General features: G+C 44.9%; 1 long non-coding RNA gene, 15 other non-coding genes and 1 pseudogene across 16 annotated transcripts; 4 read left to right on the plus strand and 13 right to left on the minus strand.

Annotated features, from left to right (window-relative positions):
- Positions 1-24807: 24807 nt before the first annotated feature.
- trnat-cgu (transfer RNA threonine (anticodon CGU)) lies at positions 24808-24881 on the plus strand. Its single transcript has one exon. It is a non-coding gene; the product is annotated as a tRNA-Thr (tRNA).
- Positions 24882-26380: 1499 nt separating this feature from the next.
- Positions 26381-26462, plus strand: trnal-uag (transfer RNA leucine (anticodon UAG)). Its single transcript has one exon. It is a non-coding gene; the product is annotated as a tRNA-Leu (tRNA).
- Positions 26463-38139: 11677 nt separating this feature from the next.
- On the minus strand, positions 38140-38212 carry trnaf-gaa (transfer RNA phenylalanine (anticodon GAA)). Its single transcript has one exon. It is a non-coding gene; the product is annotated as a tRNA-Phe (tRNA).
- A 1220-nt stretch (positions 38213-39432) lies between these two features.
- Positions 39433-39505, minus strand: trnak-cuu (transfer RNA lysine (anticodon CUU)). The gene has a single exon. It is a non-coding gene; the product is annotated as a tRNA-Lys (tRNA).
- Positions 39506-42353: 2848 nt separating this feature from the next.
- Positions 42354-42426, minus strand: trnaf-gaa (transfer RNA phenylalanine (anticodon GAA)). Its single transcript has one exon. It is a non-coding gene; the product is annotated as a tRNA-Phe (tRNA).
- A 1017-nt stretch (positions 42427-43443) lies between these two features.
- Positions 43444-43516, minus strand: trnak-cuu (transfer RNA lysine (anticodon CUU)). Its single transcript has one exon. It is a non-coding gene; the product is annotated as a tRNA-Lys (tRNA).
- Positions 43517-46361: 2845 nt separating this feature from the next.
- trnaf-gaa (transfer RNA phenylalanine (anticodon GAA)) lies at positions 46362-46434 on the minus strand. Its single transcript has one exon. It is a non-coding gene; the product is annotated as a tRNA-Phe (tRNA).
- Positions 46435-47452: 1018 nt separating this feature from the next.
- trnak-cuu (transfer RNA lysine (anticodon CUU)) lies at positions 47453-47525 on the minus strand. The gene has a single exon. It is a non-coding gene; the product is annotated as a tRNA-Lys (tRNA).
- Positions 47526-50366: 2841 nt separating this feature from the next.
- On the minus strand, positions 50367-50439 carry trnaf-gaa (transfer RNA phenylalanine (anticodon GAA)). The gene has a single exon. It is a non-coding gene; the product is annotated as a tRNA-Phe (tRNA).
- Positions 50440-51457: 1018 nt separating this feature from the next.
- trnak-cuu (transfer RNA lysine (anticodon CUU)) lies at positions 51458-51530 on the minus strand. The gene has a single exon. It is a non-coding gene; the product is annotated as a tRNA-Lys (tRNA).
- Positions 51531-54379: 2849 nt separating this feature from the next.
- Positions 54380-54452, minus strand: trnaf-gaa (transfer RNA phenylalanine (anticodon GAA)). The gene has a single exon. It is a non-coding gene; the product is annotated as a tRNA-Phe (tRNA).
- Positions 54453-59777: 5325 nt separating this feature from the next.
- trnaf-gaa (transfer RNA phenylalanine (anticodon GAA)) lies at positions 59778-59850 on the minus strand. Its single transcript has one exon. It is a non-coding gene; the product is annotated as a tRNA-Phe (tRNA).
- Positions 59851-69138: 9288 nt separating this feature from the next.
- On the minus strand, positions 69139-69210 carry trnaw-cca (transfer RNA tryptophan (anticodon CCA)). Its single transcript has one exon. It is a non-coding gene; the product is annotated as a tRNA-Trp (tRNA).
- A 7704-nt stretch (positions 69211-76914) lies between these two features.
- trnak-uuu (transfer RNA lysine (anticodon UUU)) lies at positions 76915-76999 on the plus strand. Its single transcript is given in 2 exon segments — positions 76915-76951; positions 76964-76999. It is a non-coding gene; the product is annotated as a tRNA-Lys (tRNA).
- An 11566-nt stretch (positions 77000-88565) lies between these two features.
- LOC137318772 (zinc finger protein 84-like) lies at positions 88566-90456 on the plus strand (annotated as a pseudogene).
- A 4188-nt stretch (positions 90457-94644) lies between these two features.
- Positions 94645-94737, minus strand: trnay-gua (transfer RNA tyrosine (anticodon GUA)). The gene is made up of 2 exons: positions 94701-94737; positions 94645-94680 (listed from the first exon to the last, which is right to left on the minus strand). It is a non-coding gene; the product is annotated as a tRNA-Tyr (tRNA).
- Positions 94738-126963: 32226 nt separating this feature from the next.
- LOC137318765 (uncharacterized) lies at positions 126964-132914 on the minus strand. Its single transcript, XR_010961980.1, has 2 exons — positions 132447-132914; positions 126964-131213 (listed from the first exon to the last, which is right to left on the minus strand). It is a non-coding gene; the product is annotated as an uncharacterized lncRNA (long non-coding RNA).
- Between the last annotated feature and the right edge of the window lie 11265 nt (positions 132915-144179).

Consider the following 144179-nt stretch of genomic DNA (forward strand, 5'->3'; position numbering starts at 1 on the left):
ATCTCGTGTATCTCCCGCCCCATTAACAGACTAACCACCGACACAAACAGTACCGAGATCTCCTCTACCTCTCTCCCCATTAACACATTGATCACCGACCCCTACAGTCATGGGATCTCGTCTACCTCCCGCCCATTCACACTCTAGTCACCGTCAGCTTGTGTTGTTTACATAATTACCTTTTAATTTATCCTATATGGACAAACATTTCCAGCGATAGGTGACCACATGTTATTTTACAATTTGTCCTTGCATGTGATACACACTTTGACAAGATCTGTAAAATGAGTCTATCAATAGCCTCAGTTTATAAACGTTTCAGCGATTACAGAAACACCCAGTGTTTGCAGCACCGCAGCCTATCGGAATGATACAGATCTCACTCTGCAGTCTCCAGATCTTCGCACTATTTAATGAATTTAACAATTAGAGTAAAGGGATGTTTCACCACGTTCTTCAACTGCTCTCTGAATTTCGCCTGTGTCACGGCATAAATACAGGTGTTTGTGCAGCAACTCAGGAGCTGGAGCATAAATCCCAGTTCTTGTATAAGTGGATGTAGAATTACAGACGAAGAGTCCAAATACAACAATCGTCGATTAATAGAATACAACATAAACACCACCCATAACACGATAAAGTTTCCTGATATAACAAACAGTAAAATCATTGATTTCCTGCGACTCTCCATCTCTGGGTCTCTGGGACTGTCCCCACTTCTGTGACCGCGGAGTCTCCTGCGGGCTCTGCTGGCCACTAAAATGTGTCTGACTGTAAAAACATTGAGGAACAGAATCAGAATAAATGGGACACACGGGGTGAGGATATAATGAAGGAGTTCGATTACTGCCCATACCGGGGATGTTGAAACACCCGTTACATCAATACAAAACCAAGGGTTATTGGAAAGCAGATATTGACCTTTGAACATAAAGTACCAGAAAATGTTATTTAAACAGCTCAGCACACTCACTGTTCCTAAAACTACATCTGCCGTTTTCTTGGTGCAATAATTAGTTTTCAGCTTCTGGCAACAAATGGCCACAAATCGATCAAAGGTGAAAGTGACGGTGAACCAGACAGAACAGTCCGTGACTGCATAAAGCAGGACGGCGTGGATATTACACACGGGAAAGTGGTCTAGAAAAGTGAACTGTGAACGATAAATAATTGGAATCTGCCTCAATATCAGATCGATGATAACGACCAGTAGATCCGCCGCTGCCATGGACACCAGGTAGCGAGTGACACATTTGGAGAGAGCGCACTTTCCACGAGACAGGATCACAATTGTCAATAAATTAACTGTAAGGAAGCGAAATAAAGATTGAAATTCTAGATCAAGCAGGGACACTCTGTAAACAATAATAAAATCTCTCGAACCACCTATAAATACGATGTGGACACCTACAGACGCTGAAAGACGCCCTCGTAAGAACGGGATATGACGCTCGACTCATCGATCGACAGTTCCGACGGGCCACAGTAAAAAATCGCATAGACCTCCTCAGGAGACTAACACGGGACGCAACCAACAGAGTACCCTTCGTCGTCCAGTACTTCCCCGGAGCGGAGAAACTACGCCATGTTCTCCGCAGCCTTCAACATGTCATCAATGAGGACAAACACCTCGTTATGGCCATCCCCACACCTCCACTACTCGCCTTTAAACAGCCACCCAACCTCAAACAGACCATCGTTCGCACCAAATTACCTAGCTTTCAGGAGAACAGCGTCCACGACACCACACAACCCTGACACGGCAACCTCTGCAAGACATGTCAGATCATCGACACAGATACCACCATCACACGAGAGGACACCACCCACCAGGTGCACGGTTCATACTCCTGTGACTCGGCCAACGTTGTCTACCTCATACGTTGCAGGAAAGGATGACCCAGAGCATGGTACATTGGCGAGACCATGCAGACGCTGCGACAACGGATGAACGGACACCGCGCAACAATCGCCAAACAGGAGGGTTCCCTCCCAGTCGGGGAACACTTCAGCAGTCATGGACATTCATCCACCGACCTTCGGGTAAGCGTACTCCAAGGCGGCCTTCGAGACACACGACAACGCAAAATCGTCGAGCAGAAATTGATAGCCAAGTTCCGCACCCATGAGGACGGCCTCAACCGGGATCTTGGGTTCATGTCACGCTACACGTTACCCCACCAGCGAACAAATGTTATCTGTTTTTAATATAACGGGTCATTTGCTGGCTTTCTCTGCCTTCCGGATGTTTCTGCCTCTCTCTGTTTTTTTTCCTGTTTGTTTTTTTGTTGAATGTGTATTCGGGGGTTCTGCAGGTGACACCTCTCTGTCTGAACACGGTGATTGCCTTGGCAACGGGCAGTTGCAGGGGCATTCTGTAAACACCATGTATTGTTCTATATGTATAAATGCGTAGGCTTCGAGGAGCTCCTGAACATTTACCTGAGGAAGGAGGAAGCCTCCGAAAGCTTGTGAATTTAAAATAAAATTGCTGGACTATAACTTGGTGTTGTAAAATTGTTTACAACTATAAATACGAGTACAGTCTCTGGATCCCCTATAAATATTAGTACAGTCTCTGGATCCCCTATATATACTAGTACAGTCTCTGGATCGCCTATAAATATTAGTACAGACTCTGGATCCCTTTAAATATTAGTACAGTCTTTGGATCCCCTATATATACTAGCACAGTCTCTGGATCCCCTATAAATATCAGTACAGACTCTGGATCCTTTTAAATATTAGTATAGTCTCTGGATCCCCTGTAAACATTAGTACACTCTCTGGATCCCCTGTAAATATTAGTACACTCTCTGGATCCCCTGTAAATATTAGTACAGTCTCTGGATCCCCTGTAAATATTAGTATAGTCTCTGGATCCCCTGTAAACATTAGTACACTCTCTGGATCCCCTGTAAATATTAGTACAGTCTCTGGACCCCCTCTAAGTATTAGTACAGACTCTGGATCCCTGTAATGACAGTACAGCCTCTAGATCCCCTCTAAATATGAGTACAGTCTCTGGAGCCCCTGAAAATATCAGTACAGCCTCTGGATCCCCTGTAAATAATAGTAAAGTCTTTGGATCCACTGTAAATAATTGCATAATATCTGGATTGTCTGTAAATATTAGTATGGTTTATGGACCTCTTGTAATATTTGTAACATCTCAGGATGCCCTGTAAATATTTGTACCATCTCAGGACGCACTGTTAATATTAATACCATCTCTAGCACACTTTAATATTCGTACCGTCACGGGAACCCTTGTAAAAAATGTACAGCCTCTGGACCACGTGTAAAAAGTAGCACCGTCTATGGAACATGTGTAAATATTAGCACCATCTCTGGAACATGTGTAAATATTAGCACCGTCTCTGGAACATGTGTAAATATTAGCACAGTCTCTGCAACATTTGTAAATATTAGCACCGTCTCTAGAACATGTGTAAATATTAGCACCGTCTCTGCAACATTTGTAAATATTCGCACCGTCTCTGGACCACGTGTAAAAAGTAGCACCGTCTATGGAACATGTGTAAATATTAGCACCGTCTCTGGAACATGTTTGAATATTAGCACCGTCTCTGGAACATGTTTGAATATTAGCACCGTCTCTGGAACATGTATAAATATTAGCACCGTCTCTGGAACATGTGTAAATATTAGCACCGTCTCTGGATCATGTGTGAATATTACTACCGTCTCTGGAATATGTGTAAATATTAGCACCGTCTCTGGAATATGTGTAAATATTAGCACCGTCTCTGGAACATGTGTAAATATTAGCACCGTCTCTGGAACATGTTTGAATATTAGCACCGTCTCTGGAACATGTTTGAATATTAGCACGTCTCTGGAACATGTTTGAATATTAGCACCATCTCTGGAACATGTGTAAATATTAGCACCGTCTCTGGAACATGTGAAAATATTAGCACCGTCTCTGCAACATTTGTAAATATTAGCGCCGTCTCTGGAACATTTGTAAATATTAGCACCGTCTCTGGATCATGTGTGAATATTACTACCGTCTCTGGAATATGTGTAAATATTAGCACCGTCTCTGGGACATGTGTAAATATTAGCACCGTCTCTGGAACATGTGTAAATATTGGCACCGTTTCTGGAACATGTGTGAATATTAGCAGCCTCGCTGGAACATGTGTACATATTAGCACCGTCTCTGGAACATGTGCAAATATTAGCACCGTCTCTGGAACATGTGCAAATATTAGCACCGTCTCCGGACCGCGTGTATACATTATTACCGTCTCTGGATCCCCTGTAATTATTTGTACAGGCTCGGGATCCCCTGTAATTATTAGTACAGGCTCTGGATCCCCTGTAATTATTAGTACAGGCTCTGGATCCCCTGTAATTATTAGTACAGGCTGTGGATCCCCTGAAAATATTACTACCGTCTCTGGATCCCCTGTAAATGCAAGTACTGTCTCTGGATTCCATGTAAATAATAGTACAGTCTCTGGACCTCCTTTAAATATTAATGCAGTCTCTGGATCCCCTGTGAATATTGGAACCGTCTCTGCATCCTCTGTAAATATTTGTACTGTCTCTGGATCCCCTATAATTATTAGAACCGTCTCTGGATCCCCTGTAAATATTAGTACTGTCTCTGGATCCCCTGTAAATATTAGTACCATCTCTGGATCTCCTGTGAATATTAGTAATGTCTCTGGATCCCCTGTAAATATTGTTGTGGTCTCTGGATCCCCTGTAAATATTAGCACAATCTATGGATCCCCTGTAAATTTTACGATCGTTCCTGGATCCCCTGGAAATATTAGTAGCATCTCTGGACCCCTCTGTAAATACTGACACACCCTAAGGGCTCCGTAAAAACAGGCTCATGCTAGAGCTCCCTGAACATAAAAACTCACTCCCAGGGACCCGTCCTAAATAAAACCTAACACCTATAAAACCCCCTTAAATATATTTCCCATCCATGTTCCCCCTATCGCTATATTTCCCATCCCACGTTAACACTTTTTTTACGGTGGCTATAGAGGCTTACCGGAAACTTGAACAGCAGAGAGTATGGCACAGGGAATGACAAGAACAGTAATACAGTGGAACACGTTTTATGGAATTAATATTTGGATATAGAGACTTACCAGGAACACCGACAGCAGCCAGGAGGGGATAGTAAATAATAAGAACAGTAATACAGTGGAATACGGTTTATGGAATTAATAGTTGGATTTTGAGACTTACCAGGAACACCGACAGTAGCGAGGAGCGGATAGTATATTAGTTGTATACTCCTAAGCATAAAATATGTCCGCCCCACAAATGACATTGAACCAAAATATACAAACAGATATTGAAGCACCCACAATGAACTGTCCCAATTTATTGTTCCAAGATTCCGACCCATTGCTGCAACATTCCAGTCGATTGTTCCAAGATTCCGACCCATTGCTGTAACATTCCAATCTATTGTTCTAAGATTCTGACCCATTGTTTAACATTCCAATCTATTGTTCCCAGGTTCCGATCGAGTCTCTCCCTCTCTGTAGAGCCGCTAATCCCTGTTCGTGCCGGAGGTAATTCTCCCACTGACACTATGGGATAACACATTGAATGTAGTCGCTTATTATAGCACAGGAAAACATTCCAGTGAGACAATTAGGGCCCATGGAGATTTACATTAATTTCAGTCACTGAACAAACAGAGTCGGTTAGCAACTTTAAACTGAACGAATATGACATCAAAACATATATTTAATCAAATATTACACAGATGGAAAGCTCAAAGCCCAGTATATTATTTTAATAAATATTTGGAACAACAGAAACTATGAGACCAGCGGTCTGGCAGCATTGAAGCTGGATTATTGCTTTTGGCTGCTGGTACAATTGTACTTGTTTGTTGAAGCTTCCTAGACTTGGATAGAGTTGCTACAGTACATAAAGAGTGGCGGTTTGGCAGGTCTTACATTGTTGGTGTCATTTACAACAGTGCACTGAACAAGATTCCTGGCAGCCATGGGTGACCTGCTGGGGCTCTCGTTGGCCAGAAAAGACGACTGGGAGCACGCAGAGGGGTCACGCAGAGCAGATTAAGCTGCGAGGAGAAGGAGGAGGAGGAGGTGCAGGGCACTGAGCAGGAGGCCGTATTTCATGAAGGCCTTCAGGGAACAATACTCTTACCTCAACATAAGCAGAGGTTGTTGCATCCGATGGCTGAAGTTCATGGAAGAGGTCGTGCCGGAGATTTGTCAACTGCTGCAGCCACAACTGCAGCCTCAGAGCAGGGCAAGGACAGCATTGCCTGCGGCTGTCAAGGTAATCACAGCGCTGAACCTTTAGGATCTGGATCCTTTCAGGCCGCTACTGACGATGTGAGCAACACCTCACAGTTTGCAGTACACTGCTGCATAAGGGAGGTCACTGATGCACTGTACGAGCTGTGTAAAAGGTTCATCACATTCCCTCTTGACCGAGATAAGCAGAATGAACGAGTTCGAGGGTTTGCAGGCTTCCCCATGGTGCAATTGACTGCAACCACATTGCCATGTGTGCTCCACATATCAACTCGGCCATCTTCATGAACAGAAAGTGGTTTCACTCCTTCAATATACAACTGGTGTGCGACCACACGCAACTCATCATACAGGTCAATGCCCGCTATCCTGGCAGCAGCCATGATGCTTTCATTACACGGCAGTCCAACCAGCACGGCAGGTCAAAGGCTTGCTATTTGGCGACCAGATCTATGCCCACATGAGGTGGCTCATGAGTCCGATCGGGAATGCACGCACACACGCAGAGCAGTCCGACTGACGGAGGCATGCACCCACACAAAACGTCATCGAGCACACCGTAGGTGTCCGAAAGCAATGCTTCCGTTGCCTGGTCCATTCTGGAGGAGCACTCCGCTGATTCGGTGTCAAGATTCGGCGTTGCATGCTGCACAACCTCGCACTGATGAGGGAACAGCCCTGGCTACCGCCGATCTGGCGAGAACCTGAGCAGCAGGCAGAGAAAGAGGTAAGAGAGCAAGAAGAGGAGGAAGTGCAGGAAATGGAGGACGGGCCAAGGAGGCAATAAGATGCACAGGCCCTGTCTGCCAGGACTCTGCGTGCTCACCTTATTAATGAGTGATATCAGTAACCTCAACAACACCACCCAAGCCACAAACAAAAGTCGGACACTCCCCACGTGTCCTCTTCCAATCGTCTTCCTCATCATTACACATCGCTTCCTCCTGCAGCGCCTAAATAAAAACTACAATCAACAACCTTCAGGCTTGGGCTGATAAGTGGCAAGTAACATTCGCACCAGACAAGTGCCACGCAATGACCATCTCCAACAAGAGAGAGTCAAACCACCTCCCCATGACATTCAACAGCATTGCCATCACCAAATCCACTAATATCAACATCCTGGGGGTCATTAACACTGTGGCTAAAAGAGCAGGTCAGAGGCTGGGTATTCTGCAGTGAGTGACTCACCTCCTGACTCCCCAAAGCCATTCCACCATTTACAAGGCACAAGTCATGAGTGTGATGGAATACTCTCCACTTGCCTGGATGAGTGCAGCTCCAACATCACTCAAGAGGCTCGACGCCATCCAGGACAAAGCAGCCCACTTGATTGGTTCCCCATCCATCACCTTACACATTCACTCCCTTCACCACCGCCGCAATGTGGCTGTAGTGTGTACGATCCACAGGATGCACTGCAGCAACTCACCAATCTTCTTCGATAGCACCTCCCAAACCCGCGACCTCCACCACCAAGAAAGATAAGGGCAGCAGGTTCATGGGAACAACACCACCTGCATGTTCTCCTCCAAGTCACACACTATCCCGATTTGGAAATATATCGCCGTTCCTTCATCGTCGCAGGGTCAAAATCCTGGAACTCCCTTCCGAACAGCAGTGTGGGAGAACCTTCACCACACGGACTGCAGTGGTTCAAGAGGCGGCTCACCACCACCTTCTCAAGGACAATTATGGATGGGCAATAATTGCTGGCCTTGCCAGCGACGCCCACATCACATGAACGAATGAAAAGAAACTGCGACTTCAAATACAAATTTATAAACTAACACATGAAATCATGTGAACACCATTGTACTATTTCACCTTGTGCATTAATTCAGTGCCTGTCACTCGTGTGCCTTTACCTATCCTCGTGCTCATTCATGGTGCATCCTTGTGACTGGAGCATGGGTGGTGAGAGGCTGCTGACCTTCAATGGAGGAGAGTGCAGATGGCCGTGGCGGACGACCTCGAACATTTCTAGGTGACAGGGTCTGGCTGCAGACTGCATCATCTCGGCATGGGCTGCAGCAGTCTGGCCTGGTTGGCTGACAGGCAACGGCAATGGCACTGGCAGAGTGGCAGGGGTGGTAGCAGGAATGATGTCGACCGGAGAGAGGACAGCAGGTTCGACTGACATGGCACCATTGCCACACTCTCGGAGCAGCGCGTCAGCACTTCTCGTTGGAGAACAGATTGCTGGAGTGATCTAACGTCCTGGAAGTCCCGTTTCACGGCGGTCCCCAGAGCCATGATAACAGCAGTCTGTAGCGCTGCAGTCTGGGCTTCCAAAACAGCAGTCTGAGCTCCAGTGCAGACCTCCAGCACCGCCAGTGGCCATGGCCGCAGCGTTGGCCCATCCAATGATGGCCAGCACTGGCTCCTCCATGGGGGTAAGGACTTGTCGGCCTTGTCCTCCTCCAGTTCTTTCTTGCTACCTCCCGAAATGCGCCACCTTCTCCTGCAAGATAGAGGGAAGTGTGTCAGTGAGTGCCCTGCAAAATGTTTGGATGATGTGGCTGTTATGGTTGAATTGCTGGTAAGTGTGTGTGACCTGTGAGTTGGGGGTGTGCGGCTTGCAGCAGTGGTAATGCATGAGAGTGAGAGGAAGATTGGACGAGTAGAGTGCGGCTTGAAAGAATTTGTCGGTATGTGGGTGATGGGGGATTTCGTGCGTGGAACAGTGGATGAGGCGAATGGTACAGTTCATAGAATCATAGAAAGTTCTGGCACACAAGGAGGCCATTCGACCCATCGTGTTGGTAGCTGAAGTTGGATGAAATGATAGGCAGTTCCTTGTCTTGCCTATATTTCAATGTTACTGTGCGATAAGCAGGATACAGTCAAGCCTAGGCACGAGCTCTTTGGACAGTACCCCCCACAACACCCAAAGCGTGGTCCTGGTCCCATTATGCAACCTTTGCTCACACCTTGGACACGCCCACCGAACCCATCTTAATATACACAGACTGGGTATCTTTGTCTGTCACTCAAACACCACTTAAAACCAACTGGCTTTGGAACAGTCATTTCCCCCACAAAGACCAGTCTGTCTTTGTTCAACACAATTAGGTGTGAGTTTTCTCCCGTCAAGCTCAATCTCGCCCCGATTGCTGTGTCCTATTTAGAGTAACGTGTGGCTTCCCTGTATTTGACTGGTCTTTGTTTCCGAGACTGGTTGTCTCCGTTCATCGTTCACCAGGCAGCAAGTTCAATCTTATGTATATTTTCCCCGGGCTTTGAGTAATACCCAATTTACATCGGTACAACAGGAAATCAATTGCTAGGCATGGACATGGTCTCGACATGACTTTGGTTGGGTGGCTGTTCAACCCTCTCAGCCTTCATTGTTTCTCTTTCCCTCATTCATGTCTCAACAGTCGGAGACGCCACTTGACAGTTGACGTTCACTCACCTTGACTGGTCGTGTCAAATCATTGAACTTCTTCCTGCACTGCTTCCATGTTCTTGGTGCTGCATTCCTTGCATTGACCTCGTTCACTACTTCCTCCCACTGCCATTTGAGTATGTGCCCGGAGGGCCTCTTGCCCAACACCCCCGACCAGCGGATAAAGGATGCCCCACCTCCTCTCCACCTCTTCCACCAGAGAACCTTGGTGAACGCTCTCACAGGCACAGCCATTCATAGTATCAGCTGGGGCTCAGTGGGTCGCCCTCTCATCAGAGTCAGAAGGTCGTGGGTTCAAGACCCTCTCCAGAAACTTCAACACAATATCTAGGCTGACACTCCATTGCAGTACTGTGGGAGTGCAGCATTGTTGGAGGAGCCGTCTTTCGGATGAGAGGTGAAACGGAGGCCCCGTTCTGCCCTCTCAGGTGCACATAAACAATCCCATGGCATTATTTCAAAGAAGAGCAGGGGGTGTTCTCCTTGGTGTCCTGGGGCCAATATTAATCCCTCAACCAACATCACTGAAGCACAGATTATCTACTCATTATCAAACTTCTGTTTGTGGGAGCTTGCTGTGATAAACTGGCTGCCAGGTTACCCACATTACAATATTGACTGCACTTCATTTGCTGGAAAGCGCTTTGGTATGTCCTGAGGTTGTGAAAAGCGGTATATAAATGCAAATCTTTCGTTTTGTTTCCTTCAATATATTCCAACATAGATTTACTTCCCAATCGGCTTCCACCAATTCCTGCAGCCACATTGCACCTCCCCTTTAAGAGGTGCAGGCTGCATTTAAGTAGAACTCGCCACTCCCGATATTGGGAAACCCTGCTGGTGCCTGAAGCTTCTCAACTGCGTAGGTAGCACAGTCTGAAGGCAGCAATCATTGAAATCATGAGGCAGCAAGTATGTTAGGTGCCGCCTGTATCGCAACCAACCGGTGCAGATAAATTGCGCACCACAATCCCAGCGAATGTTTTCTGTGGTTATACAATTAAAGCACCTCTGTGTTTAGAATCACCTGTATATATTTCACCCAGTGTCCAGAACTGTGAGGTCTCACCCGATGTGACAGCTTTCTCTGTTTATAAACACCTCAATATATTTCACCCAGTGTCCAGAACTGTGAGGTCTCCCCCGATGTGACAGCTTTCTGTGTTTATAAACACCTCAATATATTTCACCCAGTGTCCAGATCTGTGAGGTCTCCCCCGATGTGACAGCTTTCTGTGTTTATAAACACCTCAATATATTTCACCCAGTGTCCAGATCTGTGATGTCTCACCCGATGTGACAGCTTTCTGTGTTTATGAACAATTCTGCAGTAATGGCTGGGACTCCGTGCAACACGTTTCTCAGACCAAGCACTTGAGGCCTTGGTGCAGGAGATGGACGCACAGAGGGGCATCCTGTATCCGCGGAGGGTGGGGGGCAATAGGCCCACCAGTCATATTCTGCGCGAGCATTCAATGCCAGGAGCATTGCACCAGACACATGGATGCAGTGCACGAAAATGTTCAACGATTTGACACGAGTGGTCAAGGTGAGTGAATTCAACTGTCAAGTGGCGTCTCCTACCAACTGCACCATTAACGACAATCATGACAGCCACATCTCCCAAACATCTTGCAGGACACTCACTGGAGGAGGCAGTGCTGGCCATTATTGAGCGGGCCGTCGCTGCGGCCGTGGCGGTGCTGGAGGCATCGACGAAGGGGGTCCCGACAATGCATATCTCATGCTCCTTCTCGCTTCCCATTTCTCCCTCACCCCACAAGCTGTTCTGGCTCACGTGCTGTAGAAGATGTAAGCACGCACATCTTACTGTCTCCTCTCCCCGCACCACAACTCAACCCGTGTCCAGTTGTCATTGCAGATACCCGAGAACTGGAACCTGCCCAGTCGGAGGAGGCAGAGGGAGATGAGAGTGATGTTATAGACACACCGTCACTCGATCTTATATTCCCAGCCACCAACTCAGAGACTCACACTGCGCGTAGTTTAGAGGACGCTTCGGCGCATGGTGAGACACCGGGCACAAGTGCACAGGAGCTGGGGCAGGGGGAGCAGGTCCCACAGGTGCCAGATCGCCAGAGGGCACTTGTTCTGCTGCCGAGGACTCAGATGGGCCAGGCTGCAGAAGGCGGCTGATGGGCGTAAAAAACCGATAGCTTGGTGCACTGGAAAGCCTGAACACAATATCAAGGGGCATGGAGGAGTCCACTGGAACTTGTCACAGGGCTTTGCACAGAGCTTGGAGCCCATCCCTTCCTACACAGAACGGGTGGTCACCTCCAACAGCACACCTGTGGAACCAACCATGATGCAGAGCCTGTTGACCAATGTCGCAGCTTCCATTGCAGCAGAAACCGATGTCAAATGTGTGTATGCTTCATTTGGAAGCTCAGACTTTTGAGTTACACGCTCCATTCTCCAGCAGATCTCTAGGATTGCTGAGGGGCTTCCAGCCTTTTGTGCGCCGGACGCCATCTTGGTAAAGGGTTTCGCGTTCCTGCAGATGACGAACGCCGGCAACATGTAAAGTTGGGAGAAGATGCGTTCGATCAGTGTGCAACGCTGATTTAAAGTGATAGACACCATTTTGAGAATAACGCACAACTCAACGCACAGTCTTAACCCCAACCATCTGAACGTGTCTTAGAGTGACTGAACGACCCCCAACGGCGCTATTTAAAGGGACCATGAAGGATTTACAGATTAGTTGCTGGATTATTGCTTCTGGCTACTGATGCATTTGTCCCATTTTTTGGAGGTCTCCAATAATTGAATACTCGGACATGGGGACTTAACCGTACGTTTAGAGCCAGGACGTGCAGGAGTGAAGTTAGGAAACGCTTCTACACGCAAAGTGTGGAAGAAGTTTGGAACGCTCTTTTGCAAACAGCAGTTGAAGCTAGCTCAATTGTGAATTGTAAATCTGAGATTCATAGATTTCTGTGAACCATAGATATTAAGGAATAAGGGGCTAAGAGTTCGATCACAGGTCCACCATGAACTCATTGAATGGCGGAACAGGCTCGAGGGGCCAAATGTCACTGACACTCGCTATCTCCTGTTATGCACCACCTGCTCCAGCAAGAAAGCGAAATTGTGTCGGTGATCGTCTACCGGAATGTCTGGGTGATGTGCCTTTCAAGGTTGAGTAGCTGCCAGTTTGTGTGGCCTTGCAGCAGTGGTAATGTGTGAAGGTGAGGGGAAGCATCTGATAGCAAGAGTTGAGTACTGCTTGAAAGAGTTTGTTGGTAGGTGAGTGATGGCGGGTGTAGAGCGTGGAACAGTGGATGAGGCGAGTGATGCATTTGGTCGGAGATGCCACTTGACAGTTGACCTCACTCACCTTGACCACTCAGGTCAAATCATTGAAATTCTTCGTGCACTGAATCCATGTTCGTGTTGCTATGCTCCTGTCTTCCATTGCCTCCCACTGCCTTGGCAGCATATGCCTGCAGGGCCTCTTGCCCCTCTGCGGATATAGGATGCCACTCATTCTGTCCACCTCTTGCACCAAAGTCTCCAGTGCATCATCAGAGAACCTTGGTGCACGCTCTCTCGCAGGCATGGTACAAACTCAGATCGGCAGATTGTTGAGGTCTGGCGTGCAGATTGGAGGATGTGGGGTTTAGTCGTGTGCAGCCTTTATTTAATGATTTAACAGAGATCATCAGTTTGTAAACAAGGACGGGACCGGCCTCTGTGTTGTCCGTGTGCGATTTCTGATCTCCGTTCAGACTCTGTGCCGTTAAAAGGTGCAGCCTGCCTTTAAGTGGTTGGAGCAAATCATGCTATTTGGGACATATTCAATTTAACCCCCATTCTCCTTACTTTACATGATGCCGGTGTTTATTATCCGCACGTGCTCAAACGCCTTTATCAAAATGACGTCCAGCGCACGTCACACGAGAAACGTGCACGCTCATTCCGGACGCCATTTTGAGGTGTTAGGAGGCCGCATAGCGCCTGAAAAATGGGCGCTACACGTCCCAAATCCTGGATATCGTATATCTATCGCATGGAATACAGCACGGCACAGGTATTAGCCGTTCGGCCCAACTGGGTAACAAGGTTTCCCTGAAATCATAATTGACAACAACAATGTCTTGACCAGAGAGGCAGAAATCCTCAACTCATTTGAAGAGTACCTGGATGTGCACCTGAGGTGCTGTAACCTACAGTTCTACGGACCAAGTGCTGGAAAGTGGGATTAAGCTGGACAGCTCTCTTTCGGCCAGCACGGACACGATGGGCCTAATGGCCTCCTTCTGTGCGGTAACTTTCTATGATCAATAAGTAATTCTATTATATTATGTATATTTTGCATCGAATGCATAGTACAGCACAGAGGCCATTCGGACCAACTGCTATTTCTATTTTACAACTTCTTGTATGTATAATATACCTTTATATATTGTTACTGAGTCCGACCATCTCATAACCTTCCTCATACAACCAACGATAGAGTTTGACTAATTCATACTTCAGACCACGTTTCTGTTAATTCACTCCAAACAAATTCACACTACAGTCCCTTTGGCGATGCCAAGCACATTTTTCAATACTCTGTACCTTTGGCGATGCCTAGTACACTTTTCAATACACCGTACCCCAGCTACTTGACAGCGTCCTCTCTGGGCTTTGACAGGTGGCTGTCTCTCGGCAACAGCAGCAGCCTTCTTTCTCTTGTGCCTCACCCTTTTAACTCTCACCTGTCTCGGGAAGGTCTCCACCCACTCCAGCCTTAATTACTTCTTAAAGGTAAGTTCCCTTAAAAGAGCCACACATTTCCTCTGAAAGGCGAGGTTCCCTTAAAGGGCTATATCCTTGCTCGGGGATCAGGGCCCTCAGTTACTCTGCTAAATGGGGCATAAACGACAGAGTGGGGAATGAGAGAGGACCTTATTAAGTGGGATAAGGGGCTGTTTGGGAATGCGAAGGGTCCTTATGGAGGGGTATGGGAGCTGTGTGGGGAATGAGAGTGGCCCTTATAGAGGCGTATAAGGGCTCAATGCGTATTGCGAGTGTTCCGTATAGAGGGGTATGAGGGACTGTGTGGGCAATGAGAGGGGTCCTTATAAAAGGGTTTAAGGGACTGAGTGGGAAATGGGACAGGTCCTTATGGAGGGGCATAAGGGACTGAGTGGAGAAAGGAGAGGTCCTTATAGAGGGGTATAAAGGATTGAGTGGAGAATGAGACAGGTCCTCATAAAAGGGTTTAAGTGACTGAGTGGGGAATGAGAGAGGTCCTTCTAGAGGGGTATAAGGGATTGAGTGGAGAATGAGACGGGTCCTCATAAAGGGGTTTAAGGGACTGAGTGGGGAATGAGAGGGTTCCTTATTGAGGGGTATAAGAGATTGAGTGGTAATGAGAGGGGTCCTTATAGAGGGGTATAGCGGACTGAGTGGGGAATGAGAGGGGTCCTTATAGAGGGGTAAGAGGGAATGTGTCGGGAATGAGAGAGGGCCTTATAAAGGGTTATAAAGGTCTAAATGGGAATGAGAGAGATCCTTTTGGAGTGGCATAAGAGATTGAGTGGGGAAATTTGAGGGGTTCTCATACAGGCGTATGATGGACTGAGTGAGGAATGAGAGGGGCCCCTTACAAATGCCTGTTCCACCCCTTCCCTGATAGAGACTCACCCCCTCCACCCCTATTTCTCGTGCCCTCCTTGAACCCTCCCCCTCTCCTTCCCTCCATGTCCTAGCTTGGGTATTAGTATTAAGTACTGGTGAGGTCAGTCTGCTTTCTGTTTTAGTGCGTTTGTGAGTGTGTGTGCCTGTCAGTGTGTCTGTCAGTGTGTGAATGTAGCTGTGAGTGTGTAGATCTGTCTGTCAGTGTGTCTGTCCGTGTGTGAATGTGGCTGTGAGTGTGTAGGTGTGTCTGTGAGTGTGGCTGTGATTGTGTCTGTGAGTGTGACTGTGTGAGTCCCTGTGTGTCTGAGAGTGTGGCAGTGATTGTGTCTGTGAGTATGGCGCTGCGTGTGTCTGCGAGTGTGTCTGTAAGTGTGGCTGTGTGTGTTTGTGAATGTGTCTGTGAGTGTGTCTGTGATTGTGGCTGTGATTTGTTCTGTGTGTGTGACTGTGATTCTGTCTGTGAGTGTCGGTGATTGTGTTTATGAGTGTGTTTGTGAGTTTGTCTGTGAGTGTGAATGAGTGTGACTGTGAGTGTGACTGTGAGTTTGTCTTTGAGTGTGTCTGTGAGTGTGTGTGTGTGTGTGTGTGTGTGGCTGTGAGTGTCCCTGTGTGTCTGTGAGTGTCCCTGTGTGTCTGTGAGTGTGGCTGCGTGTGTGGCTGTGCGTATTGCTGTGGTTGTGGCTGTGAGTGTCCATGTCTGGGAGTGTGTCTGAGTGTGTCTTTGATTGTGTCTGTTTGTGGCTGAGTGTGAATGTGAGTTTTTACATGAGTTTGTCTATGAGTGTGGTTGTGTGTGCAGGGCTGTGAGTGTGTCTGTGATTGTGACTGCGAATGTCCATGTGTGTGTATGTGAGTGTGGCAGTGTCCGTGTCTGTGAGTTTGTCTGTGATTGTGCCTGTGCGTGGCTGTGAGCGTGACTGTAACTTTGTCTGTGAGTTTATCTGTGAGTTAGTCTGTGAGTGTTTCTGTGAGCGTAGTTGTGTATGCGTGGCTGTGAGCGTGTCTGTGATTGTGTCTGTGAGTTTCCCTGTGTGTGTCTGTGAGTGTTGCAGTGATTGTGTCTGTGTGAGTGTCTGTGTGTGTGCCTGTGAGTTGGTCTGTGAGTGTGTCTGAGAGTCTGGTTGTGTATGCGTGGCTGTGAGCGTGTCTGTGATTGTGATTGTGAGTTTCCCTGTGTGTGTCTTTGAGTGTTGCAGTGATTGTGTCTGTGTGAGTGTCTGTGTGTGTGTGTCTGAGTGTGTCTGTGAGTGTGGCTGTGTGTGTGTGTGAGTTGCTCTGAATGTGTCTGTGAGTGTGTCTGTGAGTTTGTCTGTGTAAGTGTCTGTGAGTTTGTCTGTGTGAGTGTCTGTAATTGTGTGTGTGAGTGGCTGTGAGTGTGTCTAAGAGTGTGGTAGAGAGAGTGAGGGAGAGACTCGAGACTCATGGCTCAACACGTTTATTGTGAGACTCGGTTACAGGTTAGACGTTAATCACGGGCCTGGTCCAAGGTGGAGAATCTGGTGGCGCTCTACCCCTAGGCCTCTGTTGCCGGCGATCTCTCAGAGGGATAGTTCACTGTGCAAAAAAACACCAGACAATATAACACGGAATCTGAGCTGAGGGGAACAGTTCGACTGGATGGGCTGAATGGCCTCCTCCTGTTCCTATGAATAAACAGGGAATATTTTCGTCTTTAATTGTGGATGAAATGACCACCTTTCCAGATAATGAGACAATAGTTAGAAGGAACCTGTCCGGATTTCAAAAGTAACGATCGTGTGTGACAAACCTCCACGAGTTAATTTGAGGAGGAAACAGAGAGCGTAGACTGACAATGCAGTGGATGTAGAATACATGGACTTTAGGACAAGGTAGCTCACAGCGTATTAATAGAGAGGATTAAGGGGTATTAAGGGAATCAGGGAGATACAGATGCCGAGAGACAGCGAGAGAGAGACAGAGAGCCAGAGTGACAGAGTGAGAGACGGAGACAGCGACAGACAGAGCGAGCGACAAAGGGAGAGAGGGTGTGAGAGAAACGGAGAGGTTCAGATAGAGAGAGATGGAGGGAGAGACAAAGAGAGAGAGGGACAGTCAGAGACAGGGAGAGAGACAGGTAGAGAGACACAGTAAGACAGACACACGGGAAGATGGAGAGAGAGCAAAAGAGAAAGAGAGAGAGGGAGAGAGACTGACAGACAGACAGACAGAGAGACACAGAGGGAGAGAGAGATAGGGAGAGGGGGAGAGAGATAGAGAGAGGGTGAGATGGGGAGGGAGAGGGATAGAAAGAGAGAGAGGCAGAGAGAGAGGGGGAGTGAGAGAGACGGAGAGACTGAACGAGCGAGCGAGAGAGAGCGAGAGAAAGGGCGAGACAGAGAGAGACAGACATGGGAGAGAGCGACAAAGGAGATAGAGAGGGGAGAGAGAGGAAGTGGGAGAGGCAGAGAAGGAGTGAGAGTGCATTCTGTGGCCAGAGAGAGAGGGAGTTAGAGTGGATTCTGTGAACAGGGAGAGAGGGAGTGAGAGTGGATTCTGTGGACAGGGAGAGAGAGAGTGAGAGTGGATTCTGTGGACAGGGAGAGAGAGAGTGAGAGTGGATTCTGTGGCCAGGGTGAGAGGGAGTGAGAGTGGATTCTGCGGACATGGAGAGAGGGAGTGAGAATGGATTCTGCGGACAGGTAGAAAGGGAATGAGTAGATTTTGTGGACAGGAAGAGAGGAAGTGAGAGTGGAACCTGTGGACAGAGAGAGGGAGTGAAAGTTGATCCTGTGGACAGGGAGAGAGGAAGTGAGAGTGGATTCTGTGGACAGGGAGAGAGGGAGTGAGAGTGGATTCTGTGGACAGGGAGAGAGGAAGTGAGAGTGGATTCTGTGGACAGAGAGAGAGGGAGTGAGAGTGGATTCTGTGGACAGGGAGAGAGGAAGTGAGAGTGGATTCTGTGGACAGAGAGAGAGGGAGTGAGAGTGGATTCTGTGGACAGGGAGAGGGAGTGAGAGTGGATTCTGTGGACAGGGAGAGAGGAAGTGAGAGTGGAACCTGTGGACAGGGAGAGAGGAAGTGAGAGTGGAACCTGTGGACAGAGAGAGGGAGTGAGAGTGGATTCTGTGGACAGGGAGAGAGGGAGTGAGAGTGGAACCTGTGGACAGAGAGAGGGAGTGAGAGTGGATTCTGTGGACAGGGAGAGAGGGAGTGGGAGTGGAACCTGTGGACAGAGAGAGGGAGTGAGAGTGGATTCTGTGGACAGGGAGAGAGGGGGTGAGAGTGGATTCTGTGGACAGGGAGAGAGGAAGTGAGAGTGGAACCTGTGGACAGAGAGAGGGAGTGAGAGTGGAACCTGTGGACAGGGAGAGAGGGAGTGAGAATTGGATTCTGCGGCCAGGGAGAGAGGGAGTGAGAGTGGATTCTGAGGCAAGTGAAAATGCTCCAAATTCACTTGAGGTTTTGTCATCTCGTGACAGTGATTCGAGACACACTTTCCGTTCTGATTGGTCTGTGGTATTCAGCGATGGCCGAGTCACCTGAAAGGGAAAGGGAGAGGAGGAAGGAAATAAAATCTTGTGAATGAACAACCGGGAAAAAACAACCGAGAATAAACACGCATGGAGAGACATCTGGGAATAAACAATTGGGAAATAAAGAAAGGGATAACATTTTGGGAATGAACACCAGGAAATAAAAGCGGTGGAATAAACACCCGAGAATTAACGTGATTGAATACACATGAGGGAATAAACTCCTGGGAATATACACCCAGGGATAAATCGGGAATGAAACAGGGAGCGATCACTGGAAATAAACACATGAATTGGACAGGGAGAGGTCAATGGGAATAAACGCCCGTGAATTTGATATGGAGAGATGAAAGGAATTAAAACTCGTGAATTTGACAGGGAGTGATTGAAGGGAATAAATGACCGGGAAACAGACAGGGAGCGATAAATGGGAATAAACCCAGAGATTGAACAGGGTCAGATGGAAAGGAATAAACACCCAGGAATTGGACAGGGTGGGATGGAAGGGACTAAACACCCGGGAATTGGACACGGAGAGATAAAGTGGATTAAACACCCGAGAATTGGACAAGGAGAGATATAAGTGATTAAACACTCGGGAATTGGACAAGTAGAGATACAAGGGACTAACACCCGGGAATTGGAGAAGGAGAGATCTGAGGGATTAAACCCCTGGGGATTGGATAGAGAGAAATCGAAGGGAATAAACACCGATAACTGAAAAGGGAGAAATCGACGGGAATAAACACACGCATATTGTACAGAGAGAGATCGGATGCAACAAGCACCCGGGAATTGGACATGAAGAGATCTAAGGGAAGAAATATCCGGGAATTGGACAGGGAGAGATCGAAGGGAATAAACGCCTTAGAATTGTACAGGGAGTGATCGAAGGGATGAAACATCCAGGAATTGGACATGGAGAGTTTAAAGGGAATAAACAGCATGGGCTTGGATAAAGAGAGGTGGGAGGGAATAAACACCCAGGAATTGGACAGTGAGAGATCAAAGGGAATAAACACACGGGAATTGGACAGGGAGAGATCAAAGGGAATAAACACACGGGAATTGGACAGGGAGAGATCAAAGGGAATAAACACAGGGGAATTGGACATTGAGAGATCAAAGGGAATAAACACACGGGAATTGGACAGGGAGAGATCAAAGGGAATAAACACACTAGAATTGGACAGGGAGAGATCAAAGAGAATAAACAAACTGGAATTGGACAGGGGAGAGATCAAAGTGAATAAACACACGGGAATTGGATAGAGGAGAGATCAAAGGGAATAAACATACGGGAATTGGACAGGGAGAGATCAAAGGGAATAAACTCGCGGAAATTGGACAGTGAGAGGTATAGTGCAAGAAACACTCAAGGATTGGAGTGGGAGAGCTTGATGGGAAAAATCACCCTGGAATGGAAAGGGAGAGATCGAAGGGAGTAAATACCCTGGAATTTTGAAAGAGAGAGATGGAAGGGAATAAGGGCCGGCGAATGAAACATGAAGAGATCGAAGGGAATAAACAGCGAAGAATTGGATAGGGGGAGATAGAAGGGATTAAACACCCGGGGATTGGACAGGGAGAGTTCGAAGCGAATCAACACCGGAGGATTGGACAGGGAGAATTCGAAGGGAATAAACATCGGATATTGGACACAGGGAGACCAAAGGGAGAAAAGTGCCAGGAATTGGACAGGGAGATATCGAAGGGAATAAACACCCAGCAAGTTGATTGTGAGAGATAGAAGAGATTAAACACACGGGGATTGGACACAGGGATACCGAAGGAAGGACGCCCGAGAATTGTACAGGGAGCGGTAGAGGCGAATATTTACCCAGTGATTGGACAGGGAGAGATCAAAATGAATTAACACCCGGAAATTGGACAGGTAGAGATGGAAGGGAGAAAATACATGTGAATTGGTCAGACAGACATGGAAGGGATAAAATACCTGGGAATTGGACAGTGAAACATGGAAGGGAGAAAACACCAGGGAATTGGACAGTGAAATAACGAAGGCAATATACACAGGAATTGGACAGAGAGAAACAGTAAGGAAAAAACACCCACTAATTGGACAGGGAGAGGTCGAAGGGAATAAACACCCTGGAATTGTGCAGAGTGAGATCGAAAGGAATAAACACACGGGAAGTGGACAGAGAGAAGTGGCCGGGAATTAAAACCAGGAATTGGATAGCGATTAATGGAAGGGATTAAACACTCGGGATTGGACAGGGGGAGAATGAAGAGAAGAAACATGCCGGCATGGGCAAGGAGAGGTGGAGGGGAATGAACAACTGGGAATTGGACAGAGAGAGATCGAACGGAATAAACACCCAGGGATTGCAGAGAGAGAGCGATCGAACGGAATAAACACCCAGGGATTGCACAGAGAGCGATCGAACGAAATAAACACCAGGGGATTGCGCAGAGAGAAATCGACCGAATTGAACACCAGGGGATTGCACGGAGAGAGATCGAACTGAATAAACACACGAGGATTGGACAGGGAGAGATCGAACGTAATAAACACCAAGAGATTGGACCGAGAAAGATGGAAGGGAAAAAATACCCGAGGGTTTGACAGGGAGAGGTGTAAGTGTACTGTTTGAGGGGCCCGACCTGTTTCGTAGTAATCATAGACTTTTACATAAGCCGGCTGCAACATCTCCACCACAAAATTATGGCTGTCGTGGAAGGATAATTGTAGGAGACGTTTCGATTCCATCTGTAGAGTGAACTGGGGTAAGTACCGGAGAAAAGATCTATCTGCCCATGAACCTTACCATCCCATGGCCCTGGCCTCACTACACATCTCAACCCCACATCAAAACCCACATCTCAACTGACATCTCAAACGCACATCACAAATTACATCACAAACCCACATCACCACAACCCACATCACAACCACACATCACAACATCACATCTCACTGGCATCACGACCACAGATCCGAAACAGCACATCACAAACCCACATCACAAACCAACATCTCTTCCCCAGAAAGGTGCCGAGGCAGCAGGAGCAGTTGTGGAGGCCAAGCCCGTGCACGTCCGGTTAGGACGTGGCACAGGCCAAGGTGGAGCAGCCATATTGATATTTATTCGGAGCTACCCTCACCCCGATTCTCAGGCCTGGTTGTAAAATGGCTCTTGTATTCTGGAGTCTTCACAAGAGGCAACACCTCAACCCGAGTTGTCAGAGCTGCTTTCTCACTTCCCTAAACAAACAAAAAACGGTGCTCTCTCGACAGAGAGAGAGAGAGGGAAGGAAATGAGGGAAGGAGAGAGGGTATCTGACGAAGGAGGGAACAACAACTTGTACAATACAACGCCTTAAATGCGGAAAAACCATCCTGAAGGGCTTCAGGGTGCGGCGACGAAAAAGTTAAGCCAAGGAAGGAGATATTAGGAGGGATGACCAAAAGCTCAGTCAAAGAGATGGGTTCAAGGAGAGTGGGCTTTTTGCTCTCAAGATTGGAGGAGAGGGGAGAGGGAAGGGAAAGGATAAAGGCGAACTACATCTACCTGGAAGGAGGGAGATTGACTGACTCATTCTGATTTATCCCAACCTCGATTGCGCGGGGTTGGTTGTATCTATCAACACATCACAGGAGGTGGAAGAAGAGGTCTGCGGTTGGGGCAATTTTCTGTATTTTCTTTTGGACATTTTGCTTCACCTGGAAAAGACAAGATCTAGGAAGAGGTTGAAGAGAGGCAGGAGAAGGAAATAAGACACATTGTCTAAAGGGGGTGGGGATGGTGAATCATATTTAATAAACACCCCCATTGCCTGGCCGTTGTAATAACTAGGTTTCAAGGGATATCTGTAACAGTCGGGTAAATAGAGTTGATGCACAGATCACCCCTGATCTAATTAAATGGCGCTGCGGGTTCGAGGGGCTGAATAGTCGTCTCCTGTCCCCAATTTTCTACATTTATCAACGTGGAGCTCGAGGAAAGGTTTTTTTCATCAAGTTATCAATGCAGAAAGCGCTCAGAAAGCCCGTTAATTTCCTTCTTGCACAATTCAAAAGCACTGGACCCCGATGACAAAGAGCAAGAAAGCCGGATTTCAATCACGGGCCTCATGATTCAGTAATGATGAGTGCATTGTATGGTAACATGGCCGAGCGGTCAAAGCCGCTAGATTTATGCTGCGGGGACGTGGGTTCGAATCCCACTACTGCCAGGATTTTCCGCAATGTATGTTTTGACAAATTCAGAGAAAATCATGGTGGAGTGTGGTCCAGCGGAGGATTTCAAAGAAGCTGCATGTGCAGCAGAGAGAACCATGGACTTTGACTGCACAAAGGGAGACCATTCGGGCCATCGTGTCCGTTCCGCTTTCAAATTCTTGCAGCGGTGGGATTCCATACCATGTACCCGGAGAGATTGGAGCTTTAATCCAGGATGAGTCCCATCAAGGGGACAAGACACGTTTGCATAGGTAAGGGCCGCTCACGTTTGCATCCGTTTCAGCAGAGTGGGACAAGTGAATATGCGGTATTTATCGGTTAGTTGAGACTCAGGGAATACCATGATTGTAAGTTCGATTCCCACTTGGAACAAGCAATCGTTTTGCTTTTGAACAATTCGAACGGAGATGAAGGTACAGTTGGTGTTTTTCAAACTACATCTCCTTATTGGTGTTGCCATGAGGTTCCTCCGACCTATCGTGTTCCAATAGAAGATGAAAGATTTAAAGTAGCGTTTCAACATTACTTGTTCACAGGAGGGAGGCTGTGGTTTTGGTGCCACAGGCTTTGATTTTGATCCATCTGAAAAATGTGGGATTTAACTGGAGCTTTAAACCAGCGCCTTAGACCACTCAGACACGATACTTTCCATCCTCTACTTCAGGATCTACTGTTACAGGAATAGAATTACTGCAAGCAAGAATAGTACCTCTGAAGCACCAATGCTCGCAAGGCGGAAGAGTGTTTTATCCAGTTGGAAACCTGTATGAAAGAACATGCAGTCTGGCAGAGCTGGACGTCCAGCCGATTGAATTTTGCGCGAAGCAGATGATGAGGCTCCATCTTGAGAGTTCTTTGGACTTTAGTGTAACAGCTCCGGGGGTCAGAATGGCCGAACGGGTGGATGGTGCTGAGTTCAGGTCGCAAATTTCACTGGAGGTGCGGGTTTCAAACCTTTCAATACTTTCTCCCTCATGTGCTTATCTCGCTTCCTCTTCAATGCATCCATACGATTGGCCTCAGTTATTTCTTGTCGTAGCGAGTTCCACATTCAAACCAATCCCTCAGTAAAGAGGTTTCTGTTCAATTCCCTATTGGAATTATTGGCGACTATACTTTCTGTACATTTTCATTATCCTGCAGAATATTCGATACTGTTCTCAACATCTTCTACTACCGTTAATATTGGAGGGGTTTAGACGATTGTAATGGTCACTGCGATTATTTCCGATTTCATTAATTTGATGCAAATTGAACAATACTAAACTGGCGAAACATTCCCTGCCGATATTAAACACACCTTGAGTTTCAATCGTAACGTGTCTGACAACAACTTATAAAGCGAAGTATTTGAAACACGTTGGGGTCACAGTTTCTTTTTGCACAGAACAAAACCTAAATCATTTAAGATGGCATTTTTTTTACTGCATCAAAATAAACAATATCTTGTTGTCAGGTTTGGCTGCTTCGTTCTTCAGTGTCAAAGGGAGAATTGTCTGATCTCCTCATTTATTTCACGTAAGAAACAAACACAAACACAAACACATGCATTAGATCAGAATCAACTCACAGATGGACTCACAATGAAAATTACAGCGAGAGACACAGACAGCATCGGGAAACACAGAGAAACAGACAAAAGAAATGGATGAGTGCAAAATGGCCCCACACTCCTCAAACTCACCGTCTGTGCTCAAAGGAAGCTGACAGATATCAGTGAGAAGATGTAATACTGTACCAACGTGACTTGGCGCCGTGGCTTAGCTAGTCAAAGCGCTTGTCTCGTTAACAGGAGATCCTGGGTTCGATTCCCAGCGGTACCTTTTTGTTTCCTTAGTGATATTTACTACTTTGTGAATTTGAGCAACAAAATATCACAGGGCACATTTGATGTCCAGATCACCCATGATCAAATTGAAGAGCGCAGCAGGTTCGAGGAGCTGAATTGTATTCTCCTGTCCCGATGTTCCCATACTGCTCAACGCGGGGCTGTACGACAAGTAAAAAAAAATCATCAGACTGACTCCAGATTGAAGATCGGGTGTTCAGAAGGAAGTTTCCTCAGATTGTTGGACAAATTGACGCAATGAAGCAAAACCAATTGCTCCTTCCCTGCCAGAAGAGGCAACAAATGTTGTCAGTGGGCCCGGTTATCGCAGTCGTTCGAGCATGTGACTCTTGATTTCAGGGTCGAGGGTTCGAGCCCCACGTTGGGTGGTTCACATTTTATTGCTCACAAAGGGTTCCAGGTGCAACCTCTTATCTTCAATTCATGAAATCCAGTTTTATAAACGGATACAACAATGAGCTGTGTGTAAGAAAACGGTGAGCACTGGCAATCATCCAGTCCCGTCCCGATTCGACCTTTTGATTCCCTGCACGTGGGACACGGCAGATTATCTGTTCAATTCGGATTCATTTTTTGCTGTTATTAAATATTAAGTAATATAATGTTTAGAAGATGATAACTCTGGATCCATGAGCCTCTCTGATCCCTCCAGACCGCCCCTTACCCCCTTTAATTCTCCCTGAGCTCATTGTCTTCTCCGATACGTTCTGTAACTTACCTTCTCCGATCCCCTCAGAGAGTCCCTGATCCCCTTTGATACCTTTTCAGCGTCCTTTACGTTCTCTGATACACTGAGTGCCCCTTATTGACTAATATGCACGGAGACCCCTTACATTATCTGACACCCTCTGACAATCCGATCCCCTATCTCAGATCCCCTTGCCCGACCGGATCACCACGAAGAAGCCATTAAACTCCCTGATACCTTCTCAGAAGATTTACAGGTTTATTGTACAATCTCGGGTTTCGGCAGCTCTCTCTGTTGGGAGAATCCAGAATGAGGGGGCTTAATCTGAAACGTAGAGCAAAACCATTCATCTGATAAATCAGGAAGCACTTTATCACAGAAAGTGTCTTAGAAATCTGGAACTCTTTTCAACAAAAGGCTGAAGATGTTGGGTCAATTCACATATTGAAGACTGACATCGATGGATTTTTCCACGAAAGTGTATCAAGGGATATGTGTCACAGTCGGGTTAATAGAGTTGGTACACAGATAACCCCTGATCTAATTCAATAGCGCAGCAGGTTCGAGGGGCTGAATAGTCTTCTCCTGTCCTCAATTTTCTATGTTTATCAACGTGGAGCTCGATGACAAGTTTTTTGATCAAGTGTTAAATGCAGGAAGGGCTCAGAAAGCCCTTTAATTTCCTTCCTGCACAATTCAAAAGCACTGGACCCAGATGATAAAGAGCAAGAAAGCCTGATTTCAATCACTAGCCTCATGTTTCAGTAATGATGAGCTTTGTTCGTGGCAGCATGGCCGAGCGGTCTAAGGCGCTGGATTTAGGCTCCAGTCTCTGCGGAGACGTGGGTTCGAATCCCACTGCTGTCAGGGTTAGTCGCAATGTTTGTTTTGACGTATTCACAGAAAATCATGGTGGAGTGTGGTCCAGCGGAGAATGCAAAAGAAGCGAAAAGTGCAGCAATGAGAATCATGGACAGTTGCTGCACAAAGGTGGACCATTCGGCCCATCGTGTCCGTGCCGCTTTCAAATGATTGCAGCGTTGCGATTCTATATCATGTACCCAGAGAGACTTTAGCTCTAATCCAGGATTCGTTTCATCAAGGGGACAAGACACGTTTTCATAGGTAAGTGCGGCTCATGTCCGCATCTTTTCCAGCAGAGTGGGACATGGAAATACGCGGTATTTGTATGTCAGTAAAGGTTCGGGGAATGCCGAGATTGTGAGTTCGATTCCCACTTGGAACAAACAATCGTTTTGCTTGTGAACAATTCGAACGGAGTTGAAGGAACAATTGGTCTTCTTCCAACGACATCTCCTTATTGGTGTTGCCATGTGGTTCCTCCGGCCTATCGTGTTCCAATAGCAGATGAGAGGTTAAAAGCAGCGCTTCAGCATTACTTGTTTACAGGAGGGAGGCTGTGGTTTTGGAGCCATAGGCTATGATTTTGATCCATCTACAAAATGTGGGATTTATCTGGAGCTTTAAAACAGCGCCTGAGACGACTCAGACACGATACTTTCCACCCTGCACTTCAGGATCTACTGTTACAGGAATAGAAATACTACAAGCAAGAATAGTACATCTGAAGCACCAATGCTCGCACGGCAGAAGAGTGTTTTGTCCAGTTGGAAACCTGTATGAAAGAACATGCAGCCTGGCAGAGCTGGACGTCCAGCAGATTGAATTTTGTGTGAAGCAGATGATGAGGCTCCTTTTTGCGTGTTCTCTGGGCTTCAGTGTAACAGCTCCAGGGATCAGAATGGCCTACAGGGTGTAAGGTGCTGAGCTCATGTCGCAATCTTCCCTGCAGGCGTGGGTTCCAATCCCAACAATTGAATGATTCTAATAAAGTTGCATGAGTCGCCAGCATAGGGACTTGCACTGATTGAAATGCGAGAAGCCCAGTGTCCAAGTCCCGCATAAAGCGGACAGTTTTAATCAAAAATCTCCAATTCATAAAAAAACATTGAAGAAGACAGAAATATTTCTAATTAATAACTGCCACGAAATCCGATTTACGCTGAAATATTATTCATGTTTCCAATTAACTGCAACAAGCTTGTGCATCAACATACAAACGGGATTTTTTAACCAAACGCAGCCGAACGAATTCCAGCCGTTTTTTGAATCCTGTTCTTCACAGGGAGAGGATTCAAATTCAAAGCAGAAACTTAGATTGTTGAGAGAATGCTCTGCAATCAAGGCGACAACCTGAGCGAGGAAAACCGCAGTGAGTGTCGAGTCCAACGGCCTAACCTCCCGCCCAAGGTTTCTGCAGTCGGCGGGAAGGAAGTAGAGACTGTGGCTCTCAGCGTCACGTGGGAGCAGAACACCAAAAAATATTCATCGAGTTTCATCGAAACAAGAACACAGAAGCAGGGCATTCGGCCCAACTGGTGTCTGCCGGCGTTTATGCTCCACACGAGCCTCCTCCCTCCCTACTTCATCTAAACATATCAGGATACCCCTCTATTGCTGTCTCCCTCATGGGCTTATCTGGCTTCCTCTTCAATGCATCAATATTATTTTCTTCATCTATTCCTTTTCTTAGCACGTCCCACATTCTAACCACTCTCTGGGTAAAGAGGTTTCTGTTGAATTCCCTATTGGAATTATTGGCGACTATTCCTTCTGTTTATATTCATTATCCTGCAGAATATTCGATACTGTTCTCAACATCTTCTGTTACCTTTAATATTAGAATGGTTTAGACTGTTGTAATGGTCGCTGCGATTATTTCCGATTTCATTCATTTAACGCAAATTAAATAATACGAAACTAGCGAAACATGCCCTGTCGAAATTAAACACACCTTGAGTTGCAAACGTAACGTTTCTGGCAACAACTTACAGGTTCTAAATATCTTCGGGTCACAGTTTCTTTTTGCACATAACTGAACCGAAATCATTCAAGGTGTCATATTTCATTTACTGCTACAAAACAAACAATATCTTGCGATTAAGTTTGGTTTCTTAGTTCCTCAGTCTTAAATTCCCCATTTCCAACAACGTTCACCTGAGGAAAGAGGAAGCCTCCGAAAGCTTGTGAATTTAAAATAAAATTGCTGGACTATAACTTGGTGTTGTAAAATTTTTTACAAGTCTTAAAGGGAGCACTGTTTGATCTCCTCATTTATTTCACGTAAGAAACAAACACAAACACAAACACAAACACATGCATTAGATCAGAATCAACTCACAGATGGACTCACAAAGAAAAACACAGCGAGAGACACAGACAGTATCGGGAAACACAGAGAAATCGACAAAAGAAATGGATGACTTCAAAATGGACCCGCATTCCTCAAATTAACCTTCTCTGCTCTTCGGCAGCTCACAGGTATCAGTCCGAAGATGTGTTTGTTTAGCAACGTGGTTCTGCGCCGTGGTTCAGCTGGTCAAAGCGCTTGTTTTTTCAACAGGCGATCGTGCGTTCGACTCCCAGTCGTGTCTTTTTGTTTCCTGAGTGATATTTCGCACTTTGTGAATTTCAGCAACAAAATATCACTGCTCAGTATTTGTATCGGTTGAGAAGCCAACAAGGAAAGGATTCCAGAATTGCAGTGCGGAAGTCCTCTTTCGTTCTGCAGACAGGCCTCTCACAGAAAGTGTCCTGAATACATTTCGCGGTTACTGTTCTGGAGGGCTGATTTTACAAGATTCTTTACTTTCAAACAGCAACCCACCTCCCACCCAAAGATGCGATGCGAAACTGGTATGAGAGCAAGTTTCGGTGTTCAGCTTTTGTCCGCAATGTGCAATTCGGAGAAACTCATTTATAGCACATCTTAGTATCAATGATAATGTCGGGCACAAGACATTTGGGTTGGATCCGTCTCTTGCAATAATTACAAAGGATAATAGATTACAAAGTAAAAAGCCAATCCAATCTCTCAATCTCTCCGTCACATTCTCGGTGAGTGGACGTAAACCAGTAGAAGAAGCGATAACAAAGAACTGAGTAGTTTAGTTTGTTTCATTTTCCTTCAGGCAAGGACAGATGAAGAGAATGATCGCTGTTTCCTGCTAAACAAGTAACTGGAATGAGCATTGTATCTGGTTCCCACGGTACCATCCACGTGTATATCTGATATTTACACAGACACCTTCCTTCCTTACTAATTGTAGGAAACGTTTGGTACGGTTCGATCACACTTCAGAAGGACAGAAACACGAAAAATATAGCCACCGCCTGGTGACATCTTCTAGATGAGAGAAGTTTTAGGTTTGTGGAACCATAGAATCATAGAATTTTACAGCACAGAAGGAGGCCTTTCGGCACGTCGTGCCTGTGCCGGCTCTTCGAAAGTTCAGTCCAGTTTAGTCCCACTTTACCCCGATAGCTCTGCAATTTAGTCCTCTTCACATAAATGTTCAATTCCCGTTTGAAAGATCATGTGCAATCTGCTTCCACCGCCCTATCAGGTGGTGCATCCCATCTCTTAAGAACCCTCTGTGTGGAAAGAAATTCTCCTCAATTCCCCTTTTGCCAACTATTTTCAATCTAAGACCTCTGGTTACCGGCCCGCTTGCCAGAGGAAACAGTCTCGCCCTCCTTGCTCTATCACAACCCCTCATGATATTGAATGCCTCTATTAGGTCTCCACTTAACCTTCTCTGCTCGAAGGAGAACAATCACAGCTTCTCCGATCTCTCCACATAACTGAAGTCCCTCATCCCTGGTATCATCCTGGTAAACTGCCTTTGCACCGTCTCCAAAGCATTTTCATCCTTCCTCAATGGTGGTGCCTAGAATTGAACAACGTACTCCAGCTGAGGCCTGACGAGTAATTGGTAAAGGTTTAGCCTTGACTTTCTTCGTTGGACTATAACCGGGTGTTGTGCATCTCCTTACATTTGTCCACCCCAGTCCATCACCGGCATCTCCACATCGTGGCCACTATCGACACCACAAACTGCCGGCTAAAAGTGGAGAGAATCTCCAAGAAGATCACGCATAAGTTTCTGCAGAGCTGAAAGAAAGCAGACAAGATCCCGAAAGGACTACAGATCACGAACCCACTCAAGTCGATATACAACACAGACTACGCTGAGAGAATCTGCCTTTGGACCTCTCGCACACACCGCAACCATCTCAATGGACTCTCTGAGGGTATCGGAGAAGGTAAGAGACAGAGCGTATCAGCGATGATAAGGAGCACATGGAGAATCAAATAGGGTAAGGGGGGATCAGGAGGTATCAGAGGCGAATTGTTCCAGAGTTGGCATCTCCTAAATATTACATTTTCTGACCTTCAACATTTTTAATACCAGCAAAAAATGAATCAGATTGAACCGATAACCTGTCCGTGTCCCATGTGGAGGGAACGAGAAGGTAGAATCGGGAGGGAGTGGAAAATTGGCAACCCTCACGGTTTCCTTTCACACAGCTCAGGGTTGTGTCTGGTTGGAATCTGGAGATAAGAGGTTGCACTTTGAAACTTTTATCACCAAGTGTGAAAAGTAGAACACAAATCGCCCAACGTGGGGCTCGAGCCCACGACCCTGAGATGAAGAATATCATGCTTTCCCGACTGAGCGAGCCGGACCGATTGCCAAAACTCTTCCCATCCTATTATTGCAGAGAGACAGCTGTTGGCTTTGCTGCAGGAGTTCAGTTCGTTCCACAATCTCAGGGTATCTACTTCTGAACACCCGTTTTTTTCATTCTGGAGTTAGTCTGATGTCTTTTAACATTCGTGCAGCCCCGCGCTGAGCAGTATAGGAATATCAGGACAAGGGAAGGCCATTCAGCCCCTCGAACCTGCTGCCCCATTCAATTAGATCATGAGTTGATCTGCAATTCATCTCTGTTTCTCCGCCTTGGAATCATATTCCTTGGTACCCGAACCGAAAAACGATCTATCACTATCAGACTTCAAATTATGAATTGAGCCACAATCCACATCCTTTGGGATGAGAGAGTTCCAGCTTTCGGCCGTATTTTGTATGCGAAAGTGATTCCTGATTTCTTGCATGATTATTCCAGCTCCAATTTCATTTTGGATTCGGCCAACAGAGAGAGAGAAAAAGGCCGTCTTAACCGGAGATTGATCCTTTAAAGATCTCTCACAAATCAACTGAAACCAGTCGGAATGTGAATACCATTTCACTTTTCCAAAATAAAGGGAGTGACATTCATTGTGGAAACAGTCTGATGTCGCTCACTGCAGAAATATCCATGTCAGTGTGATTCAGACTGAAGGAGCTCGCCTGCAACCTTCTCTGTCAAGAAGTATTCCGACTTCGTTCAAGCCAATCTCGTTTTTTTTGGATATTTTTCAGATGCCTGTTATCCAACCGCAGAATAAATGGTGGAAAATCAGACGCACTCAGCTGGCAATGTTTGCGGTACATTTTCTGCCAGACAAGACACACATTCGAACACAAGAAATGCGAGACAATGAATGTGAAGGTAAAAGGTTGCTTTTGCGTCCTCTAGTGGGTTCAAACCACCAACTTTTCAGTTAGCAGCAGAACGCGCGAACCAATTGCGCCACAGAAACAGAGCTTACAAATGTTCAAGGACTAATTCATCGAGCTAAAGCTTCAGGTTGCCGCGCTCAATGTAACAGCTTTCTTCCAATCAGTTTACTTTTCCAAAATAAAGGGTGTGCAGCTTGCACGAGTGAAAATCTATGCTGTATTATTTCTGAAAATTAAACTCACCTTGCCATTAAACACCTGTCTGTTGAAAGACTCAGTCCGCTCGTGGAAGAGAGGATTGATTTTTGAGCTGTGATTCGCCATTCTCTGTTCCAGTAATATTCAGGTTTGCTGAAAATGAGATGAGATGAAATGAGCAGGACAATCCAGCAGGTCTGTGACACTACACGGTGTCTACAAAGTTGTCTCTTGCACTTACAGTGAAGTGGACGACAATTTTCACTCTTAAACCAGTAATTATTATGTTAAGAAAAAATGTGGCCGAGTAAGACTCGATTTCAGCGCGGTGACAAGTGCCAGAGTAAAGTTCAGTTAATGCGATTGCCGAGTGGCGAGAGGGTGGATTTGGAACTCTTGTGCGGCTGCGCTGCACATTGTCCAGATCTGTTTGGAGCGATATTCCCTTCAATTCATCACTTACAGGGACAGTTTGATTCTAAGTTTCTTTTCCCCGGTGGTTGCTGAGATTTCAAAAATAAACGCGACCCGTGCTTACCCCAAACTCGTCACTTACACGCTGACAGATACAAGGCCGTCACACTCTTCACTTCAGTGAGATGAAAGCGGAGAGCGATTTCACGGTCGAATGCAATGGCGAACAAAACACATTCAATGAAAGTGCAGGTCATTGAGGGGCCTTTAAAGTCCTGATTGTTTGCACTGAACTTCTTCCCAAAGCGTTTGAGATTCAGGGGGAGTGATTTAGGGACTTCTTTTCCCTCTTTGCAAAAGTTTCAACCGCAGGTCAAGATCAAAAGTCGAGGGCAGAATGAGACGCCTTCCTGAAATTTTGAGAACTCGGGAAGCAGACTTTAGAGCAAGGTTCTGTTTATTGTGAAAAAGCAAATAAAACATTCATTCCGGAACGAGCGAGAATCCTATCAGCTCTAAAAGCAACGGTTACCCGTGATTTGTGCACGCAGCCTTCTGGTGACGCAATAAGTAATGTAGCAATAAGCAGGAAGTTGAAAAGTGGGAATTGATAGATTAAGCGAGTGGGCAAAACTGCGGCAAATAGAGTTCAATGTGTGGGAGGGCGAGGTCATCCACTTTAAATCTGAGAAAGATAAATCAGAGTATTTTCTAAATGGTGAGAATCCAGAAACTGTGGAGGAGCAGAGAGATTTCGGGACCCATGTACAGAAACCGCTACCAGCCAGCGTACAGGTAAAAAATTAATTAAACAGACGAATGTGCCGTTAGTCGGGCCGGTTTGCTCATTTGCATATAGTATACCGTAATGTCTTGATCACGGATTCGATTCTTGTAATTTAATTTATTTATTTCGGATTTTTGTAACTTTTAAAATGGAAGCTTCACACAAAAAACAACAGACAAATTCAACGGGACAGTTTTTTGAATAACATCCATTGTAACTTTGCCCCTGGGCCGGAGAAACACGTCTTTTTTTTTTTTGCCTTTCTCCGGTTTGCAGATAAACGTTTAACTCGCGGCCATTTCCCATTAATGATCATCAGCAGCAACAGACAGACTGAGCGGGTCTGACCGCCCCGAGATGTGGAAAAGGCATCAATTTCGAACAAATGCATCAAATCAAAAAGTCACCCAGCACCGAGAGAGAAAAAACCAAGAGAAAAAGGCAGAATGTCACAGAGAAATAAAAGCCAAATACAGACGATATGAATATTTCCCATCCTTGATGCCTTTCTATTCCCTCCCCAATTCTTCAGTGGCGGGTGTCAAATTTTGCTGTAAATAAGTGCGAGAATCGAATCAAGGAAGAAGAAACTAAACAACCATAAACTGCCGAAACTCGGGATTGAACCAAGGAACTTCAGATCTTTCGTCCAACGCTCTCCTAACTGAAATATTTCGACGACACATCCAACCTTTGCTTTGTGTCATTGTCGTGGAAGAAAATATAACCCCAGGAGGAATTGCCCCTCCTGTTCATTCCACAATTCATTTTTAAACATCGAACTGATATATACACACCCACAGTTCATATTTTAACATCGCACTCATATATACTGACCCAAAGTGCAGGTATAAATGTCGAACTCAAATATACACACCCACAGTTCATATACAAGCATCGCTGTCATAAATAAACTCCCAAATTTTATAAATCGATAGCGCACTAATAGATCCACACCCAGTTTAACGGACGTCGATCAGGACCGACTGCCAATAGAGCAATCAGGGTGGGAGCGGCGGCAGCAACAGCGACCGAACAAACTCTGGATCTCATCCTTTACACAGACCGGGAGTTTCACCTGTGAAGTTACACAGTACTTTGATAGCAGGGACGGTGATGGGAACTGACAAGGCATCAGTGGGTCAAATGGCTTCTTGGTGGCGATCCATTTGGGCAAGGGCATCTCTGAGAGGGGAAGGGACAGTCAGAGGGCATCAGAGAGTGTTACGGGGTTCAGAGAGGGGAGCGGGCAGTCAGAGGGTGTCAGAGAGTTTATTGAGATCTCGCAGAGAGGAAAGACTGCCAGAGGGTATCAGAGAGTGTAAGGACGCTCAGGGCGTATCAGGGGGTGAGGGGCACTCAGCGTGTATCAGAGAGTGTAAAGGGCGCTGACAAGGTTCAAAGAGGATAATGGACTCTCTGAGGGTATCAGAGAAGATAAGGAGCTCAGGGAGAATCAAAGAGGGTAACGTGGGCTCAGGAGGTATCAGAGAGGCGAATGGATCCAGAGTTGGCATCTTCTAAATATTACACTTCCTAACCATCAACATTTTTAATAACAGCATAAATGAAGCCGATTGAAACGGTATCGGCCTTGTCCCATGTGGAGGGAATGAGAAGATAGTATCGGGAGGGGCTGGATATTTGGCAACGCTCACGGTTTCCTTTCACACAGCTCAGTGCTGTGTCTGTTGATATAACTGGATTTCTTGAACTGGAGATAAGAGGTTGCACTTTGAACCTTTCATCACCCATTGTGAAAAAAAGAACACAAAACGCCCAATGTGTGGTTTAAACCCACGACCCTGAGATTAGGAATTTCGTGCTTTACCGACTGAGCTAGCCGGGCCAGCGGCAGGGCTCCTTCTCATCCTATTATTGCAGAGAGGCAGGTGGTGACGTTGCTGTAGGGGTTCAGTTTGTCCGACAATCCCAAGGTGGGTGAATCTGAACACCCGATTTTCATTCTCGAGTCAGTCTGATGCCTTTTACCAGTCGTCCAGATCCGCGTTGAGCAGGAGAGGAAAATCGGGACAGGAGAAGACCATTCAGCCCCTCGAACCTGCTGTCTCATTCAATTAGATCATGAGGTGACCATTAATTCATCAATGTTTCCCCGCCTTGGACTCATATCCCTTGGTAACCGAAACGGAAAAAGATCTATCAATATCAGATTTGAAAATTTGAATTGAGCCTCAATCCATATCCTTTGGGATGAGAGAGTTCCAGCTTTCGGCCGTATTTTGTTTGCTAAAGTGATTCCTGATTTCTTGCCTGATTAGTCCAGCTCCAATTTTATTTTGGATTCGGCCAACAGAGAGAGAGAAAAAGGCCGCCTTAACCTGCGATTTATCCTTTAACGATCTCTAACAAATCAACTGAAAACTGTCGGAATGTGAATACCATTTCACTTTTCGAAAATAAAGGGAGTGACATTCATTGTGGAAACAGTCTGCTGTCGCACACTGCAGAATTATCCATGTCAGTGTGATTCAGTCTGAAGGAGCTCGCCTGCAACCTTCGAACCTTCTCTGTCAAGAAGTATTCCGACTTCGTTGAAGCTAATCTCGTTTTTTTTGGATATTTTTCCGATGCCTGTGATCCAACCGCAGAATAAATGGTGGAAAATCAGACGCAATACAGCTGGCAATGTTTGGGGTACATTTTCTGGCAGACGAGACACACATTCGAACCGAAGAAATGCGAAACGATGAATGTTAACGTAAAATTTCGCTTCAGCGTCCCCGGGTGGGTTCAAACCACCAACTTTTCAGTTAGCAGCCGAACGCGCGAACCAATTGCGCCAAAGAAACAGAACTTGCAAATGTTCAAGGACTAATTCATCGAGCTGACGCTTCAGGTTGCCGCACTCAATGTAACAGCTTTCTTCCAATCAGTTTACTTTTCCAAAATAAAATGTGTGCAGCTTGCACGAGTCAAAATCTGTGCTGTATTATTTCTGAAAATTAAACTCAACTTGCCATTAAACACTTGTATGTTGAAAGACTCAGCCCCTCGTGGAAGAGAGGATTGATTTTTGAGCTGTGATTCGCCATTCTCTGTTCCAGTAATATTCAGGTTTGCTGAAAATGAGATGAGATGAAATGAGCAGGACAAACCAGCAGGTCTGTGACACTACACGGTGTCTACAAAGTTGTCCCTTGCACTTACAGTGAAGTGGACGACAATTTTCACTCTTCAACCAGTAATTATTATTTTCAGAAAAAATGTGGCCGAGAAAGACTCGATTTCAGCGCGGTGACACGGGCCGGAGCAAAGTTCAGTTAATGCGATTGCCGAGTGGTGAGAGGTTGGATTTGTAACTCCTGTGCGGCTGCGCTGCACATTGTCCAGATCTGTTTGGAACGATATTCCCTTCAATTCATCACTTACAGGGACAGTTTGATTCTAAGTTTCTTTTTCCCGGTGCTTGGTGAGATTTCAGAAATAAACGCGACCCGTGCTTAACCCAAACTCGTCACTAACACGTTGACCGATACAAGGCGGCCACACTCTGCACTTCAGTGAGATGAAAGCCGACAGCGATTTCACGTCGATTCCAATGTCGAAAAAAACTCATTCAATGAAAGTGCAGGTCATTGAGGTGCCTTTAAATTCCTGATTGTTTACACAGAACTTCTTCCCAAAGCGTTTGAGATACACGTGGGGCGATTTGGGGACTTCTTCTCCCTCTTTGCAAAAGTTTCATCCGCAGCACAAGATCAAAAGTCGAGGGCAAAATGAAACGATTTGCTGAAATTTGAGAACCAGAGAACCAGAATTTAGAGCAAGGTTCTGTTCATTGAGAAAAAGCAGATGAAACATTCATTCCGGAACGATACAGAATCCTATCAGCTCTAAAGGCAACGGTTACCCCGTGTTTTGAACACGCAGCCTTCTGGTGACACAGGAAGTAACGCAGATGGTAGCAGGAAATTGAAAAGTGAGAATTGATAGATTAAGTGTGTGGACAAAACTGTGACAAATAGAGTTCAATGTGGGGAAGACCGAGGTCATACACTTTAAATCTAAGAAAGGTAAATCAGAGTATTTTCTAAATGGTGAGAAACTCGGTGCTGTGGAGGAGCAGAGAGATTTCGGGGTCAAAGTACAGAAATCGCTGCAGGTACAAAAATTAATTAAACAGCCGAATGTGCCGTTGGTACGGCCGGTTAACTCGTTTGCAAAGAGTATACTGTAACATAATGATCACGGACTCGATTCTTGTAATTTACTTTATTTATTTCGCGTTTTTGTAACTTTTGAAATCGAAGCTTTACAAAGAAAATCCACAGAAAAATTCACGGGGACCGTTTTTGAATTACATCCGTTGTAACTTTGCCCCTGGGCAGGATAAACAGGTCTTTCTTTTTATTTGTCTTTCTCCAATTTGCAGATAAACGTTTGACTCGCGGCCTGTTCCCATTAATGATCATCAGCAGCAACAGACAGACAGAGCGGGTCTGAGCGCCCCGAGATGTGGAAAACGGATCAGTTAATAACAAAGCAAACAGTCACCTGGCACCGAGAGAGACAAAACCAAGAGAAAAAGGCAGAAGGTAACAGTGAAATAACAGCCAAATGCAAACGATATAAATATTTCCCATCCTTGATGTCTCTCTGTTCAATCCCCAATCCAACAGTGGCGGGAATTAAATTTCACTGCAAATAAATCAGAGAATCGAAGCAAGGAAGAAGAAAGTGAACAAACAAAAACTGCCGAAACTCGGGATTGAACCAAGGACCTTCAGATCTTCAGTCTAACGCTCTCCCAACTGAGCTATTTCGGCTCTACACCCAACGCTTACTTTGTGTTATTGTCGTGGAAGAAAATATAACCCCAGGAGGAATTGCCCCTCCTGTTCATTCTACAATTCATATATAAATATCGTACTCATAGAGATACACCAACAGTTCATATATCAACATCGTTGTCATACGTAAACTACCAAAGTTTATAAATCATAACATAAGAACATAAGAACATAAGAAATTGGAGCAGGAGTAGGCCAATCGGCCCCTCGAGCCTGCTCCGCCATTCAATAAGATCATGGCTGATCTGATCCCAACCACAAATCTAAAGAACACAAGAAGTCGGAGCAGGACCCGGCCACATAGTCCCTGGGCCCTCTCCGCCACCCACAGGGCATTGACCGATCCGAACTCAACAGCGCACTCATACATCCACACCCAGTTTATGGGAGGAAGATCGGTACCGACTGCCGATAGAGCTCTCAGAGGCGGAAGCAGCAGCGACCGATGAAACTCTTGATCTCATCCTTATCACAGACCGATAGATCCACCTGTGAAGTTGCACCGCACTTTGATAGCAGGGACGGTAATGGGTTCTGAGAAGGCCTCAGGGCGTCTAATCGCTTCTTAGTGGCGATCCATTGTGGCAAGGGCATCTCAGAGAGGGGAAGGTACTATCAGAGGGCATCAGAGTGTGTAAGGGTGCTCGAAGAGAAGAGCGGGCAGTCAGATGGCATCAGAGAGTGTATTAAGATCTGAGAGAGGGGAAGGACTGCCGAGTATGGGAGAGTGTAAGGCGGCTCAGGGCGCATCTGTGTAAGGGGCAATCAATAGTTATCAGAGCAGGTGAATGGCGCTGATAAGGTTCAAAGTGGATCATGGACTCTCTGAGGGTATTGGAGAAGGTAAGAGACAGAGCGTATCAGCGATGATAAGGAGCACAGGGAGAATCAAATCGGGTAAGGGGGGATCAGGAGGTATCAGAGAGGCGAATTGTTCCAGCGTTGGCATCTCCTAAATATTACATTTTCTGACCTTCAACATTTTTAATAACAACAAAAAGTGAATCCAATTGAACCGATAACCTGTCCGTGTCCCATGTGGACGGAACGAGAAGGTAGAATCGATCGGGAGTGGATATTTGGCAACGCTCACGGTTTCCTTTCACACAGCTCAGGGTTGTGCCTGTTTCGAATCTGGAGACAAGAGGTTGCACTTTAAAAATTTTATCACCGAGTGTGAAAAGTGGAACACAAATCGCCCAACGTGGGGCTCGAACCCACGACCCTGAGATTAAGAGTCTCATGCTCTACCGACTGAGCTAGCCGGGCCGACTGTTGAAATGCTTCCCATCTTATCATTGCAGAGAGACAACTGTTGGCTTTGCTGCAGGAGTTCAGTTCGTTCCACAATCTCAGGGTATCGACTTCTGAACACCCGTTTTTTCATTCTGGAGTTAGTCTGATGTCTTTTACCATTCGTCCAGCTCCGCGCTGAGCAGTATCGGAACATCGGGACAAGAGAAGGCCATTCAGCCCCTCGAACCTGCTGCCCCATTCAATTCGGTCATGAGTTGATCTGCAATTCATCTCTGTTTCTCCGTCTTGGACTCAGATTCCTTGGTACCCGAATCGAAAAACGATCTGTCAATATCAGACTTCAAATTATGAATTGAACCACAATCCACATCCTTTGGGATGAGAGAGTTCCAGCTTTCGGCCGTATTTTGTTTGCTAAAGTGATTCCTGATTTCTTGCATGATTAGTCCAGCTCCAATTTCATTTTGGATTCGGCCAACAGAGAGAGAGAAAAAGGCCGTCTTCACCGGAGATTGATCCTTTACCGATCTCTCACAAATCAACTGAAACCAGTCGGAATGTGAATACCATTTCACTTTTCCAAAATAAAGGGAGTGACATTCATTGTGGAAACAGTCTGATGTCGCTCACTGCAGAAATATCCATGTCAGTGTGAAGGAGCTCGCTTGCAACCTTCGAACCTTCTCTGTCAAGAAGTATTCCGACTTCGTTTAAGCCAACCTCGTTTTTGTGGATATTTTTCATATGCCTGTTATCCAACCGCAGAATAAATGGTGGAAAATCAGACGCACTCAGCTGGCAATGCTTGCGGTACATTTTCTGGCAGACAAGACACATATTCGAACCCAAGAATTTGCGAGACAATGAATGTTAAGGTAAAAGGTTGCCTTCGTGTCCTCTAACGACCAACTTTTCAGTTCGCAGCGAAACGCGCTAACCAATTGCGCCACAGAAACAGAACTTGCAAATGATCAAGGACTAATTCATCGAGCTGACGCTTCAGGTTGCCGCACTCAATGTAACAGCTTTCTTCCAATCAGTTTACTTTTCCAAAATAAAATGTGTGCAGCTTGCACGAGTCAAAATCTCTGCTGTATTATTTCTGAAAATTAAACTCACCTTGCCATTAAATACCTGTATGTTGAAAGACTCAGTCCGCTCGTGGAAGAGAGGATTGATTTTTGAGCTGTGATTCGCCATTCTCTGTTCCAGTCATATTCAGGTTTGCGGAAAATGAGATGAGATGAAATGAGCAGGACAAACCAGCAGGTCTGTGACACGACACGGTGTCTACAAAGTTGTCTCTTGCATTTATAGTGAAGTGGACGACAATTTTCACTCTTAAACCAGTAATTATTATGCTAAGAAAAAATGTGGCCGAGGAAGACTCGATTTCAGCGCGGTGACACGGGCCAGAGCAAAGTTCAGTTAATGCGATTGCCGAGTGGCGAGAGGGTGGATTTGTAACTCCTGTGCGGCTGCGCTGCACATTGTCCAGATCTGTTTGGAGCGATATTCCCTTCAATTCATCACTTACAGGGACAGTTTGATTCTAAGTTTCTTTTCCCAGGTGCTTGTTGAGATTTCAGAAATAAACGCGACCCGTGCTTAACCCAAACTCGTCACTAACACGTTGACGGATACAAGGCGGCCACACTCTGCACTTCCGTCAGATGAAAGCCGACAGCGATTTCTCGTCGATTCCAATGGCGAAAAAAACTCATTCAATGAAAGTGCAGGTCATTGAGGTGCCTTTAAATTCCTGATTGTTTACACAGAACTTCTTCCCAAAGCGTTTGAGATACACGTGAGGCGATTTGGGGACTTCTTCTCCCTCTTTGCAAAAGTTTCATCCGCAGCACAAGATCAAAAGTCGAGGGCAAAATGAAACGATTTGCTCAAATTTGAGAACCAGAGAACCAGAATTTAGAGCAAGGTTCTGTTTATTGAGAAAAAGCAGATGAAACATTCATTCCGGAACGATACAGAATCCTATCAGCTCCAAAGGCAACGGTTAACCCGTGTTTTGAACACGCAGCCTTCTGGTGACGCAGGAAGTAACGCAGATGATAGCAGGAAATTGAAAAGTGGGAATTGATAGATTAAGTGTGTGGACAACACTGTGGCAAATAGAGTTCAATGTGGGGAAGACCGAGGTCATACACTTTAAATCTAAGAAAGATAAATCAGAGTATTTTCTAAATGGTGAGAAACTCGGTGCTGTGGAGGAGCAGAGAGATTTCGGGGTCAAAGTACAGAAATCGCTGCAGGTACAAAAATTAATGAAACAGCCTAATGTGCCGTTGGTACGGCCGGTTAACTCGTTTGCAAAGAGTATACTGTAACATAATGATCACGGACTCGATTCTTGTAATTTACTTTATTTATTACCGTTTTTGTAACTTTTGAAATCGAAGCTTTAAAAAGAAAATCCACATAAAAATTCACGGGGACCGTTTTTGAATTACATCCGTTGTAACTTTGCCCCTGGGCAGGATAAACACGTCTTTCTTTTTATTTGTCTTTCTCCAATTTGCAGATAAACGTTTGACTCGCGGCCTGTTCCCATTAATGATCATCAGCAGCAACAGACAGAAAAAGCGGGTCTGACCGCCCCGAGATGTGGAAAATGGATCAGTTTCGGACAAATCAAACAGTCACCTGGCACCGAGAGAGACAAAACCAAGAGAAAAAGGCAGAAGGTAACAGTGAAATAACAGCCAAATACAAACGATATAAATATTTCCCATTCTTGATGTCTCTCTATTCAATCCACAATCATACAGTGGCGGGAATTAAATTTCACTGCAAATAAATCCGAGAATCGAAGCAAGGAAGAAGAAAGTAAACAACCAAAAACTGCCGAAACTCGGGATTGAACCAAGGACCTTCAGATCTTCAGTCTAACGCTCTCCCAACTGAGCTATTTCGGCTCTGCACCCAACGATTACTTTGTGTTATTGTCGTGGAAGAAAATATAACCCCAGGAGGAATTGCCCCTCCTGTTCATTCCACAATTCATATATAAACATCGTACTCGTAGAGATACACCCACAGTTCATATATAAACATCGTTGTCATACGTAAACTACCAAAGTTTATAAATCAACAGCGCACTCATACATCCACACCCAGTTTATGGGAGGAAGATCCCTACCGGCCGCCGAGAGAGCTCTCAGAGGCGGAAGCAGCAGCGACCGATCAAACTCTTGATCTCATCCTTAACACAGACCGGTAGATCCACCTGTGTCTTACACCGCACTTTGATAGCAGGGACGGGAATGGGTTCTGAGAAGGCCTCAGGGCGTCTAATCGCTTCTTAGTGGCGATCCATTGGGGCAAGGGCATCTCAGAGAGGGGAAGGTACTATCAGAGGGCATCAGAGAGTGTTAGGGGGTTCAGAGAGAGGAAGGGACAGTCAGATTGCATCAGAGAGTGTATTAAGATCTAAGAGAGGGGAAGGACTGCCGAGTATGGGAGAGTGTAAGGCGGCTCAGGGCGCATCTGTGTAAGGGGCAATCAATAGGTATCAGAGCAGGTGAATGGCGCTGACAAGGTTCAAAGTGGATCATGGACTCTCTGAGGGTATCGGAGAAGGTAAGAGACAGAGCGTATCAGCGATGATAAGGAGCACAGGGAGAATCAAATAGGGTAAGGGCGCATCAGGAGGTATCAGAGAGGCGAATTGTTCCAGCGTTGGCATCTCCTAAATATTACATTTTCTGACCTTCAACATTTTTAATAACAACAAAAAGTGAATCCAATTGAATCGATAACCTGTCCGTGTCCGATGTGGAGGGAACGAGAAGGTAGAATCGGGAGAGAGTGGATATTTGGCAACGCTCACGGTTTCCTTTCACACAGCTCAGGGTTCTGCCTGTTTCGAATCTGGAGACAAGAGGTTGCACTTTAAAAATTTTATCACCCAGTGTGAAAAGTCGAACACAAATCGCCCAACGTGGGGCTCGAACCCACGACCCTGAGATTAAGAGTCTAATGCTCCACCGACTGAGCTCGCCGGGCCGACTGCTGAAATTCTTCCCATCTTATTATTGCAGAGAGACAGCTGTTGGCTTTGCTGCAGGAGTTCAGTTCGTTCCACAATCTCAGGGTATCTACTTCTGAACACCCGTTTTTTCATTCTGGAGTTAGTCTGATGTCTTTTACCATTCGTCCAGCTCCGCGCTGAGCAGTATCGGAACATCGGGACAAGAGAAGTCCATTCAGCCCCTCGAACCTGCTGCCCCATTCAATTGGATCATGAGTTGATCTGCAATTCATCTCTGTTTCTCCGGCTTGGACTCATATTCCTTGGTACCCGAATCGAAAAACGATCTGTCAATATCAGACTTCAAATTATGAATTGAACCACAATCCACATCCTTTGGGATGAGAGAGTTCCAGCTTTCGGCCGTATTTTGTTTGCTAAAGTGATTCCTGATTTCTTGCATGATTAGTCCAGCTCCAATTTCATTTTGGATTCGGCCAACAGAGAGAGAGCAAAAGGCCGTCTTCACCGGAGATTGATCCTTTAGCGATCTCTCACAAATCAACTGAAACCAGTCGGAATGTGAATACCATTTCACTTTTCCAAAATAAAGGGAGTGACATTCATTGTGGAAACAGTCTGATGTCGCTCACTGCAGAAATATCCATGTCAGTGTGAAGGAGCTCGCTTGCAACCTTCGAACCTTCTCTGTCAAGAAGTATTCCGACTTCGTTCAAGCCAACCTGGTTTTTTGGATATTTTTCATATGCCTGTTATCCAACCGCAGAATAAATGGTGGAAAATCAGACGCACTTAGATGGCAATGCTTGCGGTACATTTTCTGGCAGACAAGACACACATTCGAACCCAAGAATTTGCGAGACAATGAATGTTAAGGTAAAAGGTTGCCTTCGTGTCCTCCAACGACCAACTTTTCAGTTCGCAGCGAAACGCGCTAACCAATTGCGCCACAGAAACAGAACTTGCAAATGTTGAAGGACTAATTCATCGAGCTGACGCTTCAGGTTGCCGCACTCAATGTAACAGCTTTCTTCCAATCAGTTTACTTTTCCAAAATAAAATGTGTGCAGCTTGCACGAGTCAAAATCTGTGCTGTATTATTTCTGAAAATTAAACTCACCTTGCCATTAAATACCTGTATGTTGAAAGACTCAGTCCGCTCGTGGAAGAGAGGATTGATTTTTGAGCTGTGATTCGCCATTCTCTGTTCCAGTCATATTCAGGTTTGCGGAAAATGAGATGAGATGAAATGAGCAGGACAAACCAGCAGGTCTGTGACACTACACGGTGTCTACAAAGTTGTCTCTTGCACTTGCAGTGAAGTGGACGACAATTTTAACTCTTAAACCAGTAATTATTATGTTAAGAAAAAATGTGGCCGTGAAAGACTCGATTTCAGCGCGGTGACATGGGCCAGAGTAAAGTTCAGTTAATGCGATTGCCGAGTGGCGAGAGGGTGGATTTGGAACTCCTGTGCGGCTGCGCTGCACGTTGTCCAGAACTGTTTGGAGCGATATTCCCTTCAATTCATCACTTACAGGGACAGTTTGATTCTAAGTTTCTTTTTCCCGGTGCTTGGTGAGATTTCAGAAATAAACGCGACCCGTGCTTAACCCAAACTCGTCACTAACACATTGACCGATACAAGGCGGCCACACTCTGCACTTCAGTGAGATGAAAGCCGACAGCGATTTCTCGTCGATTCCAATGGCGAAAAAAAGTCATTCAATGAAAGTGCAGTTCATTGAGGTGCCTTTAAATTCCTGATTGTTTACACAGAACTTCTTCCCAACACGTTTGAGATACACGTGGGGCGATTTGGGGACTTCTCCTTCTTTGCAAAAGTTTCATCCGCAGCACAAGATCAAAAGTCGAGGGCAAAATGAAACGATTTGCTCAAATTTGAGATCCAGAGAACCAGAATATAGAGCAAGGTTCTGTTTATTGAGAAAAAGCAGATGAAACATTCATTCCGGAACGATACAGAACCCTATCAGCTCTAAAGGCAACGGTTACCCCGTGTTTTGAACACGCAGCCTTCTGGTGACGCAGGAAGTAACGCAGATGATAGCAGGAAATTGAAAAGTGGGAATTGATAGATTAAGTGTGTGGACAAAACTGTGGCAAATAGAGTTCAATGTGGGGAAGACCGAGGTCATACACTTTAAATCTAAGAAAGATAAATCAGAGTATTTTCTAAATGGTGAGAAACTCGGTGCTGTGGAGGAGCAGAGAGATTTAGGGGTCCAAGTACAGAAATCGCTGTAGGTACAAAAATTAATGAAACAGCCTAATGTGCCGTTGGTACGGCCGGTTAACTCGTTTGCAAAGAGTATACTGTAACATAATGATCACGGACTCGATTCTTGTAATTTACTTTATTTATTTCGCGTTTTTGTAACTTTTGAAATCGAAGCTTTAAAAAGAAAATCAACAGAAAAATTCACGGGTACCGTTTTTGAATTACATCCGTTGTAACTTTGCCCCTGGGCAGGATAAACACGTCTTTCTTTTGATTTGTCTTTCTCCAATTTGCAGATAAACGTTTAACTCGCGGCCTGTTCCCATTAATGATCATCAGCAGCAACAGACAGACAGAGCGGGTCTGACCGCCCCGAGATGTGGAAAATGGAACAGTTTCGGCCAAATCAAATAGTCACCTGGCACCGAGAGAGACAAAACCAAGAGAAAAAGGCAGAAGGTAACAGTGAAATAACAGCCAAATACAAACGATATAAATAATTCCGATCCTTGATGTCTCTCTGTTCAATCCCCAATCCTTCAGTGGCGGGAATTAAATTTCACTGCAAATCAATCCGAGAATCGAAGCAAGGAAGAATAAAGTAAACAAACAAAAACTGCCGAAACTCGGGATTGAACCAAGGACCTTCAGATCTTCAGTCTAACGCTCTCCCAACTGAGCTATTTCGGCTCTGTACCCAACGATTACTATGTGTTATTGTCGTGGAAGAAAATATAACCCCAGGAGGAATTGCCCCTCCTGTTCATTCCACAATTCATATATAAACATCGTACTCGTAGAGATACACCCACAGTTCATATATAAACATCGTTGTCATACGTAAACTACCAAAGTTTATAAATCAACAGCGCACTCACACATCCACACCCAGTTTGTGGGAGGAAGATCGGTACCGACCGCCGACAGAGCTCTCAGAGGCGGAAGCAGCAGCGACCGATCAAACTCTTGATCTCATCCTTAACACAGACCGGGAGATCCACCTGTGAAGTTACACCGCACTTTGATAGCAGGGACGGTAATTGCTTCTGAGAAGGCCTCAGGGCGTCTAATCGCTTCTTTGTGGCGATCCATTGTGGCAAGGGCATCTCAGAGAGGGGAAGGTACTATCAGAGGGCATCAGAGAGTGCAAGGGGGCTCAAAGAGGAGAGCGGGAAGTCAGATGGCATCAGAGAGTGTATTAAGATCTGAGAGAGGGGAAGGACTGCCGAGTATGGGAGAGTGTAAGGCGGCTCAGGGCGCATCTGTGTAAGGGGCAATCAATAGGTATCAGAGCAGGTGAATGGCGCTGACAAGGTTCAAAGTGAATCATGGACTCTCTGAGGGTATCGGAGAAGGTCAGAGACAGAGCGTATCAGCGATGATAAGGAGCACAGGGAGAATCAAATGGGGTAAGGGGGGATCAGGAGGTATCAGAGAGGCGAATTGTTCCAGCGTTGGCATCTCCTAAATATTACATTTTCTGACCATCAACATTTTTAATAACAACAAAAAGTGAATCCAATTGAACCGATAACCTGTCCGTGTCCCATGTGGAGGGAACGAGAAGGTAGAATCGATAGGGAGTGGATATTTGGCAACGCTCACGGTTTCCTTTCACACAGCTCAGGGTTGTGCCCATTTCGAATCTGGAGACAAGAGGTTGCACTTTAAAAATTTTATCACCGATTGTGAAAAGTGGAGCACAAATCGCCCAACGTGGGGCTCGAACCCACGACCCTGAGATTAAGAGTCTCATGCTCTACCGACTGAGCTAGCCGGGCCGACTGCTGAAATTCTTCCCATCTTATCATTGCAGAGAGACAACTGTTGGCTTTGCTGCAGGAGTTCAGTTCGTTCCACAATCTCAGGGTATCGACTTCTGAACACCCGTTTTTTTCATTCTGGAGTTAGTCTGATGTCTTTTACCATTCGTCCAGCTCCGCGCTGAGCAGTATCGGAACATCGGGACAAGAGAAGGCCATTCAGCCCCTCGAACCTGCTGCCCCATTCAATTCGATCATGAGTTGATCTGCAATTCATCTCTGTTTCTCCGTCTTGGACTCATATTCCTTGGTACCCGAATCGAAAAACGATCTGTCAATATCAGACTTCAAATTATGAATTGAACCACAATCCACATCCTTTGGGATGAGAGAGTTCCAGCTTTCGGCCGTATTTTGTTTGCTAAAGTGATTCCTGATTTCTTGCATGATTAGTCCAGCTCCAATTTCATTTTGGATTCGGCCAACAGAGAGAGAGAAAAAGGCCGTCTTCACCGGAGATTGATCCTTGAGCGATCTCTCTCAAATCAACTGAAACCAGTCGGAATGTGAATACCATTTCACTTTTCCAAAATAAAGGGAGTGACATTCATTGTGGAAACAGTCTGATGTCGCTCACTGCAGAAATATCCATGTCAGTGTGAAGGAGCTCGCTTGCAACCTTCGAACCTTCTCTGTCAAGAAGTATTCCGACTTCGTTCAAGCCAACCTCGTTTTTTTGGATCTTTTTCATATGCCTATTATCCAACCGCAGAATAAATGGTGGAAAATCAGACGCACTCAGCTGGCAATGCTTGCGGTACATTTTCTGGCAGACAAGACACACATTCGAACCCAAGAATTTGCGAGACAATGAATGTTAAGGTAAAAGGTTGTCTTCGTGTCGACCAACTTTTCAGTTCGCAGCGAAACGCGCTAACCAATTGCGCCACAGAAACAGAACTTGCAAATGTTCAAGGACGAATTCATCGAGCTGACGCTTCAGGTTGCCGCACTCAATGTAACAGCTTTCTTCCAATCAGTTTACTTTTCCAAAATAAAATGTGTGCAGCTTGCAGGAGTCAAAATCTGTGCTGTATTATTTCTGAAAATTAAACCCACCTTGCCATTAAACACCTGTATGTTGAAAGACTCAGTCCGCTCGTGGAAGAGAGGATTGATTTTTGAGCTGTGATTCGCCATTCTCTGTTCCAGTAATATTCAGGTTTGCGGAAAATGAGATGAGATGAAATGAGCAGGACAAACCAGCAGGTCTGTGACACTACACGGTGTCTACAAAGTTGTCTCTTGCACTTACAGTGAAGTGGACGACAATTTTCACTCTTAAACCAGTAATTATTATGTTAAGAAAAAATGTGGCCGTGAAAGACTCGATTTCAGCGCGGTGACACGGGCCAGAGTAAAGTTCAGTTCATGCGATTGCCGAGTGGCGAGAGGTTGGATTTGTAACTCCTGTGCGGCTGCGCTGCACATTGTCCAGATCTGTTTGGAGCGATATTCCATTCAATTCATCACTTACAGGGACAGTTTGATTCTAAGTTTCTTTTTCCCGGTGCTTGGTGAGATTTCAGAAATAAACCCGACCCGTGCTTAACCCAAACTCGTCACTAACACGTTGACTGATACAAGGCGGCCACACTCTGCACTTCAGTGAGATGAAAGCCGACAGCGATTTCTCGTCGATTCCAATGGCGAAAAAAAGTCATTCAATGAAAGTGCAGGTCATTGAAGTGCCTTTAAATTCCTGATTGTTTGCACAGAACTTCTTCCCAAAGCGTTTGAGATACACGTGGGGCGATTTGGGGACTTCTTCTCCCTCTTTGCAAAAGTTTCATCCGCAGCACAAGATCAAAAGTCGAAGGCAAAATGAAACGATTTGCTCAAATTTGAGATCCAGAGAACCAGAATTTAGAGCAAGGTTCTGTTTATTGAGAAAAAGCAGAGGAAACATTCATTCCGGAACGATACAGAATCCTATCAGCTCTAAAGGCAACGGTTACCCCGTGTTTTGAACACGCAGCCTTCTGGTGACGCAGGAAGAAACGCAGATGGTAGCAGGAAATTGAAAAGTGGGAATTGATAGATTAAGTGTGTGGACAAAACTCTGGCAAATAGTGTTCAATGTGGGGGAGACCGAGGTCATACACTTTAAATCTAAGAAAGATAAATCAGAGTATTTTCTAAATGGTGAGAAACTCGGTGCTGTGGAGGAGCAGAGATTTAGGGGTCCAAGTACAGAAATCGCTGCAGGTACAAAAATTAATTAAACAGCCTAATGTGCCGTTGGTACGGCCGGTTAACTCGTTTGCAAAGAGTATACTGTAACATAATGATCACGGACTCGATTCTTGTAATTTACTTTATTTATTTCGTTTTTTTGTAACTTTTGAAATCGAAGCTTTAAAAAGAAAGTCAACAGAAAAATTCACGGGGACCGTTTTTGAATTACATCCGTTGTAACTTTGCCCCTGGGCAGGATAAACACGTTTTTCTTTTAATTTGTCTTTCTCCAATTTGCAGATAAACGTTTAACTCGCGGCCTGTTCCCATTAATGATCATCAGCAGCAACAGACAGACAGAGCGGGTCTGACAGCCCCGAGATGTGGAAAATGGAACAGTTTCGGACAAATCAAATAGTCACCCGGCACCGAGAGAGACAAAACCAAGAGAAAAAGGCAGAAGGTAACAGTGAAATAACAGCCAAATACAAACGATATAAATAATTCCCATCCTTGATGTCTCTCTATTCAATCCCCAATCCTTCAGTGGCGGGAATTAAATTTCACTGCAAATAAATCCGAGAATCGAAGCAAGGAAGAAGAAAGTAAACAACCAAAAACTGCCGAAACTCGGGATTGAACCAAGGACCTTCAGGTCTTCAGTCTAACGCTCTCCCAACTGAGCTATTTCGGCTCTGTACCCAACCATTACTTTGTGTTATTGTCGTGGAAGAAAATATAACCCCAGGAGGAATTGCCCCTCCTGTTCATTCCACAATTCATATATAAACATCGTACTCGTAGAGATACACCCACAGTTCATATATAAACATCGTTGTCATACGTAAACTACCAAAGTTTATAAATCAACAGCGCACTCATACATCCACACCCAGTTTATGGGAGGAAGATCGGTCCCGACCGCCGACAGAGCTCTCAGAGGCGGAAGCAGCAGCGACCGATCAAACTCTTGATCTCATCCTCAACACAGACCGGTAGATCCACCTGTGAAGTTACACCGCACTTTGATAGCAGGGACGGTAATTGCTTCTGAGAAGGCCTCAGGGCGTCTAATCGCTTCTTCGTGGCGATCCATTGTGGCAAGGGCATCTCAGAGAGGGGAAGGTATTTTCAGAGGGCATCAGAGAGTGTCAGGGGGCTCAAAGAGGAGAGCGGGAAGTCAGATGGCATCAGAGAGTGCATTAAGATCTGAGAGAGGGGAAGGACTGCCGAGTATGGGAGAGTGTAAGGCGGCTCAGGGCGCATCTGTGTAAGGGGCAATCAATAGGTATCAGAGCAGGTGAATGGCGCTGACAAGGTTCAAAGTGAATCATGGACTCTCTGAGGGTATCGGAGAAGGTAAGAGACAGAGCGTATCAGCGATGATAAGGAGCACAGGGAGAATCAAATGGGGTAAGGGGGGATCAGGAGGTATCAGAGAGGCGAATTGTTCCAGCGTTGGCATCTCCTAAATATTACATTTTCTGACCTTCAACATTTTTAATAACAACAAAAAGTGAATCCAATTGAACCGAAAACCTGTCCGTGTCCCATGTGGAGGGAACGAGAAGGTAGAATCGGGAGGGAGTGAATATTTGGCAACGCTCACGGTTTCCTTTCACACAGCTCAGGGTTGTGCCTGTTTCGAATCTGGAGACAAGAGGTTGCACTTTAAAAATTTTATCACCGAGTGTGAAAAGTAGAACACAAATCGCCCAACGTGGGGCTCGAACCCACGACCCTGAGATTAAGAATCTCATGCTTTCCCGACTGAGCGAGCCGGGCCGACTGCTGAAATTCTTCCCATCTTATTATTGCAGAGAGACAGCTGTTGGCTTTGCTGCAGGAGTTCAGTTCGTTCCACAATCTCAGGGTATCAACTTCTGAACACCCGTTTTTTCATTCTGGAGTTAGTCTGATGTCTTTTACCATTCGTCCAGCTCCGCGCTGAGCAGTATCGGAACATCGGGACAAGAGAAGGCCATTCAGCCCCTCGAACCTGCTGCCCCATTCAATTCGATCATGAGTTGATCTGCAATTCATCTCTGTTTCTCCGTCTTGGACTCATATTCCTTGGTACCCGAATCGAAAAACGATCTATCAATATCAGACTTCAAATTATGAATTGAACCACAATTCACATCCTTTGGGATGAGAGAGTTCCAGCTTTCGGCCGTATTTTGTTTGCTAAAGTGATTCCTGATTTCTTGCATGATTAGTCCAGCTCCAATTTCATTTTGGATTCGGCCAACAGAGAGAGAGAAAAAGGCCTTCTTAACCGGAGATTGATCCTTTAACGATATCTCACAAATCAACTGAAACCAGTCGGAATGTGAATACGATTTCACTTTTCCAAAATAAAGGGAGTGACATTCATTGTGGAAACAGTCTGATGTCGCTCACTGCAGAAATATCCATGTCAGTGTGAAGGAGCTCACTTGCAACCTTCGAACCTTCTCTGTCAAGAAGTATTCCGACTTCGTTCAAGCCAATCTCGTTTTTTTTGGATATTTTTCATATGCCTGTTATCCAACCGCAGAACAAATGGTGGAAAATCAGACGCACTCAGCTGGCAATGTTTGCGGTACATTTTCTTGCAGACAAGACACACATTCGAACCCAAGAAATGTGAGACAAAGAATGTTAAGGTAAAAGGTTGCTTTTGCGTTCTCGAACCATCAACTTTTCAATGAGCAGCCGAACGCGCTAACCAATTGCGCCACAGAAACAGAACTTGCAAATGTTCAAGGACTAATTCATCGAGCTAAAGCTTCAGGTTGCCGCACTCAATGTAACAGCTTTCTTCCAATCAGTTCACTTTTCCAAAATAAAGGGTGTGCAGCTTGCACGAGTGAAAATCTGTGCTGTATTATTTCTGAAAATTAAACTCACCTTGCCATTAAACACCTGGATGTTGAAAGACTCAGTCCGCTCGTGGAAGAGAGGATTGATTTTTGAGCTGTGATTCGCCATTCTCTGTTCCAGTAATATTCAGGTTTGCTGAAAATGAGATGAGATGAAATGAGCAGGACAAACCAGCAGGTCTGTGACACTACACGGTGTCTACAAAGTTGTCTCTTGCACTTACAGTGAAGTGGACGACAATTTTCACTCTTAAACCAGTAATTGTTATGTTAAGAAAAAATGTGGCCGAGAAAGAATCGATTTCAGCGCGGTGACACGGGCCAGAGTAAAGTTCAGTTAATGCGATTGCCGAGTGGTGAGAGGTTGGATTTGTAACTCCTGTGCGGCTGCGCTGCGCATTGTCCAGATCTGTTTGGAGCGATATTCCCTTCAATTCATCACTTACAGGGACAGTTTGATTCAAATTTCTTTTTCCCGGTGCTTGGTGAGATTTCAGAATTAAACGCGACCCGTGCTTAACCCAAACTCGTCACTAACACGTTGACCGATACAAGGCGGCCACACTCTGCACTTCAGTGAGATGAAAGCCGACAGCGATTTCTCGTCGATTCCAATGGCGACAAAAACTCATTCAATGAAAGTGCAGGTCATTGAGGTGCCTTTAAATTCCTGATTGTTTACACAGAACTTCTTCCCAAAGCGTTTAAGATACACGTGGGGCGATTTGGGGACTTCTTCTCCCTCTTTGCAAAAGTTTCATCCGCAGCACAAGGTCAAAAGTTGAGGGCAAAATGAAACGATTTGCTGAAATTTGAGAACCAGAGAACCAGAATTTAGAGCAAGGTTCTGTTTATTGAGAAAAAGCAGCTGAAACATTCTTTCCGGAACGATACAGAATCCTATCAGCTCTCAAGGCAACGGTTCCCCCGTGTTTTGAACACGCAGCCTTCTGGTGACGCAGGATGTAATGCAAATGGTAGCCGGAAATTGAAAAGTGGGAATTGATAGATTAAGTGTGTGGACAAAACTGTGGCAAATAGAGTTCAATGTGGGGGAGACCGAGGTCATACACTTTAAATCTAAGAAAGATAAATCAGAGTATTTTCTAAATGGTGAGAAACTCGGTGCTGTGGAGGAGCAGAGAGATTTAGGGGTCCAAGTACAGAAATCGCTGCAGGTACAAAAATTAGTGAAACAGCCTCACGTGCCGTTGGTACGGCCGATTAGCACGTTTGCAAAGAGTATACTGTAACATAATGATCACGGACTCTATTCTTGTAATTTACTTTACGTATTTCGCGTTTTTGTAACTTTTGAAATCGAAGCTTTACAAAGAAAATCGACAGAAAAATTCACGGGGACCGTTTTTTGAATTACATCCGTTGTTACTTTGCCCCTGGACAGGATAAACACGTCTTTCTTTTTATTTGTCTTTCTCCAATTTGCAGATAAACGTTTAACTCGCGGCCTGTTCCCATTAATGATCATCAGCAGCAACAGACAGACAGAGCGGGTCTGACCGCCCCGAGATGTGGAAAAAGCATCAGTTTCGGACAACTCAAATAGTCACCTGGCACCGAGAGAGACAAAACCAAGAGACAAAGGCAGAAGGTAACAGAGAAATAACAGCCAAATACAAACGATATAAATATTTCCCATCCTTGATGTCTCTCTGTTCAATGCCCAAACCTTCAGTGGCGGGAATTAAATTTCACTGCAAATAAATCCGAGAATCGAAGCAAGGAAGAAGAAAGGAAACAACCAAAAACTGCCGAAACTCGGGATTGAACCAAGGACCTTCAGATCTTCAGTCTAACGCTCTCCCAACTGAGCTATTTAGGCTCTACATCCTATGCTTACTTTGGGTTATTGTCGTGGAAGAAAATATAACACCAGGAGGAATTGCCCCTCCTGTTCATTCCACAGTTCAGATATTAACATCGCACTCATAGAGATACACCCACAGTTCATATATAAACATCGCACTCATAGAGATACACCCACAGTTCATATACAAACATCGTACTCATTGAGATACACCCACAGTTCATATATGAACATCGCTGTCATACATAAACTACCAAAGTTTATAAATCAACAGCGCACTCATACATCCACACCCAGTTTATAGGAGGAAGATCGGTACCGACCGCCGATGGAGCTCTCAGAGGCGGAAGCAGCAGCGACCGATCAAAGTCTGGATCTCATCCTGAACACAGACCGGTAGATTCACCTGTGAAGTTACACCGCACTTGGATAGCAGGGACGGTAATGGGTTCTGAGAAGGCCTCAGGGCGTCTCATCGCTGCTGAGTGGCGATCCATTGGGGAAGGTACTATCAGAGGGCATCAGAGTGTGTAACGGGGCTCAAAGAGGGGAGCGGGCAGTCAGAGGGGATCAGAGAGTATATTGAGATCTCACAGAGGGGAAGGACTGCCAGAGGGTATCAGAGAGTGTAAGGACTCTCAGGGCGTATCAGTGTGTGAGGACTGCGGGTATCAGAGAGTGTAAAGGGCGCTGACAAGGTTGAAAGAGGATAATGGACTCTCTGAGGGTATAAGAGAAGATGAGGAGATCAGGGAGAATCAAGGAGGGTAAGTGGGTATCAGGAGGTATCAGAGAGGCGAATGGATCCAGAGTTGGCATCTTCTTAATATTACACATCCTAACTATCAACATTTTTAATAACAGCAGAAATGAAACCTATTGAAACGGTATCTGCCGTGTCCCATGTGGAAGGAATGAGAAGATAGTATCGGGACGGACTGGATATTTGGCAACGCTCACGGTTTCCTTTCACACAGCTCAGTGTTGTGTCTGTTAAAATAACTGGATTTCATGAACTGGAGATCAGAGGTTGCACTTTGAACCTTTTTCACCCACTGTGAAAAATAGAACTCAAAACCCCCAATATTTGCTTTAGACCCAAGACCCCGAGGTTCGGAATTTCGTGCTTCACCGACTGAGCTCGCCGGGCCAGCGGCAGGGCTCCTTCTCATCCTATCATTGCAGAGAGGCAGGTGGTGACGCTGCTGTCGGGGTTCAGTTTGTCCGACAATCCCAAGGTGGCTGAATCTGAACACCCGAGTATCATTCTGGAGTCAAGTCTGATGACTCTTACCAGTCGCCCAGCCCCGCACTGAGCAGGAGTGTAAGATCGGCACAGGAGAAGAACATTCAGCCCCTCGAGCCTGCTTGCCCATTCAATTAGATCATGAGGTGATCAGTAATTCATCTCTGTTTCCCCGCCTTGGACTCATATCCCTTGGTAACCGAACCAGAAAATGATCTATCAATATCAGACTTGAAAATTTGAACTGAGCCTCAATCCACATCCTTTGGGATGAGAGAGTTCCAGCTTCCGGCCGTATTTTGTTTGCGAAAGTGATTCCTGATTTCTTGCTTGATTAGTCCAGCTCCAATTTCATTTTGGATTCTGCCAACAGAGAGAGAGAGATAAAAAGGCCGCCTTAACCAGAGATTGATCCTTGAAAGATCTCTCACAAATCAGCTGAAACCTGTCGGAATGTGAATACCATTTTACTTTTCCAAAATAAAGGGAGTGTCATTCATTGTGGAAACAACAAGTAATCCGAATTCTTTCAAGCCAATCTCGGTTTTTTTGAATATTTTTCAGACAGCAGATTAAATGGTGGAAAATTAGACGCACTCAGCTGGCAATGTTCACGGTGTAGAATCATAGAAGTTTACAACATGGAAACAGGCCCTTCGGCCCAACATGTCCATGTCGCCCAGTTTATACCACGAAGCTAGTCCAAATTGCCTGCACTTGGCCCATATCCCTCTATACCCATCTTACCCGTGTAACTGTCCAAATGCTTTTTAAAAGACAAAATTGTACCCGCCTCGACGACTGCCTCTGGCAGCTCGTTCCAGACACTCACCACCCTTTGAGTGAAAATATTGCCCCTCTGGATCCTTTTGTATCTCTCCCCTCTCACCTTAAATCTATGCCCCCTCGTCATAGACTCCCCTACCTTTGGGAAAATATTTTGACTATCTACCTTACCTATGCCCCTCATTATTTTATAGACTTCTTTAAGATCACCCCTAAACCTCCCAATCTCCAGGGAAAAAAGTCTCAGTCTATCTAACCTCTCCCTATAAGTCAAACCATCAAGTCCCGGCAGCATCCTAGTAAATCTTTTCTGCACTCTTTCTAGTTTAATAATATCCTTTCTATAATAGGGTGACCAGAACTGTACACAGTATTCCAAGTGTGGCCTTACTAATGTCTTGTACAACTTCAACAAGACATCCCAACTCCTGTATTCAGTGTTCTGACCAATGAAACCAAGCATGCTGAATGCCTTCTTCTCCACCCTCTCCACCTGTGACTCCACTTTCAAGGAGCTATGAACCTTTACTCCTAGATCTCTTTGTTCTATAACTCTCCCCAACGCCCTACCATAAACGGAGTAGGTCCTGGCCCGATTCGATCTACCAAAAATGCATCACCTCACATTTATCTAAATTAAACTCCATCTGCCATTCATCGGCCCACTGGCCCAATTTATCAAGACCCCGTTGCAATCCTAGATAACCTTCTTCACTGTCCACAATTCCACCAATCTTGGTGTCATCTGCAAACTTACGAACCATGCCTCCTAAATTCTCATCCAAATCATTAATATAAATAACAACGGACCCAGCACCGATCCCTGAGTCACACCGCTGGTCACAGGCCTCCAGTTTGAAAAACAACCCTCTTCAACCACCCTTTGTCTTCTGTCGTCAATCCAATTTTGTATCCAATTGGCTACCTCACCTTGGATCCCGTGAGATTTAACCTTATGTAACAACCTACCATGCGGTACCTTGTCAAAGGCTTTGCTAAAGTCCATGTAGACCACGTCTACTGCACAGCCCTCATCTATCTTCTTGGTTACCCCTTCAAAAAACTCAATCAAATTCGTGAGACATGATTTTCCACTCGCAAAACCATGCTGACTGTTCCTAATCAGTCCCTGCCTCTCCAAATGCCTGTAGATCCTGTCTCTCAGAATACCCTCTAACAACTTACCCACTACAGATGTAAGGCTCACCGTTCTGTAGTTCCCAGGCTTTTCCCTGCCGCCCTTCTTAAACAAAGGCACAACATTTGCTACCCTCCAATCCTCAGGCACCTCACCTGTATATTTTCGTTCAGACAGGACACACATTCGAATGCTGGAAACGCGAGACATTGAATGTTCAGGTGAAAGTTACTACCCAGCGTCCACCGGGTGGAGCTTGAACCAACAATTGCGCCACAGAAACACAACTTTGTAGTTGCTGAAGGACTAATTCACCGAGCTAAAGCTTCAGCTTGCCGCGATTAATATATCAGCTTTCTGACTGTCAGTTTACTTTTCCAAAATAAAGGGTGTGCAGCTTGCATGAGTGAAAATCTGTGCTGTATTATTTCTGAACATGAAGCCAACCTTGCAAATAACCACCGTATGTTGGAAGACTCAGTCCCCTCGTGGTAGAGAGGATTGACCTTTTGAGCTGTGATTCGCCATTCTATATTCCAGTAATATTCAGGTTTGCTGAAAATGAGATGAGATGAAATGAGCAGGTCCAAGGAGCAGCTCTGTGACACGACACGGTGTCTACAAAGTTGTCTCTTGCACTTACAGTGAAGCGGACGGTAGTCTTCACTATAACACCAGTAACTATGATGTTAAAAAAAATGTGTTCGAGAAATACTTGATTTCAGCGTGGCGATACTGGGCCGGAGTAAAGTTGTGATTGCCGAGTGGCGAGAGGGTGGATTTGGGACTCCTGTGCGGCTGCGCTGCTCATTGTCCAGATCTGTTTGGAGCGATATTCACTTCAATTCATCACTGACAGGGACAGTTTGATTCGAAGTTTCTTTTCCCTGTTGCTTGGTGAGATTTCAAAAATAATGACGACCCGTGCTCACCCCAAACTCGTCACTTGCACGCTGACAGATACAAGGCGGTCACACTCTTCACTTCAGTGAGATGAAAGCCGAGAGGCGAACAAAACTCATTCAATGAAAGTGCAGGTCATTGAGGGGCCTTTAAAGTCCTGATTGTTTGCACTGAACTTCTTCCCAAAGCGTTTCCGATTCACGTGGAGCGATTTGGCGAATTATTTCCCTCTTTGCAAAAGTTTCAACTGCAGGTCAAGATCAAAAGTCAAGGGCAGAATGAGACGCCTTCCTGAAATTTGGGAACCAGGGAAGCAGACTTTAGAGCAAGATTCTGTTTATTGAGAAAAAGCAGATACAATATTCATTCCGGAATGATCCACAATCCGATCAGCTCGAGAAGTAACGGTGACCCCGTGTTTTGAACACGCAGCCTTCTGGTGGCGCAACAAGTCATGTTGATGGAAGCAGGACGTTGAAAAGTGGGAATAAATCGATTAAGTGAGTGGGCAAAACTGCGGCAAATAGAGTTCAATGTGGGGGAGAGCGAGGTGATCCACTTTAAATCTAATAAAGATAAATCAGGCTATTTTCTAAATGGTGAGAAAAAAGGAACTGTGGAGGAGCAGGGAGATTTCGGGGTCCAAGTACAGAAATCGTTACCAACCAGCATACAGGTACAACAATTAATTAAACAGCCGTTCGGACCGCCGGTTAGCTCATTTGCAAAGAGTATGCCGTAATGTCATGATCATGAATTCCATTCTTCTAATTTGCTTTATTTATTTCGGGTTTTTGTAACTTTTAAAATGCAAGCCTTACAAACAGGTCCACAGACAAATTCACGGGGACAGTGTTATTGAATAACATCCATTGCAACTTTGCCCATGGGCCGGAGAAACACGTCTTTCTTTTTTATTTTTCTTTCTCCGGTTTGCAGAGAAACGTTTAACTCGCGGCCTGTCCCCATTAATAATCATTAGCAGCAACAGACAGACAGAGAGGGTCTGACCGCCCCGAGATGTGGAAAAGGTATCGGTTTCGGACAAATGCATCAAATGAAATTGTCCCCCAGCACCGAGAGAGAAAAAACAAGAGAAAAAGGCAGAAGGTAACAGAGAAATAAAAACTAAATCAAGACGAAAAAATATTTCCCATCCTTGATGCCTCTCTATTTCATCCCCAATCCTTCAGTGGCGGGTATCAAATTTCACTGCAATGAAATGCGAAAATCGAAGCAAGGATGAAGAAACTCAACAACCAAAAACTGCCGAAACTCGAGATTGAACCAAGGACCTTTCGATCTTCAGTCTAACGCTCTCCCAACTGAGCTATTTTGGCCGCTTGCTAAAGTGCCCCTTTACATCATTGTCTTGGAAGAAAACATAACTCCAGGAGGAATTGCAGCTCCTGTTTATTCCGCAATTCAAATAAAAACATCGCACTCATATGTGCACACCCCCAGTTCGTATATAAACATCGCACTCATATATACGCACCCGCAGTTCATATATAAAGATCGCACTCATTTATGCACACCCGCAATTCATATATAAACATCACACTCATATAGAAACACCCACAGTTCATATATAAACATCGCACTCATGTTTCCACACCCACAATTCATATACAAACATCACACTCATATATATATACACCTATAGTTCATTTGCAAACATCACGCTCATATGTACACACCCACAGTTCATATATAAACATCGCACTAATATATACACACCCACAGTTCATAAACAAACATCACACTCATATATATACACCCACAGTTCATATATAAACATCGCACTAATATATACACACACAGTTCATATATAAATATCACACTCACATATACACTCCCACTGTTCATGTGTAAATATCACCCTCATATATATACACCCACAGTTCATATATGAATATCACACTCATATATACACTCCCACTGTTCATGTATAAATATCACCCTCATATATACACACCCACAGTTCATATATAAATATCACACTCATATATACACACCCATTGTTCATATTTAAACATCACACTCATATTTTCACACACAGTTCATATATAAACATCGCACTCAAATATACACTCCCACTGTTCATGTATAAATATCACCCTCATATATACACACCCACAGTTCATATATAAACATCGCACTCATGTATAGACTCCCACAGTTCATATATAAATATCACACTCATATATACACACCCACAGTTCATATATAAACATCACACTCATATATACACACCCACAGTTCATATATAAATATCACACTCATATATACACACCCATTGTTCATATTTAAACATCACACTCATATATACACACACAGTTCATATATAAACATCGCACTCATATATGGACTCCCACACTTTATAAAACAACAGCGCACTCTCACTACACGTCCTGTTTTGTATTTTCAGCGTTAAATTTGCTGAAGTCTGGCAAAGGGGGCGAGATGTCGGTCCTGCTACTTCGACGGATGTGTCGGTGTCCAGGGGATTGGAAAGCTCCTGTGCCACACGAAGTGTCTGAAAGGCCCGGATACACATGAAGATCATCAGCGCGGTGTCGACACCTCGTGCTGCAATGTTAGCGAGCCTGATCAACTTAAAAGGCGGCTTGTTGCAAACACCTTGTGGTCTCAGTTTCTTTTTGCACAGAACTGAACCTCAATCGTTCAAAATGCAATGTTTTCTTTGCTGTTTCACAATAAACAATATATTATAATAAAGTTTCGCTCATTGGTTCCTCAGTGTCAGAGGGAGAATTGTCCAAAACTCCTCATTTAATTCATTGTTTATTCAGAATCAGCCCACGATTGACACAGAGAGATAAACACACCGAGAGATACAGAGTATCGGTAAACACAGCAAAAGATACAGAGTATCGGTAAACACAGCGAGAGATACAGAGTATCAGTAAACACAGCGAGAGACACAGAGTATCGGTAAACACACCGAGAGAAACAGAGTATCGGTAAACACAGCGAGAGATTCAGAGTATCGGTAAACACAGCGAGAGATACAGAGTATCGGTAAACACAGCGAGAGATTCAGAGTATCGGTAAACACACCGAGAGATACAGAGTATCGGTAAACACAGCGAGAGATACAGAGTATCGGTAAACACAGCGAGAGATACAGAGTATCGGTAAACACAGCGAGAGATACAGAGTATCGGTAAACACAGCAAAAGATACAGAGTATCGGTAAACACAGCAAAAGATACAGAGTATCGGTAAACACAGCGAGAGATACAGAGTATCGGTAAACACAGCGAGAGATACAAAGTATCGGTAAACACAGCGAGAGATACAGAGTATCGGTAAACACAGCGAGAGATACAGAGTATCGGTAAACACAGCGAGAGATACAGAGTATCGGTAAACACAGCGAGAGATACAGAGTATCGGTAAACACAGCGAAATAGACAAGAGAAATAGAAAAATACAAACTACCTCAAACGCTAACAGACAGTGAGAGGTAGATATCAGGAAGAAGAGGTGGGGTCGTTGCAGCTTAATTTGTATCATCAATTTGCAAAAGCTGGGCAAATTGCCATTTTCTTCACAAGAGGTCCTCGGTTCCATTCCCAGCAGTGCCTTTTTATTCTATCTGATATTTACCCCATTTCTGAATTAAACAACAAAGTAACACAGGCCGTATTTTTATTAATTCCGGAGCCAACAAGGAAAGGACTGCTGAACTGTAACGCGGAAGTGCTCGTTCTTTGTACAGACGGACCTCTCACTGAAGTAGCAAGCACTTTGAGCTTGACAAATCATAGAATCGTTGGAGTTTGGAAGGATGCCATTCGGCCCATCGAGTCTATGCCGTCTCTTTGTAAGAGCAATCCAGTTAGTCCCATTCCCTCTCTCTTTCCCCGTAGCCCTGCATTTTCTTCCCTTCTACTATTTATCCAATTCCCTTTTGAAAGCCACGATCGAATCTGTTTCCGCCATCCTTTCAGGCAGTGCCTTCCAGATCAGAACTTCTCGCTGCTTTTTTTTTTCCTGATGTCGCCTTTGGTTTTTTGCCAATCACCTTAAATCTGTGCTCTCTGGTTCCCGATCCTTCCGCCAATGGGAACAGTTTCTCTCTCTTTACTTTATCTAAACCCGTCATGATTTTGAACACTTCCATCAAATCTCCTCTCAAACTTTTCTGTTCTCAGGAGAACAACCCGAGCTTCTCCAGTCTATTCGCGGAACTGAAGTCCCTCATCCCTGGATACATTTCTGCACCTTCTTTTCTGCATCTTTTCTGCACCCTCTCGAAGGCCTTCACATCCTTCCGAAACTGCGGTGCCCCGAATTGGACATAATGCTCAAGTTGTAGCTGAACCAGTGTTTTATAAAGGTTTAATATAACTTCCTTGCTTTTGTGCTCTATGCCTCTATCTATAAAGCCCCAGATTCCGTATCCTTTTTAACCGCTTTCTCAATCTCTCCTGCCACCTTCAAAGATTTGTGCACAGATACCACCAGGTCGCTTTTCCTGCACCCCCTTTAGAATTGTACCATTTAGTTTATTTTGCATCTCCTCGTTCTTCCTTCCAAAATGTATCATTTTGCATTTCTCTGCATTAAATGTTATCTGCTATGTGTCCGTCCATTCCACCAGACTGTCTATGTCATCTAGGAGTCTATTACTGTCCTCCTCACTGTTTACTGCGCTTCTAAGTTTTGTGTTATCTGCAATTTGAAATTGTGCCCTGCACACCCAAGTCCAATTCATTAATATATATCAAAAAAAGCAGCCATCCTAGTACCGACCCCTGGGGAACACCACTGTATACCTTCCAACCGTTTACCACTACGCTCTGTTTCCCGCCAGTTAGCCAATTCGCATCCATGCTGCCACTGCCCCTGTTTGTTCCGGTGGCTTCAATTTTGCTGACAAGCTGATTACTGGACTATTCCAATGGTCTCCTGGCTCGTCGCCCATCTTCCACCCTCCATAAAACTGAGCTCATCCAAAACTCTTCTGCCCGTATCCTAACGCTCAACAAGTTCCGTTCTCCCACCTCCCCTGTGATCACTAACCTACATTGGCTCCCAGTCCGGGAAAGCCTCGATTTTAAAATGCTCATCCATGTTTTCAAATCCCTCCATCTCTTCACCTGTCCCTATCTCTGCAACCTCCTCCAGCCCTACAATTCTCATCCTTCTTTTCAAATGCCTCTATGGCCTCGACCCTCCCTGTCTCTGTAAACTCCTCCAGCCCTACAACCCTCCGAGATCTTAGCGCTCCTCCAATTCTTCCTTCTTTTGCATACCCGATTTTAATTGCTCCACCATTGGCGGCCGTGCCTTTAGCTCCCTCGGCCCTAAGCTCTGGAATTCCCTCCCGAAACCTCTCCACCTCTTTACCTCTCTCTCCTCGTTTAAGATGCTCCTTAAAACCTACCTCTTTAACCAAGCTTTTGTTCATCTGTCCTCATACCTCCTTATGTGGCTCAGTGTGAAATTTTGTTTGATAATCTCACCTGTGAGTCGCCTTGGGTCGTTTCACTCCGTTAAAGGCCCGAAATAAAGTTGTTGTTGTTCTTCTCGTTGTTGTCGTCGTCGTCGTCATCAAACGCATTGCCCTCATAAACCCTCTCTATTACCTCACCAAAAAACTTAATCAAGTTAGTTGAACACGATTTGCCTTTAATAAATCCATGCTGGCTTTCCTTTATTAATCCACACTTGCCCAAGTGACTGTTCATTTTGGCCCGGATCATCGTTTATAAAAGCTTCCCCACCACCGAGTTTAATTTTACTGGCCTGCAGTTGTTGGGTTTATCCTTACACCCTTTCTGAACAAGGATCTAACATTTGTAATTATCCAGTCCTCTGGCATCACCCCCGCATCTAAGGCGGATTGGAAGATTATGACCAGGACCTCTGAAATTTCCACCCTTCCACTCCCTCAGCAACCTTGAAAGCATCCCATCCGGACCGGGTGACTTATCAACTTTAAGCATGGCCAGCCTTTCAAGTGCCTCCTCTCTATCAATTTTCACCCCATCCAGTGTCTCAACTACCTCCCTTTTTACTGTGACTTTGGCAGCATCTTCTTCCTTGGTAGAGACAGATGCAAAGTACTCTTTTAGTGCCTCAGTCACGCTTTCTGCCTCCATGCGTCGATCTCCTTTTTGGTCCCGAATCGGCCACACCCCTCCTCTTATGAACCTTTCATTATTTAAATGCCTGTCGAAAACATTTGGATTACCTTTTATGTTAGCCGTCAAACTATGTTCATACTCTCTCTTTGCCCCTCTTATTTACTTTTTCACGGTACACGGTACTCACTTGCATTGTCAAACTGATATCTATCATAAACCCCCTTTATCTGCTTCATTTTACCCCCTATCTCTTTCGTCATCCAGCGATCTCAGGCCCTACCTTCCCCCTTCTTGGGAATCTACCTAATCTGTACCCGAAACATCTCCTCCACCCATTGTTCGATTATATTTTAGCCTGCAAATCTTTGATTCCAATTTACACGGGCCAGGTACGTTCTCAACCCATTAAAATTGGCCCTTCTCCTGTTAAGTACTTTACTCGAGATAGCTCCTTCTCCTTTTCCATAACTCATCTAAATCTTATGATACTATGATCACCGTTCACTAAATATGACACTGACACTTGCTCAAATTGACCCACCTCTTTCTCCAGAACCAGATCCACCAATGCCTCCTTCCTCGTATCATTATGTGTTAATATTAACACCTGTGACGTATTTGTATATTTGTTACATTTAATGTAAGATATTTGAGCTGCGAATGTGTCCAAAACACGTTTTCAGGATAATGCACTCGTGGGCTTATTTTACAAACTCCTTTAACGACAACCAGCAACCAATCTCCATGAAAGGTTGCGAAGCAAAGCTGGTTTCAGAGCAGTTTTCGGCGTTCAGCTTTTGTCCGCAATGTGTAATTAGTAGAAACTCATTTAAAGCACATCTTAGTATCAATGAGAATGTCAGGCACGGGACAGTTGGGATGGAACCGTATCTGATAATAATTACAAAGTGTAATAGATTATAAAGTGAAAAAGCCAATCCAATCTCTCAGTCTCTCTCTCTGTCACTTTCTCGATGAGTGAACGTAAACCAGCAGAAGAAGCTAAAACAAAGTACTGAGTAGTTTTGTTTGTTTCCTTTTCCTTCGGGCGAGTACAGTTGAAGAGAATGATTTCTGTTTCCTGCTGGACAAATAACTGAAATGAGCAGTGTATCTGGTTCCCATGGTACCCAGTGAAACAACCACGTTTTTATCTCACATTTACACTGATACCTTCCTTCCTTACTAATTATAGGAAACTTTTGGTAAGGTTCAATCACACTTCAGAAGTCCAGAAGGGCAAAGAAAGGCAGACACCTCATGGTGAGTAACCTACAGGCGAGAGAGGTTTGCAGGTTTACCTGGAGCTGTAAATGTAAAAACTCCTTCCAATGCACAAACTCCCCTCACCAACAGCAATTCAATTCTAACTGATCTGAGACTTTGGTCATTTATGTTGATTATACTTTGTCATCCGACTTACCATGAGCAATGCCACAGTGGGTATGTTAGGTTACGGACAGTTCTGCCTCCAACAGTTGTTCTCTCGGTCACACATCCGGCATCACCTCTCGGTCTCACACTTCAGAGTCACGCCTGAATATAAGCACATTTCTGTTTCAGACTTTGACCTGAAGGTCAACAAATCGCAAGTCAAGAGGAAGGGAACAAACAAATCAAATATTTAAGAACGTTAACGGATAGAAAATTCACTATAAATAACTGAGGAAAAAATGAAGCAAACGGATCAAGAAGAACAATTAGCAAAAGGTAATAATTAAAGAAAGGAGAAGGGGAACCGATCAAATCGCTCCAAATAGTTTTTGACAAATCCTTTCGGTTTTCATCGTAGTTTCTCCGTTAAGTTGGGGACGAACATCGAGAAATACTTTTCGTAACATCATAAAGACAATTAGAATAAACATTTCACAAAGCAGGCCTTAATCTTACTTATACGATAGCGTGTTATGTGTTTGTAAAATCTGCAATTGTTTTACCATTCTTTAAGTTTAGAGGGATGCTCTGAACATATGTTCTATATTGAAACGGAAGTGGATTAATAAAATAAAATGAGAACATTTGTTTAAGAATATGAAGAGCTGATTTTCCATGTTGGATATCGCGATATATTTATTTACACAACTGTCATTTATGAAATGATGGAATATATTTATTTCTATATCTGTACGGGTAAGGAAATCCCCATTTGATCATTTCCAGGAACCAGTCAAGTACTTAAATTAGTTTGTCAAACCCAAAACACCCTTTGGGATTTGCTGATTGAAAATTTGCATGGAAATCGCGACCATCACAAAGCATTGGAACAAATATACCCGCTGAGGTTTCGGGGTTGTTACTGATGTATTTGTATCACTGAGTAACCTATTTTACACAGGGTGAAGCTACACATCTGATGATAAGAGTCTGGGTTGGAGAAGGAACAAATGAAAGTATCAAATTTAATAACACTGATTCCACAAACACTGCACACCACATCCTTTAAACATTGTGAACTGTTTCGACATAACACTGGAGAGGGTGTGAATAGAAAGTAACAGAAAAAAAGCTCATTAATGTATCAAATTGAATTTTTATATTGTTGCACAAACACTGAACAGACCATCCCTAAAACACTGTCCCGATCTAAAATCAGTCGGCAGGATCCTGAGCCACAGTGAAAATGTTGTGATTTCAACCTGGTTCAAAACACGCAGCCTTCTGATTTGGAGTCAGACGCGACTGTTCTTGCACCAGGCCCACAACAAGCGGCTGGAGCAGGATCCATTGGAGGGCGATCGGTGCAGACCGCCACCGCGGCTCTCGGAATGTGAGAGGCGGAAGCAGGAGCAGCCTGACCGCCTCAACCACAGCAGAGGATCCCCGCTCTGCCTCACATTGCATAACTGACTCTGTGGCGCAATGGACAGCGTGTTGGACTTCTACTTAAGGGTTAGAGGAGTCATCCAAAGGTTGGATTTTAGTTCAGGGATCGGGAGCTGGGAAGTGAAATTTTGCAGCAAAACCGCAACAGGATCATTAATGTCCACCAAGGACGGGAAACTGCACCCGACACTTCATTTTACACAAGTGGCTCCAGTCACACCCGAATTTATGATTCTAAATCCACTCTGAACTGGATTGGCGAAACGCTCTCAAGAAGGAGATTCATCTTCTGCTCAGACCGAAAGTCAATCTGTGGACTTCCGGTTCTGTCAGACTTCATGCTCCTTCAGACAGGTTTCTAACTGGACACATTCATCCTGCTGCCGTGCGAGCATTGGTGCTTGAGGGGTAGAATTCTTGCTTGCAGTCATTCTATTCCTGTAAAAGTGGCTCCTGAAGATCGCAAGATGGAAAGTATCCTGGCTGAGCGGTCTAACGCGACTGGTTTAAAACTCCAGTTAAATTCCTTAAATTTAGATGGATCAAAACCATAGTTTTTGGTTCCAATTCCGCAGCCTCCCTCCGGAAAACAAGCAATACTAAACATTTCATCTGCTATTGCAACAGCGCAGACCGGAGGAACCATATGGCAATTCAAATAAGTAGATGAATTTTGGAACAAACCAATTGTACCTTCAACTCCGGTCGAAATGTTCACGAGCAAAATGATCGTTTGACTTAGCTGAGACTCGAATTAACAACCCGAGCATTTCCCGATCCTGTCCTGTCATATAAAGATCGCGCACTGATCGATTGCGCCGCTGGAGCCCGGTCACTCTGATCATCTGTCCTGCTCTGCTGGAAAGAATCTTAAGGTGAGAGGCCCTCACCTGTGGAAACGTGTCCAGTCACTTTGATGAAACTAATATCTGCACTTTCACTTTCAGTTTCTTTCACATTCTCTGCTCCATCGCACCACAATCGGGTTTTCTGCGAACAGGTCAAAATGAACATTGCAAGAAATTCTATCAGTCGTAAGATTTGAACCCAGTGCCCACGTAGCGATTGGATTTATTGTCGGACAGCAGTGAACTCTGTTCGCACAACGCCTTGCCAGTCTTTCACGTTTTGTTTAATTACCAAATAAATCAATTGGAGCTAATTGACCGCATTTACGCCGTGCTGGGATTGTTCTCCTTCGAGCAGAGAAGGTTCAGAGGAGATTTGATGGAAGTGTTCAAAGTCATGAAGGGTTCAGATAAAGTTAATAAAGAGAAGCTGTTCCCATTGGCCGAAGCGTCGAGAACCAGAGGACACAGATTTGAGGTGATTGGCAAAAGAACCAAAGGCGACATAAGGAAAATCTTTTTTACGCAGCGAATGGCTATGATCTGGAATGCGCTTCCTGAAAGGCTGGTGGAAGCAGATTCAATCGTGGCTTTCAAAAAGGAATTTGATAAATACTTGAAGGGGAAAATGCAGGGCCACTGGGAAAGGGACGGAGAATGGGACCAATGGGATTGTTCTTACAAAAGGCAGGTAAGGAATTGATGGGTCGAATGACCTCCTTCTGTGGTGTGTTCGTTCTATGATCAATATTATTTTACACACAGTGAACAGACAATCCCTGAAAGACTGCCCCGCGATAAAACAGAGTGACACTGAAAGGTTGCAAAAATGCGATGACCCCGACGTGATTCAAACACGCATCCTTCTGATCTGGAGTCAAACGCGCTGCCGTTGCGCCACGAGGTCGACAGTGAGTAGTTGGAGCCGGATCCATTGGAGGAAGATCGGTACCGACCGCCACAGTGACTCGAAGAGGCGGAAGCAGCAGCAGCAACAGCGCAGGAGCCCCGCTCTCCAATCCAGCCGTTACCAGCGGAGAGCTGCCAGTCCCGGCCTGAGCCCTGTCTGGGAGCCGCCTGCCATTCTTTCTTTACAGAACGGGACCGATCCAGTTTCAGCTCACACACAAACTCAGGAATCCCACTCGTGACAGATTCACTTATTTAAACCTTGTTTAGATTCAGTGAATTGGGATTTAATTCAATCCTCATCTGCCCTCCGCTCTGTCAGTTCAGGACTTTATTTAAACCGATACTTGGAGCTCTGTTTTACAGGGTGCCGCCTGTTCATGCATTTCTCAGTCCCACTACAAACACTGATTGCTGCTAACTTCTGCTTAATACAAAGTGCTCAGGAACGAGGGAATTTCTCCTGGGTACTGAGTTCGAATTAAGGAAAAATAGAGGTGCGATTACACTACTTGGTGTATTCTATTGGCCAACAGCTGGTGGGACGGATATCGAGGAACAAATTTGCAGGGAAATTACAGAGAGGTGCAAAAGCCATAGAGTATTAATAACCGGGGATTTCCAATATCCTCATGTAGACTGAGATAACAATAATACAAGGCACAAAGAAGGGGAAGAATTTTTGAAATGTGTTCAGGATAACATTCTCGACCAGTACGTTTCTGGCCCACTGAGGAAGGAGGCATTCCTGGACTTGGTTCAAAGGAATGAGGCGGGCCAAGTGGAGCAAGTGTCAGTGGGGGAGCATTTAGGGAGCAGCGATCAGTTTCATAAGGATTAGAATAGCTATGGAAATGGACTCTGTCAACTCTAAAGTAAATATACTCAATTGGAGGAGGGCCAATTTCAGTGGGATGATAACAGATCTGGCCCCGGTAAATTGGAATCCAACATTGTCTGACAAAACTATAATTGGACAGTGGGCGGCTTTTAAAAAGATGATTCGGGTAGAGAGAAGGTACATTCCAACGAGGTAGAAAGGTAGGGGAACTAAAGCCAGAGCTCCATGGATAATAAGAGAGATAGAGAGTAAGATGAAGGGGGAAAAAGTGGCGTATGACAGGTGTGAGGTTGATAACACAATTGCCAACCAGAGACAATAGAGAAAGATCAGAGGGGAAGTGAAAAAGGAAATAAGAGGGGCAAAGAGAGAGCATAAGAAAGCGGAAAACATAAAAGGGAATCAAAAAGTCTTCTACAGACAAGTTAACAGTAAACGGGTAGTAAGAGGAGGGTTGGGGACGATTCGGGACCATCGAGGAGATCTGCTCATGGAGGCAGTGGGCATGGCAGAGGTACTAAATGATCACTTTGCATTGGTCTTTACCAAGGAAGAAGATGCTGCCAGATTCTAGGTAAAGTAAGATATAGTTAAGATTCTGGATGGGCTAAAAAATGAGAAAGAAGAGGTACTAGAAAGGCTTGCTGTACTTAAAATAGATAAGTCAACTGGTCCGGATGTGATGCAACCTAGGATGCTGAGGGAAGTAAAGGGGAAAATTGCAGAGGTACTGGCCATAATCTTCCAGACATCCTTATATATGAGGATGGTGCCTGAGGACTGGAGAATTGCAAAGGTTACAACCTTGTTCAAAAAAAGGGTGTAAAGATAAACCCAGCAACTATAGGTCAGTCAGTTTAACCTCGGTGATGGGGAAAGTTTTGGAAATGATAATCCGGGACAGAATGAACAGTCACTTGGACGAGTGTGGATTGATTAGGGAATGCCAGCACGGATTTGTTAAAAGCAAATCGTGTTTTACCAACTTGATAAAGTTGTTTGATGAGGTAACAGAGAGGGTAGATGAGGTCAATGCAGTTGACGTGGTGTATATGGACTTGCAAAAAGCGTTTGATCAAGTGTCACGTGGTAGGCTATTGATCAAGATTGCAGCCCATGGAACACAGGGGGCAAAAACAATATGGTTACAGAACTGGCTAAATGACAGGAAACAGAGAGTTGTGGTGAACGGTTGTTTTTCGGACTGGAGGGAGGTGGGCAATGGTGTTCCATCGGGGTCGGTGCTGCGATAACGTATTTTCTTGATATATATTATTTACTTGGGCTTGGGAGTAAATGGTACAATATCAATATTTGCAGATGACACAAAACGTGGACGGGTAGAGAACAGTGAGGTGGATAGACATGAATAGGATATGGACACGCTGGTGACATGGGCGGACACGTGGCAGATGAAGTTTAACGCGGAAAAATGCGAGATGATGCATTTCGGTGTGAAAAAAATAGGAAAGGCAATATAAACTAGAGAGCAGAATTCTAAAAGGGTGAGAGGAACAGAGGGATCTGGGGGTACATGTGCGCAAATCGTTGAAAGTGGCAGGGCAGGTTGAGAAAGCGGTTTAAAAAGCAGTCGGGGTCCTGGGCTTTAGAAAGAGGAAGTCATGATGAACCTTTATAAAATACTATTTCGGCCACAAATGGAGTATTGGGTCCAGTTCTGGGCAGTGCACTTTTGGAAGGATGTGAAGGCCTTGAGAGGGCGCAGAGGAGATTTACGAGAATGATTCCAGCGATGAGGGACTTAAATTACATGGATAGACTGAAGAAGCTGGGATTGTTCACCTTGGAACTGAGAAGGCTGAGAGAGATTTGACAGAGATATTCAAAATCATGAAGAGCCTAGACAGGGTACATAGAGTGAAACTGTTCCCATTGGCAGAAGGGACATGAACCAAAGGGCATAGATTTAAGGTGATTGGCAAAAGAACCAAAGGTGACATGAGTAAAAACTTCTTTACACAGCGAGTGGTAGGAAGCTTTGATTTTTGTGCTTTGCATGTGATGAAATGTCATCATTTTACAGACTGTATCTTAAGAGTGGGATTAAATGCTCAGTGCTTCTGACACCAGGAATCTGGTGCAGTCGTTGTTAAATTTATCAATAACAGGCAATTGTCGCCGTTTATCACAAAAACGCCCTAACTAGGTATGCGATCAAGATGAAAATAACGCAAAGATGGACAATTGATACAACACGAAAGGCATCGGGCTATGACAAAAATCCCCACCGTTTTGCTTTTCCAACATAAAGGGTGCGACATTTATTCTCTGAATATAGAAACAGCGTGGTCTCGCTCACTACAGAAATCTCCATGTCACAGCGAATTCGCCTTTCGGGACCTTGTCTGTCAAGATGAATTGTGATTTCCGTGAAGCCAATGTTCCATTCCTTTATAGGTTTAATGTGCCTGCTTTGCGATCACAATGTTTTTTTTTTACTCCACAGGGTAAATGGTGCAATATTAGCTCTGCTCAACCGGCAATGATCACGGTACATTTTCTTGCAGACAAAACACACATTAAACCCTGGAACTTTGAGGCGATGAATCCTCAGGAAAAATAAAATAAGGGCTCGAATCAATCTAACCAATAGCACCATCGAGACAAGTGAAGAGTCCACCTGCTAAACCAGTAATTCACTGAGCTAAACCTTGAGGCTGCAGTGACTAATATAACAGCTGTCCACCGTCAGTTTACTTTTCCACAATGAATGGTTGAAGCTTGCGGGAGTGAAAATCCAACGAGCCGGTCTTCACTCTTAAACCAGCAACTGTGAAGTTAAGAGAAACGTGCCGTGAAATACTCGATTTCAGCGCGCTGACAATGGTCCAGAATAAAGCTCAGTCAATATGATCGCCGAGTGGCGAGAGGGTGGATTTGGAATTCCTGATCCACCGCACTGCGCATTTTCCAGATCTGCTTGAAGCACCAATCCCTTCAATTCATCACTTACAGGGACAATTCGATTCTCGGTTTCTTTTCCCTGAACTTGACGAGATCTTCAAAATTATAAGCGACCGATATCAAAGCGAACCTCGTCACCGACATGCTCACAGATACAAAGCGGCCAAACTCTGCTTCAGTGAGATGAAAGCCCAGAGCGGTTTCAAGGCGGAATGCAATTGCAAAGAAAGCTCGTTCAATGAAAGTGTTGGTCATTGAGGTGCCTTTAAAGTCCAGATTGTTTGAACTGAACTTCTTCCGAAAGCGCTTGAGATTCAGGTGGAGTAATTTGTGGACTTCTTTTCCCTCTTTACAAAAGTTTGAACCACACGTCAAGATCAAAATTCGAGGGCGAAATTTGGGTTTCTCCGGGGTATGAAGCTCGAATCGAGAATTATACCCTGACCTCATCGAACCCAGAAATAAATCAAGGGGATTCAATCGAAGTAAAATAATGGTATTGGAGAAAATAATTCGATTAAAGATAGACAAATCTCCAGGACCTGATGGTGACCATCCCAGGGGATTAAAAGGAGTAGGTGAGGAAATTGTCCATGTTTCAGTCATGATCGTTCAAACTCTCTTGTTTCAGGAATTGTTCCATGGATTGAAAAATTGCCAATGTCATTCCATTATTTAGGAATGGGAGGAGAGATAAAGTAGGAAATTATAGACCTATTAGTCTGACGTCTATTGTCGGGCAGTTACCAGTATCTGCTATTAGGGAAGAGTGACTGAGCACTTGGATAAATATGAATTGATCAGAGAAGCCGGCATGGATTTGTAAAGGGTAAGTCAAGTGTAACAAAACGAGCTGAACTTCTTGAAGATGTAATAATGTGGTAGATAATGCAGTGTCTATGGGTGTTATATGTATATTGACTTCCAGAGGCAATCGATAAGCGAACACATAAGAGACTGTTAAAAGAAATGAGATTACATGGAAATTAAAGCAACCTATTGACATGGGTAGTGAGTTGGTTTGGAGGTAGGAGACAGAGAGTAGGGATAATTGATCTGTGTTCAAATTGACAGGATGTGATTAATGGTGTCCCCCAGGGATCTGTACCGGGGCATCAGCTTTTTACTATATGTATAAATGAACCAAATGAAGAAATAGAGAGCCATATATCCAAGTTTGTCGACGACACCAAGTTAGGTGACACAGTGAGTAATGTAGATGGGAGCATAAAGTTGCAAAGCGAAATTGATAGCTGAAGTGAGTTGGTAAAACTGTGGCAGATGGAGCTTACATAGAATTACATAGAATGTACATCACAGAAACAGACAATTCGGCCCAACTAGACTATGCCGGTGTTTATGCTGCAGACGAGCCTCCTCCAACCCCTCTTCATCTAACCCAATGAGCAAACTCGAATATTCCTTTCTCCTCCCTGTGTTTATCTCGCTTCCCTGTAAATGCATCCATGCTTTTCGCCTTAATTATTCCTTGTGGTAGTGAGTTGCACATTCCAGCGAGCCTCATTGTAAATATGGTTCTCTTGAATGCCATATTGGATCAAATGTGACTATCTTATATTTATGGCCCCAATTTTGGACTCCACCCCACAAAATTGCAAATACCTCTGACCTCTCAAACCCTTGCATAATCTTAAAGTCCTATTTCATGTCACCCTCAGCCTTCTATTTTCTATGGAAAGTGCCGTAGACTGTTCAATCTTTCAATATGGGAAAGTGTGAGGTCATCCACTTTGGACATAAGCAAGATAGATGAGAATATTTTCCAACTGGTGAGAAACTAGGAACTGTAGAGAGGAAAGATGTTTACGGGTCCAAGTGCAGAAATCATGAAAAATCAGTGGACAGTTACAAAAAAATAATTCAAAAGGCTAATGGAAATTTGGCCTTTATCTTAAGGGATCTGGAATTCAAAGGGGTGGAAGTTATGTTACAGTTATATAAACTCTGATGAGACCACAGTTCGAGTCCTGCATTCAGTTCTCGGCACCACACCTCAGGGAGGATATAATGGCCTTGGAGGGGGTGCAGTGCAGATTCACCAGAATTATACCGGAGCTAAAATGTTTAAATTATGCGGACAAGTTGAATAGAAAATGTTTGTAATTCCTTGTGTATTGAAGATTAAGTGATGATGTATTCGAGTTGTTGAAGGTGATTTAATGAACCAATGGTGTGTGTGTGAGCTGTGAGACAGCTTGAAATCCCAATCCTCTCCACCACTGGGGACTGAGTCTTCCAAATTACATGGATTTTCACTCGTGCAAGTTTCATCCACATTTTCTGCTCTTCATTTCTCCGACCTGCTTGTTGTGCCTTTTCCTTCAATTCAGGACTTACAGGAAAAACTCGATTCTGCGGTCAATCTTCGGGTCACGTGGTGAGATTTCAAATAATTGAAATCGACCCTTTTCAACCTCAATATCGTCACCTACACGTTTGACGAATGCAAAGCGGCTTCAATCGCGGTTTTGCTGCACAACTCGTTCAAAGATACTGTCGGTAATTGGAGGGTCTTTCAAGTCATGACACGAACATAACAGTTCGCACTGCCGTTTTCCCCAAGACGCTTCAGATTCATGTGGAATGATTTCGGTCTGGCGGTTAAATCCGTTCCCTTTTTACGAATCCGCCTTTGAACCCTGGACTTTAATATTTTTGATAACCGATACTAAATCGCTTTGTCCTGTACTGTACATTACTTTTTAAATATTACAGATAAGTGGAGCACTTGAGCTGTCACAGCTGTGACTTTGACTTTTCTCCCTCTCCTCTCGATCTCCCCGACAACTGCCACGAACCACAATCTTCTGTCACACTTCTCCATCAGAAAGTTCCGAGTCTCGGTTTTCAAATGAAATAACGCCCATCTCTTCAATCACCGACAGCCCAGAGAGAGTTTCTTAGTTTCAGCTCCCAATTTCTCCAATTCCTCAAAGTAGCATGAAAATAATTGTCCTGAAGTTAATAATAATAACAATATAATTAAAAGTTCTGATGGTCTGGGTTTTTTTTCCCCGATGCCACGGCTTTTAACGGTCACTGCGGATGTTTGACGAATCGCCTCTTGGTTGGAGGCTTCTGTGTGGGAAAGATCACGAAGCGATAATTAAGAGACCGAGGATGAAGCTGTTTGATGGGAGCACTGGTGACACAGACCGTGCGCGGCTCCAGTGGTGCAATCGGTCAGCGCGCGTTATTTCTACAATAATTATATGCTCGAGAAATGCTGGGGTTGTGAACTCCAGCGCCGTCTAAAGTAGATGAAACTGCTCAACATTTTGAATGGAGTTCAAGGTACAACCGGTTCCATAACGCATCGACTGCTTCATGTCCCCATGTGGGCACTGAGGCTCCTCTGGCCTCCCGTCTTGCAATAGCAGGTGAGAGTTTATTTGTTAAAAGGAGGGAGAGGAGGCAATTGGCGACAGCTGAAATGGTAAAGCGGCCGGCACGACATCTTTAAATCGAAAGAACCAAAAACACAATTCTTCTTTCCGTGAAGCAGGTATTGATCGGTTTGAAGTGTCGTGTAGGGAAAATTCGGGAGGCAAATCTGCTGCCTGGTGTCACGGTGCAACGGGTGAAATTATTCCGCTTTCAATTGTTGATGGGCTGAAAGATCGAGAGGCGTTTTCCAGCTCCCGTGTGGAACAAGTTTAGCTTTGGAGCCATTGGGTAAAGTATTTTTTTTAATTGCTGCTAACGAATGACAAGACATTTTGTACAAACAAGAAGAATTGCAAAATCACGAGTTCGCTGTCCATGTTTCTTTCATCATATTCAACAGAAACAAGGATTCTCCTCAACACGTTGCTGAAAATTCGATAAAAGGGATACTCCCCCAAATTCGACATCGACAGGGATAATTCAGAGTCCGACCATGAATCTGTATGATGGAAATTAATTAAGCAGCGAGCCTGGATAGCTCAGTCGGTAGAGCATCAGACTTTTAAAGACGGTAGTGATCTGAGGGTCCAGGGTTCGAGTCCCTGTTCAGGCTAAAAGTTTTAAAACAGCTGGCAAGTTCTGCTTTTCCAGCGGACCGAAAGGAGCAAGAGTTGGCCACACAGTCCCTCGAGCCTGATTCGCCAATTTGATAAGGTCATCGCTGATCTTCGACCTCAACTCCACTTTTCCGACCCATCCCCATATCCCTTGAGTTCCTTCGTGTCCAACATTCTATCCATCTCAGTTTTGAATCTATTCAATGGCTCAGCATCCACAGCCCTCTGGGGTCGAGAATTCCAATAGTTCACAACCTTCTCAGTGAATAAATTATTCCTCATCTCTGTACTGAATGGCCGGCCCCTTATCTTGAGATTATCACCATTAGCTCTAGACTCTCCAGCAAGGGGAAACAGCATCCCAGCATCTACCCTGTCAAGCCCTCTAAGAATTTTATATGTTTCAATGAGATCACCTGATTATTGAAAACTGCAGAGAATATAGCCCACTCTACTCAATCTCTCCTCACAAGACAACCCTCTCATCCCAGGAATCAATCCAGTGAACCTTTGTTACACCCACTCGAAGGCAAGTGTATCGTTCCGCAGGTAAGGAGATCAAAACTGTACACAGTACTCCAGATGCGGTCTCACCAAACCCTATATAATTACAGCAAGGCTTCCTTATCTTTGTAATCCAACCACCTCGCAATAAAGGGCAACATACCATTTGCTTTTCTAATTGCTTGCTGCACCTGCATGCTAACTTTCTGTGATCCGTGTGCAAGGACACACAAATCCCTCTGAATACCAACATTTCGCAGTCTCTCACCTTTGAAAAGATATTCTGCTTTTCAATTCTTCCTACCAAAGTGAATAACCTCACATTTCCCCACGTTATAATTCATCTGCCAACTTCTCGCCCACTCACTTAACCTGTCTGTATCACTTTGCATCCTCTTTGCGTCCTCCTCACAGCTTACTTTCCCACCTAGTTTTGTATCGTCAGCAAACTTGGATACATTACACTCGGTCCCCTCATCTAAGTCATTAATATAGATTGTAAATATCTGAGGCCCAAGCACTGATATTCACGGCACCCCACTAGTTACAACCTGCCAACCCGAAAATGACCTGTTTATTCCGACTTTCTATTTTATGTACATCAACAAATCCTCAATCCATGTTAATATATTACCCACTATCCCATGAGCCCTAATCTTGTCTAACAAACTTTTGTGTGGCACCTTATCGATTACCTTTTGAAAATCCAAATATTCTATATCCACTGGTTCTCCCTTATCTACCCTGCTATCCACACCCTCATAACCTCTAACAGAGTAGTCAAACACGATTTCCCTTTCACAAAACCGTGTTGCATGTGCCTAATCATGTTATGATTTTCTAAGTGTCCTGTTATCAAGTCCCCAGTAATAGATTCTAACATTTTCCCTCCTACTATTGTCAGGCTAAATGGCTTGTCGTTCCCTGTTTCCTCTCTCCCTCCTTTCTTGAATAGCGGGGTTACTTTTGGTACCTTCCAATCCATGGGGACCTTTCTAGAATCATGGGAACTCTGGAAGATAAAACCAATGCATCCACTATCTCTGCAGCCACCTCTTTTAAAACCCTGGATGTAGGCCACCAGGGCCAATGAATTTGTCAGCTTTTAGTCCCATTAATTCCTCCAGTACTTTTTCATTACTAATCTTAATTGCTTTAGGTTCCTCACTCTCATTAGAACTTTGGTTCCCCAATAGTTCTGGTATGATTTTTGTATCTTCTACTATGACGACAAATACAAAATACTTGTTTAACGTATCTGCCATTTCCTTATTCTCCAATATAAATTCTCCCGTCTCTGTCTCCAAGGACCCATGTTTACATACGCTAATCTCTTCCTTTAAACATTCTTAAGAACATAATAACATAAGAAATAGGAGCAGGAGTAGGCCAATCGGCCCCTCGAGCCTGCTCCGCCATTCAATAAGATCATGGCTTATCTGATCCTAACCTCAAATCTAAATTCGTGTCCAATTTCCTGCCCGCTCCCCGTAACCCCTAATTCCCTTGTAGAAGCTCTTACAATTCATATTTACATTTCCTGCTGGTTTATCCTCTTTCTATATTCTCCCATTTTAGCAATTTCTTGGTCATCCTTTGCTGATTTCCAAAACCCTCCTAATCCTCAGGCTTACTACTCTTTTTGGGAAGAATATAAGCCTCTTTTACCCGAATTCCATCATTAATTTCTCCACTTTTCCGGTGGTGTTTTTAATCCTCAAGCGAATGTAATTTTGTTGAGAAATTATGAATTATTTCTTTAAATGTTCGCCATTGATTATCTACCTTCATATTTTTAATCTAATTTCACAAACCATCTCAGCCAACTCACCCCTCATAACTCCGTTATTGGTTTTGTTTAAATTTAAGACCCTAGTTTCGGACTTAACGACATCACTCTCAAACTCAATCTGAAATTCTATCATATTCTGATCATTCTTCCCCAGTGGATCATTTACTTTCAGATTACTAATTAATCCTGTCTCATTACACAATATTAGATCTAAAATAGCCTGTTCCCTTGTTGGTTCCTCGACATATTGATCGAGAAAACTGTCTCGAATGCATTCCATGAACATCGGACAGCTTATCTTGAGTTGCTAACATGATGTCAGCACGATGGGACGTATTATGACTGGAAGACAAGGCCAGATCTGCCAGGTGAATTAGATGTTTGCTGCAAACACGGAGAATGAATGAAACCAAGACTTCCCTGCAGAGCAAGGAGTTGGAAAGAAAGATGCTGGGCATTGAGAGGCGAAGGATTTTGTCTGTTGCAGGATGAATGGACAAAAGGATCTCAACTCCCTGCTTCTTTTCTACACTGATAAATCTCGACAAAAATATCATCTCCTTGCTTCTTACAGATAATGAATGTCTGAATGCTCAAGAGATCACTGATCCAAGCCAATTATCTCCACTCGCACTCTCCTTCCAATCTTGCACACGTTGCTGAGCTTTGAAATTGTTCATTTTTTCACACTGGGATTCAACTTGAAGAAAACGATGCTGTGATCAGCTGGTGTTGTTCAGGAAATGGAGTGCAAGAAGATATATAAAAGGCTAATGATAACAGTGACTGTTCGAACACTGTGAGCTACAGTTAAAGGTTCTTCAACATTTAAAGTGTCAGGCAGCAGATCTTTTCCAAATCATGACAGAAATGGCAAGAAAACTTCATGCACACTTTGATGAGCGGCACGACTTTCGAACAGGAGGCATTTTACAGAAGGCAAGAAAGTGCATTGTGTATCGCTCTTATGGGTTGTAAAATTGAAGAATGATGGGCTGCTGGCTGTTCAGGCAGGAGCGGTGAAATTGCTCATGCTGATCAGGAGCGAGCTTTGTGCTCAGTCGGGGGAATTTGGTTGGTGCTATTTTGAACCACACCAGGAAAGTCAAGTTCCCTGATCGGGAATCAAACAGGGTGCCGCGGCGGCGAGAGCGCCGAATCCTCAGCACTGGACCACCAGCGAATCTGCTGCAATTTTCATTCAAGCAAGCAGACCAACGCTGCCTTTCCGACTTGTACCTTTGAAACTCACGTCACTTTCGTCCCAGACAAGTTGCTCGCACAAAATGGAATTTATTGTTCGAACATGAAAGAGTTGTTCAGACAACGACAGCACCAAGTGCGGGTCGGCAGGTACATGAAATGGACAGTGAGGGGAAATATTACCACAAGCTGCTGGTGGAACTGTTTCCATTTCCAAAACGCACGCACCGAATCAGTGCAGCTCCTGGGAAAGGTGCAAGGCAACGCAGGGCTGTCATGTCTCACTTGAAGCAATTGACACACACAAGATTCTGCCATCACGAGCCATCTCCTTCTGTTTCTGTCACTACTTTATCTCCAGCTTCCTCTGCTCCTCCAGATGCCGGTGCATTAGATGTTCAAAGCAAATACTGCGACTTAACGAGAAAAAAACCTTAACTGGAAAGCAGGAAAGGGGGAGAATGATGCTGGGTGTTGAGAGACGATGGATTTTGCAGACACCTGGATAAATAGACACAACGACCTCATCTCCCTGCATCTTCGGATACTGAATATCTGAATGCAAAGAGATGTTCTCACTGCCCCAGGCCCATTATCTCCAGTCGCATCTCCCACCAATCTTGCCTATGTTGCTTCGCTGTGAAATTGTGCAATTTTTCACACTGGGATTCCATTTGATGAAAACATTGCTGTGATCAGCTAGTGGTGTTAAGGAGATGGAGCACAAGGAGATACATAAAAACCTAATGATATCACTGCCTCTTCGGACACTGTGAGCTACTGTTAAAGCTGTGCAATATTTAAAGTGTCAGGCAGCAGGTCTTTTCCAAATCTTGACACAAATGGCAAGAAAACTTCACGCAGACTTTGATCAGCGTCATGACTTTAAAAAAGCCGGCATTTTACACCGGCATTCCACACTCTGGACCTTCACCCTTCCCCTGGGATTCTCACTATGAACCGGTGGGATTTGTTTTGAGAAAGGATGTCCCAGCTCTCCACCTTAAAAGGGACACGGACAGGACCAGATGGGCTGAATGGCACTGGTTTAAGACATCACTGCAGTGCCTAGAAACCCTGCTCAGTAAGGTCTGTGAGTGTTGGATGGGACAGTGTAGAGGGTGTGGAGAGAGCTTTACTCTGTATCTAACCCGCGCTGTCCCTGCCTTGGGAGAGTTTGATGCGACAGTGTAGAGGGAGCAGTACTCTGTGTCTCACCTGTGCTGTCGTTATCCTGGGTGTGTTTGATAGGGCAGTGCTGAGGGAGCTTTACTCTGTATCTTACCCGTGCTGTACCTGCCCCAGGAGTGTTTGATGGGACAAAGTAGAGGGAGCTTTATTTTGTATCTAACCCGTGCTGTACTTGCCCTATGAGGGTTTTGTGGTACAGTATATGTAACCCCTGCTGTACCTGCCCTCGGAGTGTTTAATGGCAAAGTAGGCAAAGTAGAGAGGATCTCAACTTTGTATCTAACTAGTGCTATACCTGTCCTGGGAGGGTTTGATGGTACGGTGTAGAGGGAGCTTTACTCTGTATGTAACCCGTGCTGTACCTGTCCTGGGAGTGTTTGATGGTACAGTGTAGAGGATCTTTAGTCTGTATCTAACCCATGCTGTACCTGAGTGGAGAGTGTTGACACTGGGTGCTCACCTCGATGAGAACAATATTTAACCAGAAGATGATAAGATAAACCCATCTGCTCCTCGCCTGTACACAGACATTAGGAGACATTGAGTGTCCCTAACACATTTAGACAATGCCCATAATCAAATTTTGAACACTACCCTGAGATCTCCCCTTACCGTTCTTTGATCTATGAAAAGAGTCCCAGTTTCTCCAGTCTCTCCTCATAACTAAAGTCTCTCGTCACTGATATTTCACATTTCAGTGAATCTCTTCTGCACTCTCTCCATGGCCTTGACATTTTCCCGAGTGTAAGATCCCCAAAATTTGACACAATATTCTAACCGCAGCCTAACCAATAACTTGTACAGGTTTACATGGCCTCTGTCCTTTTGTGCTCTATACCCCTATTTGTAAAACCGAGGATCACATGAATTTTTTCAACCACTTGATCAACTTGACCTCCCACTTTTAAAGGTTTGTGTATCTGAACACTTCGCAGGCTTTAGAAATATTAACATAACATGGCTAAAATACATTGACATTAAATGTCTGATATAATGTGTATTATGGGAAAGAGAAGTTTAATCTGAGTTAGAAACTCAAACAGGCGCTTGACTGCAGGCAGGTCGCCATGGCAACACAAATCAGCCATTCCATTCCACAGAATCGGCTGGTTGGAATCTCTAATCCGATAAGGGGAAGGAACAGGACTTTTTCTGTTATTAACCATAATGTAAACCTAAACCAGAGTGAGCAATATAATAGATCAGATTGTAATGTGTGATGCTTATTTAATGAATATGAAATGTTATCTCCTGATGTCAAGCAGCATACAGGGTAAGATAAGGCAGAAAAGGAAAGCTCATGTCAGACACCGAGAGCTCAATAATACAGAAAGCCTAGAGGAGTATAAAAAGTGCAGGGGTGAAATTAAAAAGGAAATTAGGAAACCAAAGAGAGGGAATCAAAAAATATTGGCAAATTAAATCAAGGAAAATCCAAAGATGTTTAATAAATACATTAAGAACAAGAGGATAATGAAGGGAAGAGTAGGGACTTTTAGAGACCAAGAAAGGAACCTCTGTGTGGAGGCGGATGATGTAGGTATGGTTCTTAATGAACACTTTGCTTCCGTCTTCACAAAAGAGAGGGATGGTGCAGACGTTGTTGTTAAGGAGAAGGAGTGTGAAATATTGGATGCGATAAACTTAGTGAGAGAAGCAGCATTGAGGGGTTCAGCATCTTTGAAAGTAGATAAATCATCAGAGAGGGATGAAATGTATCGCAGAGTGTTAAAAGAAGCAAGGGAGGAAATAACGGAGGCTCGAACCATCATTTTCCAATTCTGAGTGGATACAGGCGTGGTGCTGGAGGATTGGAGGACTGCTAATGTTGTACTATTGTTTAAAAAGAGACCGAGGGACAGATCGAGTAATTACAGGCCAGTCAGTCTAACTTCGTTGGTGGGCAAGTTTAAGAATCAATTCTGAGGGACATGATAAACCATCACTTAGAAAGGCACGGAGTAATCAAGGACAGTCAGCGTGGATTTGTTGTGGGAAGGTCGTATCTGACTAACTTGATTGAATTTTTTGAGGAGGTAACAAGGAGAGTCGATGAGGGTAATGTATTTGATATAGTCCACATGGATTTTAGCAAGAGTTTTGACAAGATTGCACACGGCAGACTGGTCAAAAAAGTACAATCTCATGGGATCCAAGGCAAAGTTGCAAGTTGGATCCAAAATTGGCTCAGTGGCAGGAAGAAAAGGGTGATGATCGACTGGTGTTTTTATGACTGGAAGGCTGTTTCCAGTGGGGTTCCGCAGAGCTCAGTACTCGGTCCCTTGCTTTTTGTGATGTTTATTAATGATTTGGACTTAAATGTAGGGGGCTTGATCAAGAAGTTTGCAGATGATACAAAATTGGCCGGATGGTTGATAGTGAGGAGGAAAGTGAAGGAAGATATCAATGGACTGGTCAGGGAGGCGGAAAAGTGGTAAATGGAATTCAATCCGGAGAAGTGTGAGGTAATGCATTTGGGGCCGGCAAATAAGGCAAGGGAGCACAAATAAATGGGAGGATACTGAACGGTGTAGAAGACGTGAGGGACCTTGGAATGCATGTGCACAGATCCCTGAAGGTAGCATGACAGGTAGATATGGTGGTTAAGAAGGCATGTGGAATACGTTCCTTTATTAGCCACGCCAGAGAATATAAGACCAGGGAGGTTATGCTGGAACTGTATTAAACAATGTTTAGTCCACAACTTGAGTACTGTGTAGAGTTCTGGTCACCACAATACAGGAAGGGTTTAATTTCACTAGAGAGGGTACAGGGGAGATTTACGAGGAGGTTGCCAGGACTGGATAATTTTAGCTATGAAGAAAGATTTATAGGCTGCGATTGTTCTCTTTGAAACAGAGGAGGCTGAGGAGTGATTTAATTGAGGTGTACAAATTTATGTATGGCCGAGATAGAGTGGATAAGAAGGACTGATTTCCCTTAGCAGAGAGGTCAGTAAACAAGGGGCAGGGCATAGATTTAAAATGATTGGTAGAAGGATTATTGAGGAGCTGATGAAAACATTTTTCACCCAGAGGGTGGTTGGTGTCTGGAAGTCACTGCCTGAAAGGGTGGTCGAGGCAGGAATCCTCAACTCATTTAAAAGGTACCCGGATATGCACCTGACGTGCCGTGACCGACAAGGTTATGGACCAAGTGCTGGAAAGTGGGATTCGGCTGGGTGGCTCATTTTCGGCTGGCGCAGACACGTAAGGCCAAATGGCCTCGTTCTGTGCCATAAATTTTCTATGATTCTATGATTCTAATTAACAGTAAACAGGGTAGTTTAGGGTTCATGAGAACACGACTGAAGAAAAGTAACTGCTGGGAACCAAGCAATGTGTCCTTGTAAACCACAGATTAGGGAAGTTCCAGCTTCACTGACAGACATGGATCACAACAGGGTGTAAAAGTGAGGGGCTACTGATGTAAGGGGCAGTTGGGACTGGAGACACCGGAGATCAAGCTCAGGGCGTCCGTGGTTCCATCCAGAGGACTGATCTCGTCGACACGGGGGATTTGCATGTTTACTCTGGTATGGTCGAGGGAAGAGAGTTTGCTCATATATTTCTTAATGAGGCTTTAATGTTGCTGACTCTCAGACTTGTTAATTAATAAGACAATGCATTGGTTAGAACCTTCCACCCCTCAGTCTCCCCGCTCCTCTACTTTTAAACTTTGACCATTTAGTGCACATTTCATCTCATTTTTCTTCCTCTCAAAACGCATAACGTCACATTTCTCTGCATTACATTCCACCTGGCCCATTTACTATCCCGTGGACGTCACAATGAAGTCACTGACACTCCTTCACAGTTGCCCCAATTTTGGCGTCATCCAGAAATTGTCACCTTGTGTCCCACATACCCAAGCTCAGAACATTCTCTATATTGAGAAGAGCAATGGTCCCAACACTAACCCTGGGGGACAGCACTGTTTACATCCCACCAGTCTGAAGAACATCCATTAACCACTACTCTCTGTTTTCTGTCCTTTACACAACTTCCGATCCAAATTGCCTCATTCCCTTTAATACGGTAAGTATTAATTTTATCAACAAGCCTCCTGTCCGTCATCTCACCAAACACCCTTTCGCAATCAATGGGCACAACATTCACTGCATTTCCTTTATCAGCAGACTTGAGTTATCTCAAATGATCCATGTTGGCTGTTCTTAATTAATGTGTTTTTCTAACATCTGGTTTCATCTGTTTCAAGACGCAACAGAAAGGTCGAGTTGTCTCCTGAAGTTTAAGATAAATTAGGTTTTAAAAATTATGTTTCAGACAATGAGGGACGTCTGGGCTGAGACCGCCCATTCGGTGCCGCAACTCCCACCCCTCACACACTCCGATTGGTTGGAGGATCAACTCACCCCTCACCCCTCCAGTCAATTTCCGCTCCTCCTTTTGGTCTGGAACTCTCCTTAATCACCAGGGCGGGATTAGTGTTGAGACTGACATCCTCAGGTGCAGTTCGAAAATAAACATTAATTGAACCCGTGAGTTGCAACATTTAATAACACGAAATTAATAAAAGTTACCTTAAAAAATATTTTCTGGAGTTCACCAAAGTGGTGGTGCGTCTACACTGTGTGTTTATGCCGGTTTAAATGGCACAAAGAGCTGGGGTTTCAGTTTATTTTATTATTCTTGATCCATACGCGCTCTCTCTGCATCCAATGTCTTTGCTTTTCGGCCTGATATTAAGATCATTAATGGCGGATGCATCACCCAGCATGCAGCGCGTTGCAGATTGTGCCCTATCTGAATCAGTGGAGCACAGTGCGCAGGCGCAGTCTGACTCATTATCGGGCAGTGTGTCCTGAGCATGCGCGGTCAGTCGAGGCTGCGGGAGGAGCGCGTTCGGTGCAGGTGAGAGGATCGGAGCAAGAGGATCAATAAACCCCGGGGCCCGGGTCCGGGCTCAGGCCCAGGCTCAGGCTTCGCAAACCCCGAGTGCGGCCCCAGACCCGAATATAAAACAGTGAACATTATCCCCCCTCACTACCCGCCGGTTTCCGGTTTCTCCCGTTTCGCTCCGGACCAACTCTGAACTAAAGGCCGCGGGCCCGCGCATGCGCGGTGTAAACTGGGAATTCTCAGGGAGCGTCTGTAAATGAAGGAGAAATGGTGACAGGTCAGGGAGCGTCTGTAAATGAAGGAGAAATGGTGATTGGTCAGGGAGTGTCTGTAAATGAAGGAGAAATCGTGATCGGTCAGGGATTGTCTGTAAATGAAGGAGAAATGGTGATCGGTCAGGGAGTGTGTGTAAATGAAGGAGAAATTGTGATCGGTCAGGGAGCGTCTGTAAATGAAGGAGAAATGGTGATCGGTCAGGGAGTATCTGTAAATGAAGGAGAAATGGTGATCGGTCAGGGAGCGTCTGTAAATGAAGGAGAAATGGTGATCGGTCAGGGAGCGTCTGTAAATGAAGGAGAAATCGTGATCGGTCAGGGAGTGTCTGTAAATGAAGGAGAAATGGTAATCGGTCAGGGAGGGTCTGTAAATGAAGGAGAAATGGTATTCGGTCAGGGAGCGTCTGTAAATGAAGGAGAAATCGTGATCGATAAGGGAACATATGCAAATGAGGGGGAAATTGTGATCGGTCAACGAGCGTTTGTAAATGAAGGAGAAATGGTGATCATTCAGGGAGCATCGGTAAATGAAGGAGAAATGGTGATCAGTCAGGGGGAGTCTGTAAATGAAGGAGAAATGGTGATCAGTCAGGGAGCATCGGAAAATGAAGAAGAAATGGTGATCAGTCAGGGAGCGTCTGTAAATGAAGGAGAAATGGTGATCTCTTTTTCTTTCGTCATCCAGGGAGCTCTAGCTTTGGATGCTATTCCTTTCCTCCTCGTGGGAATCTGTCTACTCTCTACCAAACCCACTCCTCCTCGAAGGCCTCCCATTGTTCAATTACTGTTTTGTTGCCAATTTTTGATACCAATTCACCTGGACAAGATCCCTTTTTAACTCATGAAATTAGCCCTCCTCCAGTTAAGAATTTTCACATTTGACTGTCCCTTGTCCTTTTCCATAACTGTTCTAAACCGAATGAGATTATGATCACTGCTGCCCCACTGAAACATGCTCCACCTGCCCCACTTCATTCTCCACATCGAGCCCACTGCTGTACTCGCATTCACTCTCTCACATTCACTCTCTCACACTCTCTCACATTCACTCTCTCACATTCACTCTCACATTCACTCTCTCACAGTCACACTCTCACACTCACTCTCTCACACTCACTCTCTCACATTCACTCTCTCACATTCACTCTCTCACAGTCACACTCTCACACTCACTCTCTCACATTCACTCTCTCACATTCACTCTCTCACCCTTTCACTCATGGTTTAGTACCACTGAAAGATGATTTGATGGGTTTGGATTTCAGCACAGCGAGGAGGGAGAGTTAGTGGGACGGGGATTTACAGCTTTGAGGAATAAGAGAGGAAAGAATGTTCCATAGAACGACGAGTTATCTGATCTGAATTTTTATCCTGTACTTACAGTGAAAACTTTTATAATCTCCTTTCACAGGTTATTAGAAGGGGAGGATTTGCAGACAGGAAACTCAAACCAAAGACCACGTCAAGATCTGACAGAGTCACTCGATTCATCAGGACCTGAATATCATCGGCCTTTGAATGTGGAAGGAGAAATGTTTGTCTGTTCTATCTCTGGGAGAAGATTTCAAACATCAGTGTGAGTGGAAAAGCACCAAGACACACACACCCGAGTGAGAGTGTTCCAGTGCACTGACTGTGGAAAGAGCTTTAACCAGTTACATAGCCTGAAAAAACATCACACCATTCACAGTGGGGAGAAACCGTACACGTGTTCTGTGTGTGGACGAGGCTTCAACTGATCGTCCAACCTGGAGAGACACAAGGTCACCCGGACCACGGAGAAACCGTGGAAATGTGGGGACTGTGGGAAGGGATTCAATTACCCTTCACTGCTGGAAATTCATCGACGCAATCACACTGGGGAGAGGCCGTTCACCTGTTCCGTGTGTGGGAAGGGATTCACTCAGTCAGACAGCCTCCTGATGCACCAGCGATTTCACTCTGATAAGCGACCTTTTAAATGTTCGGACTGTGAGAAGAGGTTTAAAAGCAAAAGTAATCTGCTGACACACCAACGCATTCACACTGGGGAGAGACCGTTCATCTGCACCGTGTGTGGGAAGGGATTCACTCGGTCATCTCAGCTTCTATCACACCAGCGAGTTCACACTGGGGACAGCCCATTCACCTGCTCCGTGAGTAAGAATAGATTCACTCAGTCATCACACCTTCTGCAACACCAGCGAGTTCACTCTGATGAGAGACCTTTTAAATGTTCTGACTGTGAGAAGAGGTTTAAAAGCAAAAGTCATCTGCTGACACACCAACGCGCTCACACAGGGGAGAGGCCGTTCACCTGCTCCGTGTGTGGGAAGAGATTCACTCGGTCATCCATCCTGCTGGCACACCAGCGAGTTCACACTGGGGAGAGGCCGTTCTGCTGCTCCGTGTGTGGGAAGGGATTCACTCATTCATCATACCTTGTGCAACACCAGCAAGTTCACACTGATGAGAGACCTTTTAAATGTTCTGACTGTGGGAAGAGATTTAAAATCAGAAACGAACTACTGAGACACCAACGAACTCACACTGGGGAGAGGCCGTTCACCTGCTCCGTGTGTGGGAAGGGATTTACTTGGTCATCCACCCTGCTGAGACACCAGCGAGTTCACACTGATGAGAGACCTTTTAAATGTTCTGACTGTGAGAAGAGGTTTAAAAGCAAAAGGAATCTGCTGTCGCACCAACGCACTCACACTGGGGAGAGGCCGTTCACCTGCTCCGTGTGTGGGAAGGGATTCACTCGGTCATCCACTCTGCTGACACACCAGCGAGTTCACACTGGGGAGAGGCCGTTCATCTGCTCTGTGTGTAAGAAGAGATTCACTCATTCATCACACCTTCTGTCACACCAGCAAGTTCACACTGATGAGAGACCTTTTAAATGTCCTGACTGTGAGAAGAGATTTAAAATCAGAAACGAAATGGTGAGACACCAACGCAGTCACACTGGGGAGAGGCCGTTCACCTGCTCCTTGTGTGAGAAGAGATTTACTCGGTCATCCAACCTTCTGTCACACCAGCGAGTTCACTCCGATGAGAGACCTTTTAAATGTTCTGAGTGTGAGAAGAGATTTAAAAGCAAAATGTATCTGCTGACACACCAGCGCACTCACACTGGGGAGAGGCCGTTCACCTGCTCCGTGTGTGGGAAGGGATTCACTCGGTCATCCACCCTGCTGAGACACCAGCGAGTTCACACTGATGAAAGACCTTTAAATGTTCTGACTTTGGGAAGAGATTTAAAATCAGAAACGAACTGCTGAGACATCGACGCACTCACACTGGGGAGAGACTGTTCACCTGCTCTGTGAGTGGGAAGAGATTCACTCGATCATCCCACCTTCTGAAACATTAACTTGTTCACACTATTGAGTGACCTGTTAATGCACTGACTGTGAGAAGAGCTTTAAAAGCAGAAATGAACTGCTGACACATCAACACATGCTCATTGGGGAGAGACTGTTCACCTGCTCCGTGTGTGGGAAGGGATTCACTCAGTCATCACACGTGCTGAGACACCAGCGAGTTCACATTTGACTGCAGGGGTTGGATTCTGCTGTTAATCCCATCCAGGACTGAACCATGTTCATTCTGACAGTTAGGGTTTGTTTCTTCTGATGTCAATAACCCCTATAACTGGGCTGGAGTTTAATATTCTGGATATCTATTAAATAAATCAGATTTGTTTTAAACACCTTGTTGTAGATTTTAGTCTTTCCCACCTGAGTGTTTAGCATCACCTGACTGGAGCTCAGAAAGGACAATCTGGGGGGAGCAGAACTTCAGCCTGGACACAGTCCTTCAGGGCCACACTGAGAGGGGCAAACGGCACTTTGGTCTTTCTCATCTCTCTTCTCTGACAGCAAAGTCGCCGTGCGGAGTCCAGTCTAAAAATGACTGTGGTAATGATTCTATGAAGATTTAACCTGTTTGTGTGACAGTCCTGAGTCTACCATTTAAGGCAGGCGTTAACTCATTTAAAATAAACCCGTTAAAAATAAATGAGTTAAAGTCCACATTAAACTAGCAGAGGGAGGAGTTCACAGGAGCCTGTTAACTGCTGGTACAATTATACAACAGTCATTCGATCTCCAGATAAAGAAGGACCTGCAGTGTGTTTCCAGAATTCATGGTTTTATTGCTGTGTGCGAGTTGGACACCAGGATCACTAAAAATACACGACCCGGACCATCCACAGGGTGGGGCCGATCCCGACAGTTACTCTGGGATCACTCCCACTGCGGAACTCCACCTCTGACCCTGCTGAAGGTTGCAGGCTCAGGGAGTGGGGCCTCCAGGAGTGGACTGCAAGATAGCTGACAAATATATGCTGAGGTACCAGAGGAATCCTTACTAAGGAACCGTCTGGGGTTTTACTTGTCAGTGTGGGTCTAGCGGTGAATGATTCTTGACTCCCCGAACTGTCTTACAGTCAGATCAGGATGAATTCAGTTGACAGGAGAATTGGGACAAATATCACCCACAATCGAGGGAGACACAAGCAGCCATTAGAGAAGCTCAGAGATCTTTGAAAAGAAGATGGTGCACAAATGTGCTAATAATAGCAAACGCCTTTCCAGCTACATCAGGATTCAGAAGACCATTAAAGATGGTTTAGGGCCACTGAAAGACAGTTCAGGGCAGATTCCCAGGCTATGGCAGAGCTGTTAAATGACTATTTCTCATCAGTCTACACTCCTGTAGATGATGCTCAGATTCCAGCTGTGGGATGTGCTGTCAACAATAACATCATAAATATTAAAATAGAAAGGGACGTGATCTTGGATAAAATATGAAATCTTAAAATAGGTTTAGCTCCAGGTCCAGATGATATTCACCCCCGGGTGTTTAAAGAGATGGGTCGGGTGCTCTGTGAGCCCCTTGCCTGTATCCTCAACAGCTCAATAGAGTCAGCGATAGTCCCCTGAGATTAGAAGGTAGCTCACATAGTTCCAATTTTCATTATGGGGGACAAAATTGAACAGCAAAATTGAAGTCAATGGGAATCGGGGGAATACTCTCCAGTGGCTGGAGTCATACCTGGCACAAAGGAAGATGGTAGTGGTTGTTGGAGGCCAATCATCTCAGCCCCAGGACATTGCTGCAAGAGCTCCTGGGTCCAACCATCTTCAGCTGCTTCTTCAATGACCTTCCCTCCATCATAAGGTCAGGAATGGGGATGTTCACTGATGATTGCACAGGGTTCAGTTCCATTCCCAACCCCTCAGATAATGAAGCAGTCCGTGCCTGCATGCAGCAAGACCTGGTCAACATCCAGGCTTGGTCAGATAAGTGGCAAGCAACATTCGCGCCAGACAAGTGCCAGGCAATGACCATCTCCAACAAGAGAGAGTCTAACCATCTCCCCTTGACATTCAACGGCATTACCATCACCGAATCCCCCACCATCAACATCCTCGGGGTCACCATTGACCAGAAACTTAACTGGACCAGCCATATAAATACTGTGGCTACAAGAGCAGGTCAGAGGCTGGGTATTCTGCAGCAAGTGACTCACCTCCTGACTCCCCAAAGCCTTTCCACCATCTACAATGCACAAGTCAGGAGTATGATGGAATACTCTCCACTTGCCTGGATGAGTGCAGCTCCAACAACACTCAAGAAGCTCGACACCATCCAGGACAAAGCAGCCCGGTTGATTGGCATCCCATCCACCGAGCACCAATCACACATCCCACCACAAGATCTTTAATATCCCGTCTCATACCCGGCCACCATCTCATTTATCCGAATTTTTCCTCCATATCTTCCCATTTAGGGTGTCCGCCTGCTTTAGAGCCACGGATCCGCTGCATTTCTGAATCGAATTGGGAACCTCTTGAAGTAAATCACTCTTCTCCTCACAGTTTATTATCCTCACTGTTCACTGCACTTTCAAGTTTGGAAATTGTGCCCTGTATACCCAGGTCCAAGTCATTAATATATATCAAGAAAAGCAGTGGTCCCAGCACCGACCCCTGGGGAACACCACTGCGCACCTCCCTCCAGTCCGAAAAACAACTGTTCACCACGACTCTCTGTTTCCTGTTATTGAGCCAATTCTGTATCAATGCTGCTACTGCCCCTTTTATTCCATGGGCTTTAATATTGATGACAAGCCCATTATGCGGCACTTTATCTAACGCCTTTTGAAAGTCCAAACACACCACATCAACTGCATTGCCCTCATCGACCCTCTCTGCACCTTATCAAAAAACTCTATCAAGTTAGTTAAACACAATTTGCCTTTCACAAATCCGTGCTGGCTTTCCCTAATCCTTGTCCAAGTGACTGCTAATTCTATCCCGGATTATCGTTGCTAGAACTTTCCCCACGACCGAGGTTAAACTGACTGGTCTGTGGATGCTGGGTTTTATCTTTCACCCTTTCTTGAACAAGGGTGTAACATTTGCAATTCTCCAGTCCTCTGGCATCACCCCCATATCTAAGGATGTTTGGAAGATTATGGCCAGTACCTCTGCAATTTCCACCGTTACTTCCCTCACTAACCGAGGATGCATCCCATCCGGACCAGGTGACGTTTCTACTTTAAGTCCAGCCAGCCTTTCAAGTACCTCCTCTTTCTGAATTTTTAGCCAATCCAGTATCTCAACTACATCTTCCTTTACTGACATTCTGGCAGCATCTTCTTCCTTGGTGAAGACAGATGGAAAGTATTTATTTAGTACCTCAGCCATGCTCACTGCCTCACAATGCTACTTCCTCACTATAATTGTGACTAGTGGTGCAATGGATAACGCATATGATTATGGATTAGAAAGCAAGAGGTTCGATTCCTACTTGGTTTGGGAATTTTTTTGCAAACTGTACATTATTTTATTGCTTTCAATACCTTGCAAACTGTCCAACTTGGTGGTGCTGCCTGGCTCCAGACCTGGTAAGTGCCTTCTTAGTGCAGCAAGCAGTGCATCAGTGTCATAATCTGAAGGTCCTGAATTCAATCTTCAGAGAAGGCATCAGGGATTACGAAGCTTTTTTTCCATCTCTCACCTCATCTTTCCATCTTTGCTGCAGAGCAAAATCAAGAACTTTTGCTGACTGCAGCCCATCAAAAGATGTTCTGCCCCTTGACCTCTCTGTACCCAAACACACAGTGAAGTTTAGGAAGTACATGGGCTATGGACTCGCTGACAACACTCTTCTTTCTGTATAATTGCACCAAGACAATCGGTGAGTGGAGAATATAATCAACGATCCCACTACTTCTCACATGCCAAGTGAGCGCTCTACCAGTTGAGCTAATTCCTCGTTTGCTGTTTGTAAATCGTCCTTCACAGTTCCCGCCTCGCACTCGCCTCCAAGCTGCTCCACGACCAGCAGAGAAATCTTGCCTTGGGTTGCCGCTCCTTGAATATATTAAATACTTTGCTCCAATCGGCGGTGTCGAGCATCAGCAAGTGAGGAACAGCAGAACGGGAAGCCACAGTAATCATGAATGATGCTGAGAAGAGCCCGAGCCTTCGGAAGGAAGACGAGGTCACCGGAAAGCAACAGCCGCCCGAGCTTGAGGGAGCAGCGTGAGCCCTGACTGACTGACTGATCGAAGACCTTTTTGCCTGAAATTGAGGGCGATTTGAAGTGTTGCTGCTCAAAGGCACTCCCTGCTGGTGAGCAGAGGGAAATGCTCGAGTGAAACAGCCGTGCTCGGGCAGAGACAGAAAGCTTTCAGGTTTGAGAAAGGAAAAGTGGTGTCCTGTGACTCAGTGGCAACATGTTAATCTGGGAGGTGCCTGCAAAGTTCAGAGAGCGACCTTGAGGTAATTGCTGCTTATTCCAAAAAGCACACTCACTCCTTCGAGCCGGAATTGAACCAGCGACCTAAGGATTACTTCAATTGTTTAATTCACTACAGTCCTCCGCTCTACCAGCTGAGCTATCGAAGGGAAGTGATATAAAAGATTGTCTTTGGTGATTGTTCACCGTGCGCCTGTTGACATGTTCAGACTCGTGGAGTCCGGTGCTGATCGAAGACTTCTTTTGCCTGAAAGCGAGAGCTGAGTGTTTTGAAGTATTGCTGCTCAAAAGCACTCCCTGCTGGTGAGCAGAGGCAAAACAGCCTTGTTTGGGCAGATACAGAAAGTTTTAAAGTTTGAGAAAGGAAAAGAGGCGTCCTGTGCCTTCATGGCAACATGTTAATCTGTAAGGTGCCTGTAAAGTTAAGAGAGTGACCTTGAACTAATTGCTGCTTATTGCAAAATCACGCGTACTCCTTCGAGGAGGAATTGAACAAATGATGTAAGGGTGACTTTATCTTATTTTCCGCGACAGTCTTGTCACTCTGCCAGCTGAGATATCAATGGGAAGCAGCAAAAATGTTTCACTTTGGTGATTGTTCACCGTGCACCTTTGACACACCCGGACTCGTGGATTCCAGTGCTCATGACTGAGGCTGACTCGGTACCTGCTCATACCGCAGCGCTGTGGGAGTGGGAGCTGCTCCGTGTTCTCCACAGCCTGGGCCAGTGACACAATGAATAATGTGACTGATTATTGATCTGGAGATTGTGGGTTTAAGTTTACGGAGGGTGTAAAGTGGAAGGCCGGGCCTGGAGAGCATTGGAATAGTCGAGTCTAGAGATAAACAAAGGCACGGATGAGGGTTTCAGCAACAGAACATCAATCTGGAAGTTGGGATTTGTTTCTCATGATGTTAATAACTGCTATAACTGGGCTGAAATTCAATATTCTGGATCTATGTCAAATAAATCAACTTTGTTTCAAACAGAATGGGTCAATTACTTGACGAATTCAAGATAAGAGACTAATTGATGTCCTCGTTACCGATTATTATGCCTTTTCTCCTTTCTCACTTCAGATTATTTCAATTCTCATACCTTCAATTACTCTCATGGCCAAGTCCCAGTTCCCCAGTCCTTCCCGAGTGCCTTCCCAGCCTTGGGATCCAGGGAAGATATCAGTAATGTACCCGGGATCACTAAACACAAAACCCAGTCTGTGAATCACTTTCAGCTTATCGTGTGTCCCACAGCATCTCTCTCACCTTCGATGTGTGAATAGAGCATCAGGCCTGGAAATCTCGTCTTAAATTTAAATACACTCAGCAAATGTATTTAACAAAATACAAACAAGTAAACACATCACGGCCCAATAATCCAGCACTAAATTCAAAGGAGTAAGTCTGTTATCAAACTCCTTGAGTGGACAGAATAAAAAAAATCCCAAATCTAAGATCCCCTCGAATCCTTTGCAAATACCTTACAAATCTTGACAATAATCAACAAGTCTAATTTAATGTTGACCTTTATCTTGAGTGGGGTTGGAATACAGAAGTGATGCTTCAGTTGTAAAGAACCTTGGTCAGACCCCACCTGGAGAACTCGGCACCGAACCTCGGGAGACATTAATCGGCCGTAGAAAAGGTACAGTGCAGATTCACCAGAATGATACCGGGGCTAAAAGGGTTAAATTATGAGGACGTGTTGCATAAACTTGGTTTTTATTCCATTGAGTTCAGAACATTGAGATGTGATCTCATCGAGATGTTTAAAATAATAAAGGGATTCAATAAGGTAGATACAGAGAAATGATTTAATCTGGAGGAGGAATCCAGAACAAGAGGGCATAAGAAATAGGAGCAGGAGTGGGCCATACGGCCCCTCGAGCCTGCTCTGCCAAACAGTAAGTACATAGCTGATCTTCGACCTTAACTCCAATTTCCTGCCTGATTCCTTGATTCCCTCGGTGTCCAAAAATCTCTCAATCTCATTCTTGAATATACTCAACGACTGAGCATTCACAGCCCTCTGCGGTAGAGAATTCCAACGTTTCACCACCCTCTGAGTGAAGAAATCTTTCCTCATCTCAGTCCTAATTGGCTGATCCCTCATCCTGAGAGTATGCCCTCGAGTTCTCGACTCTCCAGCCAGGGGAAACAGCCTCTCAGCATCTACCCTGTCAAGCCCTCTAAGAATCTTAGACGTTTCAATGAGATCACCTCTCATTCTTCCAAACTCCAGAGAATATAGGGCAATTCTACTCAATCTCTCCTCATACAACAACCTTCTCATCCCAGGAATCAATCCAGTGAACCTTTGTTGCACCCCCTCGAATCAAGTATATCCTTCCTCAGGTAAGGAGACTAAAACTGTACACAGTACTCCAGGTGTGGTCTCACAAAAGCCCTATATAATTGCAGCAAGACTTCCTTACTCTTATTCTCCAACGCACTTACAATAAAGGCCAACATACTATTTGCTTTCCTAATTGTTTGCTGTACCTGCATGTTAACTTTCTGTGATCTGTTTACAAGGACACCCAAATCCCTCTGAACACCAACATATCTTTGACCCTCACATTTAAAAAAATATTCTGCTTTTCTATTCTTCCTACCAAAGTGAATAATTTACAAATTTCCCCACATTGTACTCCACCTGCCACCTTCTTGATAATCTTAAAATTAGAGCTAGGTCATTTATGAGCAAAACAAAGTGGAAATTACAAACTCACTTCCCCGAAAGGCTGTGGATGCTGGGGCTCAATTGAAATTTTCAATATTGAGATTGATAGATTTGTGTTGTGTGAGGGTTGCAAGGGATATGGAGCAAAGGCGAGTAAATGGAGTTGTGGCACAGATTAGTCCTGATCCGATTGAACGGGGGAGTGGGCTTCAGGGGCTAAATGGCTAATTCCTGTTCCTGAACCCAGTCATTGACACCAATCACCTCCATTCTGAATATAAACACCACAGTCACCGACACCAATTTCCCCCTGTCTGATTTCAACCAATTCCACAGTCACAGATACCAATCTCCTCCTGTCTGATATAAACCAACCCCATACTCACTGACACCCATCTCACTGAATGGTGGAACAGGCGTGAGGGGCTGAATGGCCTACTCCTGTTCCTAATGTTCCTATATCACACTTAAGTTTCTAACATTCCTTTTCAGTCATTAATGCTTCCGACCTTGGTGTTGTCAGGAAATGTTGATCTTCTGCCCTTGTACCCAAGCCCAGGTCATTGCTCTGTATTGAGAAGAGCAATGGTCCCAACACTGCCCCTGGGGGACACCACTGTTTACATCCCCACAGTCTGAAAAACATCCATTAACCACCACTCTGCCCTTTTTCCAACTTCCCATCCACACTGACCCACTCCCTTTAATACCGTGAGCTTGAATCTGATCAACAAGCCTCCTGTCCGGCATCTTCTCAAACACTTTTTAACAATCCATCTTCACAACCTCCATTGCATTTTATCCCCACACTGTGTTATTCCCTCCAATAATCCCTGCTGTCTGTCCTGAATTAATCCATTTCATTCCCAATGTTGAAATCTTTGCTCCACCCACTCGGTTCCATCGGTTTTTCTCCACAACACAAAGGGCCAGTTTTCCCCAAGAGTTTCACACCAATCAGCTTTCAAAATGAGGCAGAGTTTCAGCCAATGAGGGAGATCCGGGCTCAGCCCCGCCCACTCGGTGCCGCAAGTCCCGCCCCTCACACACTCCCATTGGTTGGAGGACCAACCGCCCGCTCGGTCCTCCAGTCCCTCTCCGCTCTTCCTATTGGTCCGGAGCTCCCGTCAATCACCCGGGCAGTGTGAGCTGAGCATGCGCGGCGGGCGGGGAGTGAGGCCGAGATCGTGTCCGCAACAGGTGAGAGATGGGCGGGGGGAGCGGGTTAATAAACCCCGGGGGAGGGGGCGGGGGCTTCACAAACCCCGAGTGCGGCCCCGGGCCCGAATATCAAACAGTGAACATTCTCCTCTCTCTCTCTACACTCCGGGGGCTCCGGTTTAGATCAGACCCGAAACTCAACAAACGGCCCGCGGCCTCCGAGCATGCGCAGTGTCAGCGTCAAACCTCGTGACTCATCGAATCAGGGAGCGTCTGCAAATGAAGGAGAAAAGGTGATCGGTCAGGGAGCGTCTGTAAATGAAGGAGAAATGGTGATCGGTCAGGGAGCGTGTGTAAATGAAGGAGAAATGGTGATCGGTCAGGGAGCGTGTGTAAATGAAGGGGAAATGGTGATCGGTCAGGGAGCGTCTGCAGATGAAGGAGAAATGGTGATCGGTCAGGGAGCGTGTGTAAATGAAGGGGAAATGGTGATCGGTCAGGGAGCGTCTGCAGATGAAGGAGAAATGGTGATCGGTCAGGGAGCGTGTGTAAATGAAGGGGAAATGGTGATCGGTCAGGGAGCGTCTGCAGATGAAGGAGAAATGGTGATCGGTCAGGGAGCGTGTGTAAATGAAGGAGAAATGGTGATCGGTCAGGGAGTGTGTGTAAATGAAGGAGAAATGGTGATCGGTCAGGGAGCGTCTGTAACTGAAGAGAACTGGTGATCAGTCATGGAGTGTGTGTAAATGAATGAGAAATGTGATCAGTCCGGGAGCATATTTGAATGAAGGAAAAATTGTGATCCGTCTGGGAGCATCTGTAAATGAAGGATAAATGGTCATAGAATCATAGAAGTTGGCCCTCCGGCCCAACATGTCCATGTCGCCCAGTTTATACCACTAAGCTAGTCCCAATTGCCTGCACTTGGCCCATATCCCTCCATACCCATCTTACCCATATAACTGTCCAAATGCTTTTTAAAAGACAAAATTGTACCCGCCTCTACTACTGCCTCTGGCAGCTCGTTCCAGACACTCACCACCCTTTGAGTGAAAAAAATTGCCCCTCTGGACCCTTTTGTATCTCTCCCCTCTCACCTTAAATCTATGCCCCCTCGTTATAGACTCCCCTACCTTTGGGAAAAGATTTTGACCATCTACCTTATCTATGCCCTTCATTATTTTATTGACTTCTATAAGATCATCCCGAAACCTCCTACTCTCCAGGGAAAAAAGTCTCCGTCTATCCAACCTCTCCCTATAAGTCAAACCATTAAGTCCCGGTAGCATCCTAGTAAATCTTTTCTGCACTCTTTCAAGTTTAAAATATCCTCTCTATAATAGGGTGACCAGAACTGTACACAGTATTCCAAGTGTGGCCTTACTAATGTCTTGTACAACTTCAACAAGACATCCCATCTCCTGTATTCATTGTTCTGACCAATGAAACCAAGCATGCTGAATGCCTTCTTCACCACCCTATCCACCTGTGACTCCACTTTCAAGGAGCTATGAACCTGTACTCCGAGATCTCTTTGTTCGATAACTCTCCCCAACGCCCTACCATTAACGGATTAGGTCCTGGCCCGATTCGATCTACCAAAATGCATCACCTCGCATTTATCTAAATTAAACTCCATCTGCCATTCATCGGCCCACTGGCCCAATTTATCAAGATCCCGTTGTAATCCTTCTTCACTGTTGGTGTCATCTGCAAACTTACTAACCATGCCTCCTAAATTCTCATCCAAATCATTAATATAAATAACAAATAACAGCGGACCCAGCACCGATCCCTGAGGCACACCGCTGGACACAGGCCTTCAGTTTGAAAAACACCCCTCTCCAACCACCCTCTGTCTTCTGTCGTCAATCCAACTTTGTATCCAATTGGCTACCTCACCTTGGATCCCGTGAGATTTAACCTTATGTAACAACCTACCATGCGGTACCTTGTCAAAGGCTTTGCTAAAGTCCATGTAGACCACGTCTACTGCACAGCCCTCATTTATCTTCTTGTTTACCCCTTCAAAAAACTCAATTAAATTCGTGAGACATGATTTTCCTCTCACAAAACCATGCTGACTGTTCCTAATCAGTCCCTGCCTCTCCAAATGCCTGTAGATACTGTCTCTCAGAATACCCTCTAACAACTTACCCACTACAGATGTCAGGCTCACCGGTCTGTAGTTCCCAGGCTTTTCCCTGCCGCCCTTCTTAAACAAAGGCACAACATTTGCTACCCTCCAATCTTCAGGCACCTCACCTGTAGCTGTCGATGATTCAAATATCTCTGCTAGGGGACCCGCAATTTCCTCCCTAACCTCCCATAACGTCCTGGGATACATTTCATCAGGTCCCGGAGATTTATCTACCTTGATGCGCGTTAAGACTTCCAGCACCTCCCTCTCTGTAATATGTACACTCCTCAAGACATCACTATTTATTTCCCCAAGTTCCCGAACATCCATGCCTTTCTCAACCGTAAATACCGATGTGAAATATTCATTCAGGATCTCACCCATCTCTTGTGGTTCCGCACATGGATGACCTTGTTGATCCTTAAGAGGCCCTACTCTCTCCCTAGTTACTCTTTTGCCCTTTATGTATTTGTAGAAGCTCTTTGGATTCTCCTTTGCCTTATCTGCCAAAGCAATCTCATGTCCCCTTTTTGCCCTCCTGATTTCTCTCTTAACTCTACTCCGGCAGTCTCGATACTCTTCAAGGGATCCACTTGATCCCAGCTGCCTATGCATGTCATATGCCTCCTTCTTTTTGACTGGGGCCACAATCTCCCGAGTCATCCAAGGTTCCCTCCTTCTACCAACCTTGCCCTTCACTTTATATGGAATGTGCTTACCCTGAACCCTGGTTAACACACTTTTGAAGGCCTCCCACTTACCAGACGTCCCTTTGCCTGCCAACAGACTGTCCCAATCAACTTCTGAAAGTTCCTGTCTAATACCATCAAAATTGGCCTTTCCTCAATTTAGAATTTTAACTTTTGGGCCAGACCTATCATTCTCCATAGCTATCTTAAAACTAATGGAATTATGATCACTGGTCCCAAAGTGATCCCTCACTAACACTTCTGTCACCTGCCCTTCCTTATTTCCCAAGAGGAGGTCAAGTTTTGCCCCCTCTCTCGTCGGGCCATCCACATACTGAATGAGAAATTCCTCCTGAATACACTCAACAAATTTCTATCCATCCAAGCCCCTAATGCTATGGCTGTCCCAGTCAATGTTGGGAAAGTTAAACTCCCCTGCTATTACCACCCTATTTTTCTTGCAGCTGTCTGTAATCTCCTTACATATTTGCTCCTCAATTTCCCGTTGACTATTTGGGGGTCTGTAGTACAATCCTATCAAAGTGATCTCTCCCTTCTTATTTTTCAGTGATGGGTCAGGGAGAGTCTGTAAATGAAGCACAAATGGTGATCAGTCAGGGATCGTCTGTAAATAAAGGGCAAATGGTGATCGGTCAGGGAGCTACTCCAACCCCCTTGCAATAAATTCCAACATTCCATTTGCCTTCCTGATTGCTCGCTGGACCTGCAAGTTAACTTTCAGTGTTTCTTGTACGAGGACACCCAAATCTCTCTCAACGCCAACATTTCATACTTTCTCACCATTTAAAAAGTATTCTGTTTTTCTGTTTTTCCTACCAAAGTGAAGAACCTCACATTTCCCCACATAATACTCTATCAACAACCTTCTTGCCCACTCACTTAACCTGTCTATATCCCTTTGCTGACTTTTTCTGTTCTCCTCACAACTTATTTTCCCACCTAGCTTTGTATCGTCAGCAAACTTGGATACATCCTTGTGGCACCCCACTGGTTACATGTCTAAGTCATTAATATATCTCAAAAAGAGTCATGGTCCCAATACCATCCCCTGCGGATCATCACTGTACACTACCTTCCAGTCTGTGAAACAATGGTTCACCACTGATCTCCACATTCTGCCAATTTTGTATCCATGCTGCCATCGGCTTCAGTTTTACCAACAGGTCCATTCGGTGGTACTTTACCAAACGCCTTTTAAATGTCCGTATACACAACATCGACTCACTACCCTCATCACCCTCTCCGTTATTTAATTGAAGAACTCAGTCAAATTCGTCAGACATGATTTTACTTTTAACAAATCGATATTGACTGTCATTTATTAACCCACGTTCTTCCAAGTGAGAATTAATTTTGTCCTGGATTCTGGTCTCTGGAAGTTTCCCACCACCGACGTTAGGCTGACTGGCCTGTAATTGTTCGGTTTATCCCTCTCCCACATTTTTGAACAGGGGTGTGACACTTGCAATCCTCCAGTCCTCAGACACCACTCCCATATCCAAGGAGGATTGGAAGATTGTGGTCAGAGCCTCCGATATCTACACCCTTACTTCCCTCAGTAATCCAGGAGGCATCCCATCTGGATCGAAAGACGTTTTTACTTTGAGCACTGCCAATCTTTTAAGTACCTCCTCTTTATCTATTTTTAATCATCTCCAATATCACGACTACCTCCTCCTTTACTGCTACAATGGCAGAATCCTCTTCTCTGGTGAAGACAGATGTAAGTACTCATTTAGAGCCTCAGCCATGCCCTCTGCCTCCACAAGAAGATCTCCTTTTTTGTCCCTAATCGACCCCACCCTTCCTCTGACTCCCCTTTTACTATTTGTATGTTTATAAAAGACTTTTGGATTCCCTTTTATGTTAACCACCAATCTATTCTCATACTCTCTCTTTGCACCTCTTATTCCCTTTTTTAGATCTCCTCTGTACTTTCTTTGTTCAGCCTGGTTCACTACTGTATTATGAACCTGACATTCATCACAAGCCTCCTTTTTCTGTTTCATTTTAATCTCTATCTCTTTAGCCATCCAGGGAGCTCCAGCTTTGGATGCCCTTCCTTTCTCCCCCGTGGGGATCTGTCTGCTCTGTACCTGAACCAACTCCTCCTTCAAGGCCTCCCATTGTTCAATTACTGTTTTGTTGCCAATTTTTGATTCCAATCCACCTGGACAAGATCCCTTTTTAACTCACTGGAATTAGCCCTCCTCCAGTTAAGTATTTTCACATTTGTTTGTTCCTTGTCCTTTTCCATAACTATTCTAGACCTAATGAGATTATGATCACTGCTGCCCCACTGAAACATGCTCCACCTGCCCCACTTCATTCTCCACACCGAGCCCACTGCTGTACTCACATTCACCCTCTCACATTCACTCTCTCACATTCGCTCTCTCACATTCACCCTCTCACATTCGCCCTCTCACATTCGCTCTCTCACATTCGCCCTCTCACATTCACTCTCTCACATTCACCCTCTCACATTCGCCCTCTCACATTCACTCTCTCACATTCACCCTCTCACATTCGCCCTCTCACATTCACTCTCTCACATTCACCCTCTCACATTCACCCTCTCACATTCGCCCTCTCACATTCGCCCTCTCACATTCGCCCTCTCACATTCGCTCTCTCACATTCGCCCTCTCACATTCGCCCTCTCACATTCGCTCTCTCACATTCGCCCTCTCACATTCGCCCTCTCACATTCGCCCTCTCACATTCCCTCTCTCACATTCACCCTCTCACATTCACCCTCTCACATTCACTCTCTCACATTCACTCTCTCACATTCACTCTCTCACTTTCAATCTCTCACATTCACTCTCTCATTCACTCTCACTTTCAATCTCTCACAATCATTCTCTCACATTCACTCTCTCACATTCACTCTCTCACATTCACTCTCTCACATTCACTCTCTCACATTCACTCTCTCACATTCACTCTCTCACATTCACTCTCTCACATTCACTCTCTCACATTCACTCTCTCACATTCACTCTCTCACATTCACTCTCTCACATTCACTCTCTCACATTCACTCTCTCACATTCACTCTCACTCTCACTTTCAATCTCTCACAATCATTCTCTCACATTCACTCTCTCACATTCATTCTCTCACATTCACTCTCTCACGCACTCTCACATTTACTCTCTCTCACAATTATTCCCTCACATTCACTCTCTCATGCACTCTCACATTCACACTCTCTCACATTCACACTCTCTCACATTCACAATCTCTCACATTCACAATCTCTCACATTCACAATCTCTCACATTCACAATCTCTCACATTCACTTTCTCAGTTTCACACTCTCTCAGTTTCACACTCTCTCACTTTCACTCACTCACATTCAATCTCTCACAATCATTTTCTCACATTCACTCTCTCATTCACTCATGGTTTAGGACCACTGAAAGATGATGCGATGTGTTTGGATTTCAGCACAGGGAGGAGGGAGAGTGTGTGGGACGGGGATTTACAGCTTTGGGGAACAAGAGAGGAAAGAATGTTCCATAGCATCTAGAATTGTCTGTTCTGAATTTCTATCCTGTATTTACAGTGATAACTTTTATAAACTCCTTTTACAGGGTATTAGAAGGGGAGGATTTGCAGAGGGAAATTCAAACCAAAGATCACGTCAAGATCTGACAGAGTCATTTGATTCATCAGGACTTGAATATCATCGGCCTTTGAATGTGGAAGGAGAAATGTTCGTCTGTTCTGTCTCTGGGAGAAGATTTCAAACATCAGTGTGAGTGGAAAAGCACCGAGACACACACACCCAAGTGAGAGTGTTCCAGTGCACTGACTGTGGAAAGAGCTTTAACCAGTTACACAGCCTGAAAAATCACCACACCATTCACAGCGGGGAGAAACCGTACACGTGTTATGTGTGTGGACGAGGCTTCAACTGATGTGTCTCTCCAGGTTAGACTCAGGACACCCGGACCATGGAGAAACCGTGGAAATGTGGGGACTGTGGGAAGGGATTCAATTACCCTTCAGAGCTGGAAATTCATCGACGCATTCACACCGGGGGGAGGCCGTTCACCTGCTCCGTGTGTGGGAAGGGATTCACTCAGTCATACGACTTCCTGATACACCAGCGCACTCTCACTGGGGAGAGACCATTCTCCTGCTCTGTGTGTGAGAAGTTATTCATTTGGTCATCCAACCTGCTGAGACACCAGCGAGTTCATTCTGATAGAATCATAGAATCATAGAAGTTACAACATGGAAACAGGCCCTTCGGCCCAACATGTCCATGTCGCCCAGTTTATACCACTAAGCTAGTCCCAATTGCCTGCACTTGGCCCATATCCCTCGATACCCATCTTCCCCATGTAACTGTCCAAATGCTTTTTAAAAGACAAAATTGTACCCGCCTCTACTACTGCCTCTGGCAGCTCGTTCCAGACACTCACCACCCTTTGAGTGAAAAAATTGCCCCTCTGGATCCTTTTGTATCTCTCCCCTCTCACCTTAAATCTGTGCCCCCTCGTTATAGACTCCCCTACCTTTGGGAAAAGATTTTGACTATCGACCTTATCTATGCCCCTCATTATTTTATAGACTTCTATAATATCACCCCTTAACCTCCTACTCTCCAGTGAATAAAGTCCCAGTCTGTCTAACCTCTCCCTGTAAGTCAAACCATCAAGTCCCGGTAGCATCCTAGTAAATCTTTTCTGCACTCTTTCTAGTTTAATAATATCCTTTCTATAATAGGGTGACCAGAACTGTACACAGTACTCCAAGTGTGGCCTCACCAATGCCCTGTACAACTTCAACAAGACATCCCAACTCCTGCATTCAATGTTCTGACCAATGAAACCAAGCATGCTGAATGCCTTCTTCACCACCCTATCCACCTGTGACTCCACTTTCAAGGAGCTATGAATCTGTACTCCGAGATCCCTTTGTTCGATAACTCTCCCCAACGCCCTACCATTAACGGAGTAGGTCCTGGCCCGATTCGATCTACCAAAATGCATCACCTCACATTTATCTAAATTAAACTCCATCTGCCATTCATCGGCCCACTGGCCCAATTTATCAAGATCCCGTTGCAATCCTAGATAACCTTCTTCACTGTCCACAATGCCACCAATCTTGGTGTCATCTGCAAACTTACTAACCATGCCTCCTAAATTCTCATCCAAATCATTAATATAAATAACAAATAACAGCGGACCCAGCACCGATCCCTGAGGCACACCGCTGGACACAGGCATCCAGTTTGAAAAACAACCCTCGACAACCACCCTCTGTCTTCTGTCGTCAAGCCAATTTTGTATCCAATTGGCTACCTCACCTTGGATCCCATGAGATTTAACCTTATGTAACAACCTACCATGCGGTACCTTGTCAAATGCTTTGCTGAAGTCCATGTAGACCACGTCTACTGCACAGTCCTCATCTATCTTCTTGGTTACCCCTTCAAAAAACTCAATCAAATTCGTGAGACATGATTTTCCTCTCACAAAACCATGCTGACTGTTCCTAATTAGTCCCTGCCTCTCCAAATGCCTGTAGATCCTGTCCCTCAGAATACCCTCTAACAACTTACCCACTACAGATGTCAGGCTCACTGGTCTGTAGTTCCCAGGCTTTTCCCTGCCGCCCTTCTTAAACAAAGGCACAACATTTGCTACCCTCCAATCTTCAGGCACCTCACCTGTAGCGGTGGATGATTCAAATATCTCTGCTAGGGGACCCGCAATTTCCTCCCTAACCTCCCATAACGTCCTGGGATACATTTCATCAGGTCCCGGAGATTTATCTACCTTGATGCGCGTTAAGACTTCCAGCACCTCCCTCTCTGTAATATGTACACTCCTCAAGACATCACTATTTATTTCCCCAAGTTCCCTAACATCCATGCCTTTCTCAACCGTAAATACCGATGTGAAATATTCATTCAGGATCTCACCCATCTCTTGTGGTTCCGCACATAGATGACCTTGTTGATCCTTAAGAGGCCCTACTCTCTCCCTAGTTACCCTTTTGCCCTTTATGTATTTGTAGAAGCTCTTTGGATTCACCTTTGCCTCATCTGCCAAAGCAATCTCATATCCCCTTTTTGCCCTCCTGATTTCTCTCTTAACTCTACTCCGGCAATCTCTATACTCTTCAAGGGATCCACTTGATCCCAGCTGCCTATGCATGTCATATGCCTCCTTCTTATTTTTGACTAGTGCCTCAATCTCCCGAGTCATCCAAGGTTCCCTACTTCTACCAGCCTTGCCCTTCACTTTATAAGGAATGTGCTTACCCTGAACCCTGGTTAACACACTTTTGAAAGCCTCCCACTTACCAGACGTCCCTTTGCCTGCCAACAGACTCTCCCAATCAACTTCTGAAAGTTCCTGTCTAATACCATCAAAATTGGCCTTTCCCCAATTTAGAATTTTAACTTTTGGGCCAGACCTATCCTTCTCCATAGCTATCTTAAAACTAATGGAATTATGATCACTGGTCCCAAAGTGATCCCTCACTAACACTTCTGTCACCTGCCCTTCCTTATTTCCCAAGAGGAGGTCAAGTTTTGCCCCCTCTCTAGTCGGGCCATCCACATACTGAATGAGAAATTCCTCCTGAATACACGCAACAAATTTCTCTCCATGATAATAGACCTTTTAAATGTTCTGACTGTGAGAAGAGGTTTAAAAGCAAATGTAATTTGCTAGAACACCAACGCACCCACACCGGGGAGAGGCCGTTCACCTACGCCGTGTGTGGGAAGAGATTCACTCAGTCATCCACCCTGTTGACAAACCAGCGAGTTTACTCTGATGAGAGACCTTTCAAATGCTCTGACTGTGGAAACAGCTTTAAAAGCACAAACAAACTGCTGACACACCAACGCACTCACACTGGGGAGAGGCCATTTACCTGCTCCGTGTATTGGAAGGGATTCACTTGTTCATCCCACCTTCTGACGCACCAGAGAGTTCACTCTGGTCAGAGACCTTTTAAATATTCTGACTCTGAGAAGAGATTTAAAAGCACAAACGAATTGTTGGAACATCAACGCACTCACACTGGGGAGAGGCCGTTCATCTGCTCCGTGTGTATTAAGGGATTCACTCGGTCATCCCACCTGCTGACACACCAGCGAGTTCACTCTGATGAGACCTCTTAAATGTTCCGACTTTGGGAAGAGGTTTAAACGTAAAAGGAATCTGCTGACACACTAACCCACTCACACTGGGGAGAGGCCGTTCACCTGCTCCGTGTGTAAGAAAAGATTCACTCGATCATCCCACCTTCTGTCACACCAGCGAGTTCACTCTGATGAGAGACCTTTTAAATGTTCTGACTGTGAGAAGAGGTTTAAAAGCAGAAACGAACTGCTGAGACACCAACGCACTCACACTGGGGAGAGGCCGTTCACCTACTCCATGTGTCAGAAGAGATTTACTCGGTCATCCCACCTTTTGTCACTTCAGCGAGTTCACACTGGGGAGAGACCTTTAAATGTTTTGACTGTGAGAGGGCTTTAAAAGCACAAATGATCTGCTGAAACACCAACGCACTCACGCTGGGGAGAGACTGTTCACCTGCTCCCTGTGGGAAGGGATTCACTATTTCATCCCACCTTCTGAGACGGGTTGCACGCAAGCAGAACCGGGACCAATATCCTCGCGGGGGCATTTGCTAGTTCTGTTGGGGAGGGTTTAAACTAGTATCGCAGAGAGATGGGAACCAGAGGGCAGGTACAGATCGAACAAATTCAGACCAGGAAACGGGAAGTAGAAAAGCAGTTAGTGACGTAGTTATCGACTCAGAAAGGCAAAAGAAGCAAAGATTAAATAGTGTTCAGCACAGGAATTTGACGGGGTTAAAGGGTATATACTTCAATGGAAGGAGTATTACAAACAAAGCGGATGGGGTGATATCAATAGTGTACAAAATTATGAGGGGCACAGATAGAGTAGACAGGAAATACCTGTTTCCCCGAGCGGAGAGTTCAAGAACTAGAGGACATAGATTTAAACTGATTGGCGGAAGGATTACAGAGGACATGAGGGAAAACTTTTTTACCCAGAGGGTGGTGGGTGTATGGAATTCGCTGCCCGAATTGGTGGAAGAGGCAGGGACCCTCAACTCATTTAAAAAGTACCTGGACCTGCACCTAAAGTGCTGTAAGCTGCAGGGCTAAGGACTGGGTGCTGGAAGGTGGGATTAGAATGGGCACCTCATTGTTCTTCGAGCCGGCGCAGACACAATGGGCCGAATGGCCCTCTTCTGTGCTGTATTTATTCTATGGTTCTATGAGCTGAGGGCACAGATAGACACATGGCAGCATGATACCATTGCTATAATGGAAACCTGGGTTAAAGAGGGGGATAATTGGCAGCTCAATATTGGATTGTTTCGCAGGCTATTGAGTTTTCAGGCAGGATAGAGTGGGTGATAAAATGGAGGGTGGTAGCATTATTGGTTAAAGAATCAATTACAGTTGTGAGGAGGGATGATATGCTAAATGGATCATTAATCGAGGCCATATGGGTTGAGCTAAGAAATAAAAAAGGGGCAGTCACACCACTAGGAGTGTACTATAGACCCCTGAATAAGGAAAGGGAGATAGAAGAACAAATAAGTAGGCAAATTTCTGAGTGCAACAATAAGGGGGCAATAATAGTAGGGGACTTCAACTACCCTAACATCAACTGGGATTCAAACAGTGTGAGGGGCACAGAGGGCGCAAAATTCTTGATCGGTGTCCAGGAGAACATTTTTTGCCAGTACGTGACAAGCTCAACAAGATGGGATGCAATTCTAGATTTAGTGCTGGGAAATGAAGATGGGCAAGTGGGTGAAGTGACAGTGGGTGACTATATTGGTGATGGTGACCACAATTCAGTTAGTATTAGTATTATTATGGAAAAGGACAGAGTTAAATCAGGAGCAAACATTTCAAATTGGGGGAAGGAAAATTTTACAGCACTAAGAGGTGATTTGGCAGAAGTGGACTGGACACAACTACTTGAGGAGAAATCAGTGGCAAGCCAGTGGGAGGCACTAAAAAGTGGAATTCGACGGGTACGATGCAGACACGTCCCCTCAAAGAAAAGGGTGGCACTGCCAAATTTAGAGCCCCCTGGTTGTCTAGAAGTATACGGGGCAAGATAAAGCAGAAAAAGAAAGCTTATGACTGTCACAGAAAACTAAATACTGCAGAAAGCCTAGGGGAGTATGGAAAGTACAGGGATGATGTAAAAAAGAAAATAAGTAAAGCAAAGCGAGCGCATGAAAAAATATTAGCTGGTAAGATTAAAGAAAACCCAAACATCTTTTATCAGTACATTAAGAACAAGAGGATAGCGAAGGAAAAGGTGGGACCTATCAGGGATGATAAGGGTAACTTGTGTGTAGAAGCAGGGGATGTGGGTAGGGTTTTAAATGAATATTTAGTCTCCGTATTCACAAAGGAAGGGGATGATCCGGAGGTAGGAGTTGAAGAGGAGAGGTGTGAAATATTGGATAAGGTAAACATAACGAGAGAGGAAGTACTAGAGGGACTGGAATCCTTGAGAGTTGATAAGTCATCATGTCCAGATGGATTGTTTCCTGGGTTATTGAAGGAAGCCAGGGAGGAAATAGCAGATGCTCTGAGGATCATTTTCCAATCCTCATTAGAGACAGGGGAGGTACCGGAGGACTGGAAGACTGCAAACGTAGTACCATTGTTTAAAAAGGGTACGAGGGAAAGGCCGAACAATTATAGGCCGGTCAGTCTTACCTCAGTGTTGGGCAAACTATTAGAATCAATGCTGAGAGATAGGATAAACTGTCACTTCGAAAGGCATGGTTTAATCAGGGATAGTCAGCATGGATTTGTTTAGGGAACGTCATGCCTCACAAATCTGATTGAATTCTTTGAGAAAGTGACAATGAGGATTGATGAGGGTCGTGCTGTTGGATGTTGTCTACATGGATTGTAGTAAGGCATTTGACAAGGTCCCACGTGGCAGACTGGTCAGAAAGGTTAAAGCCCATGGGATACAGGGAAATGTGGTGAATTAGATCCAAAATTGGCTCAGTAACAGGAAAGGGTAAAAGTCGATGAATGTCTTTGCGAATGTAAATCCATTTCCAGTGGTGTGCCACAGGACTCAGTGTTGGGTCCCTTGCTGTTTGTGGTATATATTAATGATGTGGACTTGAATGTAGGGGGCATGATTGGCAAATTGCAGAAATTGGCTGTGTAGTTGATAGTGAAGAGGATAGCTGTAGACTCCAAGAAGATATCAATGGGTTAGTGGAATGGGCGGAAAATGGCAAATGGAATTCAACCCGGAGAAGTGTGAGGTAATGCACTTCGGGAGGGCAAACAGTAAAAGGGAATACGCAGTAAACAGGAATATATTGAGAGGGGTAGAGGAAGTGAGAGCCCATGGAGTGCATGTGCACTGGTCCCTGAAGGTGGCATTACAGGCAGATAAGGTTGTGAAGAAGGCATACGAATGGGCACCTGGTTGGTCTTTGAGCCGGCGCGGATATGATGGGCCGAATGGCCTCCTTCTGTGCTGTATCTTTTCCATGGTTACCTTATATCCAGTAATACCAGGTTTTAGCTGTTGTCAGGAATAGTCCGTTCGTGGTCGCCAATTGTAGGATTTAAACCACTATATTCAGGATTATAATCTAATCCAATCTAAGGACTGGTTCCTGACAACAAGATCACCACGGTACTGGTATTATGGTTAATGGCAAAACAGATTTATTAAGCACATCACAATTAGTACAAAAAGGTGATATTTAACATGGAAAAATGGTCAGTGTTCCTTGAAACCTCGGAAGTATCTCTCCACATGACTGCGGCGCGGTCTCTCTCTCTCTCTCTCTCTCGCTGTGATCTGTTGACTGAAAAGTTCTCTTCCTTGCCAGAATGTTGAGCGCCTTCCTCAGCCTTTGAGGTCTCTTCTTATCCCCTTTTTCACTTTATGAGCAGTTCACGATCACATTCACATCTCTCAGCCTTACCATTATTCATGTCTCTCAACCGTCGGAAGTTACATTCCAAGCATAACTCCTGGTACCATCTGTGCCTTGTTGTTACAGACTTAATGGTACCTTACCTTAGAGCATTGCCAGCCTTCACAGAACCGTTTGTATAAAAAGACTTCTATTCGCTAGCTTGCGGAGGCTCGAGATAGAGAGGCCTAAGCCGGCGTGACTCCTTGATTTAATTAAACTTCAGTCACTTTATCTACATGTTGTTTAGACATTGTGCTATTCCAGCACATTCCTACCTTAGTGCCTGTGATTTCCCCAAGGTCTGTTCATTCCCACTTTAATGTTGTCAGCATCCTTTTAGTTTTAACTGCAAACTTGACTATAATAACCATCATGTATCCTTCTCGGCCCACCAGCACTTTCTTATTGAATACACGTTACATGGTTCATACTATATTAATACACAGTACAGTTTACATTTAGAGATACGTAGATTCATAGTACATTTCATTCTACTTCTACTATTGATTATAATTATACTAAATTATAACTGTTATTGGGTTAATCATTACACATTGTTCTTCCTGACTCTGAACACCAGAGTTCAGTCCTGGATGTGATTAACTGCAGAATCCAACCCCTGCAGTCACAATTGAACTCGCTGGTGTCTCAGCACGTGTGATGACTGAGTGAATCCCTTCCCACACATGGAGCAGGTGAACAGTCTCTCCCAAATGGGCGCGAGTTGATGTGTCAGCAGTTCATTTCTGATTTTAAAGCTTTTCTCACAGTCAGTGCATTAAAAGGTCACTCAATAGTGTGAACAAGTTGATGTCTCAGAAGGTGGGATGAATTAGTGAATCCCTTCCCACACACGGAGCAGGTGAACAGTCTCTCCCCAGTGTGAGTATGTTGGTGTTTCAGGAGATCATTTGTGCTTTTAAAGCCCTTCTCACAGTCAGAACATTTAAAAAGTCTCTCCCCTGGGTGAGTACATTGGTGTCGCAGTAGATTCCTGTTGCTTTTATATCTCTTCCCACACTCAGAACATTTAAGAGGTCTCTTATCAGTGTGAACTCGCTGGTGTCTCTGCAGGTGGGTTGACTGAGTAAATCTCTTCTTACACACGGAGCAGGTGAACGGCCTCTCCCCAGTTTCACTGCGTTGATGTCTCAGCAGTTCCTTTCTGCTTTTAAAGCTCTTCCCACAGTCAGAGCATTCAAAAGGTCTCTCATCGGAGTGAACTTGCTGGTGTGTCAGCAGGGTGGATGACCGAGTGAATCTCTTCCCACACACAGAGCAGATGAACGGCCTCTCCCCAGTGCCACTGCGTTCATGTCTCAGAAGTTCGTTTCTGCTTTTAAAACATTTCCCACAGTCAGAGCATTTAAATGGTCTCTCATCGGAGTGAACTCGATGGTGTATCAGCAGGTTGGATGACCGAGTGAATCTCTTCCCACACACAGAGCAGAAGAACGGCCTCTCCTCAGTGCCACTGTGTTGATGTCTCAGAAGTTCTTTTCTGCTTTTAAAACTTTTCCCACAGTCAGAGCATTTAAACGGTCTCTCATTGGAGTGAACTCGCTGGTGTATCAGCAGGTTGCATGACTGAGTGAATGTCTTCCCACACACAGAGCAGGAGAACGGCCTCTCCCCAGTGTGAACTCGCTGGTGTGTCACCAGGGTGGATGACTGAGCGAATCTCTTCCCACACACGGAGCAGGAGAACGGCCTCTCCCCAGTGTGAGTGCGTTGATGAATTTCCAGCTCAGACGGGGAATTGAATCCCTTCCCACAGTCCCCACATTTCCACGGTTTCTCCGTGGTCCGGGTGTCCTTGTGTCTCTCCAGGATTGACGATCAGTTGAAGCCTCGTCCACACACAGAACACGTGTACGGTTTCTCCCCGCTGTGAATGGTGTGATGTTTTTTCAGGCTGTGTAACTGGTTAAAGCTCTTTCCACAGTCAGTGCACTGGAACACTCTCACTCGGGTGTGTGTGTCTCGGTGATTTTCCACTCACACTGATGTTTGAAATCTTTTCCCAGAGATAGAACAGACAAACATTTCTCCTTCCACATTCAAAGGCCGATGATATTCAGGTCCTGATGAATCGAGTGACTCTGTCAGATTTTGTGTGATCTTTGGTTTGAATTTCCCTCTGCAAATCCTCCCCTTCTAATACCCTGTAAAAGGAGTTTATAAAAGTTATCACTGTAAATACAGGATAGAAATTGAGAACAGACAATTCTAGTTTCTACGGAACATTCTTTCCTCTCTTTTGCCTCAAAGCTGTCAATCCCCGTCCCATACACTCTCCCTCCTCCCTGTGCTGAAATCCAAACTCATCGCATCATCTTTCAGTGGCCCTAAACCATGAGTGAAAGTGTGAGAGAGTGAATGTGAGAGAGTGAATGTGAGTACAGCAGTGGGCTCGGTGTGGAGAATGAAGTGGGGCAGGTAGAGCATGTTTCAGTGGGGCAGCAGTGATCATAATCTCATTAGGTTTAGAATAGTTATGGAAAAGGACAAGGGACAGTCAAATGTGAAAATTCTTAACTGGAGGAGGGCTCATTTCAGTGAGTTAAAAAGGGATCTTGTCCAGGTGGATTGGAATCAAAAATTGGCAACAAAACAGGAATTGAACAATGGGAGGCCTCCAAAGAGGAGACGGCTCGGGTACTGAGCAGACAGATTCCAACGAGGAGGAAAGGAACGGCTTCCGAAGCTGGAGCTCCCTGGATGAATAAAGATATAGAGATCACCATTGCTCCTTCATTTACAGACGATCGCTGACCGATCATCATTTCTCCTTCATTCACAGACGTTTCCTCACTTATCATCACTTCTCCTTCATGCAGGTGACAGAAATGTTAGTGAGGGATCACTTTGGGACCAGTGATCATAATTCCATTAGTTTTAAGATAGCTATGGAGAAGGGTAGGTCTGGCCCAAAAGTTAAAATTCTAAATTGGGGAAAGGCCAATTTTGATGGTATTAGACAGGAACTTTCGGAAGTTGATTGGGAGAGTCTGTTGGCAGGCAAAGGGACGTCTGGTAAGTGGGAGGCTTTCAAAAGTGTGTTAACCAGGGTTCAGGGTAAGCACATTCCTTATAAAGTGAAGGGCAAGGCCGGTAGAAGTAGGGAACCTTGCATGACTCGGGAGATTGAGGCCCTAGTCAAAAAGAAGAAGGAGGCATATGACATGCATCGGCAGCTGGGATCAAGTGGATCCCTTGAAGAGTATAGAGATTGCCGGAGTAGAGTTAAGAGAGAAATCAGGAGGGCAAAAAGGGGACATGAGATTGCTTTGGCAGATAAGGCAAAGGAGAATCCAAAGAGATTCTACAAATACATAAATGGCAAAAGAGTAACTAGGGAGAGAGTAGGGCCTCTTAAGGATCAACAAGGTTGTCTATGTGCGGAACCAGAAGAGATGGGTGAGATCCTAAATGAATATTTCGCATCGGTATTTACGGTTGAGAAAGGCATGGATGTTAGGGAACTTGGGGAAATAAGTAGTGATGTCTTGAGGAGTGTACATATTACAGAGAGGGAGGTGCTGGAAGTCTTAATGCGCATCAAGGTAGATAAATCTCCGGGACCTGATGAAATGTATCCCAGGACGTTATGGGAGGTTAGGGAGGAAATTGCGGGTCCCCTAGCAGAGATATTTGAATCATCGACAGCTACAGCTGAGGTGCCTGGAGATTGGAGGGTAGCAAATGTTGTGCCTTTGTTTAAGAAGGGTGGCAGGGAAAAGCCTGGGGACTACAGACCGGTGAGCCTGACATCTGTAGTGGGTAAGTTGTTAGAGGGTATTCTGAGAGACAGGATCTACAGGCATTTGGAGAGGCAGGGACTGATTAGGAACAGTCAGCATGGTTTTGTGAGAGGAAAATCATGTCTTACGAATTTGATTGAGTTTTTTGAAGGGGGAACCAAGAAGATAGATGAGGGCTGTGCAGTAGACGTGGTCTACATGGACTTTAGCAAAGCCTTTGACAAGGTACCGCATGGTAGTTTGTTACATAAGGTTAAATCCCATGGGATCCAAGGTGAGGTAGCCAATTGGATACAAAATTGGATTGACGACAGAAGACAGAGGGTGGTTTTTCAAACTGGAGGCCTGTGACCAGCGGTGTGCCTCAGTGATCGGTGCTGGGTCTGCTGTTATTTGTTATTTATATTAATGATTTGGATGAGAATTTAAGAGGCATGGTTCGTAAGTTTGCAGATGACACCAAGATTGGTGGCATTGTGGACAGTGAAGAAGGTTATCTGGGATTGCAACGGGATCTTGATAAATTGGGCCAATGAATGGCAGATAGAGTTTAATTTAGATAAATGTGAGGTGATGCATTTTGGAAGATCGAATCAGGCCAGGACCTACTCCGTTAATGGTAGGACGTTGGGGAGAGTTATAGAACAAAGAGATCTAGGAGTACAGGTTCACAGCTCCTTGAAAGTGGAGTCACAGGTGGATAGGGTGGTGAAGAAGGCATTCAGCATGCTTGGTTTCATTGGTCAGAACATTGAATACAGGAGATGGGATGTCTTGTTGAAGTTGTGCAAGACATTAGTAAGGCCACACTTGGAATACTGTGTACAGTTCTGGTCACCCTATTATAGAAAGGATATTATTAAACTAGAAAGAGTGCAGAAAAGATTTACTAGGATGCTACCAGGACTTGATGGTTTGACTTATAGGGAGAGGTTGGATAGACTGAGACTTTTTTCCCTGGAGATTAGGAGGTTTAGGGGTGATCTTAAAGAAGTCTATAAAATAATGAGTGGCATAGATAAGGTTGATAGTCAAAATCTTTTCCCAAAGGTAGGGGAGTCTATGACGAGGGGACATAGATTTAAGGTGAGAGGGGAGAGATACAAAAGGGTCCAGAGGGGCAATTTTTTCACTCAAAGGGTGGTGAGTGTCTGGAACGAGCTGCCAGAGGCAGTAGTAGAGGCGGGCACAGTTTTGTCTTTTAAAAAGCATTTGGACAGTTACATGGGTAAGATGGGTATAGAGGGATATGGGCCAAGTGCAGGCAATTGGGACTAGCTTCGTGGTATAAACTGGGCGACATGGACATGTTGGGCCGGAGGGCCTGTTTCCATGTTGTAAACCTCTATGATTCTATTTGCAGACATTCCCTGACCGATTACCATTTCTCCTTCCTTTACAGATGTTACCTGCCTGATCAACATTTCTACTTCATTTACAGACACTCCCTGACCAATCACCATTTCTCCTTCATTTGTGGAATGTCCCTGACTGATCACCATTTCTCCTCCATTTACAGACGTTCCCTGACCCATCACCATTTCTCCTCCATTTACAGACGTTCCCTGACCCATCACCATTTCTCCTCCATTTACAGACGCTCCCTGACCGATCACCATTTCTCCTTTTGTTGAGAGTTGGTCCGGAGCGAAACGGGAGAAACCGGAAACCGGCGGGTAGTGAGGGGGGATAATGTTCACTGTTTTATATTCGGGTCTGGGGCCGCACTCGGGGTTTGTGAAGCCTGAGCCTGGGCCTGAGCCCGGACCCGGGCCCCGGGGTTTATTGATCCTCTTGCTCCGATCCTCTCACCTGCACCGAACGCGCTCCTCCCGCAGCCTCGACTGACCGCGCATGCTCAGGACACACTGCCCGATAATGAGTCACTACTGCGCCTGCGCACTGTGCTCCACTGATTCAGATAGGGCACAATCTGTACCGCGCTGCATGCTGGGTGATGCATCCGCCATTGATTATCTTACTATCTGGCCGAAAAGCAATGACATTGGAAGCAGGGATCGTGCGTTTGGACCAAAGATAATAAAATAAATTGAAACCCCAGCTCCTCGTGCCATTTAAACCGGCACAAACACACAGCGCAGACGCGCCCCCCACTTTCGTGAAGTCCAAAAAAATTTCGTTGTGCTACACGTTGCAACCGACGGGTCCAATAAATGTTTATTTTCGAACTGCAGCTCAGGACCACCAGTCTCACCATTAACTCCGCCCTGATGATTAAGGGGAGTTCCGGACCAATTGCAGGAGCGGAAATTGGTTGGATGGATACCGCACAGTTGGTCCTCCAACTCATCGGAGTGTGAAAGGGGCGGGAGTTGCGGCACCGAATGGGCGGGCCGAAGCCCAGATGTCCGTCATTGTCTGAAGCATCATTTTTTAAAATTATTTTTTCATAAACTCCAGGAGAAAACTCGATCTTTCTGTTGCGTCTTGAAACAGATGAAACCCGATGAGGTGGAGCAAACATTTCAACATTTGTTAGAAAAACACGTTAATTAAGAACAGCCAACATGGATTATTTGAGATAATTCAATTCTACTGATAAATGGAATGTCGTGGATGTTGTGTAGATGGATTGTGAAAAGGTGTTTGATAAGATGCCGAACAGGAGACTTGTTCATAAAATTAATACTCACGGTATTAAAATGAATGCGGCAGTGTGGATAGAAATTTGTGTAAAGGGCAGAAAACAGAGAGTCGTGGTTAATGGACGTTCTTCAGACTGAAAGGATGTAAACAGTGGTGTCCCCCAGGTTCAGTGTTGTGACCATTGCTCTTCTCAATGTAGAGAATAAACTCAGCTTGGGTATGTGGGACACAAGGTGAAAATCCATGCCCTCTATTGACTTCTCCTCTAAGGGAAATAGGTCATTCTTGTCCACTCGATCTAGGTCTCTCGTAATTTTATACACCCCAATTAAATCGCCCCTCAGCCTCCTCTGATCCAAAGAAAACAGCCCCAGCCTATGCAATCTTTCCTCATAGCTAAAATTCTCCAGTCCTGGCACATCCTCGTAAATCTCCTCTGTACTCTCTATTGCAATTACACCCTTCCTGTATTTTGGTGACCAGAACTGTACGCAGTATCCGAGCTGTGGCCTAACCAGTGTTTTATCGAGTTCCAGCATAACCTCCCTGCTCTTACATTCCATGCCGTGTCTAATAAAGGAAAGTATTCCATATGCCTTCTTAACCACCTTTTCTACCTGTCCTGCTACCTTCAGGGATCTGTGGACATGCACTCCAAGGTCCCTGACTTCTTCCACACCTTTCAGTATCCTACCATTTATTGTGTACTCCCTTGCCTTATTTGCCGTTCCCAAATGCATTATCTCACACTTCTCCAGATTGAATTCCATTTGCCACTTTTCTGCCCACTCAACCAGTCCATTGATATCTTCCTGCAGCATACAGCTTTCCTCCTCACGATCAACCATACGGCCAATTTTGTCTCATCTGCAAACTTCTTGATCAAGCCCCCTACATTTAAGTCCAAATAATTAATATACATCACAAAAAGCATGGGACCTAGTACAGAGCCCTGCGGAACCCCACTGGAAACAACCTTCCAGGCACAAAAACACCCATCGACCATTTCTCTTTATTTCCTGCTACTGTGCCAATTTTGGATCCAACTTGCCACTCTCCCTTCGATCCCATGGGCTTGTACTTTTTCCACCAGTCTGTCATGTGGGATCGTCTCGAAAGACTTGCTAAAATCCATGTACACCGTGTACAAATCCATGTACAAATGCACTACCCTTATTGACTCTCCTTGTTATCTCCTCAATAAATTCAATCAAGTTAGTCAGACACGACCACCCCTTAACAAATCCACGCTGACTGGCCTTGATTACTCCATGACTTTCTAAGTGATGGTTTATACTGTGCCTCAGAATTGATTCCAATAATTTGCCCACCACCGAGGTTAGGCTGACTGGCCTGTAATTACTCAGTCGACCCCTCACTCCCTTTTTAAACAACGGTACAACGTTCCCAGTCCTCCAATCATCGGCACCATACCTGTATGAAGTGAGGATTGGAAAATGATGGTCAGAGCCTCCGTTATTTCCTTCCTTGCTTTTTTAATAGCCTGAGATACATTTCATCCGGTCCTTGTGATTTATCGACCTTCAAAGATGCTAAACACTTTAAAACTTCCTCTCTCACTAAGGTTATCCCATCCAATTTTTCACACTCCTCCTCCTTAACTGCAACTTCTGCATCGTCCTTCTCTTTTGTGAAGACAGACGCAAAGCATTCATTAAGAACCACACCTCCATCTTCCACCTCCTCACACAGGTTACCTTTTTAGTCTCTAATAGGCCCCACTCTTTCCTTAGTTAATCTCTTGCTCTTAATGTATTTATAAAAGATCTTTGGATTGTCCTTGATTTTACTTGCCAATATTGTTTGATGCTCTCCCTTTGCTTTCCTAATTCCTTTTTAATTTCACCCCTGCATTTTTTATACTCCTCTAGGCTTTCTGTAGTATTGAGCTCTCCGTGTCTGACATAAGCTTTCCTTCTCCACCTATCTTACCCTATATGCCCCTTGACATCAAGGGATATAATTTCCTACTCATTGGTCCAAACATCACACATTACAATCTAATCTACTATATTACTCACTCTGGTTTAAGTTTATATTATGGTTGATAACAGACAAAGTCATTTCTTTCTCCTTATCGGATTGGAGATTCCAACGAGCCGATTCTATGGAATGGAATGTCTGATCAGTGTTGCCATGGCGACCTGCCTGCAGCCAAGTGCCTGTTTGAGTTTCGAATTCAGACGAAACCTCTCCTCCCCATAATACACATTATATCAGACATTTAATGTCAATGTATTTTAGCCATGTTATGTTAATATCTATAAACCTGCAAAGTGTTGAGATACACAAACCTTTAAAAGTGGGAGCTCAAGTTGATAAAGTGGTCGAAAAAATACACGTGATCCTCGGTTTTACAAATAGAGGTACAGAGTACAAAAGGACAGAGGCCATGTAAACCTGTACAAGTTATTGGTTAGGCTGCGGTTAGAATATTGTGTCAAGTTTTGGGGATCTTACACTGGGAAAGATATCAAGGCCATGGAGAGGGTGCAGAAGAGATTCACTAAAATGTGAAATATTTTTTTTATTCGTTCACGGGATGTGGGCGTCGCTGGCAAGGCCGGCATTTATTGCCCATCCCTAATTGCCCTCGAGAAGGTGGTGGTGAGCCGCCTTCTTGAACCGCTGCAGTCCGTGTGGTGACGGTTCTCCCACAGTGCTGTTAGGAAGGGAGTTCCAGGATTTTGACCCAGCGACAATGAAGGAACGGCGATATATTTCCAAGTCGGGATGGTGTGTGACTTGGAGGGGAACGTGCAGGTGGTGTTCTTCCCATGCGCCTGCTGCCCTTGTCCTTCTAGGTGGTAGAGGTCGCGGGTTTGGGAGGTGCTGTCGAAGAAGCCTTGGCGAGTTGCTGCAGTGCATCCTGTGGATGGTGCACACTGCAGCCACAGTGCGCCGGTGGTGAAGGGAGTGAATGTTTAGGGTGGTGGATGGGGTGCCAATCAAGCGGGCTGCTTTATCTTGGATGGTGTCGAGCTTCTTGAGTGTTGTTGGAGCTGCACTCATCCAGGCAAGTGGAGAGTATTCCATCGCACTCCTGACTTGTGCCTTGTAGATGGTGGAAAGGCTTTGGGGAGTCAGGAGGTGAGTCACTCGCCGCAGAATACCCAGCCTCTGACCTGCTCTCGTAGCCACGGTATTTATATGGCTGGTCCAGTTAAGTTTCTGGTCAATGGTGACCCCCAGGATGTTGATGGTGGGGAATTCGGCGATGGTAATGCCGTTGAATGTCAAGGGGAGGTGGTTAGACTCTCTCTTGTTGGAGATGGTCATTGCCTCGCACTTATCTGGCGCGAATGTTACTTGCCACTTATGAGCCCAAGCCTGGATGTTGTCCAGGTCTTGCTGCATGCAGGCTCGGACTGCTTCATTATCTGAGGGGTTGCGAATGGAACTGAACACTGTGCAGTCATCAGCGAACATCCCCATTTCTGACCTTATGGTGGCGGGAAGGTCATTGATGAAGCAGCTGAAGATGGTTGGGCCTAGGACACTGCCCTGAGGAACTCCTGCAGCAATATCAGTGACGAGAGACTTTAGTTATGAGGAGAGACAAGAGAAACTGGGACTCTTTTCATCAGAACAAAGAACTGTAAGTGGGATCTGAGGGAGGTGTTCAAATTTTGATCATGGGCATTGTCTAAATGTGTTAGGGACACTCAATGTCTCTGAAGGTCTGTGTACAGGGCGGGGGCAGATGGGTTTATCTTATCATCTTCGGGTTAAATGTTGTTCTCATCGAGGTGAGCACCCAGTGTCAACACTCTCCAGTCAGGTACAGCACGGGTTAGATACAGAGTAAAGACCCTCTATACTGTACCATCAAACACTCCCAGGGCAGGTACAGCATCGCTTAGATCGAGACAAAATCTCCCTCAGCACTGTCCCATCAAACACTCCCAGGGCAGGTACAGCACAGGTTAGATACAGAGTAAAGCTCCATCAGCACTACCCTATCCAACACTCCCAGGGCAACCACAGCACGGGTTAGACACAGAGTAATGCTCCCTCTAAACTGTCCCATCAAACACTTCCATGGTAGGTACATCACGGGATAGATACAGACAAAAGCTCCCTCTTCTTGTCCCATCAAACAGTCCCAAGGCAAGACAGCACAGGTTAGATACAGAGTAAAGCTCCCTCCACACTGTACTATCAAATCCTCCCAGAGCAGGTATAGCACCAGTTAAGTAAAGAGTAGAGCTCCCACGACACTGTCCCATCAAACACTCACAGACCATACAGAACAGTGTAGGATTTAAACCGCTACTTTCAGGATTATAATTTAATCAAATCTAAGGACTAGTTCGTGACAACAAGATCACCACGGTACTGGTATTCTGGTTAAAAGCAAAACAGACTTATTCAGCACATCACAATTCGTACAAAAATCCTCGAGATAGAGAGGCCTAAGCCTGCGTGACTCCTTGATTTAATTAAACTTCAGTCCCAGTTATCTTCATGTCTTTTTGACATTATGCTATTACAGCAAATTCCTCCCTCAGTGCCTGTGATTTCCCCAACGTCTGTTCATTCCCACTTTACTGTTGTCAGCATCCTTTTAGTTTTAACTGCAAACTTGACTATAATAACCATAATGCTTCAATCTCGGCCCAGCAGTACTTTCTCATTGAATACACGTTACATGGTTCATACTATATTAATACACAGTACAGTTTACATTTATAGATACATAGATTCATAGTACATTTCATTCTACTTCTGTTATTGATTATAATTATACTAAATTATATCTGCTATTGGGTTAATCCTTACAATTCCCTATCTTGAGGGTGAGGTATTTTTGCCGATCCCTCATACTGCATGCCAATATATTTTAGGTTCCCATTTTTTGCTCCTTTCTATTAGGTCTTGGGTTCTTATATATGATGATCCTGTCACTTCCATGGTGCAATTTAAGCCTTTCTGATTTCAATCAAAACCACACGTGTCCACTGAGTGGTCATATAAATCATCGGGGCAAATGAGGGCATCTTCACTGGAATAGCAACCCTGTGGGTTAGGTTCTATCCAAGTTAACTCTCTCAATTGGACCAACCATTGGGGTGGGGTCCAAAATCGGCTAACAGTAGCTCCTTTCACAACTCCTATATTTTGCACTCTGTAGTGTATTGTTTTAAACACAGGTTCTGGATCTGAGACAATATAGTACACAGGGGAAAGTAAAAGGTGCTACTATATTGTAACACTTATAACATACAAGTACTGTAATAGACAAACAATCAATCACAAGCTCACGTCCGTCTGCCCGTCGGGGACCCCTGAAGTTGACGGCTGGTAATTGAGCCTGTAGTTTTCCCAGGCACCGGATGCACTCCCAGTCCTGAATGAAGTCCTCCGAGTCTGGGAAGTCCCCAATAGTTGTACTGGGGCGGAAACAAGTGGACTTGTGGCGGACGGCCAGGTCAAACAGCTGGTGGCCTTGAGGCGTCTTGCGCGATGTAAACACGTTTAGCTGCTGACAACACTTGTGATATGTCATACAGTTCACCCTTATGTTACACACTCTGAACAGGGTATTGGGTATCGTTCGGTTCATACTACATGGGAATTCCTACTCCTAGTACCAACAACTTCTGGCTCCCTACCTCGTGGCATTCATGCTTGATCGGACGAAATTTGATGAATTTTCTGATTTTACATAAATCTGTATCTCCATTGATAAGATTTAGATTTAAACCATATTCTTGCATCTCCATTTTGAACCTGAATGGTTCAAATTTTGGGTCAATTTTCACCTTAACCCGTAGCCTTAAAACAAAACAAATCAATTTTTTTTCAAAAGAAGAAAAGCAGATTGGATCAAGGCTGATGATTGCTTTTCCTTCTCTATTTAATTTTGAATTATTGAAACAAAATCACCATGCTGTGACATTTGATATCTGCCGATATCTGCAGCTAAGGTCTTAAATTTTTAACACCACTGGATCGCTTCCTGCCCCAAATTCCTCCAGCAAAGATTGCACCGTTACTTTGTAAAGCCATTTCATGTAAAAGAACGACTCTTGGTAATCCTGCACCATCAACACTCATGTGGTGCTGAAAACCAGGGTCACCTGTTTTAAACGAAACACAGAAAATCCATTTGGTGCTTCCAGAGAGCACAAGGGGTTAATTTGTCAAATCATCATTTATTATTTCTTTTGTCCAAAGGAATAATCCCTTTACCCGAAACAAATCCAGAAAACAAAACAGGAGAGAGAGGGACTGCGCAGCCCCCCTCCCTCTCTCTCTCTGGAGTTGGCAGCCTGTCTGTAATAAAGTCTGTCTCTCCCACACACAGATGTCCGTCGGACTGCCAATTGGAATTTCCAACTCCAAGTCCTTCTCTCTGTGTTTTCAAGATGTAACCACATTAAGAAAAATGTTTTGTGTTTTTGATTTCATTTATTCCCTTAGGGGAGGAGGGTTCAAGGATCCTCACCATACACTCCTGAAGAAAGGGGGTGACTTCCTTCGAAATTCACAAAAATAATTGTTTTTATCAAGAGACAATAACACTGTTTACAGTACCTGCTCTTTCCACTTTCAGAATGCTGTGACTCCAAAGGTGTCAGATCAACATCTTAAAAAAACTAGTGCAGTCCAAATACTTAACTTCAGCAATACAGAAGTACGGGTTAGTTACTTCTTGCATGTCAAAACCTTAAGGTGTGGGGGAGGAATCAATCACAATCGCACAAAATGCTTCGAAGAAGTTCAAATTAATTTATAACCAGAGACCATCCTGCAACTGTAACGTGTAATTCTTTAAAGCTGCACTTTATCTTTTCTTTTACAATTAAATCTCATTTTGTCAATTATTTTATATCAATGCAAAGGTTGTTGCTTGGTGAATTGAAAACAGATGTCAGTGTCCTTGGAAGGGGTTATTTTTTGCAGAAACAAGACGGAGCCAGATATCAGATGCACGCAGCGTTCTCAGCTTATGTCAACACAGCTTTCACGTAAATTATTTTTAAAAAAACATTCGTACAGGGAAATAGCATCTCTGTTCGTACATTTTAGTTTTTAGTTAGTCCAGTATTTCCAGACTGTTGTGATCAAAGTTTTGTTGAGGTCCCCCTCAATTTCTAATTGTTTCTTAAGTTTTATAATTTGCTATCATCGCCATAATACAACTATAGCTTTCCAATTCATTGTTTTTTCACATACTTTCGTGGGTATGATTGTAACCAACTCTCCGAGCTGTTCTAGGTTTCCTGCTTTTCCTATCAAGGTGATATCAGATATCCTTTTTTATCTGTTCCGTTTTTGGGTCACTTTTTTTTCAAACCACAGCCAATCACAAGATAAAAAGGGGTGTGCTGTTGAGAATCCCTACGTGGTCAGTTTTCGGTAAAATATTAAAATGTCTACGTGGCAAAGAAGCAGAATGTAAAATGGTTAGAAAGGGTTAATTAGTTAGTAACTGAGATTGGTACAGGTGGCCTGGCCTCCTGCTGGGCCATATGTTTGCTTAGTCAGCAGGCCTGCATTGTCTTATCAATGATAGGTCTTTGATGTGAGTCAAGGACTGGTCTGAATGTCTCCATGTTTATGGCAGATCAATATAGGTAACGAGCTTAGCCAAAGTTGAAAGACATTCCAGGTTGGGAGATAAGGAACAGAAGGGACAGGGAAGAACATTCCAAGTTGGAACGTGAGGAAGTATACCCTTTGATGTCTAACAGCAACATGGTCAGCACATGGACGATTTATGATTGGCCGGAAATAATGTAACCTCGCATGGCAACCTGTGCCCGGCTTATGATTGGTGTTGACCCTCGTTAAGTATGTTCCAACCCCTATTGATTGTATAAAAACGTGTGGATTTCTGTATGTTTTTGTTCTTGCTCTGCCAGCATAGAGGGACTCTATCAGGAGTCCAAATCAATGCTGCAGACTAAGAACCCTGCTATTAAAGTTGTGCTGAACTTTAAAATGTATTCGACCTCAGTTATTACTGAACCAGACTGAGGGGAAAGAATCCGGATCGTCACTGTCAGATCTAACAGCTATCACATTTTAGTACAACCAAGATTAATCCCAAAATTATCAAAATTGATGCCCTGTGCTGGATAACAAGATGTCGTTCTTCGATTTACAGTTACACAACATTAATTACTTACACCAATTCACACCCACCAATACTCAACACAACTTAAACTTCAAATCACTTGAATTTAAGAAATTCAAAATGCCAATTTTTCTGTGAAGATCCCATGTCTGGAATTTGACACACTCACATTTTATAAGAACCAGAATTTAATAGGTCACTTAACCTTAATAACTCCAATTTTAATTCAGCAATATCAGAATTAAACACAAGACAAAACAGATACATTACACAAAAGAGGAAAACACGTAAGACGCAGTAAGAAGGGGGCGTGGCCCACAACACCAACAGAAAACACTCACAATAAGGACAGGCTTTTTAAAGAGACAGTACACTGAAAACAAAAGAGCACATTCTGTAGTTATTATCCCTCCCTTTTTAAATCATTTATCCTTCATCTCTGCACTCCATTTTCAATCTCTAATTTTTCCTACTTAACTTAATTCTAAACTGATTTAAAATCTCATGTTGAAAGCCCTTTTTACCAGGCTTGTTTTTACTCCCATGTTGAAAAGCTTTCTTGTTTCGGGCAGCAGCTTGGTTAAAGACAATAAAAGGAAAGCCACCTCCCAAGTCCGAAGTGAGAGCAGATAAAATAACATTCTTCATATCACTGTCTTCAAAATTGGGGTGGTAATTCCGAAACGTCTGTCGACACTGTCTTAATTCTGGGGGGCACGTTTGTGGACTAATTGGTCCTAATGGATGGCCACATGCTTGTAGTTCGGAATAATCTAAGGGCTGAGACCGTTGGGATGCACCTGCCCAGGGGACCCCAGGTGGAGAATTTGCTCCTCCCGCTGCTGGTGCTGCACCTGGTACATTGGGAACTACCCGAGTTCTGATAATAACCCTCACCGGGTTTTCTGCACTTGGGGAATCAAGTGGGCCTTGTCTTCGCCAGGGACTTTTCCCTCAATTTGGGCAACGGAAACCGGTTTCTCCTCACGGTTCACATGGGGCGGGGGATCTAGTGCAGGGAGGGGTGGCAGAGGGGGATATAAGTTCTCACTATACTCATTTCTTTCTTGACCATAATCCACGTCAGGGTCCCCCGGGGTCATTGCCGCTACCACTGCATGTTACACACTCAGTTGTTTTTCTAACTGGCTAACTCTGGTATGGCATTGACGATGATCCACCTCTCTCTGGGGACGCTTGAGAGCTTCTCTCAAAGCATCTCTTGCATCCTCAAAGTTTTTAGTGAGGTGAGTATTGTCTTTCATTACAGTTTCTAGCTGACATCGTATTTCTTCTAAATTATGTAATGCTGATCCAGCATTTACAGCCTTAACACTTTGATGTTACATGATTGCAGCTGCCGATGCAACTTGGTATTTTAGACCATCAACCTGACTATCTTTCTCGGCAAGTTCTTTCTGCTGCCATTTTAACTGGTCATCAATCTGACTATCTTTCTCAGCAAGTTCTTTCTGCTGCCGTTTTAACTGTTCATTCTGTACCAGGATAATGTGCCGATCTTGTCCCGTGCAATACGAGGGTGCAGAAGTGATCAAGCGGATCGCCCTATTCCGCCTCCATTTTTTACGCCACGGCGTCCTTCAATGTAACTTCCGGGCCTTTACCCAACCATTCTAACAATAAGACCTGTACATCGGTCCCACTACAGTTTTTCTTGATCCGGGTACTATACTACTTCCAAAGATCCCCGTTCGGCATCTTAGTGTACTTTAGAGAGCCACTATCCGTTTGTTATTACTAATCCCCCACAAGGATTGACTGGTGATCAAGTGATAACCCTCGCGTCCGTTACCCTATATCCAGTAATACCAGGTTTTGGCTGTTGTCAGAAATAGTCCCTTCGTGCTCGCCAATTGTAGGATTTAAACCACTATTTTCAGGATTATAATCTAATCCATCTAAGAACTGGTTCCTGACAACAACAAGATAACCACGGTACTGGTATTATGGTTAAAGGCAAAACAGATTTATTAAGCACATCACAATTAGTACAAAAAGGTGATACTTAACAAAGGGGAATAGTCACAGTCTGTTCCTTGAAACCTCGGAAGTATCTCTCCAAGTGACGATGGCGCGGTCTCTCTCTCTCTCTCTCTCTTGCTGTGATCTGTTGACTGAAAAATTCTCTTCTTCCTTGCCAGAATCTTGCGCGCCTTCCTCAGCTTTTGAGGTCTCTTCTTATTCCCTTTTTCAGTCTATGAGCAGTTCACTATCAGCAGTTCACTATCACATCCACATCTCTCAGCCTGACCATTATTCATGTCTCTCAACCTTCAGAAGTTACATTCCAAGCATAACTCCCAGTACCATCCGTGCCTTGTTGTTACAGACTTAACAGAACCTTATCTGAGAGTTTAATTGCCAGCCTTCACAGAACCGTTTGTATAAACAGACTTCTATTCACGAGCTTGTGGAGGCTCGAGATAGAGAGGCCTAAGCCTGCGTGACTCCTTGATTTAATTAACCTCCAGTCCCTTTATCTACATGTCTTTTAGACATTATGCTATTCCAGCACATCCTCCCTTAGTGCCTGTGGTTTTCCCCAAGGTCTGCTAATTACCACTTTAATGGCTTAATCCTTACACATTGTTCTTCCTGACTCTAAACACCATTGTACAGGACCCTTCTGTTCCATTCCGAGGAGCTCTGAACCATGGAAGAGAGCGGCTGCAACACTTTTCTTACACGCCTCAAGATTAACCCGCACGACGACTTTGCTGTCAGTGAAGAGAGACGAGAAAGACCAAAGTGCCGTTTGCCCCTCTCAGTGTGGCCCTGAAGGACTGTGTCCAGGCTGAAGTTCTGTTCCCACCGGACGATCCTCCCCCCAGATTGTCCTTTCTGAGCTCCAGTCAGGTGATGCTAAACACTCAGGTGGGAAAGACCAAAATCTACAACGTGTTTAAAACAAAGCTGATTTATTTAACAGATATCCAGAATATTAAACTCCAGCCCAGTTATAGGGGTTATCAACATCAGCAGAAACAATCCCCAACTGTCAGAATGAACATGTTTCAGTCCTGGATGGGATTAACAGCAGAATCCAACCCCTGCAGTCAATATGTGAACTCGCTGGTGTCTCAGCACGTGTGATGACTGAGTGAATCCCTTCCCACACACGGAGCAGGTGAACAGTCTCTCCCCAATGGGTGCGAGTTGATGTGTCAGCAGTTCATTTCTGATTTTAAAGCTCTTCTCAAAGTCACTGCATTAAAAGGTCACTCAATAGTGTGAACAATTTGATGTCTCAGAAGGTGGGATGAATTAGTGAATCCCTTCCCACACACGGAGCAGGTGAACAGTCTCTCCCCAGTGTGAGTGTGTTGGTGTTTCAGCAGATCATTTGTGCTTTTAAAGCCCTTCACACAGTCAGAACATGTAAAATTCTCTCCCCAGTGTGAGTACGTTGGTGTGTCAGCAGATTCCTTTTGCTTTTATATCTCTTCCCACAGTCAGAACATTTAAAAGGTCTCTTATCAGTGTGAACTCGTTGGTGTCTCAGCAGGTGGGATGACTGAGTGAATCTCTTCTGACACACGGAACAGGTGAACGGACTTTCCCCAGTGTGAGCACTTCGATGTCTCAGCAGATTAATGTTGCTTTTAAAGCTCCTCTAACAGTCAGAACATTTAAAAGGTCTCTCATCAGTGTGAACTCGCTGGTGTCTCAGCAGGTTGGATGACTGAGTGAATCTCTTCCCACACAAAGAGCAGGAGAATGCCCTCTCCCCAGTGTGAACTCGCTGGTGTGACAAAAGGTGCGATGACAGAGTGAATCTCTTCTTACACACGGAGCAGATGAACGGCCTCTCCCCAGTTTCACAGCGTTGGTGTCTCAGCGGTTCATTTCTGCTTTTAAAGCTCTTCTCACAGTGAGACCATTTAAAAGGTCTCTCATCGGAGTGAACAAGTTGGTGTGTCAGCAGGGTGGATGACTGAGTGAATCTCTTCCCACACACGGAGCAGGTGAACGGCCTCTCCCCAGTGTGACTGCGTCGATGAGTTTCCAGCTGTGACGGGTAATTGAATCCCTTCCCACAGTCCCCACATTTCCACGGTTTCTCCGTGGTCCGGGTGTCCTTGTGTCTCTCCAGGTTGGACGATCAGTTGAAGCCTCGTCCACACACAGAACACGTGTACGGTTTCTCCCCGCTGTGAATGGTCTGATGTATTTTTCAGGCTGTGTAACTGGTTAAAGCTCTTTCCACAGTCAGTGCACTGGAACACTCTCACTCGGGTGTGTGTGTCTTGGTGCTTTTCCACTCACACTGATGTTTCAAATCTTCTCCCACAGACAGAACAGACAAACATTTCTCCTTCCACATTCAAAGGCCGATGATATTCAGGTCCTGATGAATCAAATGACTCTGTCAGATTTGACGTGATTTTTGGTTTGAATTTCCCTCTGCAAATCCTCCCCTTCTAATACCCTGTAAAAGAAGTTTGTAAAAGTTATCATTGTAAGTACAGGATAGAAATTCAGAACAGGCAATTCTAGTTTCTATGGAACATTCTTTCCTCTCTTGCACCCCAAAGATGTAAATCTCCGTCCCAAACACTCTCCCTCCTCCCTGTGCTGAAATCCAAACCCATCACATCATCTTTCAGTGACCCTAAACCATGAGTGAGAGAGCGTGAGAGTGAATGTGACACAGTGAATGTGAGAGAGTGAATGTCAGATAGTGAGTGTGAGAGATTGAATGTGAGTGTGAGAGAGAATGAATGTGAGAGAGTGTGAGAGAGTGAATGTGAGTACAGGTGTGGAGAATGAAGTGGGGCAGGTGGAGCATGTTTCAGTGGGGCAGCAGTGATCATAATCTCGTTAGGTTTAGAATAGTTATGGAAAAGGACAGGGGACAGTCAAATGTGAAAATTCTTAACTGGAGGAGGGTTAATTCCAGTGAGTTAAAAAGGGATCTTGTCCAGGTCGATTGGAATCAAAAATTGGCAACAAAACAGTAATTGAACAATGGGAGGCCTTGAAGGAGGAGCAGCTTTGGGTACAGACAAGACAGATTCCCATGAGAAGGAAAGGAACGGCATCCAAAGCTGAAGCTCCCTGGATGACTAAAGGTGTAGAGATCACTATTCGTCCTTCAATTACAGACGCTCCCTGACTGATCACCATTTCTCCATCAGTTGCAGACGCTCTTTGAACGATCATCATTTCCACTTCATTTACAGATGCTCTCTGATCAATCACCCTTCCTTTTCAGCCGTTCCCTGACCAATCATCATTTCTGCTTCAGTTGCAGATGCTCCCTGACCAATCATCATTTCTCCTTCATTTTCAAACACTCCCTTACTGACCATCATTTTCCCTTCATTTACAGATGCTCCCAGACCGATCACCATTTCTTCATCATTCACAGACGTTCACTGACCGATCACCATTTCTCCTTCGTTTACAGAAACTCCCTGACCGATCACCATTTCTCCTCCATTTACAGACGTTCCCTGACCGATCACCATTTCTCCTTCATTTACAGACGCTCCCTGACCGATCACAATTTCAACTTCATTTACAAATGCTCCCTGACCTATCACAATTTCAACGTCTTTTACAGACGCTCCCTGACCGATCACCAATTCTCTTTCATATACAGACATTCCCTGACCAATTACCATTTTCCTCCATTTACAGACACTCCCTGAATGATTACCATTTCTCCTTCATTTACAGACGCTTCCTGCCCGGTCTCCATTTACAGATGTTCCCTGACCGACCACCATTTCTCCTTCATTTACAGATGCTCCCTGACCGATCACCATTTCTCCTTCATTTACTGACTCTCCCTGACCGATCACCGTTTCTCCTTCATTAACTGACTCTCCTTGACCGATCTCCATTTCTCCTCCATTTACAGACGTTCCCTGACTGGTCTCCAGTTCTCCTTCATTTACAGACGCTCCCTGAGAAGTCCCAGTTTACACCGCGAATGCGCGGGGCCGCGGCCTTTTGTTAAGAGTTGGTCCGGAGCGAAACGGGAGAAACCGGAAACCGGCGGGTAGTGAGGGGGGATAATGTTCACTGTTTTATATTCGGGTCTGGGGCCGCACTCGGGGTTTGTGAAGCCTGAGCCTGGGCCTGAGCCCGGACCCGGGGCCCGGGGTTTATTGATCCTCTTGCTCCGATCCTCTCACCTGCACCGAACGCGCTCCTCCCGCAGCCTCGACTGGCCGCGCATGCTCAGGACACACTGCCCGATAATGAGTCACTACCGCGCCTGCGCACTGTGCTCCACTGATTCAGATAGGGCACAATCTGTACCGCGCTGCATGCTGGGTGATGCATCCGCCATTGATTATCTTACTATCTGGCCGAAAAGCACAGACATTGGAAGCAGAGAGAGCGCGTTTGGACCAAGGATAACAAAATAAACTGAAACCCCAGCCCTTCGTGCCATTTAAACCGACAAAAACACACAGCGTAGATGCCCCGCCTGCCCCACTTTGCTGAACTCCAGAAAATATTTTGTCGGTAACTTTTATTAATTTTGTTTTGTTAAATGTTGCAACTGACGGGTTCAATTAATGTTTATTTTCCAACTGCACCGCAGGACGGCCAGTCTCACCATTAACCCCGTCCTGGTGATTAAGGAGAGTTCCGGACCAATAGGAGGAGCGGAAATTTATTGGAATTTCCTGCAACTCGTGGGGTGCCGCAGGGATCAATGCTGGCGGCCTCAAATATTTCCAAAATATATCAACAACTTTGATGAAGGAACAGAGTGTCTTGTGGCCAAATTAGCTGATGATACAAAGATAGGTGGAAAAGCAACTTGCGATGAGGACACAAAGTGTCAGCAAAGGGATGTTGACTGGTTAAGCGAATGGGCAAAATTTGGCAGATGGAATCTTATGTGCGAAATATGAAGTCATTCACATTGGAAGGAAAAATAACAAAGCAAAATATTATTTGAATGGAGAAATACCACAAAATGCTGTGGAACAGAGGGATCTGGGTGTCCTCATACATGAAACACAGAAGTCAACAGAAGTCGGGGCTTTAACTTTCCCAACATTGACTGGGACAGCCATAGCATTAGGGGCTTGGATGGAGAGAAATTTCTTGAGTGTATTCAGGAGGAATTTCTCATTCAGTATGTGGATGGCCCGACTAGAGAGGGGGCAATACTTGACCTACTCTTGGGAAATAAGGACGGGCAGGTGACAGAAGTGTTAGTGAGGGATCACTTTGGGACCAGTGATCATAATTCCATTAGTTTTAAGATAGCTATGGAGAATGATAGGTCTGGCCCAAAAGTTAAAATTCTAAATTGGGGAAAGGCCAATTTTGATGGTATTAGACAGGAACTTTCAGAAGTTGATTGGGAGAGTCTGTTGGCAGGCAAAGGGACGTCTGGTAAGTGGGAGGCCTTCAAAAGTGTGTTAACCAGGGTTCAGGGTAAGCACATTCCTTATAAAGTGAAGGGCAAGGCTGCTAGAAGTAGGGAACCTTGGGTGACTCGGGAGATTGAGGCCCTAATCAAAAAGAAGAAGGAGGCATATGACATGCATAGGCAGCTGGGATCAAGTGGATCCCTTGAAGAGTATAGAGATTGCCGGAGTAGAGTTAAGAGAGAAATCAGGAGGGCAAAAAGGGGACATGAGATTGCTTTGGCAGATAAGGCAAAGGAGAATCCAAAGAGCTTCTACAAATACATAAGGGGCAAAAGAGTAACTAGGGAGAGAGTAGGGCCTCTTAAGGATCAACAAGGTCATCTATGTGCGGAACCACAAGAGATGGGTGAGATCCACATCGATATTTACGGTTGAGAAAGGCATGGATGTTAGGGAACTTTGGGAAATAAATAGTGATGTCTGGAGGAGTGTACATATTACAGAGAGGGAGGTGCTGGAAGTGTTAACGCGCATCAAGGCTGATAAATCTCCGGGACCTGATGAAATGTATCCCAGGACGTTATGGGAGGTTAGGGAGGAAATTGCAGGTCCCCTAGCAGAGATATTTGAATCATCGACAGCTACAGGTCAGGTACCTGAAGATTGGAGGGTAGCAAATGTTGTGCCTTTGTTTAAGAAGGGCGGCAGGGAAAAGCCTGGGAACTACAGACCGGTGAGCCTGACATCTGTAGTGGGTAAGTTGTTAGAGGGTATTCTGAGAGACAGGATCTACAGGCATTTGGAGAGGCAGGGAGTGATTAGGAACAGTCAGAATGGTTTTGTGAGAGGAAAATCATGTCTCACGAATTTGATTGAGTTGTTTAAAGGGGTAACCAAGAAGATAGATGAGGACTGTGCAGTAGACGTGGTATACATGGACTTTAGCAAAGCCTTTGACAAGGTACTGCATGGTAGGTTGTTACATAAGGTTAAATCTCACGGGATCCAAGGTGAGGTAGCCAATTGGATACAAAATTGGATTGACGACAGAAGACAGATGGTGGTTGGAGAGGGGTGTTTTTCAAACTGGATGCCTGTGACCAGCGGTGTGCCTCAGGGATCGGTGCTGGGTCCGCTGTTATTTGTTATTTATATTAATGATTTGGATGAGAATTTAGGAGGCATGGTTAGTAAGTTTGCAGATGACACCAAGATTGGTGGCATTGTGGACAGTGAAGAAGGTTATCTAGGATTGAAACGGGATCTTGATAAATTGGGCCAGTGGGCCGATGAATGGCAGATGGAGTTTAATTTAGATAAATGTGAGGTGATGCATTTTGGTAGATCGAATCGGGCCAGGACCTACTCCGTTAATGGTTGGGCGTTGGGGAGAGTTATAGAACAAAGAGATCTAGGATTACAGGTTGATAGCTCCTTGAAAGTGGAGTCACAGGTGGATAGGGTGGTGAAGAAGGCATTCAGCATGCTTGGTTTCATTGGTCAGAACATTGAATACAGGAGTTGGGATGTCTTGTTGAAGTTGTACAAGACATTAGTAAGGCCACACTTGGAATACTGTGTACAGTTCTGGTCACCCTATTATAGAAAGGATATTATTAAACTCGAAAGAGTGCAGAAAAGATTTACTAGGATGCAACCAGGACTTGATGGTTTGACTTATAGGGAGAGGTTGAATAGACTGAGACTTTTTTCCCTGGAGAGTAGGAGGTTTCGGGGTGATCTTATAGAAGTCTATAAAATAATGAGGGGCATAGATAAGGTAGATAGTCAAAATCTTTTCCCAAAGGTAGGGGAGTCTATAACGAGGGGGCATAGATTTAAGGTGAGATGGGAAAGATACAAAAGGGTCCAGAGGGGCAATTTTTTCACTCAAAGGGTGGTGAGTGTCTGGAACGAGCTGCCAGAGGCAGTCGTAGAGGCGGGTACAATTTTGTCTTTTAAAAAGCATTTGGACAGTTACATGTGTAAGATGGGTATCGAGGGATATGGGCCATGTGCAGGCAACTGGGACTAGCTTAGTGGTATAAACTGGGCGACATGGACATGTTGGGCCGAAGGGCCTGTTTCCATGTTGTAAACTTCTATGATTCTATGATTCTATAACATACAGGTGCAGCAGGTAATCCGGAAGGCAAACAGAATATTGGACTTTATTTCTAAGGGGATGGAGTATAATAGCAGGGAAGTCATGCTGCAACTGTACAGGGTGCTGGTGAGACCACATCTGGAGTACTGCGTACAGTTCTGGTGACCTTATTAATGGAAGGACATACTTGCATTGGAGGCGGTACAGAGAAGGTTCACTCGGTTGATAACGGTTATGGAAGGATTGTCTTATGAGGAAAGATTGAACAGGTTGGGTCGATACGCATTGGAGTTTAGAAGAATGAGAGGAGATCTTATTGAATCATGCAAGGATCTGATGGGACTCGACAGGGTAGATACTGAGATGATGTTACCCCTCATGGGGGCTCTAAAACTAGGGGCATAGTCTCAGAATAAGGGGTCGCCCGTTTAAGATGGAAATGAGGTGGAATTTCTTCTCCCAGAGGGTCGTGAATCTTTGGAATTCGTTATCACAAAAAGCTGTGGAGGCTGAGTCATTGAATACATTCAAGGCTGAGTTACACAAATTTTTGATCAGCAAGAGAGTTAAAGGATATGGGGAAAGGGCAGAAAAGTGGAGTTGAGGTAAAAATCAGATCAGCCATAATCTCATTAAATGGCAGAGCAGGCTCGAGGGGCCGAATGGCCCACTTCTGCTCCTATCTCTATGGTCTTATGGTCTTATGGTAAATTGACTGGAGGGATGAGAGAACAGTTGGTCCTCCGACCATTCGGAGTGTGTGAGGGGTGGGAGTTACGGCACCGAATGGGCGTGTCTAAGCCCAGATGTCCCCATTGTCTGAGGCATGATTTTTAAAACTTAATTTATCTTAAGCTCCAGGAGAAAACTCGACCTTTCTGTTTGGCTTGAAAAAGATGAAACCAGATGAGGTGGAACAAACATTTCAACATTTGTTGGAAAAACACATTAATTAAGAACAACTAACATGGATTATTTGAGATATCTCAAGTCTACTGATAAAGGGAATGTAGCGGAGGTTGTGTAGATGGATTGTGAAAAGGTGTTTGATAAGATGCCGGACAGGAGGCTTGTTGATAAAATTAATACTCACGGTATTAAAATGAATGGGGCAGGATGGATAGGAAGTTGTGTGAAGGGCAGAAAGCAGAGAGTAGTGGTTAATGGATGTTCTTCAGACAGGACAGATGTAAACAGTGGCCATCCCCACACCTCCACTACTCGCCTTTAAACAGCCACCCAACCTCAAACAGACCATCGTTCGCAGCAAACTACCTAGCTTTCAAGAGAACAGCGTCCACGACGCCACACAACCCTGCCACGGTAACCTCTGCAAGACATGCCAGATCATCGACACAGATACCACCATCACACGAGATGACACCACCCACCAGGTGCATGGTTCATACTCCTGTGACTCAGCCAACGTTGTCTACCTCATACGTTGCAGGAAAGGATGCCCCAGAGCATGGTACATTGGCGAGACCATGCAGACGCTGCGACAACGGATGAACGGACACCGCGCAACAATCGCCAAACAGGAGGGTTCCCTCCCAGTCGGGGAACACTTCAGCAGTCATGGACATTCATCCACCGACCTTCGGGTAAGCGTACTCCAAGGCGGCCTTCGAGACACACGACAACGCAAAATCGTCGAGCAGAAATTGATAGCCAAGTTCCGCACCCATGAGGACGGCCTCAACCGGGATCTTGGGTTCATGTCACGCTACACGTTACCCCACCAGCGAACAAATGTTATCTGTTTTTAATATAATGGGTCATTTGCTGGCTCTCTCTGCCTTCCGGATGTTTCTGCCTCTCTCTGTGTTTTTTTTTTCTCTGTTTTTTTTCCCTGTTTGTTTTTTTGTTGAATGTGTATTCGGAGGTTCTGCAGGTAACACCTCTCTGTCTGAACACGGTGATTGCCTTGGCAACGGGCAGTTGCAGGGGCAGTCTGTAAACACCATGTATTATTGTTCAATATGTATAAATGCGTAGGCTTCAAGGAGATCTTGAAACATTTGCCTGAGGAAGGAGAAAATCTCCGAAAGCTTGTGAATTTAAAATAAAATTGCTGGACTATAACTTGGTGTTGTAAAATTGTTTACAATTGTCCCCCAGGTTCAGTGTTGGGACCATTGCTCTTCTCAATACAGAGAATGATCTGAGCTTGGGTATGTGGGACACACGGTGAAAATCTCTAGATGACGCCAAAATTGGCAGCGTGGGGAACTGTGAAGAGGAGTCAGTGACGTCATTGTGACGTCCACAGGTTCGGAAACAGGCAGGTGAAGTTTAATGGAGAGAAATGTGACGTCATACATTTTGAGAGGAAGAAAAATGAGATGAAATGTAAATAAAATGGTCAAAGTTTAAAAGTAGAGGAGCAGAGAGACTTAGGGGTGGAAGGTTCTAACTAATGCATTGTCTTATTAATTAACAAGTCTGAGCGTCCGCAACTTTAACACGTTATTAAGAAATATATGAGCAAATTCTCTTTCCTCTACCGCACCAGAGTAAACATACAAGTCCCCCGTGTACACGAGATGATCCCGCTGGATAGAACCTCAGGAACCCTGAGCTTGATCTCCGGTGTCTCCAGTCCCGACTGCCCCTTACATCAGTATCCCCTCACTTTTATACCCTGTTGTGATCCATCTTTGTCACTGGAGCTGGAACTTCCCTAATCTGTGGTTTACAAGGACACATTGCTTGGTTCCCAGCAGTTACTGTTCTTAGTAACGTTCTCATGACCCCTAAACTACCATGTTTACTGTTAATTAGAATCATAGAATCAAATAAATTTACGGCACAGAAAGAGGCCATTCGGCCCGTCGTGTCTGTTCCTGCCGAAAAAGAGCTATCCAGCTTAATCCCACTTTCCAGCTCTTGGTCTGTAACCTTGTATGTTATGGCACTTTGAGTATATACCCACGTGCTCTTTAAATGCGATGAGGGTGTCCGCCTCTACCACCCTTTCAGGCAGTGTGTTCCAGATCCCACAACCCTTGGGTGAAAGAATTTCTCCTCAGCTCCCCACTTCTACCAATCACTTTAAATCTATATCCCTGATTATTAACCTCTCTGTTCAGGCGCCTCATAATTTTGTACACGTTAATTAAATCTGCCTTTAGCCTCCTCAGTTACAAAGAAAACAACTCCAGCCTATCCAATCTTTCCTCTTAGCTAAAATTCGACATTGCAGGCAACATCCTTGTAAATCTTTCTTGCTTCGTATAAAATGTCTGCTATTTGAAAGTTGTGACATTGATCAAAGTCTGCGTTAAGTTTTCTTGCCATTTGTGTCAAGATTTGGAAAAGTTCTACTACCTAACACTTTAAATGTTGCTGACCTTTAACTGTAGCTCACAGTGTCCGAACAGTCATTGTTATCATTGGCCTTTTATCTATCTTCTTGTGCTCCATCTCCTTCACAACACTTGCTGATCACAGTATCGTTTCCTTCAAATTGAATCCCAGTGTGAAAAAATGCACAATTTCAAACACGTGCAAGATTGGAAGGAAAGTGCGACTGGGGATAATTGGCTTGGATCAGTGATCTCTTCAGCATTAAGACATTCATTATCTGAAAAAAGCACGGAGATGAGATTTTTGTCTATATTTATCAGTACAGAAAAGAAGCAGGGAGTTGAGATCCTTTTCACCTCCACGGCACATTCTGTTGGGGGTTCAGACTGTTTTATCTTTGTCTATTTCGCTTGCCCATTTTCCTGTGAATCCAGATACTGATTGCGTTTCTGGCTGTGTTTATCTTTGTGTGTCCATCAGTGCGTTGATGCACGGATGAATATTTGTGCTTGTGTTTGTTTGTTACATTAAATTAAAAAAAGGATCAGACAATTCTCGCTCGGACACTGAAAAACTAATAAGCGAAGTGTTGTTTATTGTGATGCTGAAACTAAAAAAATCAGAAAAACTTGTGAGGGAAATTAAGGACAAGTCTCAAGGTTTTTACACGTGTATTAAGAGAAAGAAGGGTGACTAAGAGTAATGTGGGACCCTTAAAGACAAATGGCGATGATATTGTAATTGAAAATCAGGAAATGGCAGACCAGCTAAATACTCGAAAAGGATGAGGATAATATACCAGAGACACGAGGAAAACTGGAAATAAATCAAAGCGATTCAGTGTAAGTAAAATAATGGTAATGAAGAAAATAATGAGACTGATGATAGACAAATCTCCAGGATCTGATGGTTACCACCCCAGGGGATTAATAGGAGTAAGTGAGGAAATTTTACAAGCTTTGGTCATGATCTTTCATAGTGTCATGATTCAGGATTTGTTCCATGGATTGAAAAAATGCCAATGTCATTCCATTATTTAGGAAGGGGAGGAGAGATAAAGTAGGAAATTATAAACCTATTAGTCTGATGCCTGTTGTGGGGAAGTTACCCGTATCTGTTATGAGGGAAAGAATGACTGAGCACTTGGATAAATATGAATTGATCAGAGTGAGCCAGCATGGATTTGTGAAGGGTAAGTCAAGTCCAACGAAACAAGCTGAACATTTTGAAGATGTAAATAACGTGGTAGATAATGGAGTGTCGATGGGTGTTATATGTACATTGACTTCAAGAGGCATTCGATAAGGTACCACATAAGAGAGTGTTAAAAACAATGAGAGCGCATGGAAATTAAAGTAACCTATTGACATGGGTAGAGAGTTGGTTGGGAGGTAGGAGACAGAGAGTAGGGATAATGAATCTGTGCTCAAATTGACAGGCTGTGATTAGTTGTGTCCCCCAGGGATCTGTACCGGGGCATCAGCTTTTTACTATATGTATAAATGAGGCAAATGAAGAAATAGAGAGCCATATATCCAAGTTTGTCGACGACACCAAGTTAGGTGGCACAGTGAGTAGTGTAGATGGCAGCATGAAGTTACAAAGCGAAATTGATGGATTGAGTGAGTTGGTAAAACTGTGTCAGATGGAGATTACATAGAATGACATAAAATGTACATCACAGAAACAGACAATTCGGCCCAACTAGACTATGCCGGTGTTCATGCTGCAGACGAGCCTCCTCCAACTCCTCTATATCTAACCCTATGAGCAAACCCGAATAGTTCTTTCTCCTCCATGTGTTTACTTAGCTTCCCCGTAAATGCATCCATGCTTTTCGCCTTAGCTACAACTTGTGGTAGCGAGTTGCATTCTAACGACTCTCTGCGTAAATATGGCTCTCTTCAATGTTATATTGCATTTATTAAACACTATCTTATATTATTAGCCCCAGGTTTTGGAGTCCCTACCCCCAAAGTACATACACTTTATCTACATCTGACCTATCAAAATCTTGCATAATCTTAAAGTACTATATCAGGTCACCCTCAGCCTTCTCGTTTCTACAGATAAGACCCCCAGCGTGTTCAAACTTTCAATATGGGAAAGTGTGAGGTCATTCACTTTGGACCTAAGCAAGATCAGTAAGAGCATTTTCTAAATGGAGAGAAGCAAGCAACTGTGGGGAAGCAGAGATATTTCGGGGTCCAAGTACAGCAATCACTAAATATCAGTGGACAGGTACAAAAGTAATTCAAAAGGCTAATGGAATGTGGGCCTTTATCTCAAGGAAGCTGGAATACAAAGGGTGGAAGTTATATGCATGCTGAACAGCAGAAGCAACATGATATAGACAGAGCTAAACGATTCCACAAACAATGGAACAGATCCAAGTTGTGCAGTCCTGCCACATCCAGTCGTGAATGGTGGTGGACAATTAAACAACTAACGGGACTGTAAACAATCCCATCCTCAATGATGGTGGAGTTCAGCACGGGAGTGCAAAAGACAAGGCTGAAGCGTTTGCAACCATCTTCAGCCAGAAGTGCCGAGTGGATGATCCATCTCGGCCTCCTCCCGATATCTCCACCACCACAGAAGCCAGTTTTCAGCCAATTCGATTCACTCCACGTGATATCAAGAAACGGCTGAATGCACTGGATACAGCAAAGGCTGTGGGCCCCGACAACATCCCGGCTGTAGTGCTGAAGACTTGTGCTCCAGAACTAGCCGCGCCTCTAGCCCAACTGTTCCAGTACAGCTACAACACTGGCACCTACCCGACAAATTGGAAAATTGCCCAGGTATGTGCTGTCCACAAAAAGCAGGACAAATCCAATCCGGCCAATTACCGCCCCATCAGTCTACTCTCAATCATCAGCAAAGTGATGGAAGATGTCATCGACAGCGCTATCAAGTGGCACTTACTCATCAATAACCTGCTCACTGATGCTCAGTTTGGGTTCCGCCAGGACCACTCGGCTCCAGACCACATTACAACCTTGGAGCAAACATGGACAAAAGAGCTGAATTCCAGAGGTGAGGTGAGAGTGACTGTCTTTGACATCAAGCTAGCATTTGACCGAGTGTGGCATCAAGGAGCCCAAGTAAAATTGAAATAAATGGGAATTAGGGGGAAAACTCTCCAGTGGCTGGAGTCATACCTAGCACAAAGGAAGATGGTGGCGGTTGTTGGAGGCCAATAATCTCAGCCCAAGGACATTGCTGCAGGAGTTCCTCAGGGCAGTGTCCTGGGCTCAACCATCTTCAGCTGCTTCATCAATGACCTTCCCTCAATCATAAGGTCAGAAATGGGGATGTTCGCTGATGTTTGCACAGTGTTCAGTTCCATTCGCAACCCCTCAGATAATGAAGCAGTCCGTGCCTGCATGCAGCAAGACTTGAACAATATGCAGGCTTGGGCTGATAATGGCAAGTAACATTCGCGCCAGACAAGTGCCAGGCAATGACCATATCCAACAAGAGAGAGTCTAACCACCTCCCCTTGACATTCAACGGCATTACCATCGCCGAATCCAACACAATCAACATTCTGGGGATCACCATTGACCAGAAACTTAACTGGACCATCCACATAAATACTGTGGCTACAAGAGCAGGTCAGAGGCTGGGTATTCTGCGGCGAGTGAATGATCTCCTCACTCACCAAAGCCATCTACAAGGCACAAGTCAGTTGTGTGATGGAATACTCTCCACTTGCCTGGATGAGTGCAGCTCCAACAACACTCAAGAAGCTCGACACCATCCAGGACAAAGCAGGCCGCTTGAGTGGCACCCCATCCACCACCCTAAACATTCACCCCCTTCACCACCGGCGCACTGTGGCTGCAGTGTGCACCATCCACAGGATGCACTGCAGCAACTCGCCAAGGCTTCTTCGACAGCACCTCCCAAACCCGTGACCTCTACAACCTAAAAGGACAAGGGCAGCAGGTACATGGGAACAACACCACCTGCACGTTCCCCTCCAAGTCACACATCATCCCGACTTGGAAATATATCGCCGTTCCTTCATCGTCTCTGGGTCAAAATCCTGGAACTCCCTTCCTAACAGCACTGTGGGAGAACCTTCACCACACGGACTGCAGCGATTCAAGAAGGCGGCTCACCACCACCTTCTCAAGGGCAATTAGGGATGGGCAATAAATGCCGGCCTCGCCAGCGACGCCCACATCCCATGAACGAATAAAAAAAATGTTACAGTTAAATAAACTCTGCTGAGACCACATTTAGAGTACTGCATTCAGTTCTGGACACCACGCCTGAGGGAGGATATATTGGCTTTGGCGGGGGTGCAGTGCAGATTCACCAGAATTGACCAGAATGATACCTGGGCTAAAATATTTAAATTTTGCGAACAGGTTGCGTGGACAAGGTTTGTATTTCCTTGTGTATAGAAGATTAAGTGATGATGTAATCGAGTTGTTGAAGGTGATTCAATGAGCCAATGGTGTGTGTGTGAGCTGTGAGACAGCTTGAAATACCAATCCTCTCCACCACTGGGGACTGAGTCTTCCAGCATCCAGGGATTTTTAAGCTTCATCCACATTTTCTGCTCTTCATTTCTCCGACCTGCTTGTTGCGCCTTTCCCTTCAATTCAGAACTTACAGGAAA

This window comes from Heptranchias perlo, unplaced genomic scaffold (genome assembly GCF_035084215.1).
Source record: "Heptranchias perlo isolate sHepPer1 unplaced genomic scaffold, sHepPer1.hap1 HAP1_SCAFFOLD_73, whole genome shotgun sequence".
NCBI classification, from domain to species: domain Eukaryota; kingdom Metazoa; phylum Chordata; class Chondrichthyes; order Hexanchiformes; family Hexanchidae; genus Heptranchias; species Heptranchias perlo.